Source organism: Nyctereutes procyonoides, unplaced genomic scaffold (genome assembly GCF_905146905.1).
Source record: "Nyctereutes procyonoides isolate TBG_1078 unplaced genomic scaffold, NYPRO_anot_genome, whole genome shotgun sequence".
NCBI lineage: Eukaryota > Metazoa > Chordata > Mammalia > Carnivora > Canidae > Nyctereutes > Nyctereutes procyonoides.
In genome coordinates, this window is record NW_026575034.1 from 12,221,468 (window position 1) to 12,365,646 (window position 144,179).

Here is a 144,179-nt window from a genome sequence, read left to right on the forward strand (position 1 = left end):
AGGGACAACACTTCACCTCTGGAGCTCTGAGAGCCCCTTGTCCATCTTCTGGAATCACTCTAACTACATGGGTATCTGATATGCTTGCCCTTTCTCCATGCCCAAGGAGCAGAACTCAGAACTTTGTAGGGATGCCCATCCAGATATGCTACTCAACAGAAGCACTGGTGAGCAAAGCAGACCTTGTGAATAATACGTGACCATGGGGAAGGAACCACACCATGCAACACCTTGGCTTTTCCCATTTCCCATTTCGCTTGCTTCTTTCCCTTTTTGGGCCCGTGGGAGGGAACCTACTACTCTCCTGGTCTCACAAGGGAGGTGCTACAGAACTGAAAGCCCTGGGGGGGGGGCGGCCTCATCCTGCCAGGCTTTTCAAATATTTATTTATTTTTAACAAAGGTGAGTTTCCCAAATAGTACCTTATTAAAGACTAAAATAATATACTTGTATTGATCTTATTATATGTATTCACATGTATATTATAGCAAACATGGGATTCCAGAGAGGCAAAACATCCATTGCACTTCACAGGTACATGACTGAGGGGCGCCTGGATGGCTCAGTCAATTTAGCATCTGACTCTTGATCTCAGCTCAGGTCCTGATCTCAGGGTTATGAGCTCAAACCCTGCATTGGGCTCCACGCTGGGTGTGGTGTCCACTAAAAATAAGTAAAGTAAATAGATACATGATTGAATCCCTTGACAGGCTAAACTGCTACTAACAAATACAACCAGATAATGTAATGTCACCTCTCACATGACAATGCCACATGGGCATCCAGGGAACGGTCAGCTCTCTTCCATGCAGTGATTCAGGGATTCAGCCTTCTTTCGTATTCAGACTCCATTATCTTGTAGGGCATCATCTTCTTCTGCACCAAAGCTGCAGAAATGGAAAGAGCATGGAGTGAGCCATGTGGGAGGTTCTACGGCTCTGGCCTCAAAATGGCCACTGTGTTACTTCCGGTTATATTCTACTGGCTAGAACTTAGTGACATAGTTCTGCCCAACCACAAGCACAGCTGGGGACCACCATTTGCTGTGTGCACAGGAAGGAAAGGAAATGGATGTTAGTGAAGAGCAAGCAGTCTGTGGCACATCCATCTAAGTTAGTTCTCTCCTGTCTCTCCCTCTTCATAATCTGCGTGGAGGACACAGATCATAACTGCACTGGGTTGCACATGGCCCCTCCCATGGGTGTCCCTTATATTTGAAGCATTCCTGAAGAGCTTCATGTTTCCAAGTATTATTTATATTAAACTAAGTATTTCCCACTTATTTCTATAATAACTTTGGAGATAGGTCACCAAACACAGAATACAAGTCCCATTTATGAATTCTTATATTTACACCAACTAGGTACCCAATTTTGCCAATAGTTGATTCCCTGGTATATGGTAGCCAAATGTACAATTTGTTTCTCTGATCTTGCAGAAAGATTTCAACAAATTAATGTGTTGAGACATAGTACACAGCAAATGGCCATTTTGCTGACTCTGTGGGGCTTGACTTTCCTATCTACCATGACTACTTGGCCTTTGTTGTAGCACAGAACAAGAATCTCTAACTGCAAGAACCTCTTGAAGGTGTTATTTCAGATGCATCCAGGCAATGTCTTTGACAAATGACAAGCTTAGTCTCTCTCAATGGAGTTTCTGAATAATGGGCCATTTGATCGTATGGCTGTTTGGCTAGACACTTACCATTCTCAGTGAGCAGGGTTTCTGTAATGGCTGCAGGAAATGACTTATATGATCTACTCAAAGTTGGGAGTTCCTGGAACATGCTGGTGTCTGCTCTTAGTGACACCACAATTATGCAAAATATAAGACTAACCCATTTAAGGCCCATTATATGTCTTTCAACTATTGTCAAATCTGCTGATGAGCTGAAGGGAAATATTAGCACTTTGTTCTATGTTTACTTAAGAACACTTTTAGCTGAATATTATAGACTGCCCCCATCTAAAAAGCGGCTTTCAAACATTCATTCAGCTCATATAACAAGAAGTTAGAAGACAAGGCTTTGAGTCAGCTTCTCTGCAATTTCTTGATTTTCTCCTCATGGTTCCAAAGTGGCTGCTACAGCTCAGTGCATCACATCTTCACACAACATCTAGAACAGGAAGTAAAGACCAGGTCTTTCCCCTGGAGTGTTCTATTTCTTCTTGTCAGAAAGTTTCTCTGCACACTCACTCTAGCACAGTGTTCTTTCATCTTATTATTTGTAGGCCAATTTATTTCTATACTGGTCACTCCCTTATGAGAATGCAAATAGCATAATTGATTTAGAATTAGATTGATTCATGTTCTGGAAATGAGTATATTGCACCAAATTTTGTCTTTTACCTGGAAAAAAAAATTTTGGTTGCTGCCAGTAGGAAGAAGCAGGGATCATTGGTAGGTAAGCAATCAGTGGTACCTACCACATTCCTCAAGGAGCTTCCAGCTTTTTTGTTCTAAATCAGATGAAAAGAAAACACTATTTCTTTGTTATCACTGTGTCCACTTACTGAAAAACTTTCATGAGACCATGCTTTAATGTCATAAATCTCACCTTCCACAGAAACATATTTTTTTATTGCTAAAATAACAACTACAATTACTGAGTGCTTAGTATGTGTTCATTGCTATAGTAAGGGATTTATGTGCATCATCTGATGATAGGAACCAAATAAGCAAGTTGAGGTTGATACTATGAAAGCTTGATTTTGCAGATAAGGAACATGAATTTTTTTTTAAGATTTTATTTATTTATTCATGAGACACAGAGCGGAGGGGGTGGGGGCAGAGACCTAGGCAGAGGGAGAAACAGCCTCCCTGCAGGGATCACGCCCTGAGCTAAAGCAGACGCTCAACTTTAATTCATTTGCTTTTTTTTTTCCAACCAGAGATTCTTTTTTTTCTTTAAATTTGTTTGTTTATTTAAGTAATCTTTACCCCCAGCATGGGGCTCGAACTCACAGCCCCATCAAGAGTCACGTGCTCTTCCAACTGAGCCAGCCAAGAGCCCCAGTCAGAGAGTCTTCATAAACTTTGCTCTCCCCTCATCTTGTTTCTATTTTTTATCTGTGTCTTTTATAAATCTTTTGACCCTAGTATATCCATTCTTTGGTCAGAAGCCATTTTAGAGGAAGAAAATGATAAAAACAAATCTAATAGTCATATGATGTGCGAGTTGAAGGTTAAGGAGTGAAAAGTACTAATGTCCAGAACTTATTATGAAATGCATCAAAAAAGTTAAATTGATGCATAGATGGAGGGATGGATAAGTGAATAGAAAAGATGTGTGATGAAGCAAATGTAAAATATTAATTGTAGGGTCTAAATTGTGGACATATGGGTTTCACTGTATAATTCTTTCAACTCCTCTGTGTTGAAAATTTTCATCATAACATGTGGGGAAATATGTCAGTAAGATATTAGATACATTTTTATAGAAGAATATCGCATCAGGATAATTCTGAGTCACAACAGCTAAGCAGAGGTCAAATAATGGAGAGTCCTATAGACTGGGACTTAATCCTCAAAGTAATCCAGAGACTCTGGAGGGTTTAAGCAGAGGGCTAAAATGTAAGCCAGACCTGGGGGCGTGCTGGAGGGATGGGTAGGAGCAAGATGGAGAGAGAGAAGCCAGTCAGGGGCTGCTGTAATAGTCCAGACAGGAGTGAATGATCGTATCCGAGCAAAGGTGGCTACAGAGATAGAGGTGATTTCAAGGAAAAAACTCAAGAGAAAAATAAAGGAGACTTGACACAGGAAGACATGTAGGCCCATGGGGCTATCTAGTATGACTCAGGTTTCCAGCTGGGGGCAGGGGGAGGGGGGAGGCCACTCTTCACTTGCTGCTAGGCTGGCAGCACAAGGAAGCCCCCATAACCTCGGCACAGACCCACCTCCCTCTGGGGAGCCCACCAGCCCCACTGTGGCCTGGGATCTGCTGAAGCTCTGAATTTCTGCCCCACAGATATTTTTCTTTTCCTGCTTCCAAGTGAAGTGAATCCATGCTCTGCCTTCCTCCACAGTCAGAGCCTGCTGAGAAAGAGCACTACAAATGGCTTCTGAAATGCTTCCCCAGCCATCTGGAGCACAGGCTCAGAGAAGCTCCCCGCCACGAGTCCAGCTCTGATTCCTGGGTCCTTGGCTTCACACCCCTGTCTGCTCTCTGTCAGAAGCAAACCCACACTTTATTATGAAATTAAAATTGTTTCCAAGGACCTCAAAGGGGAAAAATGAAATTGTTTTCAGCTTTGAGTATAGTCATAATAAAATAGCTATTTAGAGAAGGGATTGTGTTATTCTTGGATAAATGAGAGAAAATACTCTTTTACAGTTTGTCATAAAGACAGCAATAGCATTTTTCACAAGACAAACACAATCAATGATCAAGGGAAGCTGAGGGCATCTATATTTGTCCTTCCTTGGACATCATGCACAGTGGCTTATTTGGTCTCTCCCAAGTGGGGAAAGTGGCAGGACAGGCTTCTAGTGTGCTTTCCCAGTGACACCAGTTCCCTCTAGAGCTCAGAATCCTGGCAGCTGGCCCCTGAGGACTCTGTAGACTGGATGGTGGGTCTTCTTCTCATTTCCTGTACCCCTTGCCTCTTTCTTGTACCTCTTTACCAGCTTCCTTGTTGGCATTAGTGTTTGGAGCCCACACCCAGTTCAGCTTATTTAGATGGAGCACCAACCACATAGGCTAAGCATGCACAGAACATTCTCATGTGTCACCTCATCTGAACATCACAGCAACTCCGTAAAGTAAGGAATGGCCAAATAAGACCAAGATCCAAGAGAGTCCCCCAACCAGTAAATACAGATCCCTAAAGTTCTCTTCCCTATCCCAAGCTGCCTCTTCTCCCCCTTGGGATCCAGCCATTGTAGGACACCAGCGACTGGCAATGTCTAGTGGAAATCATGCAGCATTTAGTGACTGAGCCCTGTGACCTTGGGAAAGTCACTCTGAGACTTTTTGTGTCTTGGTATTCAAATTGGTAAAAAGAAATCTTTTTTGACCTTGAAGGGTTGGATTCTGTAAGGAGTTTGTTAGAACATATATAAAATGTCTGCTGAAGAGTAAGGGCTCAAAAAAAATTTTTTGTTCTTAATGAGGAATTGGTTAGCTTGTTCTAAGGTGACGTAATGCCTTAAGTCTCATGAAGACGGGGGAAGAAAAGATTTTTTTAAATGGTACTTAAAGAAAGCAAGTCCCATATGATATCCCAGCACAGGAAATAGGGGTTACTTTGAGCCCAGGTCCTGGGAGTAACCTGTCAAATCCCACCAGGTTGTCACCTGGTCAGCGGCCACTTCCTTCCTCAGTGCTACACTTCTCACTCTATGTGACACATCAGCACACGCTCTCCCTCCCCATCCTGAGCTGCGGCCTGTGCCCAAAGGCAGAAATCAGTAGAGGCCCTTCTTTCTCTCCCATCCTGAAAGCAGGACAGTCTAGTCTGTTGCGAAGTGCATTATGTGCTGCAAGAGCACTTCCAAAAGTTAAGTCTCTAACGTGGAGCAGAGTTTGCCCCCCAGATGATCCAGGTGAGTAAGCCTTTTTGACACTGATGACCGGTTTTGAAAAAAAGGCTGGAGTCTCAGCACCCTGAGTTTGGGACCAAGAGCCTCCAGCCTGCCCCTTTTTAGGAGCTGTCTGAAGACCCACAGCAGCCTCCCCACCCTGGCTCTAGGAGGAGAGGAGACAGCAAGGACTATGGCCTTTGTACCAAGCATGGCACTTTCCCTCTGTTCCCACTTAGGCCCCCTTCAGAGACTGACAAACAGCTCGCATTGCCCCCTGCCACCCTCTCGCTCCTTTCCCTACTCAGTTGAATGACTCAGCTTTGAACCAAGCTGGGGACTGCAGGAAACGCGCCACCTCCTAATGCCCAGTGCTGCTCTTCCCAGGCCGGGTTTTGCACCTGTAAGCTTGAGTTGATGCCGAATTGCATGCCTCTTTCTCTATCTCTCTTTTAAGCCTACACATTTAAAGGCCTGGCTTGGACACTTCATTGGCATAAAGTGTCTGGGATCTTTAACTTTCCAATAATAAATAAAACGAAATTCGAGGAAGAGCAGCTAAATCTCAGAAATCGGCCCCTGGTTTATCGCAAATCTCCTTATGTATTCAGATGCTTTGGATATACACATTAAAGTCTTTGGCCCATATTTATGATTTTGAACACTGTGTTAACTTTTTACAAATATATCAGTAGCTGACATAGGAATAGGGAGGGACCCACTTTAGCTGATGCCCTAACCGTTGGCCTCTCTTGGCAACAACTACTGATGCTTATGAGGAATTAAAAGCATCATGGAAAAATCCATATTTTTCTCATGTCTCCTGGGAACTCAGATACCCCTAGAGAAGTAAAATTGTCCTTAGCATCATCATCAGAAGACGAGGTAGTTAGAGTCCTCCCGTATGAAACAGGGTGAGGAGGGTTGGTGCTAGGAGGATGAAGGGTTTGCTCATGTAGAGTCTTATCAGGGCCTTCTGGAGGCCCACCCCCTCTCACTATCTTCTCTTGCATTTGGATTGAATTCAACAATATGGCCTTCCATGCTCAGAGCTATCAGCGAGGAGGTGAGTCAGGGACCCATGAAGGCACAAAGAGTTTGAGATTGGGGTGGGAGAAGGGAAGACACAGAGCTGGGGAGAACTTGATCACCTCCAGAGTTGGCCTTCTGATTGGAACAATGACACTGTGCAAGGCAGGGTACATGCAGACCAGAGAGACCAGGCAACAGAGAGTATAACAAACCATGCTGGGAGTAACTGAAGAGCCCAGGGCTTCCGCTTTGTGTAGTGGGAAAGGAAGGATGGCAGAGGGGCAGCGAGAGATGTTTATCAACGTCTGCCATGTGAATGTGTGGTCAGAGAAACCAGAACCAGAAATGCACAAAGGGAGATATTCCCACAACATTTTAAGGGTCCCACCAGCGATGGAGGGGAAGTGGGACTAGTACCATTGGCTGAGCACCTATGATGAGCCAGGGTCTGTAGGAGGCATATTGTGTCTTTTTGATCATGAAGTCCTCATCTTGTTTCTGAAACTATATGAGAGAACTGAAAGCCAAAGAAGTGATGGGACTTACTCAACAGCCGAGAACTAGGGAAGAGCTAGGGAAAAGCATGTATTTGAACTCCCACTTCACTCTGACCCTATTACAGTAAATGACCAAGCAGAGGCTGCATGACCTCATGGCGAGGGATTGATGAACTCAAACATGGAGCGAGGCTCACACTAGCTGCTCTCTAAGGTCCCTTCCAGCTCTGAACTTCTGTGCACAGTCCTGGTGGCCTGGCGACATGTGACTGGAGTGCTGTAGAGAAGAAGGCAGGGGGATGCTTTGTGGGCAAGTCATCTGTTCAGCAGAATGAAGTGAATGACAAACAGGCCTCCCTCGAACTGATTCCCTCTAAGTGTGCCCAACAATAAAATGCTTCACAAAGAAACCTGACAATTTAGTTGTTAATTTAAAACATCCTTCTCTAAGCTGCCTATAACTATAACCTAATTGTTGCAAGATGGTGGTTTATAAAAAAAGACAGTAAAATCACATTAAATACAAATGTGCATTTCTTCTGCAATAATTCACTCTATTCTTGTGTTCATTTTACCCCGTACTCTTTCATGTTACCATCAGATTCTTAATCTGCACACTAAACATTTATTTCTATAAAAAGTCTAACATAATTTCAAGAATTTAAAGGATTCCTCCTCTCTCTTCTGAGAGGCAACTCAGTGGTAGATACAGCCTGGGCCTTGGACCACAGGATGTGATTTTGGCCTGGCTCTTTAACTTCTCTGAATTTTGGTGTCCTCATCTATAAAATCAGATTATAATATCCACATTATAATTGTGTTGGCAGGGTCAACTGATGAAGTCTATGAGTAAGTCTTTTAAGCTCTAAGAAGTCTTACTAATATTTGTTTTTCTTTTCTAGTGAAAGGCTTGGCCTATGAGGCATTGTTATGCTCCTGGGGTGGTTACGGACTTACTGATTTATTATTCATCTGTCACCCATCCAAGCATCCGTCCATTCATCCACCCACCTACCCACCCATCTGTCCATCCTCCTATCTAGCTGTCTGTTTAACAAATGTTGATTGAGTTTTTGCCATGTACCAGATACACAATCAGGAGCCAGGAATTTAGGCATGAATTAGATATAGTATGGTTCCTGACTCCCAAGTCTTTCTTTCCAGAGAGAGGAACAGATACATTTATATATAATGATGTAATAAAGTAGCCATGGTGTAAGACTGTACCTCTTAAACCATGGGGGATATGTGAGCATCTCAGATCATTTTGTTTTTCTAATTGTCTATCAGAAGCAATAGAGAATATGGCAAGAATTTCGATGTCAGTTGGTCCTGGAGTGGGAAGTAGAACAGGCTTTGGACGTAAAAGTGGGAAAGGGTTTCTCTGGACCTACAGGCTGGAAGAGGAACAATTCTAGTAGCAAGTGTTTCTGACTCATGGAGGAGGCTGGGTGAGCAGTGCCCCCATTTCTATTTGTTTTCCTCTTCTTGGGCCATCAACAGGAGTGCCAGGGACAGTAACTATGGTGGGTGCTTTGTTTCCAAATTGCTTATCTCGACAAGCAACAATTCAGAAAACAATAATATGAGGACTCCTGGAGAACAGGTACCACCCACAACCATGGGGGAGAACTAGTCCTCCATACAGTGCTACACTCAATCCCCGTCTCCCTGACACCGGGGGCACACCTTGGGAAAATACTTGCATGTGAAAGATTAGCCTAGCTGGTTGCATGAGCAAAGCAACTGGAACAGGATGATCTTCCTTATTTGGTGGGAAAAGTTCCTTCTCTGCCCCTGGCTGAAAACTTGGACTATCCCTTGAATTTCCTGGACACTGTTTGGTAATTAAAAAAAAAAAGAAAAAAAAAGTTTGCCAGTCACTTGAAGTCTCCAAAAATATTCTCGATTTACAAATTAGATTGTCCAATCTCATGTAATTGTAGAATTTTCTCCCTAGATTTACAAGGCATAACTTTTCTCCTCCTCCCACCCTGGGTCTGCTGCAGAAGGCAAGGCTGCACCAAGAGAACAGGCTCTAAGGGGCCACCCTTCCCTTGCCCATTCAGGACCTTTATTCTTCTCTCCCTTTCCTGCTTTGTCTATCTCCAGGGCTTTTCATATCCCAAATGTAGCTGTCTCTCATTTGTTCCTCCATGTGAACAGCTGCCTGTAACTGCCCCTGTAGATTTATTAGATATGGCCACACCATTGAAGTCCCCCCAACCCCTGCCCATAGGACACATATTAAGGGTTGCTAGTCATGTCTTTGAAATTCTTCTCCTTTGACTTGAGGTCAAGGTAGAAGGGTCTTCCAGTTCTCTCCCTTAGGGATCTCAGGCTCAAAATACATAGCCTCACCTGCAAAATTCACTTCTAAACTCCAACTCAACTCATTTTCAGTTTTGCTGTGGCTGAGAGCTAAGAGTGATATAGCCTAACTTTTGCATACTTTTTGCAAATCCTGCTCCATGGCTTCTCACCTCCCTTTGGAATGTTGCATATTAAGTTAAAAAAGAAGAACCAGGGGCACCTGGCTGGCTCAGTCAGTAGAACATGTGACTCTTGATCTTGGGGCTATGAGTTTGAGCCCTCCATTGAGGATAGACTTTACTTATAAAGAAGGAGAAAGAAAAGGAAAAAAAAAGAGAAGAAAGAAGAAACCATTTTAACATTATATGAGTTGCACACCCTGGAGGCTAGATGACGTGGATGGAACATATAAAATCGTGCTCTCAAAAAATAAATAAATAAATAAATAAATAAATAAATAAATAAATAAATAAATAAATAAATAATAAAATTGTGCTCTCTTGAAGGCTTGGGTTCCTGATTTTTTTGTGATCCTTCTTCAAGACAGTAAAGAAGGTATGACATGCCAATTGCTCACTACAAATCCCAAGCTGGAGAATCACAGATAGCATTCCCTTCCTCTCTCCCTGCCAAGGTTAATACTTCAAGATATAATGAGAAGTAAGGGGCAGCCCAGGTGGCTCAGTGGTTTAGCACCTGCCTTTGGCCCAGGGCCTGATCCTGGAGACCCAGGATCAAGTCCCACGTCGGGCTCCCTGCATAGAGCCTGCTTCTCCCTCTGCCTGTGTCTCTGTCTCTCATGAATAAATAGATTTTTTTTTAAAGTAAGATGATGACTTGTGGCAAAACTATTTGATATAAATGAGTAAAATAAGTGTTAAACGACACAGAAAGGGTCATGAAAGAAAATATGTTTCAAGAATGAGAGAGTGTTCTTCACTCCATGATGGATTCATTCATCTTTACACCTTACTAAGCCCCCAATGCAGGGCCTGGCAAATAATAAGGGCTTATAGATGTAGCTGATTTTTTTCCAAATACAATCTCAGGCATTGACTTCTGAGCTATGGACATGGTCAGTTAGTTCCACAGTTTGCTCATGTGCCTTGGGTTGGTTGTTGAATGAGGCCAAATAATCTAAAAGCATCCACTCATGTCCCCCACCTACAGTTGTTACCTACTGTCTTCCAGGCCCTTCCCTTCTGCTGTTGAGGATTTGGAGAGTTGATCACAATCTTTCCATTCCATAGTCTCAGGGAATTCTAATATCTACATCGGTCACCTATCAAACAGAGTTAGTTTCATCAGTTCTGGGCCTCCTGGACTCCTTTTACCATCCTCTCTACAACACTTCAGAGCCACATCTTATCACATAGGACTGTTCCCTCGAAAAGTTCCCTTCCTGCTTCTCACTTTGACCATAACCGCCAATTCCTTCGAGCAGTCTCATCCCCTGCTCCTCACTACACCTGCACAGACAGGCCCTTGGTCCTGCTATTCTCTCCTCCACTCCCACATCCATCAGGGATCCCATGGCTCATCATTGCAATTATTTTCTCAAAGGCATTCTTAGTTTCCTTGCCTTCCATCTTTCTGCCGTATCTGTGTCAACTCTAGATTTCCTTCCTTTCTACTTATTCATCTTCTACATCTGTACAGCTGAGTGATGTTGGAGAAGCAGCAAATAACCATAAACTTCAATACTCTACAGTTTCATGGTCTTAATCACCATTGGTTGATATCATTTAGCATCTTCTTTAAAAGTATCCCAATCTTCCTCACTCTGCAGGCCTCCAAGTCAGCCTCTATCTACCCCACCTCCACCACCACTCTCAACCAATAGCATTTTCTTGTACTTTATCAAGATTCACCACGTGCTTGGAGCCTGGACTTGGGATTTTGTAAAAGCTCCCCTGGTGATTGTGATGTGCAACCACTATTGAGGACCACTGATGTAAAGGAGCCCTGCGTACACCTGAAATCCTGCTTAGGGGATCTGTTTCAGGCCTCTGGCTCCAAATCACCTCCACTTGTTGTAATCACCACCCATTCAGCATCCCATGGTCCCAGCTGGGCTCATTTTGGCTCCTTTTATCTCATTTGGCTCCATTAGTATTTCCTGACCTAACTTGAGACTATGGACCTGTGTACTGCAATGATAAACCCATGAGATATTTGTGATAGTCTCAGCTATGCGCACACAGTAGCTTGGCATGGGACACCATGCTTCTGTGTTCCTGTCTATGTAGGAAGGGGTATCGAGCCAGAGGGATTGAAATGTAAATCCCTCTTAAAGTTAGGCTGCAGAATAAGACCACGTCAGCCCGGAGACTGTGTTCTTGGCAGCCCCACGCCCAAGCCCTTCTGAAGATGAATCTTCTCTGTAGAGTTTTGGGTTAGTCTGCTGATGAGAAGATGCGTGGGGTTTGGAAGGTGAAAAAGAACCAGTTGTTTTTCTAAGGAGGCTGTGGTGGTCCCACATAACAGGCCTCCAGACCTCTTCTCAACCCCTCCATGGCTGCAACCTGCCTCTGTTCATCAGGCTTCATCCTGCTGAGTGTATCTGATCCTCAGACGGTAGCCTTCTAGACCTTCATTTTTCTAGCTCTTCCCTCACTGGCATAGGTCCTATATTAATCCTTTTATTCTCATAATGACATAAAAGCTCAATCTTTTTTTTTGACTGAGCCTAGGCTGATACAAGGGCCTAATATCCTGGATGATGGAGAACTTCCAACCGTTCTAGGGCAGAAGGCCATACCATAAAAGGAATACTTAAGGAAAATTGCATATTGGGAAGCCAGAAACCTATCCAACAGTGATGTCGATAAGTACCTTAATTTTTATGTGATCTTGCTTTGGAGATGCCAGCTGGGGAAGGTCTAATGTCTGAAGCCGAGGCCAGCTCTGCTGGCAGGCCCTTCTCCCCTGGCTCTGGTTGAGGGCATGTCGGCATGTGCATTTATGTGGAATGGGGATGGGACGTGTGAGGAGAACTCGGTTCAGCTCTCTGTTTACACCAGTCCTTTTCTATCACCAGCCCGCACACACAGCTGACATGAGTTCCAGAACACTTGGCTCTGTCTCTTGTCAGCCATGTGTCCTCAAGCATATCACTGCCTCTGCTGATGCTTAGTTCCTAGTTTCCTCATCTGTTAATTGGTCAAACAAATCAATTACCTGGAGGTGCCTTTCAGCGATAACATTCCTCACAAGACAGCAGTTTGGTTCCCTTGGCTCAGAACGTCTCACCAAGCCAGGCCTGTGGTAAGAGCAGCCAGGGCAAGGCCAGGCTTCGAAGCAGAAAGCCTTCTCCTGGGCCTCTGGGGGCTAATTTATGGACACGACCTTGTTCTGGGATGGGATCTGAGGGCAGCCAGCAAGGTGACAACCCACAGACACTAGACAAACAACTGTGCCTGCGCAGTCAGAGCCCAGGGCAGGCTTGGCCACACCAGCTGCTGACAGATGGACAAATGGACAAACATGCCCCATCTCACCTCTTGCCCCTTCCCTTGCCAGGGCTACTGCCGCCTCTCACTGAGTGATGAGTAGGTTAAGGATAAGGTTCAGCATGCACTTATGGGGTCTATAGGCCACCTGGGTTTTCTCAGGGAAGATTCTTTCACCAACCCTCCCTCTCCCTCATCCCAAGACCCCAGACCTTAGTCACACACAAATCCTGTTTGCATCAGTTGTCTGTTCCTTCAGCTGTTCCGATTTTCCCTCTGAAGACACATGCTTTTCTCTACATGTTTTATTGTTCCCCCACTGCCTCATTTGCTCACGAGTCCCTTTCTGGGGAGCTGGGACACAGCCAGCATCTTCTTGCAGCAAATAGGCCCAGTACCCACAAGAAAGCCCCCTCTTCTCTTCAGTGTGTCTCTTCTTGTCATTAAGGGGAAAAAAAGACAATAAAAATCTCTCTTCCTCCTGCTTCTCTTTATAGATTTTCTCATTAAGAGAATTAAGAGCAATCAAAGCCAAATCCATAGCTGCTTCTCTTTACACAAATCATTTTGAAACTCTTTGACTTGAAACTCAAGTCAAAAATTATGATCGTTGGCTGCCAATACTGAGCTCCTAGGGTCAGCTTCTCATCCCCTTTCCACAGTGCAGCCTAGTGACAAGGAAGTTGGTAGCATTTGAGGCTGCATGTTTCTACCCAAAAACCATTCTCTTCTGAGGTGGAAGGGAGCTCTGTGCTTGGTTTCCAATCAGTCTTCTGTAATGGACCCATATAATTTCTCTTTCTGGAAGCCATCCAGGCTCAAAATGGATTGAGGTAGTGAGCTCCCCATTCTTAGAAAGGTTTGCATAGAAGACAAATGATCCTCTATTGGCCGAGGAATGACACTGGATGACTGCTGAAGTCTACTTTTACATGGAAGTCTCCTGAATCCAGGGCCCATGTGCCACCAGTCTTAACAATAGTGTCACAAAAGCAGGTCCAACAAGAAAGAATCTAATGGAATATAAGGCCTAGCTGGAGCTATCAGGGATGGCTGGGTCCTCAGGAAGAGGAGCCCATGGCAGGCAAGGGGAAACTCTAGGTCAGGGTATCTATAAAATTCTATGCAGCCAAACCAGAACTTCTCAGGGCAATGGTGGGCATTCCGTAATATGACATGCACAATGCAATGGGTACTTTGTAGGTTCCAGTACATGAAGAGAATTTGGTTATGGTGACATTAGCTTAGTGGATGAGCGACATTACATTATATTGGAGCATTGCAACCTTCTGAGAGAAGAACTTGCTTACTGTTCTCCTTCTGTGTGTGCTTTTGGGGAAAGTACTGTCCCTTTGTAGATCTTAATTTCCTCATCTGTAAAAATCTAGGATTGGTCTCTAGCTCCTTTTCCCAAAGAAGGTTCCAGGGAAACTTAGTCCCACTAACGAAATCACATAAAATGATTTCATGGTAAAATATGCTTGGAAACCCCACGTAAACCACTACCCCCTTTGGGAATGACAATGCTGATGTGCCCGTGAGTGACTCCAAACATCCTGCAACAAAAATACCTGTTTCTCTGTGTTAAACCTTGTGTGTCTGGAATGGTCTTTGAACGTAAATGTCTGTTTTCCTAGTACATGCCTTTATTGCCCAAGGGATTAGTACTCCTCAGCACACAATCAGGGAAATAATGATCTAGATCATCTCTGTGGTTCCTTAGTCCTAGGATATTCAGTGCTTCTCTAACCAACAGGAGAATCATCAATGAAAAACTAGTTCGTGATGTGCATGAGCAAGACCCCGGGTACCTGCCTCTCTGGGTTAGCATCGCTGATGAGTGTCTGTTGCGGGCTTCTGCTGACACTCTTTCCTCTGCCTGAAAACCTTCCATACTTTGTAGTTGGCTAACTCAGCCTTCTCATAACGGCTTCACTGGTATGTGCACTGGGCTGCCTTCCCCATGCCTCAGCTCTGGCCCAGTTACCCAACTGATAGGTCTTTTACTTTCCAGACCATGTCTCTTCACTGGAATAAAAGTTCCATGAGGGCCAGACCCTTCAATGTCCTGTTTTCTCCTTCCCTAGTGCCCATTACTGGGTTTGACACACTGGAGGCCCTGATAAATATTTATGGAACAATTAGATACAAAGTAATTGACTTCTGGGATTGCTTCTTCAGTTGGGACAAGGAAACAGTGATGACCACTTATGGGGAAGGAGGAAGAAGAGTCTTATTTTCTTGATACACCAGGGAAGTTACAGATAGACATCAGAGTTGTTCTAGAAGGAACTGGCTGCCTGTCTTAAGAGAGAGCTTCCCATGACTGAACATGTTCACGTGAGGGTAAAGGAGACCATTACCAGTAAGAATTTTTTTTAATAAATTAATTTTTATTGGTGTTCAATTTACCAACATACAGAATAACACCCAGTGCTCATCCTTGTCAAGTGCCCCCCCTCCAGTGCCTGTCACCCATTCACCCCCACCCCCCGCCCTCCTCCCCTTCCACCACCCCTAGTTCATTTCCCAGAGTTAGGAGTCTTTATGTTCTGTCTCCCTTTCTGATATTTCCCACACATTTCCTCTCCCTTCCCTTATATTCCCTTTCACTATTATTCGTATTCCCCAAATGAATGAGAACATACACTGTCCTTCTCCGATTGACTTACTTCACTCAGCATAATACCCTCCAGTTCCATCCACGTTGAAGCAAATGGTGGGTATTTGTCGTTTCTAATGGCTGAGTAATATTCCATTGTATACATAAACCACATCTTCTTTATCCATTCATCTTTCGATGGACACTGAGGCTCCTTCCACAGTTTGGCTATTGTGGACATGGCTGCTAGAAACATCGGGGTGCAGGTGTCCCGGCGTTTCATTGCATCTGAATCTTTGGGGTAAATCCCTAACAGTAAAGGAGACCATTACCAGTAAGAATTTTGAATGGAATGACTCTGACATTCCCTTCAAATGCCAAGAATCTCGGACTGACTTCTTTAATCAGTATTGTGTGTAATTTACATATTCCTACATATTCAGGGCTTTTTTTTGGGGGGGGGATGGTCACATATTTTTGGTTTTTGAGAACTACAACTAAATTTAAACAGTAATTAGTTTACTAGCCATCTATTATATTAATAATAGCAGTCTAATGCATTAATAAAAATGCAGTTTAAATGCTAGTCAAGGAACAATTAAGCTGTATTATGCAGCTCTCGGTGATAATAGAGACTAATTTTTTTAAGTTTATGATAAATGTTAATTGAAAATATGTAGAATTAAACAAGCATTATATGAACACTATGATTGCAACCTGGCTGCATGCAGAAGATTAAAAAAAAAAAAAAAAAAAACCAGAAAACAAACCCTAGAAATTTGGAGTATTTGGGTAAGAAAAAGGGGGCGAGAGGAGGTGAAGTTTGTCCGTTTTATAATTTGCTTCTGCAAAAATTTTCTCAAATTCCTATTAATGTGCTTGTCTTATTTGTAAATTTTTTGAAGATAAAAATGAGATTGGAAACAACAGGAAATATATGTTTGCTGGCTTTGCAAACATGATTTTGATTTTTTTTTTCCCACTGAGGTTTTGGGGCCTTGTTCAAAGTTGACTGGACCGTAAGGGTCATTCTGGTCTCACTCTCCTTTCCCAGCTGTCTCGAAAGGCCCTCTGGAGCAAGACAGAATGACAGCCATCACCCCTGACTCAAATTCTTCCTCGAGTCATTGACAACTGCCAAAGGCATGTGGCTGGAAACTAGGTTAGAGTGTAAAGTTGAGAGTTTTGGACTTCACCTCCCCTCATTGCCATTTGTTACTGTGAGTTATGTTGCTTTTTTTGGAGGGGTGGGGGGGTGGGCAGTAGTCCCAGGTCAGTAACCTTTTTTCTTTGTCCCAAGATAAATCCCCAAAGCAATTACCAGGAAAAAGAAAAAACAAAGTTTCTGTTTGGCTTTTTGCTGCTCGGGCCATAAACAGCAGTCTGGGATCAAGGGCGTTGTGGGTGCGCAGGATTTAATCTCCGCCAGGTTTTCATCCCATAAACATCCTTTCAGCTGTCCTGGCCCCAGACATCTTTCCCTTTGTGAGGCTGATGCATGGCTTTCGATGGAGCAGCCTGCTACATTGCTCTCCATGGACCCAACTACCATGGATTCTGACCCCTCAAGCCTGGAAAATCTCAGCTCATTCATGCTTGAGATATTTGGACCCAAGACAGTCCCTGACTTGGCAGTTAAATATAATTCAATGGAACAGAGAGGCCTGGCATAGTAGAAAGAGCACGGCTTTGGGGAGTCAGGACAATTTAAGTTTGAATCCCAGTGTCTCTGCCTACAAACAATGTGACTTTGGTAGGCCAGTTACTTAACTTCCAGAAGCCCTCATTTCTCCTCTGATTCCTTCTACGAGAGCTGTTCCACAGATTGAATAAAGTATCACTTGCAAAGTGAGTGGTGGAGTAAAACCGAGTTCTCATTCCCTTTGGTCGCTAGTGTCACAGACTGCAGTGTTGAAACTACACTTTCAAAAGGTCTTTGATGAACTGAACTGAGTCCTGAAGAAACTAAGACAATGAGGGGTCCGGAAGCCAGGCCCTGGGCTGGGTGGGCTTAAGAACTGAACATTCAGTGTGGAGAAGATGAGGGAGCTGTACTACTGCTTTCACAGCCATGACTCACTTGAATCTGAAAGCCAGAGCTGACTTGGTCTATCTTTTTCTCTTCTGTTGGCAAAGAAATATTTGTTGGATGTCTTCCATGTGCCAGACTCCATGCCAATCATGGTGGGTACTTTGGGGGAACGAGAGATCTTGTGACCTCCTGGAGCTGAAAATCTACTTAGAAAGACAAACACCCAATGAGTAATTTTAGGTGTGGTTGGTAATCAACAGGGAAGAGACAGGAACATGGTGGGGTTTTATGACTGGTCAGAATTAGGACCAATGCATGTGATCTCTAGTGTGATTAGGGTCAACATAGTAGTCAAAAGAGAGGCATGTAACTGCCAACAATGGGTCCGTTTGTGTACTGCACGCAGTTCGTACTGAGGTGTGAGTGAGGACTGAAACCTGTGCCTTCCTTTACTTTGTTCTTCAGACAGCACCCACAGGGCTGTCTCTGCCTTGCACTAGGGCTTTTTCCAATTCGCACAGAGCCATCACAGAGTCCGCTAGTGGCCCTGAACTGAGGTCACGAAAAGGCATTGTCTGGGCTACAGATATTCTTTGTTGGCCTACAAATTATTTTTCTTTGTTTTTGTGTTTAGTTTGAATTGGCTGTCAGATTTTAAAGTTCGGGAGATTTCCCACTAGCATCTAGATATCTGGCACCTGTGGAAAAGTTGGGAAATATGGTAATACTGGCCCCCACATTCCAACAAAGAAGAAATTATCTGGTGGTAAGTGATGACAGTTCCCCACTCCAATCCTTTCACTCAAGTACTTTCCCATCCTGGGTCCTGAACACTTGAGTTGGCCACCCACCGCTTCTTACACATCCAGAACTACATGGAATGGGATGTCCGATGAGGTGATGGACTCCATCTCTGCTGCTGTTCAAGCTACAACCACAGGCTCTCAGTCAGAGATGCCAGGAAGGAGCCTTGCATTCCAGGTGTTTTGGGCCAGGCTTTAGATTTCACAGATGCCTGAACTGTGGATGAAAGTCTGTCCTTGGTCTCATGACATTATGTACGTGGTGCCAAAGTGTATGGACCAAACTAAGAGCTCTCCAAACTAACATGTCTATGTTTTTGACATGACCAAGCCAAACATCTCCATGTATTCAGTATACCTATAGTGAACTCCCAGCATGGACTACACTGTGTGATATGGAGGTTTACAGAATTACAAACTTAGTTTATTTTAGCTTTACTCTTCAGCCTACTAAATGACATAAGGACCAACTAACTAGCTAACTAACTAAACTAACTAACTGATGTGAACTAATTGTGTCCTCCCTCCCCTGAAAAATATTCAGGTGCAATGGATTCCATCCCTGGTGCTGGACACAAAATATGGATTATTATCCCCCTACCCGGCCCTCAGAACATGCTTATATTTGAAGATAAGGTCTTTAAAGTCAAACGGGGTTGTTAGGATAGGCCCTAACCCAGAATGATCGGTGTCCTTATAAAAAGAGGACATGAGGACACAATGGGAAAGTGACCATCTGCAAGCCATGGAGAGAAACCTGAGAAGAAACGAAACCTACTGACACCTTGATCTTGAGCTTCTAGCCTCCAAAGTTGTGAGGAAATAAATTTCTATTGTTTAAGTCACCCAGACTGTGATATTTTTTGTTATGGCAGCTGCTATAAACTGAATGTTTATAGCTCACCAAAATTCATATGTTGAAGTCTAATCCCCACCTTGATGGTATTAAGAATTGGGGCCTTTGGGAGGTGAGGAGGTCATAAGGATGGAGCCCCTGAGTCCCATTAGTGGCTCCTGAGCCTTCCCTCACCCTTCCACCATGTGAGAGCACAGTGAGAAAACAGCCCTATCTATGAACCAGGAAGCAGACTCTCACCAGACAGTGAATCAGCTGGAGCCTTGATCTTGAACTTCTGACCTCCAGAACTGTAAGAAATAAATTTCCATTGTTTATAAGCCACTCAGTCTATGGTCCAGGAGTCCAAATGGAGTAAGACAGCATCCTTAGCAAACCAATACGCTGGCTCACTAGCTAAATAATACAAACCCAATTTCCGTCACTCGAAGAGTTGCTATTACAGGAGGAAAGGTTTATTTGTAAACATTTCTATCAATAGCCAGTGAGGTCTTACAGTGAGAACTAGATCACATCATTCCCCTGTCTTCAACCCTCTGATGGCTTCTCCTTGTCCTTGGAGCAAAACCAAGCACTGGCCTCGCAAAGGTCTTAGTGTGGTCTAGTACCTGCCCAATGGCTCACTTCAGTTTGTTGTTGCCACCCTCGATCTTGCTCACAACACACCCACAGCACATCCACCCACAAGCTGACACCAGACTCTTTCCCACCTGAGGTCTTAGCATGGTTTGCTCTTCCACCTGTCCCATTTGAACTCACTCCCATCACTTCTCCCAGTCAACTCTAGAGGAGTTCTAGAAAGAGAAAGAGAGACTTTTCTGAGCAACAACTGAACACGGCAGCCAGGCACTGGGCTCAGTGCTCTGCATTCATTATGTGAGTATACACAAAACTTTATGATGTAAGTAAGATGAACCTCATTGGACAAATGAGGGAACTGAGATACAGAGGAGTCACAAAGCCGAAGTAAGAAGAGGCCATGGGTGGAGAACTTGGAGACCTAAAAGGTGACCCAGTGCATAGCCCATAGGTATAGACATTAAGCTTTATCCTAGCTGGGGTCAGTGTCCAAGGAGATCCCAGCTGGTGAACAGAGCTGTGCTCTCTAAGCAGTGAGTGATGACCAAAGTCCAACAGGTATCGGCCTTCAGGTCGGAAGTGATCATCTCTTTGAGAGCATGACACCAGCCAATGAGCTGGAACACATTGATTCTCTCCTGTTTCCCAAGGAGAGGGGTCAGGAAGAACTAGACAGTTGTTGGGCCATAGTCAAGTAAGCTAGGGTTGAAGGTGGGCTTGGGTAACTACTATCCTGAGTGGGAAACTGAAGCCAAAAGCCAGATGGGTAGAAAGTATAGCCTGTGGATGCTGTGACATGCCTCTGCTTCCCCCTTCAGAGCGCTTGTTGCCTCACCTCAGAGACTCTCTTGCACAAAGTAACATCCTTTATCAAAGCTTGACAGGCCTTGATCAATCAATGATTGATCAGTGCAGGGCTGTAAAAGCCTGGTCATCTCAGTGCATCCAGGATTCTGAAGAGCCATTCTATATCCACAGGGCCCAAGGGGTTGGCCAAGTTTGTGGTTGGGCCTGCATGGCAGCTAGACTTACCCCTCCGTCCTCTCCTACTTTCTCCCCTTTCCTTCCCCAAGTGTTGAACTGAAGGGTGACTTAATAAACATTGTGTGTGTGCGAGACTCTGCCTCAGAGTCAGTTTCCTTGGGTTCTCAATCTACAACATATGCCCCTTAAAGTTTAAATAAATATATAGTGTGGTAGGAAAGTAGATTCTAGGGTTCCTCTCAGAAAGAGAGGATGCCAGGGCTCTGATGGCACGGCTCATTCCAGGTATTATAGGCTGGTCCCTTCTGTCATTTTTAGGGTTAGCTCAGGGATCGGACAACACGAAGTAGGCAAATAGAATTGTCAGTAAATGCATATGAGCAGAGATCAGAAGACAAGCAGAAAGGGCAAACGCACATGGGTTCACCATCTCCCACTGCTCAGGGTTTCATGCATAGAAGCCACACACTCAGGCCCAGAGTCTCAATAGTACTAGTTATCAAAGGCGAGGTCTTCTAGGCCCAGGCCGTGTGTTGCAAATGTTCCTCCTGGACTGCCAGGATGCCAAGTGGACAATGCCCTGAGTTGATAGAACCAAGACATGTCCAGGAGCCATCCTGGGTCCTTCTGATCAAAACTAACAGCAACAGACCTTATAGTGAACCAGAAGACACTGTCTTGAGTGCACATCATAGATGGTCTCATTAATCCTTGCAACAAATCTGTGGGGTAGATACTTCCTGTCTCCACTGTACAGATGAAACACCCGAAGCTCAGGGAAGGAAAAGAACAAATTTGTACTCCCAAGTATTCTTTTATTGGTGTGGAATTTGTCCCAGGAGACCCTTCGACTTCGACTTCACAAGCTGATATCTTTGTGAGAGATTATATACTCCCCACCCCCGTGCCTTAGAGGGGATGAATGGAGTTAGTTATCTGTAGGCATCAGGTCGCCCTGGGCTTCCTAGTCTTTTGAACACAAGAGCTGCCATCCTGCTTATCCACAAAGAAGCTGCATTTGTTCCTTCCAAGTCATAGCATCCTAAGTCAAAACTCTGATCAGAAGCAATGGTGTACCAAAAGGAAATCAAGATGGGAGAAGATCAATCATCAGATTAAAGGGCTTGTCTATGATGGGAAGAAGATAAACGTTTGTTAAATAAATAAAAGTATTGAATGAATAAAGGAATTTACTCGAGCTTATGAGTTAGAGGGGTTTACTACGTATGTGTATGAATGTGAATTATTGGTCAAACCCTGGTTTTTGACAAGCTGCAAGAGAAATCAAGAGAAAACGTTGACATCAAAGCAGTATTTGGTTTGAGCTATCCCTTTGATTACATTTATTCATTTATTCATCCATTTGATAGGTTTTTAAGTACTGTCTTAGTCTGCTCAGGCTGCTATGATAAAGCATTATTTCTCCCAGTTCTACAGATGGGAAGGTTCAAGACCAAGATGCTGGCTAATTCAGCACATTGTGCAGACTTGCTTTTTGGCTCAGATGGCCACCTTTTTTGCTGTGTCCACACATGGAAGAGAGAGAGAAAGACAGGGAGAGAGAGAGAGTGCATGAACCTTCTCTGGTCTTTTCCTATAAGGGCACTAATTATATCATGGGGACCCCACCCCAATGACATCATCTACAACTAATTACATCTCAAAAGCCCCATCTCCACATATCATTTCATTGAGAACTAAGACTCAACATGAATTTGGGGGGAACACAATTCAGTCCATCACCAGTACCTATTCTGTGCCCGACACAGTTCTAGAGCATTGAAATATGTCAGTGAATAAAACAGATAGAAATCTCCGCACTCAGCAACTCATGTGTGTGTGTTGTGCATGTGTGTGTTCTGTGTGTGTGTGTAGTGGGGCGAGGGGCAACAATGCAACAGACATAATAAATTATTTTAGAAAATTATAACAGTCAAGGGAAAGCAGAAATAGAGGAATTAGCACAGGAGATGGTGTGGGCTGTTCTGTATATAAGAGCATCGTCAGGGAGGGCTCTTGAGAAGGTGACATTAGAGCTGAGACTTTACAGAGCAGAGTGGAAGGTGTGCACTACATGGAGACCTGGGAGAAGAGGGTCCCAGGCAGAGGGCCCAGCTGTGATAAGGTACTACATATGGTGGGGGCGCACCTGGTGTGTGGCAGTAAGGACACCAGTATGGCTGTGGGATGAGCTGGGGGGAGCGGCCAGGATTAAGAGAACAATCAGAACGGTAAAAAGAGGCAGGATCGCATCGTCTTCATTGGTGTTTCCACTGAGTGAACCGGGGCTTGTGGAGGGTTTTGTAAGAAGAGTGACGTGATTTAACGTTGTAGAAGGATCCCTCTGGCTGCTGCAGGGACAGATGGTAGGGAGAGCACGAGACGTGGGCACCACTGCTTATCTTGCAGCTGCTCCCCCGTTGGAGAGGAAGGCCCCACTCATTGACGCTGCAAATGTTTGGACTCTCATGGGATTCTGGGCTCTCCTCCAGGCTTGGGGGTTCCAGGCCCACGCTGCATCTGTGGGGATGGTCTGTCCTGCTCCCCTCCTTCTGGATGAGATCAGATTGCACCCAAGGGTGGCGAGATTGCATGGTTTGCTCTCATTCTCTGTGGACTCAGATGCTGGCCTTGCCGCAGAAGCAAACAGATCCTTCTGCTGGGTCCTCACTGCCTTTTTCACAGTTGTCTTTACACTAAAGGGTACTTTGGGCTGAAATTACTGGCTTTTTTGTCTGCTTTTCAAACTGACTCTGCAGAAATAGAAACTTCCTCATTTTTATTTTAATCTCAAACACTAGCAGAATGTCTAATACAAACAGAGTTTTGTTATATGTTCAATAAGTAAAAGAGTGAATGAGCAGAGTCTGTCTTAGATTGCTCAAGTTACTATAGGAAAATACCATAGACTGGGTGGCTTAAACAACAGAAATTTATATCTCGAAATTCTAGGGGCTGACAAGTCAAAGATCAAGGTGTCAGGAAGGTAAGTTTCATTCTGATGCCTCTGCTCTTGCCTTGTGCGTGACATCATCTGGCTGTGTACTGCCTCCCCTCGGCGCATTGAGGAAAGACTGAGCTCTCTGGTGTCTCTTCTTATAAGGGCTCTACTTCCATCACGAAGTCCTCACCCTCATGACCTCACCTAACCCTGATTATCTCTCCAAAGTCCCATCCCAAATATCGTCACATTAGAGGTGAAGCCTTCACCACACGAATTTGGGGAGGACACAGAAGAGCCTATGGGTGGACATTATAGGATATTTCAGCCAATTAAAAAAAAAAACAGATTTAACACTCAGAGCTTTCCAACAATGTCCCATCACTGGGAGGTCAAGCAAGGCTGGATTAACAGCTTGGTGGGGCTATTAAAGACAATCCAGTGAGAGTTGAATTAGATTTGGAATGCCATCCATTAATAATGATCTTGTGTAAGCTCCATTTTAAGGATGCAGTTTTAAAAAAAAAAATATATATATATATAGGACGTTTCATCTGTGTCTTTAGAGGAGAGCTTGAGGGATTTAGAATAGCCTATTTGGTAGTAAGAATTTGGGGGTGATACTAATCCCATTTCTCTTCATACCATAGGTCAGACCATTTGAGAAAGCAGTTAGAGTCAGAGAGATGGAGATACAAACATTAGGATAAAGCTAATTGGAGAAAATTGCTTGGATCTTTACCCAAACTGACTCCTTCATTCCTCCCGCTCTGGACTAAAGCTCCTTCTCCAGTTCTGGGGAAAGGTGGAGGCACCATGACCGACCCTCCAGGTAGACATCCAGGACAGAACTCAGAGAGGCGGAACTACACAGGCTGGTATCCTTCTTCATTCCATCTGCTCCTTGAGGAGTAAGTAGGGGCAGGAGAAAGGCTCCGACTTTGCCTTCCTTGGAGTAAAATGGGAATTTGTCCCCCTGGGTGAAAAGCTGAGGATGACGAATGAGAAATCAACCCCCTAAGCTCTGTGAATGCAATTAGATAGAAATTGGGTTCCCTTTTTTTGGCGGGGGCCTTTGCCAGTACCCCTGGCCTTGAGGCAGCTGGATCCTGCAAGGGGTGAAAAGCAGGAGCCTTGGTTCTGTTTGATGAGGAGGAAGGACTCTCCCACAATGGAAGCTTTTACCTGAAAACATAGTAAAAGACACTGGCATGCTGTGTAAGCATTGTTCCTGGCTGTAGTTATTCCAATTATGTTTTATGTTTTCTCCATAAATGAGGAGCATATCAGACACTAACTCAAACACGGAGATACCTATTTATGCTTCAGAACAAACAGTTTAAGGGCATTATATACAGATGTCTAAATATTTAGAAAGTGTCTGTTTATGGGAGCAAAATGAAAAGTACCTGTTTTCATTTGAAGGATTTTATGTGACATTTGCATGTAAAAAAAAAAAAGGCAGCCCCAGTGGCAAAGGAGTGTTAGAAGTATGTGCACAGGCATGAGGCTGAGGGCCGGGGGGCCGGGGAGGAAATGTGGGGCAAGTGCTGCCTTGGCTGTCTCTGGCCCTGCCCTGACCCAGAGTCCAGAATCGGCGGGAATCGGCACCGAGGCTGGGGCGATGCTTCTCTTAAGGGGGTTGCGGGGGTTGTCAGTAAATGCCTTGAAGACATCAGGGTGTCTCAATGACCTAACTCACATTATCTTCTTATTAGACACTCTTTTTAGCCCCAAAGGAACATTTAAAGAAAAATAGGATTCTGATTGCTTTGGAAGAGTGTAGTAAACCGGGGATTGTTAGATTATTTGGGGGCACTCTGGGTGCTCCCAACCCCTAAACATCAGGAGAGTGCTCAGTTGCCAAAGCTAAGAGAGCGTCTGACACTTTACCTCGCGCGAAGGCAGCTTTCAGCCCAATGTAAAGGGGAATATAATATGTGAAGGCGGTGATGTATGACTTTGTTAGGTAGTGAGCTCACCGTTTGCTGAGGCAGTCTAAAATGTGATGACCTCTGATCAGAGGTATTTTAAAGGCATCGCTGGAGGGCGACCTATCTGGCACTCTCAGTCCTCAGGACTCAGAGAAGTTCAGGAGGCGCTGTCCTCCTCCAGGATTCTGACTCCTGGAGGCAGTCTGCTTGCCTTGGGCACTTGCCTGGATGTGGGCGTGGGTGAGAGAGCCACAGCTGTCCCTGGAGTGACTGAGAAGCCTCAGAGTCCCTCCGAAGCCCTCCACCCACCGTTCCAAGGACTCCACTCCCTGCTGAGGGGTCTTTCTCTTGCTTGACTGACGAGGTGGCCTCAGACTTCTCTCCCCCTCTCCAGATGGGGTGGGACCTCGTATCAAGTGTTCTTAGCAGAACCAGAGATTGCTCAGGGTCCTGTGAGGACAGAGGCCTATGACCCAGGGACAGAGTGGGATTTCTGGGCCTTCTCCCTTTATTTGCCTGATTTCTCAGGGAGGTGATGCTGCTGACACGGGACCTCAGGGAGCCGTGGGGAAGTGTGGAGTTTCACAGAAGCCTCACTCAGTCCTGTCCCCTCAACCCTCACAGCGCAGGATTTAGGGAACGGCAAAGGGCACCGTGGAATCAGTGGTGGGGCTAGAGGCAGAGGTAAAATGCCCAGTGCTTCTAGACCCCTTTGCACTCATGGTTGAGAGCTGTACCCTGGAAACACAATATGAGTAACTGGGGGAGCTTCCCAGGGACTCTGCTAGTGAGGACCGGACCCCAGAATGAGGGTCCCCACCAGGTGAGGATGAGACTCTCCTGGGGTCCTCACCTACCAGGATCACCACCTGGTGACCTCACCTACCAGGGTCCTCACCAGGTGGGGACGTCCCTCCCATTGGCAGAAGCCTTGTGCCAGAAGGGACTGGCCAAAACAAGGGGAGACAGGAAAGAACTGGGGTGTTGGGCGTCAGGGATGGCGTGGTGGGGACAGAGAGCTTAGGCCATGATGGAGATTGTTAGGATCCACAGGAGGAGCCAATCAGAGAGAGTGCAGAGTAAGAAAGAGACAAAAAATGAGATTTCAGGCTCCAGTCTCGAAGGCTGTGTTCCCACTGTTTCCCTTGTCCTGTGGAAGGTGAGCTCAGAGGCTGGGTGTTCATCCTTTCATTTATGTATTGACATTTCTTCAGTGGCATACACAAGACAGGCCCTATCCATATTCTGGAATGAAACCCCTGTCCTCAGTGGTGCCTAAACTTTCCAAAACCTAGTGGGGATTTTATACTCAATTTGTCAAAGCCAGAGGTAGCTAGCATCTGGAGCAGACCCTAGTGATCAGTTGGGGGTCAGGAGTAGAACTGCAATGACCAGGGAAAAGAAGCTGGCAAAAACAGAGCAGCTGTCCCTCTTAGAGGAAACTAATGAGTGGAGAGGCCACCAGAACTTGGGGCCAACTGGGCCGGTCTGGTCCTAACAACACCTAGCCAAAAGGTCCAGCTCAAAACCCGAGTTTTGTGGAGGTGCCTTAGCTAGTGGGAGGTTGGAGGGGGGCAGCCCAGAACCTGGGTGGTAACACAGACCACCTCCCAGGTCAGCCAGTGGAGAGGCAAGTTGGGAAAAACAGTGGGATCCTGAACTCAGTCCCGGGAAATGACTCACACACAGGGTCAATAAACAGAGTGAATGAACACTAAGCCCCATTGGACTGGGTTCTGGAGATGCTTAAGGACTTCCTGCCTTCCTGGTACGATTTGGTTTGGAGCTGGGGCAGGGCCAGGCCTGCAGGTGGGAACAGCATGAGCCCCAGCTGTGAGTCACTTGGGCCTCTTCCTTTCTCAGCCAGGGAACCGGACACCTATGCTGTCAACTGTTTCGTAGGGAGATTGACATTTCCTTGTGCTCATCCTCACACCTTGCACATAGGGATGAAGGAGAGCCCTTTGCCCTGGAAGAGATGCCAGCTCCTGGGGGTGCAGGACTCTTAAACAGCCAACTGCAATCAATGTGACAAAGGCCCTACATGGATTTGGATGGATTTGCTCACACAGAGGGAGGAGAATCTGCTGTACAGTAGGCACCCAAACAATACTCACTGAGTGAATTAACTATTATTAGTGTCATTATCATCACCTTTATTTAGTTATTTGTATTTTGGGGGTAGAGGGAAGACTGGATTAAAGAAGATGTCATAAGAAAGGTGAAATTTGATCCTGGATTTGAATGATGTGTAGATGAGGAAGACTAGTCCAGGCAGAGGGAACTCTTCACACAGTGGTGGGGGGGAGGCTTGGGAACAAGGGAGTCATTCAGTGTGGTTAGAGGGAGAGGAGGCTAAAGGGGGGGGGTGAGGACAGATGGAGCAAAAATCTTGAAGACGGCATTAGTCAGCTTCTGCTGTGTAACAAAAAGCACAGAAAAAAATGAGCATTGATTTCTTGGACTTGCATTTTCAGTTCACTGAAACAGTGCTGCTTCAGGCTTGGGGGTGAGTTCAGATCTGCTCCATGTGTCTCCCCATGGGTCCATGCCAGAGGGTGACAGTTCTTGAGAGTGTGTTCACGCAGGAGGTCAGAAACTCTCAGAGGAGCAAGTAGAAACACGTGATGCTTCACAACACCAAGGCTCAGGAATCAAAAACTGTCCCTTTTACAAAAACAGGTCATGCGGCCATGGCCAAAGGGAATGAGGGAAACAGATGATGGTCAGGAGACTGAGTTAACAGTTATTTAATAATCCTCTAGCCTGCCACGATACCATGAGATTTTGTTTTGATTAGGGAGAAAACAGGGGCTGTTGCCAGGATAATTTTAATAGGAATGTCTGGGAACACCTGCCATAACGCACAGGGACACTGTGTTCATGTGTGGATGTAGTTAACACACTACTTTGTTTACAGAGTGGCGTTTCTGAAGGGCAGGGGCCGTGATTCATTTTTCTCTCTAACCTCAGCACCCGGTGTCGCACCCAGCACAGAGGAAGCGCTCATAGTACCTGCTGATAGACAGATGACCTCACACTGTCCTCAATGTGTGGTTGAAATTTAATAGTAAATGCACATTTCTCTGCCCTCACTGCAGGTCAAGGTCAGGGTGGGGTGGTGAATGAAGAGTAGTTCTAACCCGCTCTGAGGTGGGAATAAAATCGTTGAGCAGAGAAGCCAACAGTGGCAGGAGGCAGGTGGCCCAAAACCCAGCTGCCATAGGCAAAGGGCCATTTGACAATGGCAGCCAAGAAGGACTTCTAAATAATGGACTTCTTCAGGTCACTGTCAACTTGAATGGTATGGATTTCTAATGAGACCGACTCACATGTATGGAATGCCTGACACAATCTTAATACATTTTACATATTGTTTCATTTTATTGAACCCTCCGGTGGACCACGGTTATTTGTAGGGAGCAGGGTTGATGGTGACAACGGTTTGTTCCTACGGTGCCTTAGTTGCCGTTTTGCGTGCTGGTCCACTGGCCAACCATGGACATGGACATGCACCATGGACAAAAGCAACATGCAAATACAACTGACTGCTGTATGCACCACTGACAAAGCCAGCAAATGATGAAGTAAGGTTGTGCAATTGCAGACAAGAGGCAGAGAACGTACTGCAAATCGTTTCAGCTCTCAGACAAAACCATGAGCAGGTCAATGGACAGCAGATGACAAAGATAAAGGAAAAAGGGGATGGGAGGATTCTCTCTCGGTCACCTTTGGTTCACAATTCCATCCGTGTTCTGGCAAAGAGAGATGGGGATCCCATGCCCCCCACTCCCGGCAGCTGCACTAAACTGATCTTCAGACCCTGGAGGGCAAAGATGTGGTTGTGTTCTTCTGGTGTCCCAGAGCATGGAGCGGGGATAGCTACATGGTACACTCAGTACACGTCCAGGATCTGAACTCTGGCCTCACATAGGCCAGAGGCTTTTGAAAACCCACACACCTCTGAACCTAGTTTCTGTAGACAAATGCCTCTTCCTGCCCCTCTGGTAGATGTCTCAGTGGTAACAGCACTACCCCCCAAGGAGGCTTAAGGGTAACTACTCTTCTGTTCTCTCTTTTAATAGCAGAACATAACCTTTGCTCCAGCCCTGCCCCCATCCGTCACTTTTGGCCCCAGGTGGCAAGAAGCCGCTGGGGGCTGGGGAAAGGCCTCCTGTGCTCTGAATAGTGCCAGACTGTGAGGATGTACTCAGAGGTGTTGCGAGGATGATACGAGGAAACACAAAGCCAGTTCTTTGCCCTGCAAGGGCTGAACGGTGTGAGCATCTCAGTCCACCACCAGAAAGGGTGTGTATTTCTCCTAAAACATTGAGAATACAAAAGTGGTACCAAAAAAACAAAAAAACTGTTGTCCTTAGGTTTTCTTCTAGCTCTTCTAAGAAGTCCACCTTGAATGGAGCCCCTGGTTCTCCCCCACAATCTTCGTCTCTCTTCCTCCTTCTTTATCATCCTGCCTTGGAAGGGTCTGGGCTTTGTCTACTCTGCTCCGAAATGCAAGTTCTGTTCCAAGTTGTTCCCTCCTCAGGCTAAATTGGCAAGTCTTACTTATTTTTAAATGAAAATGCAGAAGGGATCTGTTCGACTCTCCCAGGTTGACCACACTTTAAATGAAGAAGATGGAGAACAAGCAGGCTCAAACAGGGAGCAAGAGAGGGCAGGTACAGCCAAGTCCCTGCCCAAGAATGGTTGGCTTAGAATCATGCTGGGGCCACTGTCTTGGGACACTTGGGCACTTCCCAACACTCCCACCATGTTGCAGCTCTGGGATGCTCGCTGCTGCCTCTGGAAGTGATCTCTGAACACAATGCCCTTTTCCTTTTTCATTTCATACTTTTCAGAGATGTTTGCAGACTTTTAAAGTGAGATCATCTGGTTAACAATACTTTGATGTATTAAACAAAACCAACACACACACACACACACACACACACACACACACACACTCCAACTCTCTCCTAGATGGAGATGTGGAAGAGGGTGGAGTACCTGGTTCTCCTCCCCGCATAAAGTATCTGTTACATAGCAGGGGACCAATAGATAAATCTCTCTTTGTGTCATATGCTGAATGACTTCCCTGGGGGGTTCTTGTCCTGTGGGTTTTCAGTTTTGACCACACTGATCCATGGTTGGCAGATGCAGCTGGTTGAATTAAGCAAGTTGAGGACAGCCTTGCACTTAAAATGTCTTTGCTCCTTGGAGCTGAATGTTAAGAAATACCATGAAGGAGGAAATGAGGCCACACCAAAGAGAGCAAGATGGAAATCACTCCATGGCTGTTGTGATGTTGAAGTTGTACCTGTGAAAGCCCGCACCCCAGTCCTGGCAATGCCCCTATTCCTTTACCCATTCACTCACTTCGTGGTTTTTAATATCTGCTATGTACAAAATACCCTGAACCATCCAGGAAAGATAAAAAAGATTCATGGCCCTCTAGTGGAAGAGTCAAGGGGATAAGCCAGCCTGACTGTGACGTATTATGGCAGAGGCAGCCCTAGAGCACCTCGCACACGCAATGAAAAGGGTGTGGGATTGGGGCAGTCTTCAGAGAAGAGGTGCCACTGAGCCCAGTTTAAAAACAAATGTGCATATTCTGTAGCCTGGCAAAAGAATGAACTGCTTTCTGGGTAGCGCAAAGGGCATTTATAGGGGCATGGGGGACTGAAAATGCATATTTGGGGAACTCCCAGTATTTCTATTTGGCTAGGGTCCATGGTCTCCACATGGAGGCATGCCAGGGGACGAGACTTGAAAGAAAAATAGTAGCCTGACGACTTGGGTACATTATGTGCCACTGAGGACTTGAAGTAAGTTCATTTATATAATTGGGCTGGAGGTCCCGCCCTCCCCTGATTCACAGGGCTAAGCTTTGGGAGTATACAGGAGACCAGGACAGGGATTTCAGGGTCATCTAGCACAGAGGTTTTCTAGCTGACTTTGGGCATGTTTCTATTGGGATGAGGGTCAGCTGCCTCAGGACGGGAACCTCAAGGCTGGTCGCAGTGGGGAGAGGTCTTACCTCCAGCTTCCATCAGAGCAGCTGCGCTTTGCCTTGAGTATGGGGCTCCCGGCTGTGAATTGAGGGAGAAAGGGTAAGATTCCCCTGCTAACAAGTGAAGTCTGGAAACCACTGGGCTAGTCCAAGCCTCCTACTTTGTGGAGGAAGAAAAGGGAGAAGCAGGAAGTAGAAGAAAAGGACCTGTGGGATCCAGTGAGCCTGCTCAGTGGGCTTTGAGAACAGACTGGGTTTCAGAGAACCGGAAGCCACATTCTCACACTGATGTTCTTAGGCAGGCTCCAGCCCACAAGATCTTCCACAACACTTAAAAGACAAAAGATCAAAGTGGAAAAACAAATGCTAATGCCCCCAACCTGCTGCCCACCTGCTGGGCCCAAGAGGTTCAAAGCTTGCAGACCAGGGAGGGGAAAGCCCAGCCCCTCCTATCACCTGGGCTCCCTGCTGTTTCGCTGACCACCACCCAGACCCCTCCTTCAATGTGACTTTCCAGAGCTTTCCTGACACCCTGGGCCCAGAGAGACTCCCAGAAGGCTCTGCCCCTGAATGTCTCCTTACCCCTGAGGCTAGGTGTGCGCCTGGGGTTGAGGGCGGTGGATGAAGAAGGCCTCCATCTGTTCCAAACATGTTTACAAGGTGCAGGCAGGGAAGAGGACTGAAAGTACACATGCTTCAGGCCGCTGAAGAATTTAGTTAAAGTGCTCTGGGTGTTTTTGGGCAACCCACTCCAGTTTTCTGGGTCTCGGCTTTCCACTTTTGGAAATGAGCAGCTGGCGGAGTTATTTCCAAGGTCCTTATCGGCTGACGAATGCAGCTCAGCCTTGGTCTTTTCTCTTCTCTTCGGGCATTCTTTGCAGAGAGCTTTCCCACAAGGAAAGTGCTTCGGAGGGGAAAATATGTCAGGTATGTGTTCCCTGTGGTTATGTCAGGTCAGTTTGGAGTGCAGGAATTGGAGACGATGGGAAGGCGAAGAGGAAGGAAGAGTCATGCCAAGTCAGGAATGGGAATCCCCTGCTCCTTTGGAAGCGGGGAAAGGGCCCCTGTGTAGGGAGCTGGGCTCTGAGCCCCTCACAGAAGCCACGGAAGCCCAGAGATGGCTTGATCTGTTCAGGGTCTTAACCGGCCCAGTCCGGCCCCGGTAACTGGTACCTGACCCCGCTGGACCGCAATGATATGAGAGCCAGGATGCATCCTGAGATTAAGTAGCAATGAGCACAGGGTGAAAATTAGTGAGAGGCCGTTGTCTCTGTGCCGTGTGCTTTTGTAATTCCTGCTTTGGATGTTCTTTTAATACTCATAAAAAGTCAGGTCAGTCCCTTTTATGTCGTTATTTTAAAAAGCCTCCCGCAGGCAGTACTGATAGACACCGGTCCACACAATTCTGGGTAGTAGAAATCAGTAGAAATCAGATCAGTTTCTGATTTGATTATCAGTGCAGTTCTCTGCAATACTGGATTGTTACATATGTTTAATATCACCCACACCTCCAGGACATTTTAGCAGAGAGACAAAAACCCTTAGGGAGGGCAGCCCGGGTGGCTCAGTGGTTTAGCACCGCCTTCGGCCCAGGGTGTGATCCTGGAGACCAGGGATGGAGTCCCACGTCAGGCTCCCTACCTGGAGCCTGCTTCTCCCTCTGCCTGTATCTGCCTCTTTCTGTCTCTCTCTCTCTCTCTGTCTCAAATAAATAAATAAATAAATAAATAAATAAATAAATAAAATCTTAAAAAAAAAAAAAAAACCCTTAGGGAGCCTTTCCCTAACTACACCCAAATTTACTAAGCACCTACTACTGTGTGTCAGATCTTTCAACGTGACCAGGTCTTCTCCAACAGGGTGCTATCAGGAAGGAACTAGGATTCCTTGGTATTATCAAATCCTGGAAAGGGCTCAGTAAGAAAAAAGGCTGCAGAACCAGCCCCGACCAAATCCTAGAGTTCCTTATGCTGGACTAATGTCCTCTCCCGGCTGCCTCCTGGGTGGAGCCCGTGTGGGCTCTGTGCCACCAAATTGTTTGCAATTCCCCAAAAGGGAAGGGAAAGGAATGGCAACAGTAGGGAATCAAGTCCTCCTAAACTTTGGTTATCCCCCCTTCTTTACTCATCTTTTGGGAAGGTTATCTTCCCTTTGAAGTTTTGTTTTCAGATATTTTTTTAGAATTGACTCCAACCTCTTTCATGCTTCTACCTCTAGCTGTACATCAACCCTCACAGTGCCCATAACACTTTTCCAAATCACTCTGCTTAAAATGTCTTCCCCAACCAGACTGCATTTCCTCTGAGAATGGACCAAATCTGATTTGTCTCTGCCTTCCCAGTGACAAACAGTGCCTGCCACATAATGGGCCTTACAAATACTTGTTGAGTGACAAACAGAGTGACTAAATAAAAAAAAAATTTAGGGGATCCCTGGGTGGCTCGCGGTTTAGCGCCTGCCTTTGGCCCAGGGTGCGATCCTGGAGTCCCGGGATCGAGTCCCACGTTGGGCTCCCTGCATGGAGCCTGCTTCTCCCTCTGCCTGTCTCTCTGCCTCTCTCTCTCTCTCTGTCTATCATGAATAAATAAATAAATAAATAAATATTTAAAAAAAATTTTTTTTAAATGAACAAATAAATCCACCCTTAGTCTGTTGCATGAAGGCATTACTAAGTTATGTTGCCTACCTGGCTCCTAGTGGCATTTGTCTTCCAGACGCCCTGTGGTAGATAATAATTCATTAGAACTGGCATCAGTAGAGTGTCAGAAAACCCTGAAATATTGATGGCTTAATCAGAATAATAGTTTATTTTTTTCTTATGTGACAGTTTGGGAAAGTAGGGTTTGTAGAGTGGCCCATGGTATGTTTCTGTCTTACCAGTGCATGACACCTTATGGCCTAGAAAGGTTACTCCAGCTCCAGCCATCACATCTGTATTCCACCTTGCAGGAAGGAAGGAAGTATATAATAAACAGCACACTATTTTCCTAATTTAAGGACACTGCTAAAAAGTCACCCACTCCATTTCTAGGTAACTCTCACTGGTCAAAAAAAAAGAAAAAAAAAAGGGGGGGGTGGGGAATGCCTGGGTGGCTCAGGTCGTGATCCCAGGATCTGGGATGGAGTCCCACATCAGGCTTCCTGGAAGGAGTCAGCTTCTACCTCCACCTGTGTCTCTGCCTCTCTTCTTTTTCAGTCTGTGTCTCTCATGAAAAAATAAATAAATCTTTTTAAAAAATCTCACTGGTCAGACCCGGGTCACGTGGCCATGCCCTACTGCAAAGAAGGTCGAGAAATGTGATCTTTATATTGGAGCAGCCTTGGGACCCCCTCAGCGGTTTAGCCTCTGCCTTCGGCCCAGGGTGTGACCCTGGGGTCTCAGGATCGAGTCCCCCTTCTGGCTCCCTGCATGGAGCCTGCTTCTCTGCCTGTGTCTCTGCCTCTGTGTGTGTGTGTGTGTGTGTGTGTGTGTGTCAGGATTAAATAAATAAAATCTTTTTTAAAAATAAGTGAATAAAAGAAAAATAAGATATATTAGAGCCGCCTCCTAAAATACGATGGTTGTACTAAGAGAGAAGATCGGAGATTGAAGAACAACACACCATCTCTGTTGCAGGAACCACTTGATTTGGTTTTTGCTTTTGTCTTTGTTATTTGGTAAAGGTGCACCTGGCTCGCATTAATATCTTAGATTAAAACGGTGCCTGGAAAGGAGGAGAGATTAGAGGAAGGAGATGGGAGGCAAGGAGACAGGCAGGAAGCGGTCCTGCAAGGCCAGGCAGGGATGAGGGGGCACGACCTTGGGCAGAGCAGGGGACAGAAAGAAGGGGGTGGGCTTGTGAGGAGGTTTGGTGTTGAAATAGGCGATGCCCGCTGTGGTGGCTGTGGCAGGAGGGGACCCGAGCCTGGAACCCGCCCGAAGCCAGGCAGTCGCGAGGATTTGGAGGAACGCAGGGCCCTCAGGCGAGCCCTGCTCTGAGCCCTGCTCCGACCTGAGGCCCCCAGGGGCTGGGCACCTCCCAGAAGGGAGCCCCAGGGGGCGCGCGGGCGATGGGGGGGGCAGGGGCGGGGGGGGGGGGAGCACGAGCCCTGGGTGGGGCCAGCCACCTCCCGTCCTCCCCTCCCTGGTAGCCTGGTTGCCGCCCCGCCAGCGCCGCCTCTGGCCTTCTTGGGGGGCCAAGGGCGCCTGCAGAGTTCCGAGACCCAAGGAATTTCAAATCCTCTCTAATTAAAAGGAGCTTCCTGCACTGGGAGGGAGGGGAAGGGGAAGGAAGGGGGAGGGGAAGGGAAGGAAGGGGAGGGGAAGGGAAGGAGGGGGGGTAAGGGAAGGGGAAGGGAAGGAAGGGGGAGGGGAAGGGAAGGAAGGGGAGGGGAAGGGAAGGAAGGGGAGGGGAAGGGAAGGAGGGGGGGGTAAGGGAAGGGGAAGGGAAGGAAGGGGGAGGGGAAGGGAAGGAGGAGGAGGGGAAGGGAAGGGGAAGGGAAGGAAGGGAAGGGGAAGGGAAGGAAGGGGAGGGGAAGGCAAGGAGGGGGAGGGGAAGGGAAGGGAAGGAAGGGGGAGGGGAAGGGAAGGAAGGGGAGAGGAAGGGGAGGGGAAGGGAGGGGGAGGGGAGGGGAAGGAAGGGGAGGGGAAGGGAAGGAAGGGGTAGGCGAAGGAAGGGGCAGGAGGGGCAGGAGGGACAGGTCCCCCCCCACCCCCGAGGCCGGGGCGCGGACCCCGGGGAGCGAGCAGCGAGCAGCGGCCGCGGAGGCCCCGTGTGCCCAGGGAGCAGCGCACCTGCGGCTCTGCCTGGCGTTTGCCCTCGGCCTGGCGGACCTGAGACCCGCGCTCGGAGCCCCCACGCGAGTCCTGAATCGGGAGCAGCGTGGCGCCGAGGCAGCTAAAATCGGGGAAGGCGACCAGGAGCGGAGTCCCTGTGTTGCTGGCGTCGTGGGCGGACTCACCCGGCGCCCCCAGCCGCAGATCCTGAGACCCTGGGCCTCAGGGAGGAGGCGAGGTGAGCGGCGGCTCAGCCCAAGCCCAGGTAGGAGCTGGTCATTTCCTAGATCAAAAGCTGACCCGGGGCATCCTTGACTCTAATGCCACGTTTTCGGGTCCAGCAACTGCACCCCACCCACCCCTCGGCCACCCCGGCCAGGCTCAGGGCATTCCCAGCAGCGGGAGCCCCTCTCTCTTAGGTCTCCCCCTGCAAGCCCTGCCCTCCATTTGCAGGGCGCCTCTCTCGGCTCTCAGCCTCTGACTTGGCCTAGAAGGTCCCCTGGGTCACCGCCTGGGGCAGCTGTCACAGGCCATGCTCTGGGCCCCCCGCATTTCCTTAGGGCTGGCACGCCTCGGCTGCCCCTTCACTGTTCACCTGCCCATTCCCCCGGAGGCCTGTGAGCCACTCGAGTGGAGAAGAATCTTGTCCACGTCTCTATCCTGGCAGCTAATCGATGCCTGGCACAGAAACGCTCTTAATAACCGTCTGTCCAAGTGAGCGCAAGTCGCTTAGTGCCACCACGGGCTGCCTCAAATGTGCCACCGTTTGAACGCGCTTGGATGCTGGAGACGAACCCCAACTCCCGCACCTCTGACTAGCCTTGTCCCTTTCCCAAGCCGCAGTCTGCTTCTTAGATTCCATGAGGGTGACTCAAGTGACAACGCTTTTTCTTGTGTGCTCACCTTAAGTTCTCTAATGCATGTTTATTTATTTTGTTCATTATGATCATTAGAAGACAGAGCTCCAATCAGGGAGGGCCTCTTGGATGGGGCGCCCAGGAGGGGCACTTCTCAGAAATATTCTCCTGAGTCCAAATTCTTGAGGAGTGCCCCTTGTGGGGGTCCCAGAGTGTCATCCCCAGGGAACCTCTCTCCACGCATTTCCTACAGGCCAGGCCGTAACCCCACACTCACACTCTGGACATCTCCTCTGACCACTGCTCCTGGTGGGCAGCGGCGCAGAGTGGTTAAGCACATGGGCTCTGGAACCAGACAGCGTGGGTTCAAATTCCTCCTTCCCCTTGACTGGCTCTTTCTTTCTCTCCCGGTTGGAGCACTCTCCCATTCCTGGCCTTGGGTGCAATCCCACACCATGGAATCTGATTTTTGGAAAGTACTGCTTTCAGACCGTGGGCTGTTGTGCCCAAGACCGCGAATCCAAGAAACCACCAAGGAGCCGACACCGATGCAAGTGCACGAGGGTTTATTAGCAAGGTCGAGCTTGGGTCCAAGTATACCCGACACAGCAGAGCAGGGACTTGGACCCCGAAGTGGGTTACAGCTGGGTTTTTTATAGGCTGGTCTAGGGGATTTTTCAGAAGGGTGGAGGAATTTCTCAAGTTCTGTTTACATTCTGATATGGGGCTTAAGGGCATTGAGCTCTGTTCTCATTCTAATATGGGACTTTCTACCACGGGCGTGGGCTCTGTTGTCTTTCTGATATGGGATTCTCTGCTGAGGGCAGTTCTGAGCTCTGTTGTCTTTCTGGTATGGGATTCCCTGCCAAGGACATTGAGGACATTCTGCAGTTTTTCCCGTAAAGTTCAGCTCTTATTCACAGGGGCCTAAGATGGCTGTACCTGTGCTAATGTTAAACTTTAGGTGGGATGGCCTTAATTTTTCTCAGCCTTCACAGGGGATCCCTGCCCTGAGCCCCACACTTCAGAGGGCTCTACTCTGGTCCATCCAGGCCAGTTCCCTTAAAGAGAGGAATTTGAGGAACTGAAGGCATGTGTCAAGCTAGAACCTTCACCTTCTCCATCTAGACTATGTTATGGGCATCTGGGACCCCATAATTCCAACCTAGATGACCCTGAGTCTACTTCAAGGCCTACAGTGGCCTATACTCCCTGGGGGGACCCCACCTTCAGTGTGCACACCCTTAGGCCTGGAGGGTGGCCAAGCAGTGGCTGTTTATAGAGGTTGTGAGCAGAGCAGAGTTCCCATACATGGTGTAAGACCAAGACAGGGCATGGGGAGCACAGGGGTGAGGGCAGAGGCTGGGGGCCAGAACTGGCTCCACTGTACCTAAGCAGACCTGGCACGGAGTCCTGAGAATTCCAAATTCTAAAGTAGCCTTTCAGGTCTTTGCAAGGGCATATGGGATAGGAGAGAAACATTTTATTCATCAGTTTATTCTCCTGATGTATGACTTCCAGATATTTAGGTATATGATATGTGAGCCTCTGTATCAGTCATCAGGCTGCCATAACAAAATACCATAGAAACTTATTTTCTCAAAGTCCTGGAGACTTAAATCCAAGAGCAGGGTGTCCACAGGGCCGGTTTATGCTGAGGCCAGCCTGACTGCTTGTAGATGGCTGCCATTCCACTGTCTTCACCTGTGTTCCTGGTATCTTTTTGTGTCCAAATCCCCTTGTCTTACAAGGACACCAATCAGATTGGATCAGGACTCACCCTGAGGGTGTCATCTTTCACTTGATCACCTCCTTACAGGCCTATCTCCAAGTTCGATCACATTCTGAGGTATTGGTAGTTAGAACTTCAACATACGAATTTTGTAGGGATGTCATTTAGCCCATAGCAGCCATTCTCAAGTGCTACCTCTTTGTAGGGCGACCAACTCATCCAAGGCTGCTGGGATTTTCCCAGCTTTAGCACTGAAATACCCACATCCCGGGAATTCCCTCAGTCCCAGGAAAACTGGGAAGATGGGTGACTAGATTGCACAGAAGCCTTACCTGAGTCTTTCTCAATATGTAAAACCTAGAAGGAACAGAGAAACCCAGTATATACCCAGAAGCCATACTTGAGTGAACTCTGACATCCCTTAACTTCCTCAGTGTTCTCTTTGGCCTTGTGAGGCAGGTGGAGCAGGAAGTAATATTCCATTTACACAGATAAGGAAATGGGCTCAGAAAGGTTCATTTTTTGCCCCTGGCCCTGTTTATCTTTCTCCTGGTTGTTTCATTACTGGGTGCTTCCTTAAACAAGAGCCAATCACGGTTATGCTTCTTGTCACCTTTGCCCCAGGGCCTGGACTAGAGGTAAGTACCAGGATGTATCAGTGAGGAATTACTGGCATATCTTTGTATTCATGTGAATTAAAGAAATTAAACTGACCATCACACCTGTACTGCTTGGTGGTGGTATATATGGGGCAGGGGCGGGGGGGGGGGGCGGGTGACAGGTGTACCACAGGCTGGGCCTTGTAGAGCAATTGCCTCTTACTGGAAAGCAGGGGGGTTTGGAGGGAAGCAGGGAGAGATGTAGGCTGTTTGATGATCTGCTCTGAAAGGCAAGGAGGGAAGCCATTGATTAGTGAGCTTTGTTTGATGTGCTCAAGGATCAAAGGGACAAACACCACGTACAAAGATGAAAGTTGACCTGGAAAACCTGCGTCCCAGCCCACTGGGATGCCAGGCTGCCCTGGGCCCACGGGTCATGAAAGACTCTCACAGGAACCATGGACAAGATTGTAAGCCCACCTCTTCCTCAGCTTGACCCCTGACCCTCTCCCCACCACTGTCTTTCAGAAGGGCTTCCTCTTGCCCCTTGGGCACTCTCTGGAGTAAAGGGGAGCCCAGGGTTGTAAGGGGGCCCAGGGTTATCACTGTAGGGTTGGAGGATTAGATTACTTCTGAGCAAGCAAGTAATAATGCGTGATGAATGCTATGGTTAGGCTGAGCTTGGGGAAATGAGGGTTTACACCAAGAAATCCCTCAACCTATTCTGGGAGTGGAGGGGCACAGAAGAAGGTAGCCCAGCTGATATCTCAAGGAATAGAGTGGTAGATGGAAGAGATTTTTGCTTTTCGTTTGGGAGGTGGGAGAGGACAGGTGAAAAAGCAGAGGAGGCGATAGACACCATAGTACCCTGAGGAGCCGCCAATATTAACTGAACGCCTAATACGTGCCAGGACCTACATCATCTCAAGAATCCTAAAGGCCTCCAACAAGGTAGGCCCTAGGATTATTCTCTTTCATAAGGGAGGAAAATGAGACTCACAAAGGTTGAGTAACATGCCTTTGGACTGTTGGCATCTAGCAGAGTCAATTGATTTGAACCCAAATCTGCCTACTTGAAAAGCTGGCTTCTTACCAGTAGAGGCAGTCTTATCCAGCTTAATAAGTGTCCCTCTGGTCCTGATGTAGAGTGGAGGGGCAGGAAGTAGAGATGGAGAGACCATGTAGGACGGCACTGCAGCAGTGTTAGGCAGCTGGTAAAATCTGCCAGGCCACATAATGAGGTGTGCAAACAAACAAACAAACAAAAATGGAGTTTATTTTCTACAAATTTGAACCCAAATCCACTCTTGGCAGAAGTTTAGTCTTAGTTCAGGCATTTCTCCCTCTTGTCCTTCTCTGCGTGGTTGTATGAAGTTCTGTGTGGGGAGGGGGTTTACATAGCATGAAGCTAGGGGGTAAGGACAGGATAGGGATAGGGGGGCAGTGGCAGTGGCTCTCATCTCTTTGTGTTGGCATCTGCTGGGACACCCAGGCTCTTATCTGGCAACAAGCCTGATTCACACAGGTCGTTGTGTGGCCTTCCCATCTTCTAGACACCAGGTCCTTTTGGTCCACAGCATTCAGATTATTCTGGAAATTCTCTGGCCACTGTGAGAAGTTCAAGGGATCTGATATAGGCCTTATGTCTAGATTTCCTAAGCAATGATACCAACCATTCTGTTCCCATTCCTGGGGTGTGGGGGTGGGAATCAGAGCTCTGGATGCTACCATCTTGTCAGGCTGAAGATAAGAAGTGGGGCCCAGGCCCTGCTTGCTCTCAGATCCCAGAACTGAAGAGGTGAACAATGGCCGCCTCCTCACCCCTGGGCTCAGCTGGGCGGGTAGGTCACAGGGACCCCTCTCAGAGACCCACACAGGCATCCACTCTGCTCGTTTCCTCTCTGACCCTCTGCCCATTCGCCCAACTCCATTAAACCTTATCCTTGCAGTAAGCTTTCTAATCTACTATTGAGCATAGGGCTTGGCTGCTACACCAATAAGGAATTTCTTTATTTCCCCTTGCATTTCTGCTATAACTACCTTAGTTTGAGGCAATGGATGTTCAGACTTTATGTTCTCGTTTTAATGAGGGAGAAATAATGATGTACAGAAATAATAATGGGAACAAAAACACTGGGTTAAAATTTCAAATCAGTATTCTGTTCATTCCTACAAGGTATTTGAGAATCTGAATTACGCCAGTGGCACTGGGGATAGCAGTGAGGGGTTGGATTAGAGAGAACTTCCAGTCAGATGCCAGATGTTTTGTGACTGATTAGATGCAGGGGATGAGGGGGAGGGAATGACTCGTATGTCTCATTCAGTTGTCCCTCCATCCCTCGCGAGTCTTCTCAGAATGTCTGGAATTAGCCACCAGGAGCCAGGCTAGGTAGGCTCTGCTGGGCTACAGCATAGACACCAAAGCAAGGCTCCTGGCTTACTGAGGTCTGGCCCCAAATTTGGTTTCCTTTTGTCATTTACTTAGCCCCCTGGCTCTTTCTGAGATGAATAGACACTAAAGCCTGATGCAAATTCAGGGTGGCTCAGCTGAGAGTCCATTCCAAGCCTGGGACCCAAACGCTCTCAGTAATGGGGGCAGGGGTGTCACAAATTGGTTCCCACCTAAGCCGTTGCAAGTTTAAATCTGCAGTCAGGGATGGACCTGATGAAGATCTGAAGGAGAAAAACTGGATCTAAGCATGGGGAGAAAGCTGTTATGGAAAAGACTCCAATGATAAGGGGGTGAGGCAGTAGAGATACTGACTTTGCTCAGAGGAATCTAGGCCCCCACATCTTGATCACCACTGGAGTCCCAGAAGAATAAGTGCTGGGAGGGAGGGGCGAGGCTTGCCACAGAGGCCAAGGAGGTAAGTACCAAGGTACATCGCCGATTAGAAGTATGTGGATAATGTGTTTCGTGGTGGTAAGTGCTATGAAGAAATGGCAGTGAGAAAAGGGTGCCGAGTATGGCAGGCCTGGGACTGTGGCTTTTACAACAAGGGTTAGAAAAGGCCTCTTGGTTAAGATAGCATTCGGGAGAGAACCAAAAAGAATGAAAAAAATCCCAGGAGTCCTTATTGAAGAGGGTTCAGCAAATGCAAAGATCCTGTGGCAGGGACAGGCTTGACATGCTCAAGGCACAGCAAGAAAGGCAGTGGGGCTGGAGGGGAATGGACAAGGGAAGGGAGGCAAGAGGTGAGCTCGTACAGGGAGCAGAGGGCCACACTGTGGAAATTCTGAGTGCAGGGTAAGGGCTTTGGATTTATTATTATTATTATCATTATTGTTATTATTATTATTATTATTTTAATAAGATGGGAAGCCACTGGAAATTTTTAAGCAGGATGCCTGGGTACATCTGCCTTTGACTCAGGATGTGATCCTGGGATCCAGGATCTAGTCCCACGTCGGGCTCCTTGTGGGGAGCCTGCTTCTCCCTCTGCTTGTGTCTCTGCCTCTCTCTCTCTGTGTCTCTCAAAAATAAAATCTTTTTTTTTTTTAAAGAAACTTTTAAGCAAAGAAATTGACATGATGGAATTAGGTTTTGACAGATTATCTTCATGACATGTTGAGGAACAGATGGTGGAGATCAAGAGCACAAGTATGGTGACCAGTTTGGAGACGGGTCCATATTGCAAATGGGCCAGGAAAGAGATAAGGAGATAATTTCATACCAGAGTGGTAGCCATGGAGGTGATGAGAGATGATGACATTTGGGCTATATTTTTAATGACTTTGCAGATGTTTGGGTAAGAGCTGTGACGGAAAGAGGGATATATGGGAACACCAGAGTACTGCCGAAGGGTGCTGCTCTACGTCAAGTTCCCTGGGAGACAGATTCCAAGTCTCTGAGGTTTGGATGCATGACACTTCTTGGGAAGTGATCTTAGGAGCAGTACCTGTGTGCCAGGGAAGGAAGCTGGAGCGAGAAAGAGGTTGCACTGTGATGTGTGATGCGGGTGCAACAGAGACCTCAGCTGATCCCATGGAAAGTTGTGAAACGGAGATAACCCTTTATTATTTCCCCCCTAAGGGAAAAGGGGTGGACATTTATACCCTCATACCAACCAGTTAAGAGCAGAGAGGCCCTTCCCAGATGTATTTGGACGCAGGTTACCCCCAGGGAAGGAGTGTAACCATGGATGAGGTGGCTTTTTCCTGCTGAGGGCAGTTCAGGAGACAGATTCTGCTGTGAGCTGTCAGCAGCCAATGCCCCCAGCAGCTGGGGAGAGAGCACCTCAGTCCTCAGGAGAGAGCTGGGTGATGAGCCACACTGTCCTTACAGATGCCACTCCGGGCTGGTGTGGGGAGGCTCAGGGAGGACTTCCGAGAGGACACGATAGTTGGACTGGTTTTAAAGGACCCCATGCTACTTTTCTGAATCCTGTGATTTTGACCATGAAAGAGAGGGCATTTGAACAACTTCCAAACCGGGGTACCAAGACTGCTCTATGTACTCACTTGTCAAATGTTTAATGAAATTCAAATCGGATATTAATTGCCTTTTAAACTAAAGTGTTTTTAGCTTCCAAAATTGTAATAAATCCCTCTGATTTATAAGTTAGGCAGAGAGAGACAGAGAGAGACAGAGAGAGGTGTGTGTGTGTATATATATATATACACACACACAGCTCTCTCTATATATACACATACATATACACACACACACACACACACACATATATATGTTCTATTAATTCAGGACATATACCACTTTTCTGAGGCAAAATTGATATTTCAACCGGTTCAAATTTATGGCAACCAAGTATTCCTCATTGAACAGAATTCTAATGTGCTGATATTTTTCAATAGCTCTTAGGGGCAAGGAGGGCTTTCCAAGAGCTGACATAAATCCTGTTTGCTACAATTTTGGACATTTCCTCTCGATTTTTCTACCGAGGAGTTGGCGAATGGCTGGCATCAGGATCTGTGTAATAAGCTATTTCTTCACTTAAACCCTATTTATGAGGATGATTCTCACCTTTCTGGGAGTAAAATATTAGATTCAGGCCCTGGAAGCTAGCAGAATATATTATAAGGAGCATATGCTCCTGTGTGAGTAAGTGTGTATATATGTGTGTTCATGTACTTGCCTTTTTAGGTACATGTTTGGCTGTGTGTATGTGTGCACATGTGAGTGTGTATGTAGGCAAGTGTGATGAATGTAAGGAAGCATATGCATGCGAGTATTTTTGCTGATTTTAGTATGTGTGAGAATCTGCGTGTGTGGAGGTGTGTTTATCATGCACGTATGTCCAGGTGGGTGATACAGGTGTGTGTACATATTTAGCTGTGTGTGTGTGCGTGTGTGTGCACATGGGTATATGAGTGAGAGTGAACATGTGTGGGCATGTTCAGCAGCTCTCCCAGCTGCATGAGGTAATGGGATTCAAGGTCACACGGCAGGAATATAAATGCCAAGGTCAGGTTTCTCGCCTGCGGCAACTTTCCTCTAGTGATCCCGTTCCAAACATTTTCCTTAGGGGCCTCTCCAGTTCTTCCCTCTCTTCCCACCAGGGGTTGACGCCCAGAGGGGCCTCAGGCAGCTTCCTGGCCTTTGGAGCTGCCTCTCTGATGTCCGCCCCAGGAGCCTTGGCTGTGGCAGTCCTGTCATGTTGGACCCTCTGCTGTCACTGCCAAAGTGACAATTGATGATCAGAACTAGAGCTGCCCAGAAACCCAACTTCTGCAGAGCCCTTTGATCTGCCCAGCCTTGGAGTGGAGCAGGGCCTGGCCCAGGTGCCTTTGATGGGGCCTGGCCAATGAGGGGGCTGCAGGCTGGCCCAGCCTGTCCCCACTGCCTTTGCTGCAGAAGCAGGCAAGTTGGGGTAGGAGCCAGCTATGCTACTCCCTCTACCCTGGCCTTTGTGGAAAGTCACTGTCTGCGTGCTGGGCCTGGTGATGCTCAAACCTCAGGATGCAGAAGCCAGTCCTTAGCAACATTGCTCTTTCAACCACCCATTTATGGATTCAGCTAGTATTTGGAGCACAAGGTCATTATATATACACAGTTCTTCCAGCCAGGAAGCTAGGATTAAACTTGGCTAATTATTAGTTGTTCCAACTTGGGTGAGTTACGACGCTTGCTTGTGCCCCTCTGTACCTGCATTTTCTCCTTTCTATGGGGTTGTTGTAAGCACTAAGGTAGGCAGGCAAGTCAAGGCTCCTGACACCTAGTAAGCCCTCACACGTGTGAGCTATTATCATTGCAGGGAGGCTGCACGGTCAAGTAGTGAGGGTGCATCAGCCCTGAAGTTGTATGACCTGGATTCAAGTCTCATGGCCCCATCACATTCTAGTTAATTCACCTCATAGGATTATTATGGGGATTAAACTGGTACAAGGGCCTGCCTGCATAGGACTGTGAAGGTCTTTGCCACTTCCTCAATAAATCTTCAAATATTCAGTACTTTCCCTGCTCCTCCCAGAGAAATCTTATTCAGTCCTATGGTTTACACTGAACTCCCTGACTTCCCCGTCCCAAATTTGATCATCCACTCCTCTGCTTAAATTCCTTTAGTGGACTCCATTATCCAAAGAATAGTCTAAACCACTTGACATGGCATTTCCAGGTACCCTACCTCCTGTCCTCTGCCTATCTTCTCAGGATCGTAATTCATAACCCCTCCTCTTCCCACCTTGGGTGTCCCCACCCTCCAGGCATACTGGGCTAATTGCGGGTCATGAGAATGTAGGCTCTTCTGCACCTTTATGTGCTTGGCACTGTTGTCCTTTCTGCCCAGAATACCCTTTTCTGTACTGAGGGCCTGTGAACACCTTCCATTCCTTGAGACTCACATCTCAGACCCTTCCTATAAAAAGCCTTCTTTGATCATTCCCCACACAGTACAGTTGGCCATTACTTCTTTCATGCTATTCCCTATACCCAGGACATGCATCAGCTCCTATGACATGGTAGGATACCTACTGGTCCATCCCCCTTAGAGACTGTGCAGTCCTTGAGTGGGATCCTGAGCTAGCCCCTCTGGATCACCCATTTTGAACACAGTGCTTGCCACATGGTAGACATTCAGTGAGCATGTACCCAACAGATTAATTCAATCTCTCTCTCTTATCTCTGGTCCACTGACCTCCTAGACATCTTTCCCTTGGAGTTCCATGGTCCTCAAGCCATGGTACTATATGCCACGCTCCCTCAAGTTGCTCTTCTTTAATTCAATAAATGTCACCATCCATCCCAATCATCCAATATGGAATCTGGAGAGTCATCCTTGAAGCCTTTGCTCATAGTTATTATATATACATCCCAAACCTTCATGGGGACTTACTGATTTGACCCCTTAAATGTTTCCTCTGTCCCCTCCACTCCCTTTGTATCTCCACTTCCACTCTGTGCTCTGTGGATAATGCATAGGTAAATTTTACTGCATTCCTCGAGAATTTAAAATGTTTTCATAATTTCTAAGATCACATCCAAACTCCATGAAATCACTTGGAGGGACCTCCAGGATCTGACTCTGGCCTCTCTGCTCTCTCATCTTTCCTCATTCTACCCAATGTTCTTGCCATGGCTGACCACTCATCCCTCCAGGATGTGCCAACCTATACCTACCACTATCCCCCCATTTAGACTATAAGCCTTGTGAGGGCAATCATGGGAATTTAAGTTAATAATTCCTTCTGAGCTTCAGGTTCTTCTTCTATAAAATGAGGATAGCCGTAGCCTTATCTTCTTCACCGGGTATTGTAAGGGTGAAATGACACAATGCGTGGCAAGGTTCTGGCTCATAGGAGGCATTTTGTAAACAAGACTATCTTTATGGTTCTTGCTGGCAAGAGCAATGCTTGATGGGATAGGCTGCCAGAGAGGGGAGCCCAGAGATGTCTCAATTGCCCCAGTGGAGTACTGAGCAGCTTTGTGGTCCTTCCAAGGAGACTTAGTAAAATGGCTCCATCAGTTGCTCCAACTCTCTGCAACTAACTTCACATTGTCATCTTGCCTCTTTGTAGCTTAGTTTCCTTATTTGAAATATGAAGATAATAATAGTAGTGTACCTATCTCATAGGGTTGTCGTGAGAATTTAATGATACGATGTGTGTAGATATTTGTATTAGCTGTTGTTATTATTGATGAATAAACACCATGGAGTAGCTGGATTTACATTTGGAAGATATTTCATAAATGAATAATTAGGATCTTAGGGGCTACTTTGAGGTACAGTTCTTTGAAGAGGTAGAAACTTAAGAGATTCAAAGCCAGTGACAGCAAAGTCTGCAAATAGCTACACTGTGAGCTCTGGAATCCCAGCCCAGGACGTGACTCCTGCCCTACTCATGGATCAGCTCAAACCTACGGAAGACTAGGGAGACTTTTGTAGTAAGGCCAAAAATGATGCTATGATCCCCCATGATGGGCAGAGTCCTCTGACGGAATTAGGGCTGTGCTAAGGAGCTCTTGCTGGCTGCCAGTCTTGCCTAGCCTTTCCCCCACCCTGCCAGCACTGCGGGTAAGCGCTGGGTGTGGGAGCCAGGCTGCCTCGGGCACCTTAACACTTACTAGCTATACTTAGGGCAAGCTGCTTAACCTGTTTCTACCTGTCTTCTTGCCTGTAAAGTAGAGATAGTATCAGTACCAATCTTAGGAGTTTGTTGGGAGGATTACATTGGGTAATGCAACTAAAGACCTGTATTTGGCATATTGCAAGTGTTCAATAAACGTTACTTAGCTCTTTTGATTAGTTGCCTGCAAGCTACCCCACCTGCTCTCTCCTGGACCCAATAAAAATCCAGTTGGTTTTTATAAGATACCTCTCTCCTTGCTAAGTGGCAAGAAAGATCTGTCAATGCCAGCACATGCACTAGGTCACTTCTTGCAGAGAAACAAAGCCCAGACTCCCCTTTCTGACATCCAAGGGTCCCCAACACAATCTCCAGTGACCCTCATCCACATGGCTGACACTCCATCACATTTGGGCCCTTTCAAGTGATCCCACCCAGCCCTACCTTTCCTTCTTCCTGAGCCTTTGCTCATCCTGTTCGACCAACCTAGCAGATCCTTCTCATCCACAATTCCCTTCTCAAATGCCACCTCTTCTATGAAGACCCTTTTGATTTATCCAATGAGATGGAACCACTCCTTCCTTTGTCTCTTCCTACTTTACTTTTAGATGTTTATCTCAACCCTTCTTGCTACTCTAATCACAACACTTACTGAACTGCAAGCTGTGGTTGGGATATGATTTTAACTTACTCATTACTGTACGCCTGCCAGAGATCCTAGCACATAGGTTTTAACGCATGGCATTTCCCCCTTTATTATATAGTCATTAAGGAGAATTCGTCAGGCCCCAAATTTCCATGCTTTGAGAAAGATCAAGTTGTAGGAGATGGAAACATCCACCTAGCTGATGATGGTACTTAGAAGTTTGGTTTCTTTCCAAGCAGAGCCTGAGATAAGGACTTTGTTTCAGGAGTTATGCGGAGGTGTTTCCAGTAAACCGGAATTGGGGCAGAAAGTCAATAGAATATATTAAGTTTGCCCCTTTGGACATCAGGGGCTATATTCCCCTGGAAGCTTTGGAAGAATATCCAGAGTGTCTCCCAGAATGATACACCTGAAAGACAGATGGCTGGGGAATTTATCTCCTGTCTCGCATATACCCTCAGCGAAGGCCTGCTCCCTTGAGGTCATTAGCTCCTCTGCATTTCCAGGTCCTGCACATATAAGGCCAAGAGGCTTCTCAGGCAGCTGCCAAGGGCTGTGAGTGGGGCAGAAAGTGAAAAGATGCACAGCACATGGTTGAGTGGGACCCGGCTGGTTTGAGGGGAGTCTGAGTCTGCGCCAAGCATCCACTGAAGCTGTGGCTGAAGTCCGAGGTGGGCTCAGAGGGTGTGATGGGGCCAGTGTCTCTGGTAGAGATTCCTAGAATCAGACTCAAGGTGGAAGGGTTCTGGCTTATTGGGAGGTGTTCTGGACAAGAATAGCTAGCTCTGGGGGAGTAAGGGAGGCAGGATTGGGCAGAAGCAGAAGTGGATGCTAATCACTTGCACCAGGGGCTTCAGCCAGTGCCAGAAGGATCTCTGGAGCTAGGATCTCCTTTAGAAATGCTTTGAATCAAGTCGGGGCACCTTGACCTCGGTGGTGTCACATCCATCAGTCATTGAGCATGTGCTGTTCCAGAGAGAAGGCATAAACTGGGTTCCCTCCAACACATGGCAACTCCACGAGAGGGTCCCCGTGGCAGCCATCTGCAGGCAGCGCTCCCAGCAGCTGGGGGAAGGAGCCCTTGCGTCGTGAGCAAGCCTCTAGGTGGTGCCCGCAGCAGCCACCACAGTCACCGAAGGCGTCTCCAGAGTCCGCCCTTGGCACAGCTCAGGCCAACTTATGTCTCCCATTACCTCCACTGTCAACCAAACCTTCAAAGTATATTTTAGCTTCAAACTCTGAAAACACTTAATGCAGGAGGCTTGCCTGCACAAATTCCAGGCACACGAGGGTTTTTAATTGACTTTTGTCATCTCCTTCTTCTCCCACCTATTCTAGATTCTGCTACCCCTGCGGTAAGCCCTGCAGCTGCTCAGGGCTACTTGTCCCTTTCAGTGACTTTCTTTTTTTTTTTATTTTTTTAAAAATATTTTATTTATTTATTCGTGAGAGACACAGGTAGAGAGAGAGAGAGAGAGAGAGAGAGAGAGAGGCAGAAGAGACACAGACAGAGGGCGAAGCAGGTTTTCTGCAAGAACCCCAATGTGAGACACGATCCCAGATCCTAGGATCATGCCCTGAGCCGAAGGCAGACACTCAACCGCTGAGCCACCCAGGCGTCCCTCATCTAGACTTCCACCTGCGAGGACTGAAGCTTCAGGAGCCTGGCTCACTGGATATGCAATTGTTCATTCACCATTTCCCCCGGGGTCTAAAAAAACCAAAAGACACCCTGTGACTCCTCTGCTTTGTAGCCATTCTTCACTGCTCCTATTTTGTAGCAGCAACCCTTGTCCCTCTGAAGAACTCCTTTCTTTACTGGCTGCTGTACAAGTATGAGCAGCAGTTGTATCTTCAAGGTTAGTGGCCCCTTTATTGTGCTTCCGGTTGGAAATGGTCTTTCCCTTGGAACCAGGACCTCTGACCTAGAAGAACCTAAGGTATGGAGGCCGGAAATACAAATTCTGCAGATAGGTCACCGGAAGTAAATGGATCCAACTTTACTTTTGCCTCCCAGATCCTTTGTAGCTCTTGGAGACACTAGTGAGCTCAATAATGGCCCACAAAGATAACAAGTCCCAATCACTGGAACCTGTAAATGTTACCTGATAAGGAGAAAGTACATTTATAGATGTAGTTAAGGATCTTGAGATGGGACCATTACCCTGGCTAGCCAGGTGGGCCCTAAGTGCCATCACAGGTGTTCTTCTAAGAGAAAGACAGAAGATGGAGGCGGAGCCTGAAAGATGTGGACATAAGCCAAGGACTGCTGGCAGCCACAGGAAGCTGAGAGGCAAGAAAGGATACACCCTAGAGTCTCCTTGGGAAGCACAACTCTGCCAACATGTTGATTTGGGCCCATTGATCCTGATTTCAGATTTCTGGCCTCTGGATCTATGAGAGAATGGATATCTGTTATTTTAAGTCACCAACTTTATGGCAATTTGTTACAGCAGCCACAGGAAATGAATACCGGGACATAGCACTATACACTGCTCTGGATTATTCTTGAACCACATACTGGAAACAAACGGCCTGACCCCTCAGGGATCCTCCCCAAACTGGTGCCTTGCTGGGTTTTTAATGTATCATTCTATTATTCTGGTAGACCTGCATCCTCTGATTCATCAACAATATTTGTCAGAAAATAGATCTTTATAGACATTTTGACAATAGCATCTCTGAGCTCAGTGGATGGGAGGTGATGAGAACTGGTGCGAGTTTACATCGAGTGCCTCTTCCTCAGGTGCAGGGAGCCTTCCCTAGGCCACAGGGAGACAAAGGGCAAATGAGACATGAAGCCAGAATCTATCTCTTGCCCCTTTCACCTTCTTTGCAGAATGCTCAGTTCAAGTAGATTTCTGATTTTTAGTTGTAAAAACATGCCTGATGGCAGTGTCTTTAGTTTATAGAAGGTTCCACTTTGCATATGTTCTATTTTCTACCCAGGTGTCATGCTGAATTAGGAAGTATAAAACATCTGAACCTCAGCAGGACCCTTTGTTTTTCCCTTCTTTCCTTCTTTTTTCCCTCCCCCAACGTGGAAGGATCATTATAGCTTAAATCTTCCTCTGCAAAGCGAAATGAGTCAGTTTATTCTCCGAGCGGACAAAGCCTGGGCCTGCCTTCCTCTCTGTAGCTCTGAGCGCATGTCCTCCTTGGCAAGGAGAGAAAGAAAGGCTATTGAGTACTTTTTTTTTTCCCGTCTGTTTGATAAAAAAGTATGTTTGTTTTTGTTCATAGATTTAAAGCCCAAAATGGGCCAGTACTGTAAATAAAACATGCGCTCTCATTTGAAAAATTTATTACAAGGAATTTTGTTTATGATTTCATCTTCTCCAGTAATAATTAATTGGAGGTCTTCTGTGGTCCCCACAGACCAACAATCATTCAGACTGTACGAAAGGATGATCCAACACAGCCTCTCTTCTATCTCTCATCCAAAGCCAAAGGAGCTGTCTCTGGGCCTGCCACCACGTTAGCCCACACTGGAGGAGCTAAGTTGATGACATGACTGGCCTGTTCCAGTTTGGAGGGTGTATTTACAAGTCTATATGTGACCTTGAAGTCAGATCACCTTTTCACGGATTCCTCAAATAAGGAAACTCTACCTTTAAGTTGTCCTGGTAGTTTAGAAGCTCCCCCCACTTCACTTCTCAAGTGCTGAGAATGGAAGTCTACTCAACTGTTTGGTTTAACAAAGGAAACATACATGTCTGCACATACGCATATCCACATAACCATACAAGACATAATATTTGGTGAGTATATTCTGTGTACCAGACGCTATGCTTAATGCTTTTCAGGTGAACGATCTCATGCCATAAAACAACTGTTTCAGTCAGGACAGGCTGGGTTATACGTGGTAACAAACCACCCCAAGATTCCCATGGTTACAGTGACAAGGCTTATTTCTCTTTCTTGCTACCCGTGCACATGTGTTGGTGGAGCCCTGTTCCACCGCACCCTCACTCTGGGATCCCAGCAGCCAAGCAGCCAATATCTGGAACATGGCCTTTGTGGCAGAGGACAAGAAAGTTCCAGAGGATCTTGCATCAGCGATTAAGTGACACGCATTCCTGGCCAACAAGACTAATCTCGTAACCCTTCCCACGAAGGAGTTAGGAAATACAATCCTGCTCTGTGTTCCACAAGTGGGGGGCATGGCAACTGGAAATCAATCGAAAATAGTAAATAATTTTACAATTTGCACACCACTTTATAAGGCAGGTATTTAAAGATCTTCCTTTCCATTTTATAGATTTGCCGGTTACAGATTGGGAAACTGAGGAACAGGAAGGAAATGTATGTAACTTGTTCTGGCTCATGCATCCAATATAGGGGGGAGCCAAGATTCAGACTCAGGCAGTTTGACAGGATACTTCCCCAACATGTGCACTCACACGTGAGCAAGCACACACACGCATCCCACGGTGCTCGTAGTTAAGTGAGCCAGGGGCTAGTAGGTCACTGTATCCTGAAAATGCATCCAGGAGTGGAAAGAGTGGTGAGTGTGGGCCAAAGTCCTTAGAAAGAATCGAAGGTCAAAGCGGGGAAATTATGTTTAGTCACGGAGTCCAAAAAGAAGGCCAAGAAGGAAAAATAAAGAAACTAAAAGCCAAGGGTCAAGAACAGGACACACTGCAAGGGGAATATGGTTGGCGGCAGAGAGGGGATGGTCCAGTGCCGGACGCCAACCACACAGAGGCCTTTGTGTTTCTGTAGCGTGGGTGGGCTTGGCTGGGTTCAAGGCCGAGGGAGGAAGCAGAGCATGACAAATACTGCTTCAAGGCTGATCCTCTCATCCAATCCCCACTCTTACTAGGGGAGTGTGTCCTCCCCAAATGGAGTGGGAAAGAGCCCAAAATGGTAGATGGAATCTTCTTTGCAAGCCAGACTTGGCCATGTTGCTGCTTTAGGAGATTGTTTTAGGCATTAACCTTTTGCCTAGAACTAGTCTGACCCCTTGTCATAGGGATTTTAGGCAGAAACTCTGCTCTTCCATGATTCCCTTTCTCTCCAATTCTACCTCCCTGCCTCCTTTGACCTCTCACTTTTGCTGCTAGTCAAGGGTTTTTTGAGATGTGTTTGGCAAGGTACTTCCTGAAAATGTTGGATGAGACAGTTTAACAAAGGGACTATTTACAAAGGACCAGACAGGGTTGAGGTAACTGACCAGGATGATGCGGTGCCCTGAGGCTAGCAATGGTGGGAGGTGTTACCTAGAGGAGAGGGTTGTTATCAGACCTGGGGGGAGCTATGGCTGTGAGAGACACCTCCAGATTGGAGTGAGACCTTAAACAGAGAAACATGGCAAGAAGGGAGCTGGGGAAATAAGTGCCCCAATTTCTCCCTTCTACATGCTTATCTACTGATGAACCTAAACTCAAACAGAAGCCAAAAGAGCAAGGGAATCTAGGTAAGGAGTCTGTAAAGCTCATCTTCCCAGAATACAGAGCAGGGTAAGAAGGGTAGAGAGGGCCAAAATATCCAGATCACATGCTATTCTGGCCTCTGGTCTTGAGGCTTCTGACGAGCCCCTTCTCATCAGCTCACATGACCCCCATCATTGAATCCAGTGACAGCACCTATGGTCCTTTGGCTGGCACTCTCCATTCAGTTGCTTGCTCATTCACTGAATCAGCCATTTGAAAAAAATTTTTGAATAGCTAATGTGATCCAGGCCCTGTTCAAGATTCTCAGAATCCCGTAGTGAACAGAACCTAGTGTCTGCCCTCACGGAACTTACATTCTAGTGAGGAACATTAATGATGGAGAAATTGACACAGGGCTATGTTAGAAAACACCGCCTGGGAAAATGAGGCAGGGCAAGAGAGTAAAAAGCAACATAAGCCACTGTATTAGGGTTATCAGAAAAGTGCTCTCAGAGGACAGTGTCATCACATACGCTGCACACAGAAATGCAATGGTCTCTAGTAGTACACCACCTTTATCATTTAGGAACTTTTAATGCCTATGGGGAACAAAGCATTACATTAAAAAATGAAAGGACAAGGCTAATTCCAAAGGGATATTTCACAAATTAAGAGAATGAAGTGCCCTTTCGAGCTGAGAGCTCATAGGAAGAAGTCCCCTGCCCTAGAGAAATCAGCGGAGACTTCCTGAAGGAAAACACTTCTAAGTTCCATGATGGGTTGACTAGCATATAGAAAATTCTTTTTTTTTTTTCCGTATAGAAAATTCTTAAGATTTTTTTTATTTATTTATTCATGATAGTCACACAGAGAGAGACAGAGAGGCAGAGACACAGGCAGAGGGAGAAGCAGGTTCCATGCACCGGGAGCCCGACGTGGGATTCGATCCCGCGTCTCCAGGATTGCACCCTGGGCCAAAGGCAGGCGCCAAACCGCTGCGCCACCCAGGGATCCCCGTATAGAAAATTCTTTAGGCAAAAGGGGAATGATACTACAGGAAAATTTGGAATATCACAAATAAGGAAAGAACAAGAGTAATGGTAAATGTCCAGCTAAATATGATAAACTATTGATCTCCTCTTGAATTATTTACAGTATATATGATGGTTGAAAGCAAAGATCATAACATTGTGTGATGGCGTTTTCAACACATGTAGATATGACACCTAAGAAGACTACGACATAAAGGAGCAGGGAGGATATTGTGGGTGGGGAAGGGCAAGCCAGTGTGAGTAATGTCGCAGAGGTGACAATGAGTTATTGACAATGCGGGGGGGGGGGTGCCATGTGTGAGAGCTAATGAGTTTTGCAGGCTGTAGGCAAGGATTCTACATATGCTTTGAATTACCCTCCAGCCAATTGGCATCAAAATGTGTTAGGGTAGTGGCTGGTTTAGTAGCCGAGTCAGGCTAGCTAGGTTGAAATTTCCTCTCTGCCCATAATGAGCTGTGTAACTCCATGCAAGTTTCTCAGCTTCCTTGAACTTCAGTTTTTTTTACCACTAAAGTGGAGGGAAAAACCTAACTGGGACGTTCATTGCTATGCTTGGATGTGAAACATCTGGCACAATGTTGGGCACATAGTAGGCATTATTCTTCTTGGCCTAAGAAATGAAAAATAAAATATTCTATTTATCTGGACCGAAAAAAAATAGCAATTCAGCTTCAGGAAGGAAGCCAACTTTGATGATAGTGGAAAGCACAGGTTCTGGAGTCAGATCGACTGGATTCTAAACTGGGCTTCTCCATATTCCAGTGAGTGGCCTGGGGTAAAATGGTAAACTGTTTGGACTTTGGCTTTTTTGATCTGTAAAACAGGATGCTTATAGTGACTATTATGCCTTATGAGGAATCAATAGAACGCTGAAGAGCCTAGATGCACAGAGCAAGTCCAGCTCTAGGGTCTTTATTGTGATGACTGTCATTACTGACTCAGAACAATCCTGCAGTGCTCTGATTCCCATCTGCCATGGAAGAGAGCTTCCACCTGAGGCTGGGAGATGATGGTTATGGTGGGGATGCAGGTGTACAGCTCTCATTGGTGAGATGCGGATGGACTCACTTCCATGCAGGAGAGAAGAGAGAGTGGGTGTGCGCATGCGTGTGGGGCAAGCCCGTGTCCCAGCCAGTGCACAAACAGCCCCACTCCTGCCTTAGCTCTTACCAATCCAATGTATTACACAGTTGGACTCACTCTGGGAAGCCCCTTACTCACACAGTATTACCGCCCTATTTAGAGATGGGACAGCTAAGACCTAAGGATGGGTGATGGCAGACGCTCTCTGATTCGTTCCGGCCCTTTCTCTTTGTTGGGATGGTAAGTGCATGGCCGAGTCAGGATCAAATCTAGACCCACTGAAACTCCGGGGTGTTACTTTTCCCATCAGCATCTTCCCTTTGTTCCTTCAAAGATGCCATGCACCTTTCAGAGGCATCCTTCCTGAAAGCAGCCACCTCAATCACTCGACTGCCTTCAGGTGCTGTCCCTCTCCAATCCTGTGGAAAGAACTTGAAGTAGCAGGAAGAGTAAGGGAGGAGATGGAGCAAGGAATGCAAGCAAGGAACAAGGAGGGGCTGCTGGGCACTTTCCAGCTTGTGGCTCTGCCATCCAAGGTTCAGGCTGGGGACAGGGCCCTGTGTACTGTCACTTTGCCAAACCCATTTAATCGTTCTAGAGCACGAGAAGATCTTTCCTGGCATATTCTCATGGATTTTCAACATAGATGATAATGTCACCTGTGAATAAAGACAGCTTTATTTTTTTTCCTTTCCATGCCTTTTATTTACTTTCATAGCCATATTTCACTGGCTAAGACTTCCAACATGTTGGACAGGAGTTAGGAGAGTGGACATCCTTCCTTTGTTCCTGATCTTAGGGGAAAAATATTCGGTCTTTCACCATTAAGCATGATGGTAGCTGCAGGGTCCTTTGCTGTTTTTGTTTTTGTTTTGTTTTGTAGATTCCTTTCATTAGGTTGAGAGAGATCCCTTCTATTCCCTGTTTACTGAAAGTTATTTCCTTCTTGCAGTTTTTTTTTTAATTTATTTATTTTTAAAGATTTATTATTTATTCATGAGAGACACAGACTGAGACAGAAAGAGAGAGGCAGAGACACAGGCAGAAGGAGAAACAGACACCCTGCAGGGAGCCCGATATGGGACTCAATCCCAGGACCCTCCCATCATGACCTGAGCTGAAGGCAGGCACTCAACTGCTGAGCCACCCAGGCATCCCGTAGTTTTTGTTTTTGTTTTTAAATCATGATTGGATGAAAAATTTTGTCAAATTGATAAGATCATATAGTCTTTCTTCTTTAGAATATGAATAAAGTGCTTCTGTTGGTTGATTTTTGAATATTGAACCAGTCCTATATTATCAGGATAAGCCCCATTGATCATGGCTTTAATATTTAATTTGGATTCACTTTGCTAATTATATGTTGAAGATCTTTGCATCTACGTTCATGAGGGCTATTGGTTTTGAATTTCTCTTCTTATAATATCTTTGTCTGGGTAAAGTGGGCCTCATAAAATGAATTGAAAGTCTTCCCTTCTATTCTACTTTCTGGATCAAAGTATGTAGAATTGGTGCTATTTCTTCTTAACTATTTGTGGACTTGGCCAGTAAAATCATGCATGCCTAAAGGTTTCTTTTTCCAAAAGTTTTAAAAAGTATAAACTCAAACTTTCTCATAGTTCTAAAAGTACTTAAATGGTGTATTTCATCTTGGCTGAATTTATGGTTTTCAAGGAATTGGTCCATTTCAACTAATGTGTCAAAATTATGTGTGCAGGGTTGTTTTACGAATGCTTATTAGCCTTCTCCTGTCTGTGGGTTTGTCATGACATCCTCCCTTTCAATGTTGATATTGGAAATTTGTAGTTTCTTACCTTCTTTTCTGTTAGTATTGCTAGAGGTGTATTAATTTTATTGATACTTTCAAAGAACAAAGTTTTATTTTTATTGAAATTTCTGTTTTTTCCTGGTTTCAGTTTTACTGATTTCTGCTCCTTCATTTCTTGTCCTTCTTCCTGCTTTGGTTTCATTTTGCTCTTTTTCTAGTTACTTAATGTGGAAGCTGAGCTTATTGATTTGAGGTATTTCTTCTTTGCTTCTATAAGCATCTGGAGCTATAACTATTCCTCTAAGCAATGCCTTAGCCACATCTCACAAAATTTTAACATGTTGTGTTTTCATTTTCTATTAGTTCAAAGTATTTTCTAACTTTTCTTGAGACTTTCTATTTGACCCATAGGTGATTTAGAAGTATGTGGTTTAATTTCTAACTATTTAGAGGCTTTCCTGTTATCTTTCCAGTACTGATTTCAAGTTCAGTTCCATTTTAATCAAAGAGCACACTTTATATGATTCAATGCTTTTAAATTTGTGAAGATTTGCTTTATGATCCAGGATATGGTCTGTCTTGGTAACTGATTCTTACGAACTTTTTAAAATGTGGCTTATGCTCTTGGATGAAGTATTCTCTAAGTGCCAGGCAGTCAGTGGTATTATTCAGTTCTTATACACCCCTGCTGATTTTGTCTACTTGTCCTGTCAACTAGAGAGAGAAGTGTCAAAATCTCTACTAAAATTGTGGATTTGTCTATATTTTCAGTTTGGTTCATTTTTGCTTCAGATAGTTTTAAGCTCTGTTGGTAGGTGTATACACATTTGAGATCATTAAATCTTCTTGGTGAATTGCCTTTTTTTTAAAGATTTATTTATTTATTTATTCATGAGAGAGAGAGAGAGAGAGAGAGAGGCAGAGGGAGAAGCAGGCTCCATGCTGGGAGCCCGACGCAGGACTCGATCCCGGTACTCCAGGATCGCACCCCAGGCCAAAGGCAAGCGCCAAACCGCTGAGCCACCCAGGGATCCCAACTTTTTTTTTTAAAAGTAAGATCATTAAATCTTCTTGGTGAATTGACTTTTTTTTTTTAAAAGATTTATATATTTTAGAGAGAGAGCACACGTGTGCAGCAGGAGGGGCAGAAGGAAAGGAACAGAGTCTTAAGCAGACTCCACCATGAGTGTGGAGCCCGACTCAGGGCTCAAACTCATGACTCTGAGATCATGGACAGAGCTAAAACAAAGAGTCGGATGCTTTAACGGACTGTACCAACCAGGTACTCCTGAAGTAACTGTCATAATACCTTTCTATATCACTTACCATTTTCTTTGCACTGAAATCTACTTTATCTGATGTTTTATAGCTACTGCAGCCTTTTTTTTTTTTATGAGTATTGATTGGCATGGTAAATCTTTTCCCATGCTTTCATTCCGAATCTTTCTATACAACTATATATAAAGTAAGTTCCTTGTAGACAGCCTTAAAGTAGGTCTTTAAAAAAAATCCTTTCTGAGAATCTCTGACTTTTAATTGGTGTATTTAGCCCATTTGCATTAAATGTAATTATTGATGTGTTTGGATTTAGGCCTACCATATTATTATTTGTTTTCTATTTGTTCCCTCAGATTTTTTTCCTTTGTTTCTCCTTTTCTTTTTTTGAATTGTTTGGAAAATTTAAAAAAATATTCCAATTTAATTTACCTATTTTGTTTGGCTATATATTTTTGTATGTTTATAGTTGGTAGTTACTAAGATATAAAAAATATACAGGCATATTCTCAAAGTCTACAGGAATAAATGTTTTCCATTTTAAGTGTAATATAGAAATCTTATCAGCATATAGGTTTCCCTGCCCACTTTATGTCATAGTCTTCTTAGGTGTTATATCTATGGGTTTTGAAAACCCCATCATACAATGTTATGATCTTTGCTTTCATTCATATATATTTTAAATAATTCAAGAGAAGGTCAATAGTTTCTCATATTTAGCTAGACATTTACCATTACTCTTGTTCTTCCCTTATTGTGATATTCCAAATTTTCCCGTAGTATCATTTCCCTTTTGCCTGAAGAATTTTCTGTATCAAATATTTTAAGGCAAGTCTACTGGCAACAAATTTCTTTATTTCACCTTTATTCCTAAAGAATATTCTTATTTCTAAGTTGACAGTTCCTTTTTTCCAGCAATTTGAAAATGTTCTACTTCTCATGTTGAAACTTTTCATGCAATTTCACATATCCCCAAAGCTCTCCTCATTTTTATTTATATACTTTTTTTAAATTCTGTTTTTCAGATTGGGTAATTCTTATTGATTTATATTCAAGTTCACCAACTTTTCCTTTGCGATATTTAGCGCATCAAATGACATTTTTGTTTTGGCTATTGTATTTTTCAGCTCTAAAATTTCTGTTTGGTTCTTATTTATGTCTTCTATTTCTTTCTCAAGAGCTTATATCTTTCCATTTGTTTCAAGAGTGTTCAGTCTTACTTCTTGGAATACATTATAATGAGTGATAATTTCAACATCTGTGTCATCCCTTTATCCACTTTGCCTATCCACACTCCTCTCTCCTCTGGCAACCTTGAGTTTGTTCTCTGTATTTAGAGGTCTGATTCTATTTTTTTATTTGTTTATTCATTTATTTTATTAGAATTATTATTAGATTCCACATATTCCACAATTATTAGATTCCACATATAAGTGAGATCACATTGTATTTGTCTTTCTCAGACAAATGTCTTCACTAGGCATAATACCCTCTAGGTTCAACTACGTTATAGCAAATGGCAAGATCTTATCCTTTTTTATGGCTGCATAATATTCCTATATATATCAATCTTCTTTTTTTAATATTTTATTTATTCATAAGAGACACAGAAAGAGAGGCAGAGACACAGGCAGAGGGAGAAGGAGGCTCTATGCAGGGAACCCAGTGCGGGACTCGATCCCAGGACTCCAGAATCACACCCTGAGCTGAAGGCAGACATTCAACTGCTGAGCTACCCAGGCGTCCCTATACCAATCTTCTTTACCCATTCATCTATCAATGAATGCAGGTTTTTTCCATATCATAGTTATTGTAAATAATGCTGCAATAAACATTTTGAAATAATGTTTTCATTTTCTTTGGGCAAATATCCAGTAATAGAATTGTTGAATCATATGGTATTTCCATGTTTAATTTTTGAGGAACCTCCATTCTGTTTTCCTTAGCAGCTGCACCAATTTACATTCCCACTAACAGTGCACAAGTGTTCCTTTTTCTCCACATCTTTGCCAACACTTGATATTTCTTGTCTTTTCTATTTTAGCCATTCTGACAAGTGTAAGATGCTATCCCATTGTGGTTTCAATGCATTTCCCCGATTATTAGTGATGTTGAGCATCTCACTTACTCTTGAGAACCCATATAACCTAGTGGAGGAGGGCTTGTATGTGAGCATGTGGAGTTTAAGTCCTATGTCTGTATGAACTGGGTTTTTGGTTGTTGTTGCCTTTTTCTATGGTTATTGTTAGAATAATAAGGGACCCCAGTCTTTCTGCTCTCCCCTTCTCTCCTCTGTCTGAATTATAACAACAGCCTAGAGTTTTCAATATTTTTATTTTTTTTTTATTTATGATAGTCGCACAGAGAGAGAGAGAGAGGCGGAGACACAGGCAGAGGGAGAAGCAGGCAGAGGGAGAAGCAGGCTTCATGCACCGGGAGCCTGACGTGGGATTCGATCCCGGGTCTCCAGGACCGCGCCCTGGGCCAAAGGCAGGCGCCAAACCGCTGCGCCACCCAGGGATCCCCCAGCCTAGAGTTTTCAAATGTTCAGGGACCAGGCAAACATTCTGCAGAGTTGCAGGGGGAACCATGCTGTGCAACTTGCATAAAAGATGGCCCTCTACTTCTTTTGGCAACCACAAGATGGGCCCTTTATATACAACATTGGGGAGTCCTTGGGGACATCTTTCCATTACAGAGATGATGAATTCAGCCACTGCAGTAAAGTCTTTTTTTTTTAATTTTTTTTATGATAGTCACAGAGAGAGAGAGAGAGAGAGAGAGAGGCAGAGACACAGGCAGAGGGAGAAGCAGGCTCCATGCACCGGGAGCCCGACGTGGGATTCGATCCCGGGTCTCCAGGATCGCGCCCTGGGCCAAAGGCAGGCGCTAAACCGCTGCGCCACCCAGGGATCCCCTGCAGTAAAGTCTTAATGGAAGCGATTCAGGTCACAAAACCAAAAAATGTATTAATGGCTCAGAGGTTTTCTAGGGCTGAAGAACCACTGGAGGGATAGAATAGGGAGAAGGAGGTGCATGTGTGGTCCATCTCGACTAATCAGTTGGCAGTGCCATAGAGAAGTGACTTGATACAGACTGAACACTGTTCCTCTAGTTCCTAAGTCATGATAACTGTACTATAGACTTACAAAGTGTTAGAAATAGAAGGTTCAGAAGCACCTTATTCTATGCTAATCACATATGGCACTCCTCCTCGTTGAGCCTGTTAATAGCCCCAGAACACTCAACAACACAGCTACCAGAGATGGGACTCCAAAGAAATTTGTCCCCTGGATCCAAACCAACAGTCCAGCAAGAGAGAGGCAAAACTGGAACTAGAATCTAAATCTTCTGGTGTTCAGTCCATTGCTCTTTTATTCTTATCACATCATCTTTCTGCCCCCAAAATTGTAGTGGTGGTAAGGTGGTAACCCTACCCTGGTGTTGGCTAAACTTTGTATCTCCTAAAGGAATTGAGAAATTTCCAGCTGTCTTCCTCAAAGACCTGTAGGAAAGACAAAAACAAACAAACAAAAAACCCTCACCCAACTGGTTAAAAAATAAAAAGACTGCTAGTTTTGGGTCTCAGGAGGACTTTCTGGAGCATTGAAGAGGATACAGATTCTGATGAGAGATGAATCTTATAGGCTAATATGCTGTAGAGATGAATCTTTTATGGAACTCTTATGTGACTTTCACAGCCCAGACATTAGCCAGACTTAATTTCTAATGTGTCAGTGTGGTCTTTGAAATGTAAGGCATGTGGGAGCCCAAGAGCATGCCCAGCTCTGTGTGTGCATTGTGCTCATGACTCCTGACAGTGTGATACCCACAGGGGCCATGTCGACATGCATGTTTTACATGCTGACCCATGTGCGTGCTTCCAGGGATGTATGAGGGCTCGTGGGTTGATGTGCGTGCCTGTATGTGTGTGAATGTATGTAGATTTGACCTATCATGTTTGCCTCAAAAGCTGCAGGTACAGGAAGTCGTGTTGCAGCAGATGCCACCTCTTTGCTTCTTGGCTGACTCCCCGGCCCTCATTAACACCCACAATTGCTCCGCAGCCTTCTTATCACTAAGCTGTCCCAGCAGTCTGGATGCCTGCCAACTAGAAGCTGGGACTCCTGACGTTATCCAGGGGATGCACAGATCTGTCCCTGTCAGTCCTGGCTTCACCCCAGGACTGAGAATACTCCCTAGAGTCAGCAAGAGGGAATTCACAAAGTGCAGTCCCTCCCACATCTGAAATGTCCCCCCTGCCTGTTATTCTTGCCTCTGCCCTCCCCCACCGCCCTCCGCTGAGCCTGTGCTGAGGCCAGGCTGGGCCACAGGCCTCAGCCCAGAGTGTTCCAGACATGAGCCCAATGGCAGAGGGAGCCGTGACCCTGCTGAGAGGTATTCTTTGCTTTGGGGAGCAGCTGAGAAGGAATTTTATCATGCAAGAGGAACTTTCCTCCCACTACAATTTCCAGTGCCTAACACATAATTAGTTCTCAGTATATGTTGAATAAATTACGAACTGACTTCCTGACCGAGTACAGATAACGCAAGCTGAGGTAAAGGATGGGGCACCGTTTAGGGACAGGGCTGTGCACTCTTTGATTTGCATGTTCTACTTGAGGCTGGTATAGTCGGAATTAAAAATGAATGGGCAGTTCCACTGAGGTCAGCATTTACTGGGCACCTACTGTGTGTCAAGCCCTGGGCCAGACCCACAGGAAGAGCTCCTTCCTCACAGAATGCCACGACGTGTTGGGGTGGTAGCTGCATCTCTTTGCTAGGGCTGCCATAGCAAAGTGCGCAGACTGGGTGGCTTACACAACAGAAGGTGTCAGCAGGGTCCCCTCTGAGGGCCATGAGGGATAGTTCCCGACTAGGCCTCGTTCCTCAGTTGGTAGATGGCCATCTTCTCCCCGTGTCCTCACATCATCATCTCTTTGTATGTGTCTATGTCTAAATTTCTTCTTCTTAGGGAGACACCAGTCAAGTTGGATAAGGACCCGTCCTAATGACCTCATTTTAATTCAGTTCCTTCTTTAAAGACCGTATTTCCAAAGCCAGTTACGTTTTGAAATACTGGAGACAAAGATTTCAACATACAAATTTCAGAGGGGACACGATTTAGCCCACAAAATAGATGCAGATAATATAAGTATCACTTCATCCATGAAGATTTCTTGGGCTTTCTTCAGTCGAATGTGATACGCCCATAATAACTGCTGTCTGATTTTGTCATGGTCACGATGTGTTTAGACCACTACCTCCCTTCTAGTCTGAGGCCTCACAAGCTGGGTTTCAAGGAGTTCATGTTCTGTTTCTAATACGTGGCATAACACGAGGCGCCTAGGAGTGAAGTAAATCCTTGTTCTATGGATGGATGGATGGATGGATGGATGGATGGATGGAACTGATAAACATGGAACAAAATAAGGCAGACACTTCTGGTGGCACTTCTGGTGGATTCCATGGTCTAAGGGAGCAGAGGGGAGTTGGATGGGACTCTCAGAGGGGAACCCCTGCATTGGGTTCTGTCCATAGCAGTTAATCTTGCTTTGCAAAGAGGGCAATAGGGATCAAGTGTTCCCACACCAGGAATCTCTCTGCCAGTGGGGACTGCATTGCTCCTGGCTTCTCAAGCTGCACCTGGGAGATCAGTCTGATGGCCCCATGACTGCTGAGGTCATTCTGACAGAACAGAGACTCTGCACCGTGTATTATCCTCTTCCAGTCCCAACCTTCGTCCCACCTACCCATCCCAACCCTGGTTGTCATATTCCTTTCCTGGAATCAATATGGGGGCAGCCTGGCAGGAGTTTGCAAATAACAAAACCCAGAATGGAGGCTGAAAACAGTGAGTGATACTCCTTCCCCCTGGGACTGAAGTCCTAAGTGTATCAGGGTCTTTACTGGGTGGTAGCCCCTGTTCCCATACCGTTTGCTGGTCCTGAATGCAGCTCTGGTACAGCCGGGCTCCTGGCTACTGCCACTACCCAGCGTCCTGTGTCTCTGGGGTTGCTCTCTTCACTCTATACACTCCTCCAGAAGGCCCCAGAGTCCAGAGAGGAAAGGTTCTCCTTCTACACCCTCTTCCTCCATCCTGGAGCTACTCCCCTTGACTCTCCCCAGCCTTACCACCCGGGCCTTAGCCATCTTTTGTGCCTATTGCCCTACGACGGGCTGGATTCCTAGAATGACCAAGGTCAGTACACAAGGCCACGCCGCGCCCCCTGCCCTCGCCCCCTGCCCTCGCCCTCATCCCTTCCCCCTCCGCTGGGGGGCTGTGCTCTGTGATGCCTGTCCCCGAGTGGAACCGGGGCTGCCTCTTTGGGGACCAGAGGTCTCATTTGATTGCTAATTCCCTGCAGACATCCAGGCTACAGCCCTTCTGACTCCTCCTTGACCCTGGGACACTGGGGCCTTCGGAGCCCGGGCTCTGGGGAAGGAGAGGACTGTCTCAGAGGAGTGGGAGTCCAGGTGGCCCTTCGGGGACACGGCCAGGGGCGCACCCCGGCTCCTCTCTCGGCCTTGCCAGGGGGGACCTCACTCTAGCAAACAGAGCCGTGGCGCAGACAAAAGCCATGCGACATCACGAGGACACCCGCCCGGTGCCACGTTCCGGGCATAAAGGGCCGGGGCTCAATACCTTTGCAAAGCCCTCATTGTGCTGCATCCCGCCCGCCCTCCCCGCCTTCCCCCCACTATCAAGCCTTTCTGGGGCCCTTTGTTGTCAAACCAAATATAGCGCTACATTGTCTGGCCTCCCACCCATCCCGGCTGGATAAAGGGGCCCGGCCGGCCGGGCGCCCCGCTCCTCAATGCTATCTCCCCGCCGCAGCCCCGCCCGCCCGCCGCCCCGGGCCGCCGCCGGCCGCTGATACGCCGCCCATTCTTCTCCCCGGTTCCCACGAGCATGTCACTAACCGGTTCCTGGGCCTTATCACCGGGAGGAAGAAAAGGAGCGCCTTTGAAGAGTGGAAACAAAACATCAGGCCCCATTGTTGTGTGACTTCCCCGGCCGCAATCTAGGCTCTCCATCGCCGCACGCAGAGGCCCCGACCGCGGCCTAACGCAGATGCTCCAATCGGCAATTTGACCACCAGGACACTTATTGTCCTGTATCTGTCATCTCTGCTCCGCGGGCGTGTGGCTTTTAAACCATCCTTTTCAGGGCTGGCTCTCTCCTGGCTCCGAGCAGGTCAAAAGCCGCTGCGGGTGGCGGTGGCGGTGGTGGTGGTCGGGGCGAGGGCCACGGAGCGGGCGCCCTGCCCTGCCCGGCCGTTCCCTCCTCGCCTGCCTCCTCTCCGCCCCACCTTTCTTCTCCTCCCGTCCTGTGTCCTGTCTTGCACTCCGCCTCCGGCCTCTGCCTCCCCTGTGGCAGCGCAGCCCCGGACCTGAGTGGCTGGGGGCAGGCCCCGGCTGGCGGGGGCCTTCCTGCCCCGAACCCGGGCGAGGGGCCTGCCAGGGAACGGCTCTCGGTAGAACCACCCAGGATCCTGGAGTGCTAAATTCCAGAAAATGCCCCGGGCCAACCTGTCCATCCCCCTTCTTTTGCCCGGGAAGCAGCAGCAGAGGTTCAGAGGGTGGCACAAGCTGCCCTGACATCACCCGGTGAGTTAGCAAAGGCCAGGACTAGACACCAGGTCTACCCGGCTCCCTGACCCCTGCCAGGAAATGCTCCGTCCCAGCGGTGGCTCACCATTCCCTCTGAGAAGCCCAGCGACATGTCCCTGTGTTAGGTGTCTGATTGAGAGGCAGGCAGGTCTGAAACTCATCTGTCACTCATCTTCCACTTTAATGAATCCATTTCCCAGCATAGCACAAAGTGGCTAGGCCCCGACCATGGGGACACAAAACCCTAGGGAGAATATTGGCTTTGCTGTTTTTAGCTGTGTGACAGTGGGTGAGTCACTAAACCCCTCTGTGTCTGGTTCTTCATTTTAAAAATGGGTACAAGAAAGCAGAACCTACCTCCTTTTTGTGAGGATCCATATAGAGTCCCAGACCCATGAGAAACTCTGTGCAGATATTAGCTATTAGTGATCCCTGGGAAGAAGCCTGTTACCAAACTCCATTTTGATATCAGTCACTCTCTCCCTTCGATATCTTGTAAATGTGGACATCTCAGAGCCTGTCTTAGAGTAGTAGGGTCCTTGTACTGGGCGCTTTAGTTTCCCCCTGAAGCTAGGGCCCTTGCTCACCACTGCTGTGGCAGCATCACTCAATAAAATGCCTTCCCCCCATCCAGCAGCATGTACTGGGCACATGCTATGTGCCAGATATCGTGGGTAGTCCTTGCCCCATAGAGCTCAAGGTCAAGTCAAAGTGATGACATGAAGCACATAAACACACAAATAAACATTCAACTCCAAACTGTAAGATGAAGGAGAAGTACAGGGTGTGATTGAAAGTGATATTGGCAGACCAAATCTAGAGTTTAGGGAGGGCGTACCAGAGAGAAGGACATCTCAGTTGAGTTTGAGAAGAATGATGGAAGGTGGCCAGGCCAGAAATGAGTGATAGCTCTAGGCAATGGCATGATGAGGCCCGTCTGAGGACTTGATCAGGGCCTAAAAATCTGGCATGTCTGGGTAAGAGGGCATGAAGTCAGCAGAGAGTACACAGGTCACTCAGGGTTGCATGCGAATTTGGGATCTGTTTTCCCCCTAAAGGCATTATCAAACTTCAGGGAGGTTCTGAGTAGCTCCTTTGGCTCTGGACAGAGAATGGATAGAGTGGGGGCAATTAGATGCACACAGCGAAGAGGCTATTGAGGTACTCCAGGTGAGAGAGGGGAGGAGCTGGGGCTTGCACAATGGATGTGGAAATGCAGACAGGAACTCATGGGGTATCTGCAATAGAATCTAGAGAACTCAGTGATGGTTGGATGATAGAGTGAGAAGGGAGAGCAATGAATAGAGGAAGCTTCTGACCTGAGCACCCAGGCTTATAGAGACTCCACTGACTGGGAAGGGGAGCCTGGGAAGCTCTGGACATCAAGAGCTCTAGTTATGTCTGAGGTGCCAAACCACAGAAGGATACTTGGATCTGGAGGTTAGAGTAGCAGTGCAAGCTTGAGATGCGCATCTGGGCGTAAACGGCATGTTATGTGTGCCAAATGCTTCCATGAACGAATAAAGTGTTACTAAAATTTGAACTCATATTTGTCCAACTGAAAAGTTAATGTTTTATACACTACTCAGTCACCTTCCGATCAACTCAATTCAGTAAAATGGTGAGTCTTCCAGCATCCAGTGACTAAGTCCCGAGCAAAAGGTGATACCTCCCAGACCAAGGCGATAGCCTGGATTCTCAGGAGAACTCTACAGAAGCGAACCCAGGAGTATCCGGTGTCAGAGATTCTGGCATAAGATCTGGAGGTACATTGGAAGAAGAAGAATCTTGGGGGGCGGGCATGGGAATTCCATCACATCCCCAAACTAGGCCAAAACTCTCCAGAGTAGACATCCATAAGCACATAGATGGTGCTCAGGTTGGGCAAGCATGAACAATCCCTACATCTCGATGACATAACTCCATCAAGTGCCACATGGATCTGGCAGCACTGGAGACAGTTTTCCAAAAGCAACTCCCGCCCGAATCAGGGCTATTTCCACCCTTTATCACTAGTATCTTGATGGTCTTCGCTTTCCATACTGGGGAAGGGCAAGAAAGCATGGAGAATTCACAGCTGTTCCTGACAATTTTGAACTGGAAGCAACATAAGTGCCTGCCGTGCGCAGCCTGTGGACCTGGCGTGTGGCCTCAGCCCAACTGCAGAGGAGACCAGGCGACAGAGAGGAGCATGTGGAGACTTAGAGAGGATTGATTGTCCTCCCTCCTTGGCAGGTGCACACGCTCTTTCCTTCTTCCACTGGGAGAATTAATGCAGGAGACAGAATTGGAAGATCCAAGTAGATGCTTGAAGAGGGTCAAGGCCGGGGATGATGGCCTTCAATCAGCCTTTGACTAAGAGCGAGGATCAGAAATCTGTGCCTAAAGCCTTGTCTGTTTCTAGGCACGTGGATTCCATTTTCTCTTACTCACTACATGTGCTACTCATTGGAAAATGCTGCTATTTCTATGACCTCAGGAGAGGTTAAAGTGATTTACTCTGTCACAGTGTGAGGTCTGGGCCCTCTCGTGCCTGCTACCACCGAGGATCCGTGTAGAGGGGACAGCTGCCAGGGTGGGACAAGAGGGCCTTCACTGCACAGGATCCTAACAGGCCACATGCAGGGAACTCCCCACAGGAGCAAAACCTCCCCATGCCAGAATCATGGTCTCTGCCTTGAGCTGGGCTCGCCAGTGAGTTTCCGTATCCTTCTGGCACAGTGATCTTATCATAGCAGATTAAAAATGAGAATGGGCCCATAAAACATGCATTATGGTGTCTCAAAGCCTCATAAAAGGCAGATAAATGCCTTGCTCCAGAGGTCCCTACATTGAGTTTACACCTTTCTCCCTTCCCATAATGGAATCATCAACAACAGATAATTGAAGTTAAAAAAAAATCAGTAACTTGTAAAGTTCAACTCAGTGGGCTGATTGTTTGGCCTCATGGATGGCCTGGGGTAAAGATCGTGCCAGAAGATACCTGCCTTTCCAAATGGCTCCTCCACATTTTCCAGGAGGCTTGGAGCAAAGGCACAGAAAGAAATCTTAGGGACAGCTCTCCTTTTCAGGATGCCTCCATCTCCTTCTCCCACTTTCCCACTGGTACCTGAGTCTCCAGCCCCAAACCAAAATGTTTCAGTTCAGGTAAATATTAGGCTTCTTAGGAGTCTATTCCCAGGATTTTAGACACTCCCTTGAGAATCAGCCTTGACTGAAAGAAGAGAGGGCTGCTAGACATTGGACAGGTGGTCTGTCCCTGTATCTCTGACCACTCCCAGCCGAGGGTGAGTTCCCCACATATTTCAGCTCAGCCTTGCTCAACTGTTCTCAGGCAGGGAGGATCGAAGGTGCTAGAGTTGAACAATGAGGCTGGCTCTTGGCGTACTCGGACTTTGGCCAAGCTGCCACTTCATGCTCAGGCTTGGCAAGTGGCTCTGTTCCTGGCTCCTCTGCATCCAAGTCTTTGACTTGCTACTGTGTCCTCTGAGAATGGAGATTATCCCAGGGATGGGCATGCTGCCTGGGCTTGACCCAACTCGGCCATTCGGCTTCCTTCCTGTCCCAACTCCCCCAGAAGCTCACTTTCTGGGACACTGGCCTTCTTCCTACTGTTTGGATAAATCCCTCCGTCGGCTTCCTTCTCTGTGCTGATCCTAGGTCCTGACCCGACCTACCCCTCAGCCTCCAGAACTCAGGGGCCCCGTTGTGGCCGGAAGCGGTGAGAAAAGGAAGGCACGGCCTGGGTGGGGTTTGGGCCCAGGTTCATGGCCCTCCTTTGGACCGAGTATGATAATTCATGCATATCAGCCCAAGGCTTCCCTACCAGGCAAGGTTAGAAGAAGACATGTTCTTTTGAACTTAGTATTCGGGCCTTCCTTACTACACCACCGACAGCTGGGCTCTGGAGATGCGCCGGCATCTCTTCTTGCTGGAGCTGTTTTCTCTTCCAGCTCTAAAGCATAGGCAGCATCTGTGCAGAGCACCCCTCATGCCAGCTATCCCATCACAACCACGATCTCCAGATTGGTCCTCGGTTCTATAGCACCTCATGCCGACCATTGATTGAACCCCAATTCCCCTGTATTGGAATTGTTTCCTTGCACCTCTGCCTCCTAAGCTGCGGGAACGTGGGCGGCAAGGACCAGCCTGCTCTGACTTACTTTTGTATCTCCAGAGCTTTACACAATGCCTGGCACCCAGTACCTGCTCAATAAATATTTGCAGAATGAGTAGACGTATTTCACTGTGTCTTCTGAGTCCCATTCGAAGCAGGTGAGAACTTCTGTAATGTGTTGGGACTGTTTGCCCATAAACTGTGTAGGGAAGCTCACTGATTCTGTGACCTCCCGGGATGGGCTCTAAAACACAACTGAGACAGAATAAATGTCTAGCTGTTCTGTTTTGACTGGTGACAAGAGTTGCAAGCTGATTAATACATTTAAAGTGGTGATCAATTTGTCTTATTCACATCCTCTTATCTTGATTGTAATGAGTAGATCTTTTAACATAATGAAAACTGCATATTTCACTCAAATTCACAGTTTTGCATTCCAGAGGAGATGAAATGCTGTTTTTATTTAACGTTAAAATGAGGTGTACGCTCTTGTCTTGGGAGGCCAGGGAAGGTGACAGGCAGCCTCTTTCCTTGAATGCCAGAGGTGTGGCATCTCCTAAGACCTCAAATTTGACTATAAAGATTGGTTTCTCAAACTAGGAAATGGGGCTGCACCTCCTCGGTCACCTTGTTTATTTTTTCCCCATTGATGAGAGTGACCTATAAATCAGCCCTGGTGGAGTCCATCTGGTTTTGGCTTGAATATGCTTCAGTATTCAAATAAAATCTCTCTCGATTTTATTTTTCAAAGCCTTGAACACAAGAATAATTCTTATCTTGGTCCAAAATAGATACCTCCTATCATTCCTATTTTCACGGGCTTTCCTTTTTCTCTTGATCTCTTTCTTCCTTCCTTCTTTTCTTCCTTTTCTAGCTTCTTATCAGTTTTACCTAAAAAATGTCTTTTTTTAAAAGATTTATTTATTTATTTATTCAGAGAGAGAGAGAGAGAGAGAGAGGAGAGAGAGAGAAAGGCAGAGACACAGGCAGAGGGAGAAGCAGGCTCCATGCAGGGAGCCTGATGTGGGACTTGATCCCGGGTCTCCAGGATCACACCCCGGGCTTCAGGCGGCGCTAAACCGCTGTGCCACCGGGGCTACCCAGTTTTCCCTAAAAATGTCTAATATCATAATAACCTCTTACAATTTTGCAAAAGCTTAGAGCTTTCACTGTGCATTTCAAACAGCCTTGCAGACCTGGATGGGTTAGTGGTTTGCTTTCAATTCTCTGCCAGTGCTGCTTCTGCTGGAATGAACTCTCTGACCCGCACCCCTTTCTGCCTCACTCACTGCCTTATCTCCAGCACCCAAAAAGTGCCTGGTGCAGGGGGTTCTAGTCAATAGTTGTTGAATGAATGAACGAATGCATGTGTGAATGAATAAATGGTGCCCAGAAGGTGTGGCCTTCCAGTGCCCCGTGCCCCTGTCCATGGTTGGTTGTGTGACCTCTCCACCTCTGCACTAAGCAGCTAGGACCACACAGGGGCAAAGCGGAAATGGGGACAGAAAGGGTTATTTACACACACTTCTGTGGCCACACTCAGGTAGGGAATGCCCGCATGCTGTGAGAAGGCTGTGCCTTTGCTGTGGAGACCAAAGAAGGGACGAGAACAGCAGGTGCGCAGAGAAGAGCAGAGGTGAGAAGCAGAGAGTGAGCAGAGAGCTTCCCAGTCCTGGCTCCCAGGGGCGCCCAGGCCTCAGCCATATCCCCGTGGGGGCTTCAGGAGATGATCCCTGTCCTTATCCAAATCCCCCTTCACTGCTCCAGCCAACTCAAAACGATCTCCTTTACTTGCAACCAAGCATGTCCATCTAAATAAAGGTGGACATGAAGGTATCTGTTTCTTAGACTTGGAAGGGAGGCTGGGGAGGGCAGGAAAACTCTCCCAAAGCTGCAAGAAACAGGAGCGGCCAGTCCGGGCTGAGTGCCCTCTGTCACTGAAGCGCGTCCCTGTCCCCTGCTGGAGCTCTTCCCCAGCGTTGCATCTCGCTTTTAACAAAAGAAAGAGTGACTCCTGGAGCAGCCAGATGTAGCCGTGCAGTGGGAACCCAAAGCAAGAGGAATTCACTCTCCATAAATTATGCTTTAATAGATGTCAATTATTAATTCCTAAATAAATATTTGTTAATATTCAAAAGAGTTTGCCTACTAAGAAAAACTCAGGCTACACAGAATAATTAGGGCTTCTCACTGTGCAATGGCTGTGGCCCATAATGATTTTTTTCCCCCGTTCTGCATCTTTATTTTTTCTGAAGTGTGAATGTCTCGCTGTGTCAGGTTTCCTGGGGAGGGTTCGGCTGGCCGTGCGCACGGTGGGATGCAAAGGGCTGACGCTCCCAGGGACGTTTCCATACGGGCCAGCGGATCTTTCTCTTTCTTCTTTGCAGAACAGGATTCTGTGAAACACTGAAGTTGTCCCACGTGTGAGGAGAAGAACTGGAGGTCCAGCCAAAACTGGGAAAATTTAACAATCAGCTTGACAATGGCCTGGTAACGTTTCACAGTATGGAGCGCTGTGCTGGGGCTGCGTTAGCCTGCAAGGGCGGGAGTGGATAACGAACAGAATAGATGAGTCTCCAGGGTTTAAAGAGTGTGCAGACTAGCAGCTGAGAGCTCCCTGATAAATTCTTAGCGCAGGGGAAAGGGATATTAGTCCACGGGAGAGGGATCAACAAAACACACAGGGAAGCCAGAAATATATCAAATTGGGGGACAAGGGAGCAAATAGATTCACAGAAGAACTAGAACCTGAGACAGACCCCTCAAGATGCATAGGTTTTTTGATGGGCAAAGATTGGCTTAGCATTGGAGTTTGAAAGGACACTCAGTCATTTTCTCACCTATCTAAAATACATTTATTTGGAGCAACTGGTAGATACCAAGTCCTTGTCTAGATACTGGAGATATAAAGAAACACCAAACTGGGTCTGTGAACGTAGAGATTATAGCTCAGTGACGTATAATAACTACACATACAATGCCACCTAATACTATCATATATAATATAAAAATAGTTGCAATACAGTGAATTATGGATCCAACAAAATGACCACCTCTACCAGGGGGATGAGAGAAGGCTTCAACAGATGGGGACACTCATTCATTTACAAAAAATATTTATTGAGTGCCTACACGTGTCAGGCGCTCACTGTGTGTTAGGATAGTGCAGTGAACAAAACAAACTAAGCCTTTTTTTTTTTTTTTTTCAAATTAAGCCTTTTTATGTCCTAAGAGTTCATCAAATTAAAGAGGAAGGACATTCCTACCAAATGCTTATGCAAGGGGATTCTCAAGAGGTAAGGCTGGAGAAGAAGTCAAAGCCACATTTGGAAGGACCTCACAAGCTAGGCTGAACACTTAGGACTTTATCTGGAGAATTTAATGCAAAGCCAAAGAAGGCTGTTAAAGCAAAGTGTGAGGAAGGTGACCTTGAGGGCTCTGTGACAGCCAGACTGGCCAAAGATGAAGCTGGAGGCAAAGAGTCTCATTAGGAGGTCATTGCAATAGTCCGAGATATCCATGACCAGGGCTTGAACCTGGGCACAGGTGGTGGGGATGGAGGAGGGATGCATTTGAATTGAGTGATTCTTCACTGTGTGTGTGTGTGTGTGTGTGTGTGTGTGTGTGTGTGTGTGTCTAAGCTCTAATTGAAGCTTCTTGCTCCAGAAAAATTCTCATACTCACCTACACGTGTTATTTTGCAAATGACTTCAAAGGGCACGGATTCCACCTTAAGAACTGCTGAGTTATTATGGAAACAGTTGGGGTGAATGGGGGTCAGGTGGTGAACATATAAAATCGAAGGTTGCAGCAATGATTTGGGTGTGGATCTGGCGCTGGTCTAGTTGCCCTGTCAGGCCCTGCCGTCCTGAGCCCTTCCTCTCACTGCCAATTCCCCATGCCTTTGATGGACCCGTGCCACCAAATATGCGTGTCCCTCATTCCTACCTGTCACTTGGCCACCCACCTGAGCCACAGGCCAAGGGGGTAAGTTCCCTCCTGCCTCTTCCATCCTGAGAGTTAGAGTGTTTTCCTAGTGGTACCAATACCTCAGGGTCCAGATCCAAGGTTCGTCACAGATGCCACAAACCTAGACTGAGAAGACCAGCAGACGTCCACAAACCTCATCCCCTCATTGCACAGATGGGAAAGTGAAGGACCAGAGAAGAGAGAAGTTTCTCCAAGCTCACCTGCGGTAAGTGGCCAAGTGGGACCTAGAACCACCACCTGCTAATCTCGCTCATCCTCTGCCCCTCATCGTATACAATGGTTCCCTTCTCTGTGTGTCCAGTGGGGCAGTGCATGTCTTGTCAATGGCACCAGTCAGGTTCAGCTCATGCACCAGAGCCTTTGGACACAAGCTCTGGGAGCGTGTCATACCCAATGCCAGGACTCCAGGAGTGTTGAGTAGAGAAAGGGGGGGGTTTGCTTGCCCCTGAAATCTCAGCAGTTTTTTTCTGCCAGCCTCACCATCCCAGGCCCAGGACACAAGAGCCCTTGCAGTTAACCCCATGAGCTCTGCGACTCCTCAGCAGCACCGTGAGGGTAATGACTCCCGATTCCCAGGGGTGGCCTGTGTGCTGAAGGGAAACAGTACACACATGGACTCGCACAGAACACTCAGGAAGTGCTCCTTCCTGCCTTTCTCCTTGCCACTTCTTCCCACACTCGGCAAGAACGGGGCTGTGGGAAGAATCAGGGCACAGGAAGGCTGGGTTTCTGGTCAGAAAAGGCAGAAGCCGAGTTTGGCCTTCATTGTGGCCCAGAGCCGCATAATTGTCCATATATCATAGTTGCATACAAACTGACACAGAACCAAGTCAGAAAGAGCAGTACGCAGGAGAAGAAGGAGCTGAGGTGTCCTTGGCATAAACCAGCCCCAGGGGGGCTGAGGCCCTGCCACAACCCATCAGGCAACACAGAGAAAACCACGTCTCTGCTCGATTGGGCCAGCCACCTCCAGGTGCACGACCCTGGCTCCTTCTGAAAGATCTCTCGGCTTCATGGGTGGCCATGCTGGTGGGAAGGGACAGGAACAGGGACCAATGAGAGAAGGTAGGGGCCTGAGAGGCAGGATCTGGACCCAAATCAAAGGGAGTTCATTGTAACATCCAGTTGTCCCGGGTGATCACCATTCCTTTGATTCTGGAGCACGGACATGAAAGATGAGGGCTTGGACACACGTGATCTCGGGGACAGCTTTTGGCTTATGTCTCCATAGCTGTGTGGGTTTGGGAGAGTTATTTAGAGTCGTTAAGCATCCGTTTCCCCAGTGTCTTGATCCATCGGTTAGGATAAATAATAGGAGCCAACTCAGTGCTGAGTCGTAGACTGAGTGAGATAAAGCATGGGGAGCAGCTGGCACGGAGCCGTATTACCTAATGGTCAAAACATCTACCAAGGCACAAACAAGAGCAGGAGGGCAGTGCTGGCCCTCCTGGAACCAGCTGCTGTTGTCTCTGCCCCAACAGCTGCCTGAATCCTTCTGCAGACCTCATTTTTTTTTTTTAGCTGAACTTTTTAAGAAAGGAAAATACATGTACAGAAAAATATGCAGCTCATAAGTTGGCTTGATATATTTTCTCAAAGTGCACACACACATCCACGAAACTGGTCCCCAGATCAAGAAAGAGCTCCTCATGTACCTTTGGAGTCAATGCTTAGTCCCCTTTGACTAGGGTAACTGTTTTCTGACTTCTAACACCATGGATAAGGAGTGTCTGAATTATCTATCGGTGGAATCATACAATACACACACGTTTGTGTTTGGTTTCTTTCAATCAGCAATGGTTGAGTATAGTCACACCTTATTTTCATTGCTTGCCCTCATCTATTACATGAACAAACCATAACTCGTTTATCCAGTCCACGGTTGGTGGGTTTCTGCCCAGTGTCCAGTATCTGATTATTCTGAGTGGTGCTGCTAGACCATCCTCATACACAATTTGTGTATGCATTTAATACATTTAATACATTAATAATAAAATGCATACATATGTACATTTAATACATATGTAAGAATTTCTGTTAGTTATGTATTAGGTCGAATCAAATCAAGTTGCCATTTTTGTAGATCAGAAACAATCAAATATTGGCAAGTTCACATGGTTCAATCTACTACTTTCGAGTAGAAATGTTGGGTCATAAGACATTACATTCGACTTTAGTCTTCGAAAGTGGTCGCACCAGCTTACCCTCCCACCACTACTGTGTCGGTTTCCAATTTCCACAGCCTGGGCTACCCAGAGCCTCCCGCTGAGTCTTAGCTGCTGACATCCTCTGTTCCTTTGGGCCCTTTTGTATCATGCATTTACAGCATGCTATGTGTTTGCTTTCCCCTTGGGAAGGTCTTTCTGACAGTTCTAACCCTAACTGAGCCATGTTTTAGTATGTGAAGAATGAGGCTGAGTAGGATGGTAGCAGAAGGAATCAAACCAACAGGACAAAGAACAAAGGTCATCCCCCTTGCAATGATAAACTTGGAGAGCCTGAGCTTGATTGGTAGTAAGGGCATTTTTTTTTACACCAGTAATTTTTAACCTGTCCCCACACAAGAAATGGGAAGTAAGAGGATGGGAGATAAAGAAGCTAGATATTTTCAGAGTGTTGGAGTTGATGGTTGGGGTCCATCCACCAAACAGAGGCAGAATGGGAGGCTTTGTTCTCCTTGGGCTTCATGTCCTTAGGCCTGGCAGGGCCCATGTGTCTATTAGCCATAGCAGGCTCAGTGCCCAGGACCCACAGTACATTTAGGTGCCCATGAAAACATTTCAGTTTCTTTCTTATTTAAAAAAATATTTTATTTATTTATTTGAGAGACAGTGTGTGAGCAAGAGAGAGAGAAAGAGAACAACTGGGGTGGGGAAAGAGAGGGAGAGGGAGAAGCAGACACCCCGCTGAGCAGGAAACCTGATGTGGGGCTCAGTCCCGGGACTCTGGGATCATGACTTGAGCCAAAGGCAGGCGCTTAACCAACGGAATCACCCAGGCGCCTTTTAATTTCTTTTAAAACCAGAAAGAAAGAAAAAAAGAACTTTTAGGAAGAAAATGTTTTATTTTTTATTAATGTATTCTTTATATCGATGGAGTGATAAACTAGGGCTTATGGAAGTCATAACGAGGTCTTGTAGCCTGGACCAGAGAACCAACCAAACTGTGGGAGAAGGATACCCAGATTCATGGCACTCTGGTGTCAGCTCCCCTTGGGAATGACTCAGAATTTTCTCGCCCGGTCTCAGCCATGCCCCAGGTTTAAAGAAAAGAAAAGCATGTCTACATATGAGCCAAACACTAGCAGGGGCACACTGGGAAGTTCTTCATTTCACTTTATGGCCAAGAGTAGGGTAGGGTCTAAAGTTCCCTTAGACCTGTCTTCTGAGTTAAATCTGAATCTTGAGACACCGTAGACGCAACTCCCTAGAGGAGCACGGGATGGGCGCTCTGGCTCTGAAGAGGATCCCAGGATGGGCGCCCAGCCCACCGTGATAGCTAGCCCTCAGGCCTGCTTTCAGTCTGCTTGTTTCCTTTTTTTTTTTCTTCTTCCCTACAACATACACATATCCAGAGACTAAATTAGGGGCTAGAGTCTGAGACTTCCAGATCTTATTTCTTCTAAACATGTCTTTGTTGGGCTGGCCTTCAAGGAAATATCAAATGATGAATAGCTATTTGCTGGCTGGAGGAATTTGGGAAAGAACAAGCTATTTAAGGCTCGGTGAAGAGCAACCAGGTTGGGGATATATCTTGTACTATATAAGGAGGTTAAGAAAGTCATTGTGCAAAATACTGATTATTTGGACGATGTCCAGCATTGACCTGATGTATTCTGTTTCTATATTTCTGTTTGAGTCAAAGTAGAAAGGAGATGGACAGAGAAACCAATTCGGGACAGTGACGCGAGCACAAGAGTGGATCAGAGTCCGGAAGCCGGGGTTCTCCTGCAGTGCTCATGTAGCTCTGCCACAGATTTGCTGTGTGATCCAGGAAAAATCACCCAACCTCTCAGAACTTTGGTCCCCGCATCCACAAAGGAGAGGTGAACGTCTTCTCCAGCTTTCCAATATTAGCACATACTAGGGGCTCCCTCTGTAATTATGAAGGAAGGAGAGACTGAGTGGTTGTGGACCGATGCCACACACCAGCAGTGGAGATGGCAAGTGCATCAACAATGGGGACGATGGCTGGGAAGCTGCGCCCATCTGCAGACAGCATTTGTATTGCCATAAAAATAGCATAACAAGATTATATTGAAATACCCCACTATTTAACTTAATAATTTAAATGTTTGCCTAATGAGGTGGACTTGATTGGATTAGGGCACTCACAATTAATTTTGATAGACCATTTTACACATTGGAGGTGCATTCTTCTGAACCAGGAGGTGGAACGGAAGTGCAAAATGTTTACGTTCAAACGAGCATGTGATTTTGCAGGAAACATTAATCCCAGATCATGCACAGTAAGTCAATTTCAGAAATGGCTTCTAGATATATTATTAGAAATTGCTCTTCAAATATAAAAAGCTTGTAATAGAGTTCTGTCCATTTTTCCTTTGGCTGATGGAAGTTGTTTTATAAATATGCCTATGATATGATGTTTTCTTCATCCAAGCCTTTTGGTACTAATTGCAACTTTTTAAACAGTGTAAGTAGTGGCTGTCATGAATACTTTGAATCCTATTACAAATACTTTCTGAACAATTTCACATTTAGGGGTGCATCCTTTCTTCAGATATCTTTAGCTACTTTTTCCCCCCATTTATTTTCTGAAAAGCATTCAAACTAGACACGGTGGACCCCTCCCACCGTTTTGGTTAAGGGAATGATTTTATTATGTAATAGGAAAATGTCTCCACTTCTTAGCTCTACCCCTTCGAAAAAAAAAAAAAATCAAAGAGCCAGGATTGGTCACATATGCTCTTAAAGTCAAGAATGAGCAAAGGCAAATGGCTTCTAGAAAAACAGATTGGAATCAGGCCATCAGTGCTGCCCCAGAGTTGCGGGAAAACATGTTCCTCAGCATCATAGCTGTCAGGTCAGAGCTGCATCTCTGTTTTCTATCAGAAAGTTATCTGATGGAAGGCGCCATGGGCAAGATGCTTCTTGGAGAATTCTCTGTGGGTCAGTATCCTCCTCTGAAAAACCGAGGTAAGTTGCCCGTACCTCGAGCCAGTGCAGGTTGGAGATGCAACATGTGACCACTTTTGGTGGCAGTGGTGACAGTGCAGCCGCGGGACCAGCTGACCACAGATGGAATCGCGACTCTGCTCCTGTTAGCTGGCAACCCTGGGGAAGCCCCTGTCCCTTCCTGAGACTTAGGTGTGTCACTTGGTAATGGGGACAACGGCACCTGAGTGTTGTCAGAACTAAGTGCCACGTCCCTGACGCATGATGCACGATAGCAGCTCAGTGGGTTCAGGTGCCCTTTCCTGGCCTCCTTCCTGGGAGAAGAGCAGCTCCAGATTCGGGGCCCCATCCCAGTTGCCCTCTCCTCACTTGCTCCCTGCAGGACCATGGCGGGGCGCCCTGAGTGGGGGGCCTGGGCCTCTGGTCCCGGTGGGCAGAGGAGGTTCACGCCGCAGGCTCTGAGCCACCTTGGTTGGCAGGGGCGCCTGAACCTGCCTCCTCTCTGAGGTTCGCGTTCAGTGGCGGCGCTTATGAGACTCATCCTCAGTGAAGCTTCCATGACCTTCGGACTCAAGTCCAAACACTTTGCATGACATTTGGGAACCTTAAGAAACCCCTGCCCTCTGCTGGCCCGGCTAGCCTCCTTTCCTTCTCTCCTTGTTCCATTCCATTCCCTTTATTCATCCACCGGCTCCTCCTCCCTGCTCTCAATGCTCCCGACACCCCAACTTTCTCCGGCCCCAAGTCCTTAGCATCCCAGGATGCTCTTTCCTTTCTTCTTCAACTGAAGAAGCTCTCTTATTTCAGGTCTAGCTAAAATGCCACCTCCTCCCTTATGTCCTCTAGGATACAGCCGGCGTGGCTGATCGGGTCCTCTTCAGATTTATCATTTGCCCTCGGTGTAGATAGTACTCTGCGGACACTCAGGTATGACAGGAGCCCTCGGAAAACTGCCCTGTCTCTTCATCTCTGTGTCCCCAGGACCCTCAGAAACCAAGCTGACTGTAGAATTCTTAAAATCTTCCCAACAGCCTGTGGAAGTGGCCACTATTACTGATTCGTTATCAAGCCTCAGCGATGCTGAGTGACTTGTCCAGAGTCACATGGCTGGTGGGTCATAGAACAGAGATTTGAACCTATAGACTCTCGCTTCAACGGCTGTGCTCTTTCCACTCCTCTGTTCTGTAATAGCAATAATAATAATAATAATAATAATAATAATAATAATAATAAAGGGATGTCAGCTTTACAGATAAACTGAGGTCAGGCATTGCCCAAGGTAACAGAGAGAGAAAATAAGAGAAGCCTGGAGGTCCTAGTATCAGCACAGTGCCAGGCACTCAGCAGGGACAAAACCTATTCTGTGAATTGATAGTTGACTGCTGAGATGAAGTCACTTTTTTTTTTTTTAAGATTTTATTTATTCGTGAGAGACACACAAAGAGAGGCAGAGACACAGGCACAGGGAGAGGCAGGCTCCCTGCGGGGAGCCCAACGTGGGACTCGATCCCAGGACCTCGGGATCACCTCCTCTAATCTTTCAAACAACTCAGTGAGCTGGGCAGGGAAGGCATCAGCAGGGCTTCTCTACAGATGAGGAAACTGAGGCTTGAACGGGGACAGCCCCTTCCCCATCCTACACGACAAGGGTGCCCAGCTTTGGATTCTGGGTGCGGATCTCTGCCCAGCCGCAAGCTGCCTGCCTGGTTAGAGCCCCACGCCCCAGCGGCTGGAGGGGGCCAAGCTAAGCAGAGGAGGTGCAGCCCCGGGCTGTTGCAACACGGGAGGAATTCCTGTGCCTCTCAGGGCCCCTCTGAGCCCCTCACCACAGAGGTGAGGAGTGACAAGGGACATCTCTGCTCCCAAGAGATTCCAGTCACGCGAACTCCTCCAATTACGGCTGGAACGATGTCATCTCCTGAAATAGCATTTTAATGAGTGATGGCTCTGGGATAAATTGTCATCTCGTGATCTCTCGTTAGAGAGCTTAATTAGACCCATCATAAAACATATTGATCGATGGCACTGAGCAGGTCCTCAGGACATTCGCCACCCTCTGGAACATTCCTGCCCACTGCTTGGTGGAGCCAGGGTGGGACTGTCCCAGGCCCTGACAACTGCTGGGGACAGGTTCTTTTGGAGCACCTGGGCACCATTCACCAGGCTCTTTCCTCCCTCCCTTCTTCTGTTTCACAAATATTTGTTTAGCGCCAACTGTATGCCAGGCACTATGCTCACCTCTTATGCTTTACCTCAGTTTGTCCTTACAAAAAGCCTGTTATTTCCCTATTTTGCAAATGATAAAACCAAGGCTTGGAACCCTGAGCTGCCACTAGGTGCAGCCCCAACCTACTGAGTTCTCTCTCCAGGGATTGCTGGTGGGGTGACTTTCTTTTTGAAGGACAAAAGGAAAATTGAAGGGGAAAATGGACTTTATTACATCCTAATACATGCCTGGCATTCTTCTGGGCACATTATTTTATAATAATGCCCCCCCTTTAACCTTTATATCAATCCCATAAGGTGGGAATTTTAATCATTTTTTAGTTGGGGAAACTGAGTCTCAGATACGCTACTTGCTCAAAGTCACTCAGCCACTGACTGTCAGAGGTGGACTAGAACACAGCTTTGAGGAATTGCTAATCCAGACACATGATGCTTCAAATCCAAGCCCTATCACGTGTTAGCTGTATGATTTGGGGCAAATTACCTAAACCTCCTGAAGATCATACTGGATGTAATAACTGAAACCATGTCAGAGTTACTGTGAGGATTAAATGAAATAATGCCTATAACGCATTTAGATAGTCTCTGACCCATGGAAAGTTTTCAGTAAAAATTATTTTTCAGTGAAGACCCCAACTGCTTTCTCTTGGAGAGAAATGATCTATTTCCTCATCTATAAATTGGGGGTAGAACCCCTGGCCTAACACAATTCATAGGGAATTATTAAAGGTAAAGTAATCCAAGTGCACTTATTGATCACTTTCTGTGTACTTGCTTGTTGGCAACAAGCTCAAAGTGACCACCTACTTGATGGGCTTCCAGAGATGGTAGGAAATGCTCTCAGGCAAATCTTCTCTAAATTATTATTATTATTATTATTATTATTATTATTAAAATAATATATTAGCACAAAATGGTGGTGAGAGTGGAGGTGGATCAGAGGAAAAGGGGGGGGAGGTTTAATAAGATCAGAGCATCGTTGAAACTTCAAGGGAAGGTAGTGGTTACTGTGATGGCTCAGAAAGTGTCAGCAATGTGGCACGTGTGCGGCGATGTAATAGCCTGGGCTCAGGAGAGTGTGTGTGCCTTTGTGGTACATCGCTGTGCCTGCAGTGAGTGTGTGTGTGTGTGTGTGTTTAGGTGTGCACACCTCTGTGTGTGTACTGCGGCCAATCTCCATGAGAGGGTGACTTCACCTGTGTGCACTCGGACATTTTTCCGTTTTTTATTACAGTAAATGTAGCTTGAAAGCTGAGGAGAGCACAGCTTTTCCCCAAACACAGATCACATCACAATTTTTCTTTCAGAGAAAAGTGCTGCAAAATAACCTGCAGATGGTGAGTCTGCCTCTTTTTTTTTTCTTTCTCTTGCCATCTTGCTCTTTCTCTCTCTGTGTCTCTCTGTCTCTGTCTCAGGATCTCTGCCTCTCTCCCTCTCCGAGGCCCTATATATAGCTTAAAATGCTTTCGTATTTTCACACTTAGCATCTGAGACATCTCTGTGTTGCATAAAATAACACATTCGAGTTTGTAATTAGATCAGTGTTTCACCCCCAAGTTCTGCCTATGAAAACCCTGGACAGTGGTCCTCACCCCTACCCCCACCCACAAACATCACCAGGCCTGAGGATCCTGCCCTAACCCGGCTCTGGGTTCCAGTTTCCCCAGTCCCGGTGACAAGCCTCCCCCTGACCCTCTCCTGCTGCCTCTGACAGGGGTTCAGTGTTCCAGGGGCAGCTCAGAGCAGGGCACCTCATCTCCCCAGAGCCTCAACAGCCGCCTGTCAGGAGCCATGCAGATCTCTGAGCACAGCCACAAAATTCATTTCCCCAAACTGCCTCAACGCAAACACTGCCCAGAAGGAAGGGAAAGCCACGTCTCTTTTCCCTAAAATAAGAAGAACAATTTTTTTTTTTTTTTTTTTTTTAAGGAGGAAGAAATCGAGATGCATCTCTAACCAATCTGGACATGTGTTAGAGAATATTGTTGAGAACAATTAGGGATGTATGAGTGAGGGGTTTATTTCTCACTTGCTTGTCAGGTCAGAAGACAATCTGTTTATTTTCCCGCTACGATTTGATTCAATAAACTGAAAGGATGTGCGCCGGGGAAGAGGGTATGAACAGGATGTGTGCTATCAATTTGTCAAATAAATAATCGAGCTTGGAAACAACAGATTTTATTAATTAGACAGGATGGTGTATTATTACCATTAAAGTGTTATATTGCATTGATTTTTATATTTTACTCGGCTACTAATTACTGTAAAAGATTTCGGGAATGAAGCAAAATAAAAATCACGCAGCATTATACATAATGTAAAGGCAGCGTGAATTAATTTGCCCGCTGCTCCCTGCCTGCGGGCGGTGCCAGTGGAGGAGGCCGCGAGGGCGCCCCCCGCTGCAGGGGACCCGCACCCCGCGCGGCCTCGTCCTGGGGGGTGCAGCAGGGAAGACCCGGGTTCTCAGCTCCGCCCCGGCTGTGCCCCCCACCCCCTGTGATCCCTGTTCCCCCTTCTGCGCGCGGGGGCGGCGGGGAAGCGCAGGGAGCTGCCCCGGGAAGCGGTCGGCGCCCCCCTGCGCAGGGCAGGCGGCGGGAGGCCTGGCCCTGGGGACCCGCCGCCCTGGGGCCCAGCAGCCCGAGCAGCCCAGCCGCCCGGGGCCACGGCGCCGCCGAGCCGAGCCCCTGGACGCGCGGCCTGGCGCGGGAGCCCCGGGCCCTGGGTTCGAATCCTGCACGGCGGCGCGCGCGCGGTGGCCGCAGCCAAACCCCTGGACCTCCCTGGATGGCGATTTCTTCTTCAGTTAAAAAAAAAAAAAAAAAAAAAACCTATTCGCTCGGGATGTAGATTCCCACGCCGGGCCCTCGTTCCGGCCCAGGAGGCAGGGGGCAGGGCCCTCCCCTGCCCCTCCCCCCGCCAGGGTCCCCAAGGGCGCCCTCCAGGTCCTGCTCCGGCGCTGCCTCCCAAGTCCTCGCTGACCTCGGCTGGGGCCGAAGCCCCGGCCCCCCACCCCGCCCGCCCCACCCACCCCGGGGCGCGCATCCCCGGGCGCCGCGGCCGAAGCCCAGCCAGGTTTTTCTGCAGGCTGGGTCCCCGCGCCCGGCCCGGCGACGCCCGAGATTCCGCACGACCCACTGCCACCTACTGTCCGCGGCGGGGAACTGCAGGCGCGGCCCGCCCGGGGCAGCGGCGGCGGGAGGGCCCCGGCGTGGGGGAGTGGGGGAGCAGCGCAGCCGGGCCCCCCAAGCCCTGCTCCTCTGGCGCGCTCCCAGGGGGCTGAGGTGACTGGGGCCCTGCCCCCCTGGGAGGGAGCCCCAGGGCCACCCCCCCACTTGCTCCAGCTCCCTTGGGAGCTCTGAAAACCCTGCTCTGGGTGTAGGGGGATGGGGGGAGGTGCCGCGGGCCGCCAGACCGGACCGACCGGGGTTGCAGAGAATCCCTGCTCCGCACGCAGGCTGAGCCCTCCGCCTGTCCTGGAGGCCTGACCTCATGCTGAGTCAGGCCCGGCCGCAGCCTTCTGGGGACTCCCCGGGCCCGTCTGTCACCCTCGCTTAGGGCTCGAATTCGGAGCTCTGCTGTGGCCTTACTGGCTGTGGCATCTTAGGCCGGTCACTGTAGGTTGTGAGCATTTTTTCTTTCTAAAGGTTTTAGTTATTTATTCATGAGAGATGGAGAGGCAGAGACACAGGCAGCGGGCGAAGCAGGCCCCATGCAGGGAGCCCCACGTGGGTCTCCTGGATCACGCCCTGGACCAAAGACATGCTCAACCGCTGAGCCACCCAGGGACCCCACTATTTTTTTATTGTAAATTGGGACTAATCATGATATGCCTGCAGCCCATGGAAGAGGGCGGAGTCAAGACCCGTGGAAGCAGCCTGACACCTGCAGATATGTGTGCAGATTTTTCTTGGACATTCCAAAAATTTCTCATTGTCCCGGGCTGATGTTTGTGCCCGGCCCCCCAAGGTTTGCACGTTGAGATTCTAACCCCAAGGTGAGGGCGCCTTCAGGAGGTGAGTAGGTCACCCACCTGCCCAGGAGGGTGGAGCTCTCATGAATGGGATCAGTGTCCTCAGGAAAGACAGTCCTTGCCCCTCTGGCGGTTCAAGGTCACAGTGCAGAGACAGCCATCAATGAGGAAGTGGTCCCCACAGACACCCAGTCCGCTGGGACTGTGATCTCGGACTTGCCAGCCTCCCGAAATCCCAGAATTAAATGTTCGTAGTTTACAAGTGACCCAGTTTGGGTGTTTTGTGATCGCAGCTTTCATGAAGTAAGAATCAAGCTAATACAAAGCTGGACGGAGCAGAGGCCTCTGGTGTTTGGGATGGCAGTTGGTGGGCAGCAGGGGATGGGGTGGTTGGGAGGAGTGGGGGTTGGCAGGGCAAGGGGGGCGGGGAAAGTAGGGCATTGAGTCCTCCAGTGTGTCCCCACCTACCCAATGCTGTTTTCCCTCTTAGAGAAAATTCTTCGGGACGCCTGCGTGGCTCAGTGGTTGAGCATCTGCCTTTGGCTCAGGGCGTGATCCCAGGGTCCCAGGATCCAGTCCCTCCGGGGAGCCTGCTTCTCCCTCTGCCTGTGTCTCTGCCTCTCTCTCTGTGTCTCTCATGAATAAATAAATAAAATCTTAAAAAAAAAAAACCTCTTCTTTTCCTTGGCCTTATAGTTCATAATAAAGCATTTTAATGCTGCGTGCATTTGTTCCGTGTCCGACTCTCCGTAGACGGGAAGCCTCGTGAGGATCCGGGCTGTGTCTGTTCTGTAAACCGCTCCACCCCAGGGTCCAGCACTGTGACTGGCACATGGGACACAATAAATATTTATTGAATGAACGAAGGACTACGACCGTCCATTTAACCTGAGACCATTAGCTATCCCCTGGGCCTTTTTCGTTCTTCCAAAATAATCAGTCCCCTTACCCTTAGCCACAGAGAGCTCGTCTGCTAAGCCCTTCTTCCTTTTTGGGCTCTTTATTATACACTCAGGCACCCCACAGAGTCTCTTGCTTCTTTTTTTTTTTTTTTTTTTTTGAGAAACCACTCTACACAATCAGCAAAGGAAAATAAGTAGCCAAAATGACTTTGATTTCTCTTTGGCTTTGCTTTTTGATGTTATGAACCACTTTCAGCTCAGTTTAACCCTCCAAAGTACGATAGTGTAGAAGGGACTATTGTTCCCATTTTCCAGATGAGAAAAAGCGGGGTGAACTGACGCGCCCCATGTCACAGAGAGCGTGTGGCAGAGACACAGCTAAATTCCAGCTCTCGGGGCTCCCTGTCACATGACCCCAACCCCTCCCCACTACACTGTCGGTGGCCCCCTGCGCCCCCTGTACCGAGCAGTCCCCGCTGACCGTCTGGGGCAAACCACGACAACCAGTCGTGTTGTCCAGAAAATGACTAAGGGGAAAAATGTAAAAGTCTTGCAGGAACACTGTCTGTCCCCACGGCTGGCACTGACTTCCCTTCCAGTGCCATCGAGTGTCCGGGGGGGCAGCGCAACCCAGAAACCCCCACGGGTCCTCGCACCGGCCAGCTCTCTGACCTTGGGCGTCCTGGACGTCTCTGTGCACAAGGGCCTCACCTGTAAAAGGGGGAGACGAATAGGGCCTGCTGCACAAGGTTTCGGGGGGCTTCGATAAGCTGGCTCCGGGGGGGCCTTGTGCATGTTTGCGGACCTGAGAAAGAGACGACGAAGTAGAAGAGGAGAGAAGGGGACAGTGGGTACAGGGGGTAGGACCCAAGAGGTGAGGGCACAGTGAGAACGATACCCTGCTTGTCCCCAGTGTTTGGTTCTAATCCCCCCGTAGGAGCCACCCGACGGGGAGCCCACCCCTCTGCCCTGGGGCTGCGCAGCCTGGAGCAAGGCAAGGGGCTCTCTGGGCCCCCCAGCACCTGTAGGGCAGCAGCACCACACTGGATCCTTCCTGGGGATCCTCCGACTCCGGGGCTGTGGGTACGGATCCATCAGCGTGAACCTGATGTGGAGGCTCCCCACCACTTGAGAAGGGCGGGTGGGGTGGGGGGAACCCAGTGTGCATTTCCGGGGGCAGGCTTGGAACCTCACATAATGCAAGGGTGCACAGCACTCGCCCGTGGTTACTGGTGTGCGCCAGCCAAGGAGTTTCCCACGAGCTGGTATTTGGGCCGTGGGCTCCACCAAGCATTCGCTACAGATCCACCAGGTGTCAGAATTTGAACCAGGTACAGGGTAGAAAAATGCATAAGGGCGAGCTGTGATGTCAAAGTTCAAAGAGCCGCACGCACCTGGTCAGGTCCCGGGACATCCCGGTGGGCCCGAGAGCCCTCCTCAGCCCTCCCAACCATGGGGCGGGAGCTCCTGCTGGGGCCACAGGAAGGCGTGAGCCAGAGGAGGCTGCGGAGCCCAGAGGGAGGGGGGCACGGGGTTCCAGGGCCCGGCCTGCAGCACCACTGCCCCCCCTGCTGAGACCTCCGAAGGGCAACAGTCAGGGAGCTCCTGGGGTGGGAGCCCCAGGGGGACCCCAGGGTGGAAACAAAGAGAGGGCCTCTGGTGATTGCTCTCAGCCCCCTCTTTGGGCCTCCTGCCCCCCCTTCTAGTACTCCTTTCAGCCCCGTGTGTACTGAGCAGGTGGCTGTACCTGTGGCCTCTTCCCTCTCCCAGGGAAACCCTTGCCTTTGTGGCTTGATGGGGCCTATCTTTGCAACCAAAACTCCAGGCCGCCTCATCCCTACCTATTAGAACCCAGAGGCCTTATTAACCCAGCCCTGGGTTGCCTGGGATCCTGCCTGCCTCTCTCATTCCTGCTCCAGACAGCTTACCTGTGGCTGTTCTTCTCTTATCCCAGCCCAAAGGCCCTGGACTACTCGCGCACACCTGCATCTTCCCCATCCTGCTCCCTCTGCTGGATGTACTTCATGCATCCAAACCCTGCCCTCCTAGGCCCAGCTAAAGGATCACCTCCTCCAGGAAGGCCTCCTTGATCATCTCATGGCTGGAAATACTTTTTCTCTCAGAGAAATTCCGAGGGCCATGCTTCACAAACTTTATTTTGGATCTGATTTTTTTTTTCATATGAATCAGCTCAGGGATTTTGTGAAAATGCAACCTCCGATATAATAAGTCTGAGGGGGATCCCAAGATTCTGAACTGTAAGACACTCGCCCGTGACACTGATTCTTCCGGTCTGTTGATTGCACTGAGTAGCAAGTGATCTCCAACCGTATTTGTGTATTAAAATACGTATTAAAGCTCTAGATCCTGGGGGCCAGAGGTGGTCCAGGTTTTATGAGGCCTGAGCTCATTCCCTATGGAGGGTCCTTTTAAATATATATATTTAATATATATATTTAAATTATGTATTTAATCATATATATAAATATATTATATATATAATTTAATTATATATTAAACATATATATTAATCATATATTGATAAATTTATAACAATCATATACTGATATATATTTATATTGATATATAAATAATACATATTTATATTGATATATAGATATATTTATATATAATTATACAATTATATATAGATATATAGATAAATGATTTTAAATAAGAAATGCTGGAGCTCCTCTCCGGGCGCAGGAATGGGGTGTACAAGGGAAGGATGCTGGCGTATAAGCTCCAGTAGCTTCAAGGCGAGTCCATCTTTGCCTGGGTCCACACATTGGCAATCTCAGGAGGGTGGAAATACGTGTGCTTGATTTTGCTTTGTTTTCAGAATTTCTCCAGGTGAGTCTTAGTAGCCCATCTCCGGACTCACCAAACCTCCCCCCTGTGGGGACAACTGTCCAGAATTTCTTGACGTCTTCCTGCCTGTGGGTTTCCCTCTCTCCCACCCTTCCGTCACCCAAGGACCCCCCCCATCAGGCACCGTGCTAGACCCCTCCAATCGTGGGATCCAGGAAGGGTAGGCATCTTCCTCAAGAAGCTCGTGGTCTACTGGAGAACTGGACACAAAATGAACATTGCATCCACTGTCCAAATGCTGCAGGGACAGGAGGAGGGAGCAGAACTCCACCTGAACAAGAGTACAAGGCCAGGAGGTCTCCCAGAAGGGCTGCCATTCAGCAGGGTGTCGCTGAATTGCTGGGGCTTTTCAAGTAGAGGTGCAGATGCCTGAAAGAACACAGACTCTTCAAGAACCAACCAAGCTGGGGTGCCTGGGTGGCTCAGTCGGTGAAACACCTGCTTTCAGCTCAAGGCGTGATCCCAGGGTTCTGGGATCCAGCCCCATGTCAGGCTCCCTGCTCAGTAGGGAACCTGCTTCTCCCTCTCCCTCTGCCCTTCCCCCTGCTTGTGCGAGCTCTCTCTCTCTCTCTCTCTCTCTCTCTCTCTCTCTCAAATAAATAAATAAAATCTTTAAAACACACACATACACAAGGAACCAACCAAACGAACCCAGATGTGGTAGAAAAGGAGGCCACGGAGTAGGGGCCGGGGTTGGGCTATGACAGGTAGGTCTGGAGAACAGTCTGGACAATGGTCAGGGCCTCAGGAGTTTGGGCTCCCTAGAACAGTGTGGTGAGCACGGGAGGTGTTTGAGGACGGAGTAGCATGATCCGGACTGTGTTTTGCACACACACGCCTTACTTCCAACTTTTATTAGTTCTTTCTGTGGCTTATCCCACTATTAGATCTTTCTTTCTTTCTTTCTTTCTTTCTTTCTTTCTTTCTTTCTTTCTTTCTTTCCTTTCTTTCTTTCTTTCTTTCTTTTTCTTCTTTCTTTCTCTTTTCTTCTTTTTTCTTTCTTTCTTTCACTACTACTTCTTTTAAAGGAATCACTATATGTCACATAGTGTGCTAAGCATTTTAGTCTAATTCAATTGTCCTACTGACTCTGGCAGGCATATAAAATGGTATCGGTTTTACGGATAAACTGAAGATCAGAGCATTGCCCAAGGTAACAGAGAGAGAAAATAAGAAAAGCCTGGAGATCCAAGTGTTAGCACAGTGCCAGTCACACAGCAGGGACAAAAAAATATTGCGTGGATTGATAGTTGACTGCTGAGATGAAGACCTTCCCTCTTGAAGCCAATTTTGTAAAGCGTGTTTGGAGTTCCTGTGTCCTGGAAGCCCCCGGTTCCTTCCTCCTGGGTGTCCAAGCATATATTCCTCTGTGGTCCTTTCTGGCAGCCAGGCTCTTCCCCCGCATTCTCTGCCTCAGTTAGGGAAAAGGTATAGTGGTGGGACAGACCACAGAACTTTGCAAAGACAGTTGATCTGGTGATTTTATTTTATTTGTGTGTTTGTGGGGTCGGCGGATTTTAATTATGTTTCAAACCTATTCCCTTTCATTTAACCCAGTTCTTTAATTGCAATTAAGACAAATGAGCTAATTTTTAAAAATATTCAGTGAGTGTCTACTATCACCACTGGGAGGCAAGATTGAATGAGAAGCCCTGAGGATGCTATAGGCTTCTGGAAACATAGGATTTGGATCTGATATAGAGCCTTGATTTTAGTTCTCCTGGAATCCATCCCAATCCACTGTGAGATGTGGCTCCTCCTTCATGGTTTGAACACTAACCATTCCCTCCAGGGAGTTCAACCTCATTTGCCTGTTTTCATTGTCAAGAATAATGATGATCATGACCTTTCCTATAGTACGTGACAGTATTTTTGGTATTTCAGGGGATCCCCACAACTGTACAAGGAGAAAAGCAGAGTGAGAGCAGCATGGCTTCTCCTCGACGGAAGCTCAGAGAGGTTCAAACACTTGCCTGGGCCACACAGCTAGGAAATTGAGTCACTGAGTCCAGAAACCAATGTCTAATGTTTGGCAAGGTACAGTTCCAGGATGACATTATTGATGGGTCGCCTGGTAGGTGACCCATACTCGTTCCCTTTAACGGCATGCTCACTGGAGTGGGTCTCTCCTCCACTCACACCAATTAGTCTTGTCTCCCCAAATATGCTGCAAACAATTAATAGGAAGGACACTTCTCTTTTTCTTCCACTTCCCATGGATCAATGCGGCCAACCCTCTAAGAGCCACCATACTGCACCAGGGATGCGATGGAGATGGATACCTTCCTGCTCTCTGAGAGTGTACGGTCCAGGGCTAGAGTAATCTTTGATGACTTTTTGGACTTTTTACTATGTCCTAAGGTTTGCCTTCTCCATTTTTCAGGTGAGATGCAGAGAGGAACAAGGAACTATTTGGGTTGGGGGATCAGATTCCCATGGATTCCCCAGAGAAGCTGACCCCGGACCAAGCCAACACAGATGACAGAGCAGAGAAGACAGACAGAGTCCAGCTCAGCTCAGCCAACCACTCGTGCGATCTTAGGAAGGCTACTTGCCTCTGAACCCAGCTTCTGCACCTGTAAAGCAAGGGCGCAGCAGCCAGCCCCCAGTTTTGCTCTAGGGCTCAGCTGGCAAAACGAACGTAAGGCCCGCAAATAAAGAGCTGACCGGGAGCAAGGGCTCAGTACGTGGTAGCTGTCACCACGATTCCTGTGACTCGGTGGCAGACGTGGCCCAACTGGGCATCATTTACGTGCACGATGCTTTGGTAGTGCCCTCTGCCTGAGATGGTTCCTGACGGCGAATGCTAATTCCCGGCGAAATGCTCTAAGTTCTCCACGCCGAGCTGTGCGCGTGGCCAGGAACTGAGCCCCCCCACCAGAGGGCCCATTTCCATGACCAGCGGATGCCAGTGTCCCCTCGCTGGAAAGGGCGACAGGCACAGCTCAGGACACACCAGCCGCCAACAGGCTTCCGAACCCCGCCAAGCCCTCCTGCCCACTCGAGCACCAGTGGCGGGGTGGGGGTGGGGGTGGGGGGGTGACTGTGCCATAAACACACGTTTGCTTTCATTTGGCTTAGCTGACTGTGTGTTTTGTTAAACAAATTTAGGTTTGGAAAAGATTATTTTTGGTACACTGCTGCATAATTAGATGAATTTTCATGAGTTTATTCTTGAAATAAACTTTGAAATTGTCCATGTTTTACTGTTTTTTAATCATCTGCAGATACTGTTTTTTGAGACTTAGCATGGAAAAAAAAACCTTGTTACATATCAGTTTAATTTAGATTCAAATAAAATAATTTTTTGAATTTGCAGCAACAACAAGTCTGCGAAAGTGGTTGTAACTGGTGCTGAGTTGTTTGAGGATCAAGATAATTACAGTATAAAGGATAAGAGAGAATATAATATCCTGGCATCCAGTGCCTATTCAGCTAATCCCCAGCCCTTGACAGATGTTCAAACACAGTATTTTTAAAAGCTGACTTTTAAAAAAACAGGGCGAGTCACTTATTAGATATAAACAACATGATAAGAAATTCAAAGTCTGACATCCCTTAGGAACTGTCCGTGCCGGGAAGCGGCAGCCGCAAGGTAGAGAGTCAACCGCGCGGCGCTCAGGGCCTTGCCGGATGCCTGGGCTGGGCTGGGGGGGGCGGCATCGCGGGGCCCCCCACCTCCCGGGTACAGGCCCCCCGCACCAGCCCCCTGGGAGGAAGCCACGGGGAGGCCATCCGCCTGCGATGCAGTGGCGACACCCCTCTGGCCAGGATGTGGGCAGCCAGCCCCAGGATCCCGTGGCCTGGCCTTGGACAAGGGGGACAGCAGCCCCAAAGGAAGGCCAGGCGGATGGAGGGGTCAGAGCAGCACCCTTGTGGGCTCGAGGATCACGCCTGTCTTTGGCCCCCGCCGCTCCTGTCCGCACATCCCCCTGATTGCCTCCTGAGCCTGCTATCTGCTGAGTGCCAAGGCCACCTGCGGACTCTCGGGCTCGGGGATGAGTAAGACCTACCTCATCCCTGCCCTGCCTCTAAAATCGCAGGGCAAGGGGCAGCCCGGGTGGCTCAATGGTTGAGCACCTGCCTTCGGCCCAGGGTGTGACCCTGGGGTCCCAGGATCGAGTCCCCCATCGGGCTCCCGGCATGGAGCCTGCTTCTCCCTCTGGCTGTGTCTCTGCCTCTCTCTGTGTGTCTCTCATGAATAAATAAATAAAATCTTAAAAAAAAATAATAAAATGAAATAAAACCTCAGGGTACAGCAAAGGAGGGCAGGCACATCCATCAGTCACCACGATTAGTGTCACTATTATCATTATTAATGATTGAGCTTGGTGTGTATACTAAGCTTCCGTCCAAGTGTCCTTACGAGCCTCCGCAAGGACGTTTTGGAGCAGCCACTGTTGGCAGGGCCACGTTACAGGTGGAGACTACAGCTCAGAACGAATGAGTACGGGATGAAGAGGCTCCAGATGGGGGAGTGGCGGGGGGGGGGGGGCAGTGCTGGCAGAGGGGGGCCGCAGGAGTCTTCCCGGAGGGAGACGGTGGGATCCGAGTGGGGGCTGGAAGGACAGACGGAGTCTGCAGCGTGGAGATGCTGGAGAAGGGCCTTCCGGGCACAGGGAACCTCGCAGGGAGACAGAAAAAAAAAATAATTAATTAAGACACCAACTGCACCACAGATGGCACCGAATTACCTGTTTGTTTGATTCTCTATTTACGTGGGGTTCACTGCGGAAGGCGCTCAGCCCATCAGGACGCACCAGCGGACTGTGAATGCTGTGCCTTCCTGCTCTGCGCCAGCTTGTCACCCGGGGGCCTTGACACTGCTTCTGTGTGGCCCGCGGCTCCGAGGTGACCAAGTGTCCTGGAAAGAAGACTTCCCTCAGGGCCTGCGCCCCGAGTCCTGCGCTTGCCGCGAGGGGGGCGCCTTCAAAGGCGAAGCACCTGCTCCACCTGCCTCTGTTTCCACCTGATGCTCCGCGACACGGCTCAGGCGGCTAATGGTGATCTTTCCCCCACGGCCAAGAGTTGCCTTATCGGCATCTTACTTTAAAACAATTGCAGAAAAGGATCTTCCCTTATTTTTTATTTATTTTTAAATTTTATTTATTTATTCATGAAAGACAGAGAGAGAGAGGCAGAGACACAAGCAGGGGGAAGCAGGCTCCACGCAGGGAGCCCGCCGCGGAACTCGATCTCGGGTCTCCAGGATCACGCCCTGGGCTGAAGGCGGCACTAAACCGCTGAGCCACCCAGGGATCCCCGAATGTTCTTTAAAAGAAGATCCTGGGCAGCCCCAGTGGCTCAGCGGTTTAGTGCCGCCTTCAGCCCAGGGCGTGATCCTGGAGACCCGAGATCGAGTTCCGCGGCGGGCTCCCTGCGTGGAGCCTGCTTCTCCCTCTGCCTGTGTCTCTGCCTCTCTCTCTCTGTCTTTCATGAATAAATAAATAAAAATCTTAAAAAAAAAAATAAAGAACAGTCGGTCCTTCCCTCCGAGCACTCGCCCTTGCTCAGAGACAACGTTCCTCCTCGCAGATCTGCACCCAGGGCGAGGGACAGGCTTCCCGGGTCGTGCAAAGAGCCCAAGACAGGCCCCGAGCTGCGTGGTGGCCCGGCTGTGACCCGCCTGTGCCCGGGATGGGCCCAGCTAGACCTGGCTCGCTGTCATGTCCTTGGAGCAATGGAGGAAGGGGCGGGCTGCTGAGTGTGACCCGCACTCCCGGAGTTTGCCAGGTGGGGAGTTCTTGAGTATTTTCTGGGGACCAGACGCTGGCCCCCTGTGAGGAATAGTGTGGGCGGTCTGAGGCCTTGCCCATGGGGGCTACTGGAGGTGATGCGGGAGCACAGGACAGGGAGACAGCTACCCCTCCATCGCTCGCCTACCCCGGGCACCGCCGCATGGAGCAGACCCCCCGCGTGGTCTCAGTGGCATGCTCTCTTGGCAAGCTCTAGAAAGACACAGCGCTTCCAAAGAGCGGCCCTTCCAAGAACTTCTCAGTGCTGGCTTGCATGGTGGGAGGGGGTGAGCCTGGATCGGGGTGCACACGGGGCTGCGCTCCCTCTCTGCCAGCTCCCCTAGAGGTGTCCGCTTGCCCACCGTGCAGGGTGTCCTGCACCCTCCCCAGGGTTCCTGTGACAACCACAGGGCTCAAGGGACCAAGGCTCTGGTTATTGTCTTCTAACCCTTTGCACACATCTCCTTCTCAACAGTCATCTCAGATTCTCTGAGCTCATGCTCAGTTTTTTTTTCTTTTTTTAAAGATTTTATTTATTTATTCATGAGAGATAGAGACACACACACAGAGAGGCAGAGACAAAAGCAGAGGGAGAAAGAAGCAGGCTCCCTGCAAGGAGGCCGATGCAGGACTTGGTCCCAGGAGCCCCATGTGGGACTCGATCCCAGGACCCCGGGATCATGCCCTGAGGTGAAGGCAGATGCTCAACTGCTGAACCACCCAGGTGTCCCTCATGCTCAGTTTCAAAAGCTTCCTGTCATCTCTCCCAGAATAATAGCAACCAGCCTTCAGGGAGTGTTTAGTTTCCATGTGTCACCTGGTGTCATTTGCACCCAAGCCTTAAGGTGTGGAACTTGAGGTGCGTACACGCTCTGAGGATAACAAATACCTGTCCTTCCTCACTCATAACAGGAATTTCACTAAAGAATCCTCGGGTGAGTGACAGACTGAATGAATGAATGAACAGTGGAAGGAAAGGAGGAAAGGAAGCAGATCACCCAAGAACATAGGACAAGAAGTGCTCACACACCTACTAATTGGGGAGATGACTTTTTTTTAATAATAAATTTATTTTTTATTGGTGTTCAGCTTGCCAACATACAGAATAACACCCAGTGCTCATCCCGTCAAGTGCCCCCCTCAGTGCCTGTCACCCACTCACCCCCACTCCCCGCCCTCCTCCCCTTCCACCACCCCTAGTTCGTTTCCCAGAGTTAAGAGTCTTCCATGGTCTGTCTCCCTTTCTGATATTTTCTACCCATTTCTTCTCCCTTCCCCCTGGAGAACCATTTACCATTCCAATGGTCCTCAAAAGAAAGCAGGGGTAGCCATCCTTATATCAGATAAACTGAAATTTACCCCGAAGACTGTAGTGAGAGATGAAGAGGGACACTATATCATACTTAAAGGATCCATCCAACAAGAGGACTTAACAATCATCAGTATATATGGGGAAATTACTTGAGCAAATTTTTTTTTTTTTACCTCTCTGGGTTTTTCTTCTTCTGTTTGTAAAAAGAAATTACTGGCGCTCAAACAGTAGAAGGGTATACATGGAAAAGCACTTTGATTTGCTTATAGCAAGCGCTCATTTGTTGTTCTTGTTGGGTAAATCTAACCTAAATTTTTACTTGGTACAAGGGCTAATCCCTCCTTTCTGTGTGGTCTGCTTTGGGGCCAGCATCAGAATCCCTAGGAGCAGCATGAAAATTCTGATGTGCCCACATGCACCTACCATAAAAACCACAGATTCACATCATTCAAATAAAATAAACAGCTGTCCAGTCTGTTCTTGGTCACCTCCAATAACAAAGAGTTCACTATTTCTCGAGGCATTTTAACCCATGCTCACTCAATCCTAATAGTTGACCGGTTGCTTCTTGCACTGGGTTGAAATTTCCTGTCTACCTCATTGGGTGAGGAAACGGAGCTTTCTTGGTCTGAGCTTCTGCTTTGATCTAATTGGAATGGAAAAGTATAGACTCACAGAATGTCAGAGTTTAAAGAGAATTTAGAAACCTCCTGCTCTGGGGCCCTAATTCACAGGTTAGGAAAATCTATACATGAGATCCAACCTTTCAGTTGGTTGGAAAAAGAATTTTATCATTCAAATTGTTTGTCTAGACTGCTGGATTGAAAGATTTCTCCTTAGGATTCACGAAGGGGAAAGTCACTTTGGCCTCATGTGTACAAAATGCCTATTTCAGAACTATCTCTCTCAGACTAGTTTCTGTGGTGCTTGTAGTACATTGTGGCAGTGATGGCTCCTAATGGGTTCATGCCATCCTGCAGCCATGCCTTTGGGGAGTCCCCCCATACACTTATCTGGGTGTGATTGTATGATTTACTTTGGCTATTGTGGCACAATTTGAAGAGTGCTTGTATATTGGGACCTAACCCTCTATTGCTTCCCTGGCAACCCCACCACTACCCCCGTGTACTCAAGCCTGGACCAGGCTGCTGGATGATGAGAGACATGTAACCTATTGCCTCCATCACCCCAATCAACAGCCAGTTAATTCCCAGAAGCACAGTCACCTCGCTGGCTGGCAGTTAACTGTAGGCAGGTGAGGGAACCCATTTGCAACCAGCAGAAGAACCGCCCAGCTGAGTCTAAACCAAGTTGGCGACCCTCAGGGCCATCAGCTAAGCAAATGGTTGTTGTTTGAAGCCGCTTAAGGTTTGGGATGGTCTATTGTGCAGGGGTCCTCTAAATTTAATTCCATAAGCCATCCCTCTAACATGTCCATCAGTTCAGAACAGTGCTGGCAGTGAGTAGGTCACTAGTTACAAAGTTTAAAACTCACAAGAGGAAGAGTTATTTTACTTTTAATTTATCTTTATTTTACTTTTTAATTAGCAAAGTTCGTAGGTACGCAGAGATATACATGTACATTCTGAGGTCCCGAGATCCTCTTTAGGTCACAGGGCCAGCAGGTCATCAGAAAACTAAGGATTTAAATTTGGACCTGGCTCCAAATTTTAAGCTCCAATATTTTAATAGAAGCTTGCCAGACCTTGGATCAGGGCCTCCCCTGGTCGATCTCTGTGCTGGATTCTTGAGTATGCTCTGAAGTCTAATCTGCTACCACCCCACAAGAGTGGGAACAACCATTATGTGGCTGTCACAGAAGGAGGGGGAGGAAAACAATCACGGCAGGCCATGCACCGATAATTCTGATCACTAAATTGACCATGAGTGACCCCTAACTGTGTGCTAGATATTTTTCTAACACTTCACTTGTATTATCCGATTGAATCCTTGCCACAACCAACTATGGGTATTATTACCACCTCCACTTTGCAAACATCTAACTAACCCAGCCACGTAGGTGAAGAGCAAAGATTCAAACCCAGGACAACATATGCTGTGCTGCCTATTGATATTTGCTCAGGTGGGCTTCCAAAAACCAAGTAGCCAGAAAGCCCACAAAATTATTTGCAGCTACTCGGGCCAGTGCTATCTGCTCTGTGCTTGAGTTGTTAATGCATCGGTCTTAAGTTGAGGAGTTGTCGCTTTTTCTCTGCTCATTATTTTTAAAATTACCTCTGTGTCATCCGTAGGTTGCTTCTCAAAAGCTGGAAAAAGGAACATGGTGGCCAGCCCTAGGGCCTGGAGCCCCATAGCAGAATAAAAGCATATCTCAATGTATTTTTATCTCTGTGGTAGTCACTGTGCTGAGTCACCTCTACGTGGTGTACCTCGAGGATTCCTTACCACCACCCTGGAACGTCATTGCGATTCTCCTCACATTACAGATGACACTTAATAGCAAGTCCCAATCAATGGAACCTTGGAAAAAACCGCATTTTACTACGATTGGGTACTTTCCTGGTGCCACAAAATAATTTGCCCTCCTCAGCTCGCCAAACATTTTTCCTCTAATTTTATGTGCTTCCTTCATTTACTTAGCAAACTCTTTTCCATAAAGGTAAAATCCTGTTCAGAGAAAACTGCAGGAACATCCAGATTGTTTCATTGAAAGAAATTCTGGTAGAATGAATGTGTGATTGCAATTCTCATTCCTAAGCTCTGAGCTTGGAGAAGGCAAACTGGTTCAATGTCCTGGACGAGTCCCAACTCCAGTTGGGCGAGCGGGCCCTCTGACATTTGTGATTTACTGTTCAGATTCTCTAACCCCATGCACGCAGCGTCTTCCTCATTTTCTTGTTGCCCTTCAAGTTCTGTTGGTTTTGTTCAGATGTTTTTAATGAGTTTGTCCTGCGGCAGCCAGGGAATGGCTAACAAGTCTTCTGGGCCCTTAAAAACCCATTAGAATGTTATTTCTTACAAAGTGAAAAACTAACCTCATGCCAGATGCAAATAGGGCTCAAGCCATCAGAAATAAAGTTTGATTCTGAAAGAAAATTCCACTGAGACATGAAAGTTTTTCGGCTTGGAAAAATAGTCTTTGATGTCTAGTCCAAGTCGGCCGTCTGATATAATTATTAAGAGTATACATCGGCTTGGGTTCAAATCCACTCTCTGTCACTTCCTAGCTCAGTGATCTAGGGCCAGTTGCTTCACCTCTCTGTGTTTCTGTTACATCACTGAGAAGCAAAAATGATATCTACCTCGTAGAACTATTGGAAGATTAAACACTGTATTACAGGCATAGAAGTTAGGATCTTGTTTTGCCTCGACAACCAAAAAAGTAAGTGACTTAAATTAGTAGAGGCACATTTCTCTCTCATTTAAAAGAAATTCAAAACTTGACGATCCTCTATTGGCAGGGCAGCTCCATAGTTGTCGGGGGTCCAGGCTTTGTCTATCTTGCTGCTCTTCCACCTTTGGCCCTATCTTCACCTCATGAGCCTCATGGTTCAAAAAGGCTGCCTGGCACCAAATCTCAGCCTATATTCTAAACGGGAGGTGGAAGGAAAGGAAGAGGGAACAGAGGGCATAAAGTCATGTGTGTCAAGTGGGTCAGTATCTGTTGAGGAAATCTCCTGGTAGTTCCAACCAATAATTTCTTGGATGTTTTGGGGCTTCCTTAGCTGTGAGGGAAACTGGGAAATGATTTGCAGTTGGACATACCACTGTTCAGAATGAAAATGTGGGGTTTTGGCAGTAAAGATGGGGAGAACGCAATCCGATCATTAACCAGCAGTCTGGTTGTAACACTTACCTGGTGTCTGTTTAGTTGGCTGTGAATTCGGTGGAGGCAGCCTGCCTGGCGGGTGGGACGTAGCCTTTGGAGTCCAGTAAGTCCAGCTCCATCTCTTACTGGGCATGACATCTTGAGCATTACCGAATTTACCTATGGGCCTCAGCATTCTTGGTTGTCAAACGCAGTTCCAAGTATTGATCTTTGGGGAATTCTGGGGGAATCCAGTGAGGACCAGCATTTAAAGGGCCTGACACATAGTAGATGTTCAGTAAATGTGAAGTCCCCTTTCTCGGCCGTGCCGAACAGAAATCAGGGGGATCATCACCTCCCGCAGGGCCCAGAGAAGTGGTCAGAAAGCTCCCCGAGAACAAAGCTGCTCTGCCCCCAGGTTGCCTGCTCTCTGCCCACAAAGTGGTGAAGTGAGTGAAGCCAACCCTGTAATCAAACAATACCAGATACTTTAATTATAGTTTTTTGCCATCATCCGAATCACTGTTTTCATGTGCATTGCCGTGAATTAATCTCATAACAGTGGTGTTAATTTCCTGATGGATAAAGGAGTGTTTCGGCTACCGAGGTGTTCCACAGAGAAGGGATGGAGTTCACATTTAATTAGCTCCTACTCTCTGCCAGGCACTGTGCTGAGTGCTTTATAAACCCTGTCTCATTTTTCTCTCACAATAACTCTGCTGGTGGCTGTTACCACCGCATTTTATGAGTGAGGGCGCAGAGACTCAGAAATGTTAAGTAACGTGCCCGACATTACAGTTCATGCAAATCCCAGAACTGGGATTCGAACCATATTTGTCTGATGCCAAAGCTCACGTTCTTGCCACCATATCCTGCTACCTCCCTGCTTTCCCAGGCCCTAGAACCAAACAGCTTTTATTCATTTTATTTATTTTTTAAAGATGTTATTAATTTATTCATGAGACACAGAAAGAGAGAGAGTGGGAGGCAGAGACCCAGGCAGAGGGAGAAGCAGGCTCCATGCGGGGAGCCCGACGTGGGACTCGATCCTGGGACTCCAGGACCACGCCCTGAGCCAAAGGCAGGGGCTAAACTGCTGAGCCACCTGGGCTGCCCCCAAACAGTTTTTAGAACAGGACTGGTTAAAAAATAAATAAATAAATAAATAAATAAATAAATAAATAAATAAATAAAAATAAATAAGTAAATAAGGAAAAAAAAAAAAGAACAGGACTGGTGAGGCCTCTGGTGGGAGAGGGAAAGGAGGACTGGCCTGGAAGTTGGCTCACTGCCTCTGAGTCCTGGCTCTGACTTCCCACCTCTGGGACCTCTGTAAGTCATTGTCCCTCTAGAGCCTCATATTCCTCTCTGTACTAAGAGGGAGCAGCCAACAGCACGGTCTGAGATCTCTCTCAGAGTCCACAAGAGACAGTGGAGCTGCGCACCCTCGTTTCTGCATGTTCCAATATTAAACACACCTACTGTGAACTAACCTTCGCTGGGAGGAAGATGAAGCACAAACAAGATGTAGCAACTGTCTGAGGAAAGTTAACCTGAAATCTGGAGAAAGGGCAGATTTCATCTAAATATGTGGAGATACTTGGAGGAACTTTCTAGAAATTGCATTTATCAAAGGGCTTCGCGTCGCTGAAGGAGGTCTTCCACACATGGCTGGCGACCACACGATGACGGCACAATTATAATACTGAGCGGTTGGACAAAAGGGTATCTGAGACCAAATGCAGACCTGATACATGGTCATTAGAAAAGGATTAACGACACAGTCACAGCCAAACTGAAGTTCCCCATCCTCACCCCTGCCCCCCCCCCAGTTCCAATCCCCAGGAACAACAAATAACAGTGGTTTTGCCTTCCAGATCCCTCTTCAAGATATTATCTTACCAATCAAGTATTCTGAAATTTCTATTCATCCCTCCGTGGTGGCTCACGAACGACTGCCCTCATTCTTTTTATCAGCTGCACGATGTTCTGCAGACAACAGGGCTGAGAATCATCACTGCACACAGATTTCCCACGTTCCGTCCCTTTCTGCATTCCCTGCATCTCACCCTCAACTCTGCTAAAGATAGCATTCCTTATTGGTTCAGATTCATTTTGCAAGCTTATGTATGGTCCTGTCTTCTTAAAAATCCATACCCAGCTCTGGGAATTTTTCTCTTTTGACATCTGCATTTCCTGTCTCGCTTCAGAAAATCCTTATTGTTCTGTCTTATTTAGCTATAGTCACAACAAAAGTGTCTTACAAACCACCCCAAAATGTAGTGGCCTCAAACTGTAATCATCCGTGCATCGATGGATTAAGTATTAGCCAATCTAAATCAGGCCTGGCTTTAAGCTATAGCTTGGGTTCAGCCCTGGTCCACCTGTCTCTCATCCTCCTTGGATCAGTGGGCCGGCAGGGCGTGTTCTTTTCACGGCCATGGCAGACACACAGACTAGCTCGTGCACCTGCTTATGCCGCATCCGCAGCATCCTATTGGAAGGCAAGTAGTACGGCCAAGACCAATGTCAACTGGGGAGGAGAAGTATTGTTTAGATCACACTGGGGGGAGAGAAGAATATTATACCCCTAAAATTTAAAAACAATAATCTCATTTTCTTTAGCTGTTTTATTGTTTGTTTTTTTTTTAAGATTTTATTTATTTATTCATGAGAGACACACACACACACACAGAGGCAGAGACACAGGCAGAGGGAGAAGCAGGCTCCCTGCAGGGACTCGATCCCAGGTCTCCAGGATCACACCCTGGGCCAAAGGCAGGGGCTAAACCACTAAGCCACCCAGGGATCCTCTGTTTGGAGTTTTTTTGTTCAGTTATTTCTCTATTTGCATTGAATGACGTGTGTGTGTGTGTGTGTGTGTGTGTGTGTGTGTGTGTGCATCCGGCATTAAACAAGGGAGTGACCCTAGGATGTGGTGTCCGGAGGTGGGCAAGAGTGCTAGCAAGGGGTAATTACGTAATTATGAAGGATGAGGCTCCACTTTCCAATCTGGAAACCTCTCCAGTGTGCAGAGGTTTATGTAGACATTCATCCCAGTCAGAGAGTCGATCACGGAATATATGAAGGGGCTCTCTCTCGATGCCGGAGAGCTTGTTAAATGGAGGGATTTATATGACCTTGGTTGTAGGGCTTTGGTTGATAATGGAGAACTCTACTCAGGCTTTAGTTCCATCAAAGTACAATCATTTCCACAGAAAACCCACAAAAGGCAGGGCTAACGGACCAGGGGTAATTTGAGGTTCAAAAACTGGAAAAACAGGGGCACCTGGATGGCTCAGTGGTTGAGCATCTGCCTTTGGCTCAGATCTTGCTCCTGGGGTCCTGGGATCGAGTCCTGCCTCGGGCTCCCTACAGGGAGCCTGCTTCTCCCTGTGCCTATGTCTCTGCATCACTCCCGAATAAATACATAAAATCTTAAAAGAAAAAAACCACCCTGGAATACAAAAGCAGTAAAGAGACATCCTGTAGGCTGTCATGCAGTGTCCTTCATTGTGTCTGTCCTGGGAGGGACATGCCAACCTCCCATGCCAACCTCGGGAAGAGAGAGGCTGCCCAATGGCCACGAGCAGGACAGCGCAGTCATGTGCAGCTGCTCAGCCAGGCAAGCGTCTGGCTGTCCTTCAAACACACAGGCTTGAGGTATTTGTTCGACACCTACTTAGCGGCGAGGCTGAGCAGCGCCAGGGCGAAGGGGTGGGAGTGAGACCCAGGCGCTGGGCTGGCTTCTCCTCTGCCGTAATAACCATTCTGCTTGGCCCCAAACTTGCATGCTTCCCTTAGCAAAACACAGCCCCGCAGGTAACCGGACTCATCATCCGCAGGCCGCTGTTTAGCACAGGTTTGGGGGATCCTATCCGGTACCGACCCACTATCCCTTTGTCGTGAACACTGTCCTAGGTCGATGGCTCTGCTTTGTTGACGCCACCGCAGGTTGCTATCCCATTCAATAGCTGTCCATAGCTCACTGCAGCCCCTGGCCCATCGTGGGCGGGGGGGGGGGCAGCCTCGGGGGTGGAAGGCACCAGCTACAGCGGCCTCACCACTGGGGCTGATGCGGGGGCCTCTCCACGTCTACACCACAGTGGCTGCCGGGGCAGGAGCCCGACAGTAAGTCAGCAAGCTAGGCCGGCTCTTACCCCCCGCCTAACCGCCTGGCTAACCTACTGCCCCGGTGCAGTGCTAGCTGCCCTCTCCCCAGTCGGGGCCCGTATGTGGAAGTCAGACCCTGCAGAAAATCTTCTTTCTCTTTGCCCTACAGCTCATCTTTGGGTGAATGCAGGAAGGTCGCGGGAAGAAGGCGTACATGGGATTTCGCGACATGGGTCTTGTCAACCCGAGGCTTAAGGGGTTCAGGCACGTCCCCCAGGGTGTGCCAGGCTGCATCTCTGCTCCAGCAGTCCAGGGGCTTTCTTTTTTTTTTTTTTAAGATTTTATTTATTTATTCATGAGAGAAATAGAGAGAGAGGCAGAGACACAGGCAGAGGGAGAAGCAGGCTCCATGCAGGGAGCCCGATGTGGGACTCCATCCCGGGTCTCCAGGGTCACGCACTGGGCTGAAGGTGATGCTAAACCTCTGGGCCACCCGGGCTGCCCTGGGCCTTTCAACCACATGCTCTCTTTGAGAGGAACACCCTGAAATACAATCTGTTCCATCATCTTCTGTTTCTCTCAACCTTTTGGTGCCCCCAAGACATTGGCGACTCGCACACCTTCCCACAGAGCTCCCCCACTCCTGCTTGAGCTGGGACCACGCAGGCTCATCAGACCTGTAGAAGCCACAGCTCCCACCCTCTCAGCATCCTTCCGAAGGCTCAAAAGGAGCCAGGCCTTTAGGATTGCGGAGGATGGGGCACCTGGGTGGCTCAGTGCTGGAGCATCTGCCTTTGGCTCAAGACAGGATCCCGGGGTCCTGGGATCGAGTCTGCATTGGGCTCCCCGCAGGGAGCCTGCTTCTCCCTCTGCCTGTGTCTCTCTCTGCCTCTCTCTGTGTGTCTCTCATGAATAAAGGAATAAAACCTTAAAAAAAAAAAAGGATTGCGGAGTACAGGGAAATCAGAGAGGACTCGGCATTCAGTGCCTGTGTGTGGTTCTCTCCCGGGGGCCTGCTGGGTGAGGAGCACCCCCGACAGAGCCGGCCAGCGCGGGCCTGTGGTGAACATACAGTGCAGCCCAGTGCCAAGCTGTCCCCTCAATTGAGGACAGTGAGGGATCTAATCCTTTGCCTTCGGCTGTGGAAGCACCTCACTGTGACGCGTTGGGAACATGCCAACACCTGCCGAAATAAGAGAAGCCAGGGCTTCTTCCTAGTTTCGCAGGAGACTGTCTTTGGGATTGTGGGTTTATCGATAAGGGCACTGCCTTAACGTCCTGCCTCCTGGATTCCGCTTAAATCGTCTTTCTCTGGCCCGCAGTTATTCGCTTGGCTGGATTCTTTCAGTTGCAAGAGACGGAAAGCTAGCCCCCGCCTGCTCGAGCAGAAAAACCAGCTGTAGTGGGGCTTCCACAGCATCGCCAGCGATCCTGCTGCCTCCTCCCTGCCACGCCCACTCGCCCCCCTTGAGACGGCTCCACTTGTCTGTGAGCTGGTCCTTCCCTCCCCCTCAACCTGGCTTCCTCCACACAGCCAGGGTCGGTGGCAGTGTGCTGGCTGCTGGGCTGCAGACAGTTCTGGGCTTACAGCATCCTCCTCGTCACATCAGAAATAGAGGAAGGTCATCTCTCTCTCTCGAGTCTGGATACAACATCCCAGGGAAAGTTCCTAATTCGCCGTGCTTGAGATGGGCACTTATCTTTCAAATGGATGGCTTACCACTCTAGATGCACATCTGTCTGGGATGCTTTTTAAGGTGTCAGTACCTGAGCCCTATGTCCAGAGATTCTGATTCATTTGGTCTGGGGGGACCTGGATGTCAGCATTTTTAACAACTCGCTGCAAGTGATGAGAATAGCCAAGCTTGACTACTGTTTAGACTCATCCGTTGATTCTTCAGAAATCAATCTTGAGCACCCACTCTGTAGCAGACAGTCTACTAGGCATTGATAGAGCCATGAGCAAGCCAGATCAAATCATTCTCATGAAGCTCACACTCGATGGCGCAAGGCAGGCAATAAACCCATTAATAAATGAATAAATAAATAGTGGTAATAAATAAATAAGTACTATCCAGAGAATAAAAACAAGACCAAAGCATGGGTAATGAGGACAAGCAAGCCATAAGCAGCTTGGAAGGACGAACATTCGAAGCAGAGGGGACAGCTAATGCAAAGGCCAAGAGGCGGGAACAGATGGACCCTATTGCAGTGAGAGAAAGTGATATGGTGGCTGAAATGTGGTGGATGGAGGAAGAGCAACATGAAAGGGGGTCAGAGAGACAGGCAGCAGGGAGCTGCCAGGGAGCTTTGCAAACAAGGCCATGGGGCATGGATTTTATTCTGTGAGCAATGGGATGTCAACAGACATGGAGGACTAAAAGGACCCTGATTTATATGTTCAAATGCTTATTCTGGCTGCTGGATGGAGAAAGAAGTGGATGGAGCAAGAGTAGGAAAGGGTAGACCAAGTAGGAGACAAAAACAATTGTTCAGGTGACCAGTGATGATGGCTTGCTCTAAGTTGGCTTTGGGGAGAAGTAAATGGGCATAAGTTGAGTTTTGGAGGTTGAGTTGACAGTACATGACAATGTAACCCCTTCATTGTTCCTTCTACATCCTCGGTGTCCAGCGTGGGGAGTGGGGGGCGACATACTCCAGCCAGGAGGAGCTCAAGAAATATTTGTTGCTTTAATGAAACCAGAGTTCAGAGGCATGAAGATGGAGAAGAAGGGATAGAAATACAACTCTGAACTCGCAGAGCCACAGAGCGGGTCTCTAATGAAGCCCAGGTCCTGGCTCAGCGCTTCACACACGAAGAAGGGGAGCCAATGGAGACCCACACGTTGCCTGAAGACAGTCAAGTTAGTGGCCCTGAAACCTGTGTAGGAAACAAAAATGCACACAGGAGATATGCAGAGAGGGCCCTCAGCTCTGCTCGCAGGCAAGAGGCTTGACATGGGGAGACACGGAACCACCATCATCGTAAAGAGGAGTGGAGCCTATACCGGTGCCAGTCTAGCTCGTATGGCTCCAAGAGAGCCAAATATTTGCTGGTGACATTAAGCAGGGATATAGACCCCGTGACCCAGCAATCCTAGCTTCAGTGTGCTTCCCAGAGAAGTGCTTGCATGGGTTTACAGTGACTTGTCATGACATCATGAGGAGTGGGGGCGATGGCAGGCTAGGAGTCACCCACAGAGGAGTAGATGGGGAAACCAAGGCAGATGCACAGTATGCGCTCACGTGGGGTCATCAGCAGCATCAAACTCAGGGTGTCCAGAACGACATGGGGGACCTTAAAACCATGATGTCCAATAGAAACGGAAGAACAATACCACAGACAGAGCATAGAACAATACCATATATGCCAGTTAAAAACCCATGCGCTGATGGCATGTGTACAAGGAAACATGCCTACCTGGGGGCATGTGTTCAATACATTCTTACTTTAGTGTAGATGCTGACAACAAGGAGTGAGCATAGGAATGGGGTTGTGGAAGGCAGAGTAATGCCCCCACCCGGGCCCCCGCCCCTAGAGATGTCCACATCGTAATCCCCAGAACCTGTGGGTCTGTTTTGTGATGTGCCTGGGAGAATTAGGGTTGCAGATGGAATTAACATTGCTCATCAGCAGGTAGAAAGAGGAGCCTGGATTACGCAGGTGGGCCCAGTGTAACCACCAAAGTCCTTAAGAGTGGAAGAGGGAGGCAGGAGTATGGGTCAGAGGGAGATGTGACTATTTAGGAGTGATGGCAGCAGAAGGACAAGGCCCAAAGTTGCCGACTTTGAAGGTGGAGAGAGGGGACCATGAGCTAAGGAAAGAAGGAACCTCTAGAGGCTGGCAAAAGGGAGGAAATGATTCTCTTCTAGGGAATTCCAGAAGGGAAGGCACCCTGCCAACACCTTCATCTTCTCCAGGAAGATCCAAGTGAGACTTCTGGTCTAGAGAACTCTGAAATAGTTACATCTGTGTGGCTTGAAGCCACTGGGCTTGTGGCAATTCATCCTGGCAGCCCTAGGAAACCACCCCCGGGACAGAGGGGCTCGCTTGGGTTTTGATGGTCGGCAACGTGCATTGAACTGTGGAGTCTGAATACATCCGCCCTCCTTGTCCAAGGTCCCAAATAATGCTGTCAAAATCAAAGGAAAAGGAGAATAAACGAAAGCCCCTCAACAGATAACACCAGATGCGATGGAAACAGCAGATCCAGAATGAGTTCCCACCACGTCCCAAAGACTGAACTAGAACTTCATAGGCATGAAGCCAGCTTTGGTTCCTGGAGGGTGAGGTACTGGGACTGGCCAATCACTGGTATGGGGGGGCTATTAATATCCCAGGAAGCCTGCCCATCCCTCCTCCTCCAGGGAACATCACTGTCCACCTCTTTAAACCTTCCCGATCTCTCGTCTTCCACCCCTGCCCCCCGCCATCCATGTCCCCTGGACCACCGTCAGCATCAGTCACGGGGCCGAGGGCCCAGCGGATCTGGCGCTTGTGGAGCTGATCCCGTTGACGCTTGGGGAAGGTCCCGACTACCCCTCCCCACACCACCCCAGAGTATCGCATGAGTGGGACCATTCATAAAAGAGCCCTAGGACTTCCATAAGCTATTTATTCTCAACAACTTAGAGCAACCCTCGGGGCCCCAGTGTGATGTTTGCGTGTCTAATTTCCGCGAGCTATTGATAAGAGCCCACTCCAACCAGCTAGTTGTCAGCCTTGACTCCAAGGGCCTGGAAAATGTACTATTTGCAATTACTTGAAAAGAAACTAATTAGCTTTAAGGAGGAAACCATAGGTAGAAATAACTGAAATCAGCTGTTCAACTGTGCTTGGCAAAAAAATTAAAAGGAGTAGGCGAGCACACCTCACATTGGTTTCCTTCGAAGGAAAAGAAGGGTTGAGCCTCGCAGAGGGCATTTCTGTGGCCCAGCGAGGCCTCTGAGCAGAAACAGTGTCAGCGAAGCTTTTGGGTGGCTGAGAGGTCTTATAAAGTGACCTTGAAAGCCACATGTGGACTTTGTTCAGTGGCAGCGATGACAGGTATTTAAAAGAGAGAGCGAAGATAAACTCGGGACTTGAGAAGTGTGTGCCGAGCTTCAGCGTCAGGGTGAGATTTTTGGCATTTGGTGTATAAATGTGGTGTTCTCCTTCGGAAGTGGTCATCCGGGGTCACCTGTCCAAAGGGATTGAAAAACACTACGTTACAAGCTCTCGGAGCCCAGCACTCGGCCTGGTAGACAGCAGGTAGTGATGAGAGAGGGGACAGCCCCCCGGCCGCGGCCTGGAGGCCAGCTTGAACGTGACAAGGGCGGATGTCCCCGCGGGAGGGTATCGCTAGCCATCCAGAGGAGGAGCAGGAAGCAACAGCAGCACCACAAGAAAAGATGCTTCCAGATGTGAATCAGAGCAGGGACCAGCACTCTCACTGCTTACGGCAGTGACGAGAGAATTGTACGTTTATCGCCACAGGGTGCTCGCCATGTCCTATGTTTGCATGTGTCAACAATTGTTATTTCCAGTTTATCCTTAAGGCACCCGAACCAGAGGGACCTGAAATGGTAACTGTTTCAGAAGAAGACTCTGGGGAAAGGATCTGGGGACGAGTTGCTCATGTGGCCGGCGACTCCAGGGAAGAGCCTGCAAGGACAGGAAACATAAAGTAGCGAAGGGAAAGAGGACAACGCAGGTTCAGTGGCAATGGATTTATTTCTCGCGGCCACCGCCGGAGCTCAGCCCCGCTGGGGAACTCGGGGGCTTGGAGAAGAACATTTGCAGAGTGATTATTCCGGCGAAGAAGGCGAGGATGCTAGGGCATTTAGCCACGGACTCCCTGTCATTGGCTGGTGCTGCCTTGAGGACATCACCCGGACCCTTCCATGCTTGTCCTGCGCTCAGGCGGGACGTGCACAGCAGGTGCTTGCTGTCGCAGACCTCGCCACCATAGCCCTGGAGGTGGGGACCTGGCGGGGGGCAGTTAGGGCACCCACAGTGGCTGCCGCGGTGCAGCAAGCCCAGTTTGTCTGGGATACTCCCAGTCTGTGCTTACTGACTGGGAATAATCCTAAACATCCCTCTGTGACTCCTAAAGACGTCCTCCTCTGGGTGATTTATGTGGCCATCCTGGGAAGCAGCAGCTGCAAGGCCGAGAGCCTGTGCGCTCGGCCTCCGTCTGGCCCTCCCCTAAGCTCAGTCATGGCTTTCCTCATCGGGCCAGGAGAGGCCGTCCAGGCAGGCACATTGCTGCGCAGCAGGACTTTACCAGAACCGTCTCCGGGGTCCCGGCCCACCGCGCCCCCATGGCACATGGTGATTGGTCACCCCCCCCCAGGCTCCTGATCCTCGTCCTGAACTCACTGAACCAGAATCTCTGGGGCCTGGGGCTGATGATCAGCCTGTTGGACGCTTTCTCTGGCTCATCCACACAATCAAGTTTGGAAACTACAGGCCTCGCAGAGGGAGACGAGGAGTGTTAACATTCTCCGAGGAGCTGCAAGGTGGGGGAGTTAATAGCAGGACCCCTGCGCCCCCCGGTTCAAATCCCAGCTCTGTCGCTATGGCTAAGTGATTTCCGGCACGTTACTGAACTTCTGTGTTCCTCTGTGGGAAAAAAAAAATGAGGATAATAATAGCATCTACTTTATCAGAGCCCTTATGAGGATTAGACAAGTTAATCCATATAAAGCCCTTAGAACAGTGCTGGGCACGTAGCATACACTTGAAATATTGGTGAGTGTTATTACTGACTTTTAGCATTATGCCAGGGATCCTACCTAGGCTGTGATAATAATCCTTAGAACAACCACACAAGGAAGGTATTATGGAGGATTTGGGCCAAATAGCTTATCTGAGGCTCAGAGGTTAACAAACTAGGGAGTGTGTGCGTGTGTGTGTGTGTGTGTGTGTGTGTGTGTGTGTGTGTTGGGGTGGGGTGGGAGGTGGAAGTCTACCCCAGATCTGTTGCACCTGCCTCCTTTTCCTTGTGGGGCTCATTCCCCGCCTCCACCGTGGTGGCATCCCAGGGTGCACCCGGCCCTTGGGCCCACTGGGACTTCTGGGAATGGGGAGGAGGGAGGCCCACATATGGGTAGCACTTACCTGCTGCATCCAGTCTGCCTTGGCCACGGGCTGGAGCTGCTCTCTGGGATCTGGTTAGCAGCTAATGATCAGTGGGCTCCGGCTATAATGATCGGATTAGCTGCGCTTTAATCACTGTCTATTGTTTCAGCAGGGAGAGAATTTCACAGCTCATTGACTGCTCTGACTCCTAATCTACACGGAGGAAACAATGTTGCAGCTCATCAAATGCAATCAGCTGCTAATTGAAAGGAAATGGAATTTTACAATTACAGGCCACCTTGCAGTGCTCAGGATTTCTAAGCACTTCTCCCCACCCTCCTTTGCCAGCTCAGCACTGGCAGGAGCACTTGACAACCTGCTAGAGACTTCCCTGAGAGCTGCATTTAGGACCTGGCCCATTTCTCCCCAGCCCCAGAGCAGCAGGAAAGGGAAGCAGCGTCCTCACCAATTCCTAGGCTGTCCTTCAAGGCTCAGTGCAGAGGAAAAAGCTCGGGGCTGGGTGTGGGCAGAACTGAGGATGCGTCCTGGCTCACCTTCCCTCCTCCCCGCACCCCCCTGGCACCTTGTGACTGACTGTGTGACCTTGGGCATGTCCTCGTTTCTCTCCAAGCCCCACTTTCTTTCCCAAATCCCCAGATTTGCCAAACTCCAAGGTTCTTACCAGTTCCGATGATTCGGTTTGCTCCATTCTTGCTATTATCCCCATCCAGTGGAGAACATCTAGATTGACACCCTCTTTCCTGCCCGGATCACTGCTTTTCCAAATGCTTCCAGGGTGACGGTCTGAGGTCCCCCAAAGGATTTGTCCTGATGAGATTTTAATGGGACAGAAAACAAATTTGGGAAAGAGCCTACTCAGGCTTGCGATCAGACATCTCTCTCCCCCTGTCCTGGATCCATTCACTCCCTTGGATGAGCATCAATCACGATTAATTCTAAAGACAGTCACAGAGGTTTTTCTGGGGCCTGTCTTTTTCCCAGTGAAAGTCTGTGGAGACAGGGCTTGGAGGAGGGCTATGAGCCAGGAAGAGCATTGCCACTTTTGACCCTGTCTCAGAGCTCCACTTCCAGCCGGCCTTTTCTCTGAGAACAGGACAAACGAGCATCTGCTTTGAGCTCTGGTCTGTGTCATCCCACAGTAACACTTGTTCTGTCCGGGAATGCATCCGAGGCCCACGTCACCCCGCAGTGCCATTTTCTCTTGGTTCCCATGGTCCGTGGGCTTCTCTGATGTGCTTATCAAACAGACACTGCAATATCACCACTTGCCTTCGGGCAGACGAGTTATGCTGTGTCTCAAAAAAAAAAAGGGAAAATCAAAAATATTTTTTTGTCTGGCCAGGGTTCATTCTCAGTCCCGTTTCCCTCTCCGTGGTGGACTAAGCCCCCGGGCCTGCCTCCCAGCGAGGTGGGCCGCAAGTAAGGAGGAGGAGGCCGACGCTGGGGGGCCGCACCTCCCTTCCAACAAGGTTTGCTGCAGGTGGCACCTGACTCTTTCCAGAAGAAAGAGAACAAAGGCTGGGGTCTGAGTTAGGATTTGAGGGCGGAGGTGTGGATGGAGGAAACTCTGGAGCCCCGGGGCGGGCTCAGCAGTGTCACTAGGGAAGAAGCTGGCAGTGAGCGTCGGTGGGGGACAGAGACAAGAGTCACTCAAAACGATTCCGGCAAGGGGGTCTCCTGGCCAAAGGGTCAGAGTTCAGGAAACCACAGTGGCGGAGAGAGAGAATGCCAAGGGCAAGAGTCAAATGGCCTAAAAGGGCAATGAAGAGTAGGAGATGCCAGGGGGCTGGGCGACACTGCCCGTGTTGACAGTGGCCAGCACGCAGCTGCTGCTCATGCTGCCCGTGTGCACGGGACCCGGCCGGGGTGGCCCGTGGGCACTCGTGTGGGCACGGGGACCAATTTCATTTGGTGCGCAGAACGTGGCACCCAGAGACTCCGGATGAAACTAGGCCCCTACAGTACTTTAGAGATGTCGTTGGCATTGGAGCCATAACCCAGATCTTCATGATGTTTTGACCTGCAGTGGGACAAAATGATGCAGGTTCAGAAGGAGAACGTGCCCGGGAAAGGTAACCACGGAATCGTATCTTTGATAGGTCCTTGGAGCTTTTCCTGTCTTGGTCAAAATTCTGATAAAAGTATAACTTAGCATTGAAACCTTGGTATTGGGACGCCTGGGTGGCTCAGCAGTTAAGCGCGTCTGCCTTCGGCCTGGGGCGTGATCCTGGAGACCCGGGATCGAGTCCCACATCGGGCTCCCTGCATGGAGCCTGCTTCTCCCTCTGCCTGCGTCTCTGCCTCTCTCTGTCTCTCATGAGTAAATAAATAAAATCTTAAAAAAAATAAATCTTGATATTGTGACCAAGATAGGGATGCATCAAATTTTGAATCATTTTCTTTTGATCATTCTTAAAAAATGTAACTGGAATATTTTGTGAGGCTGCCACATTTTATGAGATGTAATAAATAAGACCCATGGATAAAGTTTCATGGCTGCTTTCAAATTTATTTTCTAGTAGGAAATAAATGAATTAAATATATAATACGGGGACGCCTGGGTGGCTCAGCAGTTGAGCATCTGCCTTCGGCTCAGGGCGAGATCCCAGAGTCCCGGGATCGAGTCCCGCATCAGGCTCCCTGCATGGAGACTGCTTCTCCCTCTGCCTGTGTCTCTGCCTCTCTCTGTGTCGCTCATGAATAAATAAATAAAATATTAAAAAAATAAATATAAAAAAGAATAAATATATGATGTAAAACTTTAATACGTCAATCTAAAATTAGTCAAGTCGGTACACAGTTATCAAAATCAATAAAGACATCTTGAAATCCCCTGTGGAGGCCCAGCTGCCAGAGCACGTACTCTGTGTGTATGTGCATCTGCCACTTTGTGGCCTAACTCCTGCTCAGTGTGTCTTGATACTGAAGCACCACAGGGCTCTTAGCTGGTAGAAGGTTCCTGAGCTAGAACTCTTGCCTTTTCTCTTCTTCCATTGGGCTCCAGTTCTCCCCTCTGGCGTCACACAGAGCCTTGCTATTGAAAATGAGGTCCACAGCCCAGCTGCGTCATCGGGGTCACCTGCAGGCTGGTTAGAAATGAGGACTCCTAGGCCCCACCCCACTCCAGTGGATTTAGAGTCTGAAGTTCAACAAGTTTCCCAGGTGATTTGTGCGTCCATTAAAACTTGGGAGGTACTCCTGTAACTCCTGTAACGTTCGCAGGCTCTTTACCGCATAAAGAGTAGCTTTTCATCTATTCAATAGCTACTCAGCTCTTTGAACTCAATCTTTTTTCCTCCAGGCATTTGATGATGAGGTGAACCTCCAGGTGGAAATCAGTTTCTACACATCTAAGTAGTTCTGCAGGAGTGACGGGGCTCCAACCAGGCCTGGGCACCAGGTCCCCCTCCACCCGGGGGCTTCGTCCCCGACCGTCTCTGTTTAGCTCTGAGGTCAACTAGTGAACTTGTAGGACTCTGGTCTTTGAACCCCACTTGCACAATTCATGGAACTATGTACTTTGCATTTTAAATCAGACGATCCCAAATAGATCCTCTCGATTTAGCAGAAACACATTCAGGGCTTTCCTGTTGTTTTTTATTTTTCGTGGGTTTTTGGGGTATAATTAACAATGCAGCTAGAATATAATGCAGAAACCAAAAAATTGTTCAGGATCCAAGAATTCTAGAGATCATCTCTCAGAGACCAGCGTTGACTGTTTTTACCCTCTTGTTGCTACCAGCCAATTACCTTGTTCTCTACTCCATGTATGTGTCATCTCTGTCTTGCTCGTAATTCCTATTTACTCATCATAGCTTCTGCTGTCTCATGGTGACCAAAGTGACCCTCTCCTTGTGTCTAGTATCTTCTACTCCTGCCAATTGACTAACTGTACCCAAGTCCAGATATTTGAGAGACAAGATATAGGTTGTTAGTTACCATTTCCCACTGCCTATCAGAGATGTCCTGATGGATCCAGCAGCTCATGAAGCACTACCCAGATTACAGAACAGCTCTTTTTGCTCTCTACCCTCCCCAGACCCAATTGGATGGTGACTTACGAAGAAGGAGAAGGGCTATATATAAGTCTGGTCAATTTAGTACATTCTCCATTATTTATTTGTTCTTCCAAATATTTACTGAGCATGTATTTTATCCCAGATATGGTGCAGGTTAAATACAAAGATATAGATGTGGGGCATGGTCTCCTGTTTTACACAGTTCATGGTCTCGTGATGGAGGTAAACAAGCAGGGAAATACCTTTTACACAGGCACAGTGCCACAGTAGATCTCTATCTGGGGCAATGTGGAGATCAAAAAGATGAGATGGATTCTATCTGAAGGCGATGAGGGAAGACTTCACAGAGGTGGCAACAAATGCATTAGGGGCTAAGGATGAGCAGACTTTAAGGCAGTGGGTTGGGCAGGGTGTGATCGGGGAGGAAGCTGCCTATGCTGTCTCGGTTGCGGCAGGACGTAAGGCTGAGGGTGTTGAGCCACGGTGACTTAGCCAGGTAAGAACCAAGTCACCGAGGGCTTTGCAGGCCTTCCTGAGGATGTTTGGCTACATCCTATGGAACAAGAAGGAAATCCTCAAGGGACTATAATAGGAGAATGTCACAGTTCAAATTATGTTTTGGGAAGAGACTATTTTGGGGGCAGAGGGAGAAAGAGCTGAGGGTGGAATGACAACAGAAGATGAAGACCAATTAGAAAAGTATTGCACGGCAGGCACCTCGGTGGCTCAGTGGTTGAGCGTGTGCCTTCGGCTTGGGTTGTGATCTGGGGTCCCAGGATGGAGTCCCACATTGGGCTCCCTGCATGGAGCCTGCATCTCCCTTTGCCTGTGTCTCTGCCTCTCTCTCTCTCTCTCTCTGTGTGTGTGTGTCTCTCATGAATAAATAATAAATAAATAAATAAAAGGAAGGTATTGCACCAAATGAGGAAATAAGTGTCTGGGCAAAAGTGGCAGAACGAATGTTACACACGCTGCTCCTGTCCAACCCAGTGGCAGACATCACTAATGGATCAGGACATGCCTCCACGGAGTTCTGAGGAAACTTCTCAGCCTACTCAACTGAGTATTCAGGGCAGACCTTACCAAGGGAGCGGCAGGTGAAAGCTCTTTGCAAGTGGGGCCCAGCCCTGGTCACACACGGCGGGCGAGGAGGGGAGAGAGGCTGTACATGGGAATGACCCTCCCCGGCCCCCAAGAGCCTTTTCCCTTGGGACCCGAAAGTGGTCCCAGTCCCCACTGGCTAGGTGTGTGATCGTCGGCCCAGGGCAAATACTTACAACTGGGTAGTGCTGTCCGGCCTATTTTCACATTTTGATTTCTCACTCTAAACATGCGAGGGGCTCGGTGGTTGAGCATCCGCCTTTGGCTTAGGTCATGATCCCAGGGTCCAGGGATCAAGTCCCACATCGGGCTTCCCTGCAGGGAGCCTGCTTCTCCCTCTGCCCATGTCTCTGCCTCTCTGTGTCTCTCATGAATAAATAAATGAAATCTATAAAAATAAAATTAACATGTGAGAGAGACAGAGAAGGGCAGTCCCACTTCCCTTCCTTTACGGCCCAGAGGCCTGAGGCTCGGCGCACTGTGCACTCCGCGGGTGCTCTCTCCCCTCAAGCAGCAGTGACCGGGCAACTAGGACCCCCAACTCCTTGCCACATACCAAGGGCAGAGCTAAACACGACTTGCTCTTCGTATTTCTTTTTATTACTCCGTATCGGATGTATCTGAGTATATTTCTTTTATACCTTCTTCCAGATTACCCGTTCCCTGAGGGCAAAGTCTCTGGAAAATATTACTGTTCATAAGCATGGCCTGGCTGCTGCACACGAGAACACCCCCAGGAGACGGCGTGCGGCCTGGATTTGCCGACGGTGGCTGCGACGTCAGAGCCCAGGAACCCAGCTATGACCTGCTGGAGGTCTGTTTCTTTTTCTTTCTTTTTTTTTTTCTAAAGATTTTATTTATTTATTCATGAGAGACACAAAGAGAGAGGGAGGCAGAGACACAGGCAGAGGGAGAAGCAGGCTCCATGCAGGGAGCCCAACACGGGACTCGATCCCAGGACCCCAGGATCAGGCCCTGAGCCAAAGGCAGGCGCTAAACTGCCGGGCCACCCGGGCTGCCCAGGAGGTCTGTTTCTGATCAGTGCCACCATCACCTGCAATACCTGCCGCTCACTGAACCCGCCAGGGCGCGAGGGCCTCTCCCCTGAATAGTGCAAACCCACAACCACAGTCCACAAGCCGTGCAAAGCCAGCGGCTGCCCTGTGGCAGGTACAGGTGTGGAAGGTGGTTTCTTCCAAATCCCCCATGTCCACAGTCCCTCGGGTCACGTCTGGCCGGCCCCACAGGGATGTGACAGCCCGAGTGACCTTCCCGCTTCAGCAGCCCTGACCATTCCCGGGTCCCCAGGGTGACTTCGAACCTGAATGCTGCTTAGGCCTCAAACCACTGGGTCACTTGGAGAGTCTGCAAGACGGTGGTGCCGGGAGATTGGCTGGCGGTGATGTCATGGCCACGCGGGCGCGATCTCCTGAGTGGCCGGCCACCTCTTGCGCTAACTCCTACCTCATCTTGATTTATACATGAAATTTCATAATAGCCAAAGCGATGCTCAAAGACATTTCCTCGGCCTCAGCCTCCTACCAGCACCCCAGGCATGTAATAATGTCCCAGAAATGCACAGCCTGTCAGGTCTTATTACATAAATAGAGGCCTGAGAAGCTTCTGTGTGTGACAGCAGGATGTGAGTGCCACCCAGGAATGGCCCCAGGGGAGACGGAGACAGAACACTATCATCTCTGAGTTCTTAAGTGCAATTATTATCTGCCGGCATCGTTCCAATTAAGGCTGGGAAACGCGGAGCCCACCTCCACTTGGCCGTGTGTTGGGCCGGGGGGCAGAGAGACAAGGCTGCGCCCCCAGAATCCCGCTCAGGGCCCCGGCCCGCCACCCCACTTGCCGTCAGTGCATTGAGAGGGCTCCTGCCTTCCCAGTCGTGGCCTCCCCATCTCTAGAGCAAAGGGTCACGGTCCCCCTCACCAGGTGAGTTTCTGACAGGATGCAAGGATGTCATGGGTTTAAAAATGTGCAAATATTTTACAAGCTGCAGCCACACCAGTTTTATTTCACATAATAATGATACATTTCCATGCCTTTTGGCCTCAGTGAGACACTTTTTTCATAAGGAATGGGAATGTCAACATTAAGTATACATAATATTTTGTTTGGCAGAGGAGGTTGGTATCCGCTCTCGTGTGCTTTTTTATTCCTCAGTTATGAAAGAGACAGGTGTTTCACACACAGGGGCAGGAGGCCTCTGAGTCACACAGGGCCGAGCTCATCTCTGCTCCCCGCCCCCCAGGCCCAAATACTATGCTCTCCCTCATGTGCACCCAGAAGTGAGAGTGGGAGCAGTGGGGGGCTGTTTGCATGCAGAGGTGCAGGTGGAGGTGGCCGGACACCTTGGGCTCTGGTTCCTCCACGCCTAGGAAACTCCAGGCCTTGGCTCACTGCCATGGAAGCAACCTCTGTATCTGAAGCTTCCATCGAAAGTGATTGTATTTATTGGTCTCTGCTCAGACCTTGCATCCCTTGTGCCATTTGTGGTAACTGTGCCATCTGAACTAGTTTCACCGCTGGCTCTTGGGTGCTAAAAAAAAAAAAAAATTGTGTCAAGCAGACCCTTTGTGGTGAGGTAGCTCTGCTCCCCGGTCATTCTGTGCTCAGGCAGCTGGGTCATCGTGTCCCTCTGCGCGGAGGTGGCTCTGGCTCCTTTCCTTTCATTCTCGGGAATCCATATGCTCTGGTTCCTCCGCATCTGCTTCTGTTTGAGAGGGACTGGGGTTTTTCTGAGCTTAATCCTCCTGGCTGGGGCAATTCCTGAGTTCACCTGGAAACAGCGTCTAAGGCAGACACTGTGTGTGCAGGGAGTCTATTTGAGCAGGGCGGGCCCTGGAGAGGGGCCCAAGGGGGCGACCCAGCACGGGAGGGAAAGGCACGTGAGGATGAGCTAGAGACCTGGCCACTGTAACACGCCACAGACACTCCACACATCGACTTCGGAGGAGCCTCGGAAAACGTGTCTGAGAAGTAAGAACTCAGAGCACGAAGGAGACAGCATATTTATCCATCGGCTTCTCTCCCCCATCGGTCCAGGTGGTCCTTTGGTCATTTACTTGCCCGTACTTCCCCTAGGATGTGCATGTGCCTAGCAGATTGCAAGGCTGCTCTCACCGTCGTGTCAGAGAAGTCCCAGGGCGGGGATGTGATGCCCACCCAGGCAAGGAGAGCCGGTGTCCCCCCGGAGAATCTGTCACCATCCCTGCAGACCCGAGGAGGTGGGTGCTGCTGCAATCCGATAGGAAGTAAGCGCCCCGAGGCTGAGAAGTGGTCCCACAGAAGGTGCCCTGGCCCACGACAGATCACGTGGACCTCCTGGGGACCTGGATTTCAAGGCAGCTGCTCAGCAGGATTCCCCGGCTGTGCCTCTGAACTGACAGGTGGAAAGCCATCAGAGGGCACTGTCCCCTTGGCTGCACACCCCCCAGAGCTACGGCTTGGGAAGAGTCTGCCTGAATTGATGCAGATGTAGAATGAGCTTTTGGTTCCAGGGTGACCAGTTCTCTCCGTGACCTGAGTCTGATACCAGGAGCAGCACAAACCATTAAGCATTTAATAACGTGATTATGACAACGAGACACAGTGTGGGGGACAGAGAGGCACTTGGCAGCCTCAACAGCGTGCTCCAGGCCTCTGCGAGGGCCACTCCTTCAAATGAAGGGGGGTGTTGAAAATGCAGAGCAGAAAGATTGATAATTATTTGAAACAAGCTTAAACATTTGGATTGCTCCAACCGCCTTAAATCACTCTGCCATATTTATACTTGACTAGTGTTCTACATAACAACTTCCAAATCAAAGACTTTTGAAAAATTTCAATCACTGTGTTTTGAAGTGATTGAGAGCTCAGGGCGTGAGCAGTGTAGAAATAAGGCATATTAACATTATTAGCGCGACAAATTTCCTGAAGTAGTTACATTAAGAAATGATCAAGGCCTTAGCCTCTATAAAAGGAGAGGGAGCGGCATGTGGCTCAGGCATTTGGTTTTGAAAGGATCTTAACTCTTTTGATGCTGAGAGGAGATCCGTGGTCTGAAAACTTGAGAATTGCAAATGGATTGTGTCCTCAGAAGGAGACCTCTTGTCGCATCATGACAGACGGAGGCAAAGAGAAAGATGGACAGGAGGGAAGGAGGAAGGAAAGCAACCATAAAAGTAGTTAACTCTTGGGGCACCCGGGTGGCTCAGTGGTTGAGCATCTGCCTTCGACTCAGGGCATGAACCCGGATCCTGGGATCGAGTCCCACATTGGGCTCCTCACAGGGAGCTTGCTTCTCCCTCTGCCTATGTCTCCGCCCCTCTCTGTCTGTGTGTCTCTCATGAATAAATAAATAAATAAAATCTTTAAAAAAAAGCAGTTAACTTCTATAGAAGTCATAATATGTCAAGTGCCATCTTAAATGCCTTGCCTCTATAAATAATCTATGCGTATTCAGCCCATGAGTAACCGATCCCAGGAGGTAAATGGTATTGTCCCATTTCACAAGGTGGAGGGGCAGTGAAAGTCCTATATTTGGAGAGTAAAGAAACCTTGACAGAAACCAGACCCACTTCAGAGTGCCTGCTTTTGAAAGAGGGAAGGAAAAAACATATTTCTAGCCACTCAGTGCGCCAGAGACATTTACCATTTAAACCTTTAAAGAATCTCCTGAGATTTCTGCCTTTCATTTGATAGATAAGGAAGCTGAGGCCCAGGTCAACTGACCAAAGTCCCATGGCTTATGAACAGCAAACACAGGATTTTATTTTATTTTTAAATTTTTTTTAATTTTAAAGATTTTATTTATTTATTCATAAGACACACACACACACACAGAGGCAGAGACATAGGCAGAGGGAGAAGCAGACTCCATGCAGGGAGCCCAATGTGGGACTCGATCCCAGGACTCCAGGATCATGCTCTGGGTGGAAGGCAGACGCTCAACCGCTGAGCCACCCAGGCGTCCCAAAACACAGGATTTTAATACAGGTCACTTTCTGGCCCTTTCCCTCCCCTTTGGGATTTTTTTTTTTTTTTTTTGGTGGTATGAATTTATTTATTTATTTATTTATTTATTTATTTATTTATTATTTATTTATTTATAAAATTTTATTGGAGTTCAATTTGCCAACATATAGCATAACACCCAGTGCTCATCCCATCAAGTGCCCCCCTCAGTGCCCGTCACCCAGTCACCCCCACCCCCCGCTCACCTCCCTTCCACAACTCCTTGTTCGTTTCCCAGAGTTAGGAGTCTCTCATGTTCTGTCTCCCTCTCTGATATTTCCCACTCATTTTCTCTCCTTTCCCCTTTGGGATATTTATTAAGAAGTGGGTGACCTGGTAAACACTGGGTACTCAGTAAGTATCAGATGCCAGACTGCCATGAACATGGGTGCCCCTGCCAACAATAATTGTCCTGATTTCAGGCTATTGTACAAAGAACACCCCACCAGTAGTCATGGCTCCATAGCTCTGGAGGAAGTTTGAGTGAAATTTAAGCTGTTGACAGATGGAATCTCAGGAGGTTTTTGCCATGGGATCATTCAGATAAAGCCCCAACTCGAACCTGACTCAGAGGTAAACTTTCCTCAGAGGTTTCAGAAGGTGAACGTTTGCGCCTCCTTCCATGAGTTCTGTCTCCTTCTGAATGCACCCCCAGAGTCACTCTTTCTGTTGCGGTGGCCAGGGACAGACTTACAGCCTCCACATTAGTTCTAAGACACCCATCAGGTATGAAAAGAGAGTTTTCTTATCCTGGACCTCTTGTTATCCCAAGGGGTTATGGTGAGACTTCTTCACACGAGACCACCCACTTCTAAATAACCAAAATTTAAAAAAATATTAGCTAGAAAAAAATACAGGCTCTTTGTTTACCCCAGCTCCCTGTTGGCGAAGGCAGGCTGTAACCTTAAGCAAGCTTTAAAACTTAACAGAACTATTGATACTTCACCTGTATTTCCTAATTTAAACTTCACAATAGTACTATGTTGTCAGAATTATAATCCTTGTTTCACAGATGGTAACGCTATTGGCTCACCCGAGCCTCACCCACCTGAAGTGATTTAGTTTAAGCAGATGATAATAGCTGCTCCATATTATTTTTGGAGGGTTGCGATAACTGATAATCGGATTAATTTTGAATGGTGTTTCAGCTTCCAAATCTATGAAATGAAAACACTTCAGGCGATATCTTGTTCTCTTGATCTCTTGAGAGATCTCTTGATCTCTTCCAACTCCCGCATTCTAGACTCTCTTCCAAGTTTAGGACGAGAGAGAGAAGAAAGAAAAGAAGAAACAGTTTACAGCTTCAACTGTGTGCCAGGCACTTGAGAACAAACGCGAGAACAAGATATCAATTTATCCTTTGGACAGGGGAAGGAGTGAAGATCACTGGGTTGCGCTGCCCAAGACGGTGGAGCCGGAAGTCACAGATCTGGAGCTCCAGTCCTCTGAACACAGAGCCTGCAGGTTTTTCTATGCTTTAGAGCCAGATGGGCTCTCCAATACTGCCCATCTTACAAAGATCATAAGTTTCGGAGATGGGATCTACTGTACTTTTCTATGAGCCACCTACAGCTATACGGGGTTTTGGGTACTTGAGAGCCCTCATTGCGCTAAGCAGTCCCATTACATAAGGATAACATCTTGACCTTTGCCAGACACAATCACATGTTATAAACGTTGGCATGACGTGATCAGCTTCTACAGGTTTAGTGCCGAGGCCACCCTCCTACCAGTAGATTCTGTTAGCTGCCTCTAATGTGAATAGCACCCTCTGAAGTTGTTCAGTGTGGTCTTGCTACCTGCAACCTCCTCCAAAAGACTTGGGAAATCTCTGTTACCACAATCACCCCTTAGGACTGTCGATACATGGTTAATGACTGTCTTCCTTGATGGATTCAAAGCCTCTTGAAGGAAAGGACTGTGTTTTCTTACCCAAAAGCTTTAGTCGTATCAACTCACCTAATGATGGCTGAACTGGTGAGCCCAGCACACTTAATAGTCCTAAAGCTCACTAGGTTTTGCTAGTTTCTCTCTTTTTACTGGGTGGCTTTGCAGTGGACCATGCCAAGGTGTGGATTTACTGAGCTTTTCTCAGACTTTTGTATCTCCTCCCTTCGAAGATTAATATATTCATCCTTCGGCGCACAGTATCCTTTAGGCTAGGTTGAATAAGATGAGAATGGTACTGAGCTAAGCTTTGAGCAAGGTAATAATAGGTTGCAGTTGACACTGACAAGAGGTCAGGGTTGTAAAGCACGACTTGATGGAGGACAGGGGAGGACTTGGGGGAGGAAAGAAAGGGAGAGCCAGTAGCATAGCAGGTAGCCAGAACATTTAAGAGCTAGGCGAGCTGAAGAGCACAGTTCAGGACCAAGCCTATGAGTAGAGATTATGTCCCGAGGTATAGCTTCTGGTTGGTATCCACTCCACGCTATGGGTCCGGGTGTACCAAGGTAGGGTGGTAGCAGTCTGGACGCTCCGTCAGTCGTGAGAGGAACTATTATGCCGTCTGCCTATCTTTCCACTAAATATCAGAGCGGTTGGCTGGATGCCAGTGACTGTAATGAGATTTTGTATTTGCGGTAGCTTTACGTGACCACAATCGCAGGATTTGCTGGACTTTGATCATGTTTTCCCATATATCACTTACGACCAGGATTCTTGGGGTAAAAATGGGATGAAGAGGCAGCTGGCAATCAATCCTGAGCCCCCCCCCAAACACAGACACTCCCCCCGCCCCAGCCTCCCTACCATAGGATAAATGAGAAAATGAGGGTGAAAATGCTTTGTAAACTACAAGGTGCTTTTCAGGTGGGAGGGGCTCTGTGATGACTAGGGGAGGGGATTTGGACAGAAGTCTTGGTGTGCCCCACGGTATTTGTGCTACATGGACAGCAAATCGATTCCCCAAGCTGAGATTGTGTGAATCCTTAGCGGAGAAAATCCAAGACCAGGCCCTTGAACTTTCATCTGAGTCTAGAAATGCAGATGATTATTCAACTTCATCTTTGTTGCCTTTTTGAGTTTTGTGAGAGAGGCTGGCTGCATAGGGGAGGAAATGCACAGGAGGAATATTCCAATGAAGACAGCCCAAGGACGTTTGCAACCCTCTCTTCCTCTCCCTCACTTGTCATGGCTTCAGTCCTCTTCTCACTCAAGCCTTTTCCTTGGTGAGCTTCCTGGGTTGACTTCTGTCGAAGCCGGATGATTATTGGAGTATTGGATTCCTATAGCCCTGGACAGAGCCCAGAGCTTGCACTGCTGTTCCTGTTTGATCTCCCATTCAAGTTTCCGGAAGAAGTTGGCTGAACCGAGGATCAAAGATTTCTCCACTTGCTGCTGCTTCTCCCCTCTGACAGCCTCTCTGCTAGCCGTTTAGCACAGCAGCAAATTAACTCCTCAACTGATCATCTGCTCAGAATTTCTCCCGTCCTTGCAGAAAGGCCAGTTTAGATGGACCCAAGGCTTCAGAGAAGGAGGTTTTTTATTTCAGTTTGCATGTGCCTGCAGGTAAAGGCAGAGTTCAGTTTTCTTCCATTCCAAGGGGCCTCTCAGGGAAGCCTGCTCACTCTTGCCAAGTGCTTTTGTTTCCTGGAGAGAACTCCTTATAGGGAGCTTTCCCACACACCCCAAGAACTTGGATGCTTCCATTGGAACATCTTGGTTTCTGAAATGCTCAGCCTGGAGACATCACAGTTTTCAGCAATAGCTTGGGCTCTCCAGGGAGGAGTCGTATTCCTGCGTAAAGAACACAAAATCAGAGCATCTTATTTTCGGGTGCCAGTGCTCTACTAATGAACACTGTCAACCGTCCCCCTCTTGGCTAGTTCCCTACGTGAGGACATCACTTAAAAGAAAGTTCATTCTCAACTGCCTGCTGTGCGCCTGGCTATGTACCGATCTCTGAGTTCAAAGAGCTTGACCTCTAGAGCTTTCCTTCTTAGACTGCCAGGTGCTCACAAGTGACCTAGGGATTGTGTCAAAATGCAGATTCTGATTCAGCAGTTCTGGGTCAGGGCCTGACCTTCTACCTTTCTCACAAGCTCCTGCATGGGGCTGACAATGACAGTCCTTAGAAGCCACTTTGAGTAGAGAGGGTCTGGAGAAGCGGGGTGCTAGTGTAGACTGAGATGATTTCTAATAAATTTTAGCATCGGTTTATTTATTTATTTATTTTAATTTTTTTAAAATTTATTTATGATAGTCACAGAGAGATAGAGAGAGAGAGAGGCAGAGACACAGGCAGAGGGAGAAGCAGGCTCCATGCACCGGGAGCCTGACGTGGGACTCGATCCCGGGTCTCCAGGATCGCGCCCTGGGCCAAAGGCAAGCGCCAAACCGCTGCGCCACCCAGGGATCCCTTACCATCGGTTTAAAAGGAAGTCTAATACATAACAGATAAAAGTGGAATTATTCTGGTTGAGGGATGGCAGCATGGGCAATCCTTGAATATATCCAGTGCAGGTTTCCTCCTCAGCCTCTGCCTCTGTTCTCATCCACTGATGAGAAAATCCACAAGGCACCTCCATGGTACCCCTGAGTCCACACTGCGCACAGCTTGAAGTGGGTGGTCTCTGAGTGTGTACTGTGTTGATGAGGACAGTGGGGAAAAATGTTATCAGCATTTTAAGGGCAGGAAGTTAATTTTAAGGGTCAACTTGGCTTGGTCCCGTACCCAGATATTTGCTTACGCACCAGTACAGATGTCCCTGTGAAGGTTTTTTTTCTTTTATTTTTTCCTTTTTAAGATGAGATTAACATGGAAATCAGCAGACTTTGAATAGAGCAGATTACCTTTCTTCCTTTGGGTGGACCTCATCCAAATAGTTGAAGGCCTTAGAGAAACCAGACTGAGGTCCCCAAGGAAAAGGGAATTCTGTTTTTTAGACTCAAGCTGCAACATCAGCTCACCCCTGAGTCTCCAGCTTCCTGGCCTGCCCTAAAGATTTTAGACTCTCCAGACCCCACAACTGCATGTGCCAATTACTTAAAATCTCTCCAACTGGTTCTGGTTCTGTTTCTCTAAAGAATTCTAAACAATAAAGTCCCTTCGAGAACCAATGAGTTCTTCTCTTCTATCTTAAAATCTGTGACCATTTGAGTCTACAAATGTGTGATCTGTGGTCTAAGATGAGATGTGGGGGGCTTTCTGGCTTGAACCTCTGGGGACTCCACAACTGATCCTCAGGTTACAGCCCCCTTTGTGGCAGTGGAATCTGGAATGTAGCCTAGGCCTAGACTCAGGACATCTAGGTTGCTTTCTTGACCTTACTGTTAATACACTGTGACCTGGGACAAACTATTTCCCCTGATTGAACCTAGGTTTCTTCCTCTATAAAATTGTATGATGATCTATATCAATATTTTCTAAATGGTTTTCTGAAGAATATTAGAATTCCAAATAAGTTTTGAAAATGATGCACACACCTTCCCCTTTATTCATTTCAAAGGCCCTGAAAAGTCCTGCAGCAAAGAATTCTGCTTAATTTTTTTCTCAAGCTTATTAAATCTAGTGCAGACATATTTTGAGACATGTAATACTGGATGGCTGTTCTCTTCAGCCCTCAGATTAGCTATTCTTTTCACAGGATTCAAAGACTCAAAGACAGAAGCCAGGAAAAAATTGGTCCAAATCTCTTCCATAATACTTACAGGGTGTGCTTTTTACATCCTTAAAATAAGAATATTAATAGAACTTACCACATTGGGCTGTTGTAAGGATTATGTTTAATAACGCATGCAAAGCACTTAGCACAGAGCCTAGCACCTAGTAGGCAGCCAATATATATATCTTTTTACCTGGAGCCAAAAATAGTCATATTTGAAGAGTTCGGTTCTGAGAGGCATTCAGGCATTCAATCCTTCAAACCAAACCCAAACCATTTTATGCTTGGATTATTTCACCGTGGGTGAAGGGCGACTTCCAGGCATTTGAAATCACTGCCGTCCCTCTGGCAACCCAAGAGCATTCTGGAGCCAAGGTACTAATGATTTAAGCATTAATAAATCCAGAGATAGGTCATTCAATTTTCTTTTAAATGCAGATCATAAAAGAGGGAAGAATATTTTGGTCAAAGCATACTGAGAGTTTTACTGAATCTGAAGGCTTTGGATCATTTTTGTAGCAGCTTACCAGATCTGGGGGCGGGGGGGGGGGGCGGGGAGGGCATTGCCTTTCCTCCATCCCAGCACTTGCAGGGGGTTATTTGACCCTTAGGCCATAACTTTTCTCTCTGAACCTGCAGATACTGAAAAGCCATGTCATGCTCGCATCGCGCTTCTCACCAGTCCAAGCACAACCACATCTATCCTGTGTGCTCATGCTCAGCATCTCAAAACCCTCCGACTTAAGAACTACAGGTAGAACTTGATTACCGACCAGATGTGGAAGCTGAGGTCCAGAGTCCCAGGATCTGTTCGAAGTCCTAAAGTGCATTGGTCGAAGAGCCTGGACTCGAAACGCCGCCTCTTGGCCCTCGGGAGGGGGCTTCGCCTAGTGGACCTGGCACCCGCATAGGTGACCCACCTCTGCAGGGACACAGCCCCAGGGCTGGGCAGCCGGCCTGTGGGATGCAGCAGATTGGTATGCAAGCTTGGTGGGCTTTGGCTAATCTTGCTGAGGGAACCCTTCAATCTGAATAACAATCAACAAGATTTTAAAGAAATTTGGGCCAATTTCCTGGAAGTCTATGATTAATCTAATTGCTGGGTTTTCCTCTGTTTTTGTCTCCCACTGTTAATTTCATTTATTTTTCTCTTTCTTCCCCGACACAGACTGCCTTGTCTCTGTGCGCGGTTTTGTCACTGTTGTTATTTGTCCGTACATAGTTTATCATTGGCAATGCATTCAATGGGATTGTTGTACTCTGTGTTTGGGGAAGGAGGATTTTCCAACAGAGACAACATCGGGCAGCAGGAAGAAAAGCACTGGGCTGAGTTTCAGAGCCCCCTTTTCAAAGCCTAGCTCTGCGGATACCTGCCATCCCTCCCCGGCTCCTCACATAGCCCTTGGTTGAAGAGACCCTCTGCTTCTCCTGGCCCCCCTCGCCCTTATGGGATACCTGGGTTGCATGAGAGACCTTAAAGACTGCCGTGCTGTCAGCTGTTGGCAATAAAGAAAGTAGTAAAAAAAAAAAAAAAAGAAAAGATTTTGGTCAAATAGAATAGTAAGGCGGTTTGGTTTTGTAGACAACACATCAAAGAGACAGAAGGATGGTAATAATATTCTCGAACCAAATGGGCAAAGGCATTCCAGCACTTGGATTCAGACAGAAGTTAGGAAATGAGTTGGAGAGAAGTCAGAAGAATAAGGGAGACAGTTACCCTTGGCCACGGCTGCACATTTTGGAAGAGCCAGAGGCGACGGTCAGAAAGGACTGGAGAGAGACGGGGACATTCTCCCTACCAGCCAGGTGAGACAAGAGCGATGCCAGGTTTCTTCCACCTGCTTCTGTTACCTGGGTTGTGCCCAGCTGGGAGGCGCACCCAGTCGCGCACTCCCAGACTCGCCGGAGCAGAGATGAATGATCGGCCTGGCGAAACAGCATCCAAAACGGTTACCTGGCTGGTATGGCCGAGTGGCTTTGCTACTGGGGGTGAGGCAACGAGGAGAGGACAGCGTGACCTTGGCTCTTGGGCAGCCTCTCTCCCAGGTGACCTCTGGCCTGCTCCCCACAGCCAGCCGCCTGTTGGCCCTCCTTTGTACCCCGTGGGGTTCCTGGGGAAATGTGTCATGAGGCCAGCCAAGGTCTCTGGTTTTTATTCAGTCTGACTTCTATTAGAAGATTAAAGACCGTCCTTGACCGTCTTGGAAGCCCAGAGATGTCCTTTCTCACCACTACCTGCCAGGAAGCTGGAGGGGTATGAAGTACGCGGTAGGCAGCAGGAGGCGATACTCATATTGGCCCTTGATATCAGGGCCTTCATGCGTGCCAGCTGCAGAACTGCCTTATCCCCATTCGTCACCCTCATTCTTATAGAAAATATTTATTGGGCAGCCCAGGTGGCTTGGTGGTTTAGTGCTGCCTTCGGCCCAGGGTGTGATCCTGGAGACCTGGGATCGAGTCCCACCTTGGGCTCCCTGCATGGAGCCTGCTTCTCCCTCTGCCTCTCTCTCTCTCTCTCTCTCTCAAATAAATAAAATATTTTTAAAAAAATGACTAAGAATTTCAAGACGGCAAGAGCAGCGGAGCACGAAGGCAGGTCCAGGGCCCTACCCCGGGCAGGATGCACCCCAAAGCTGGGGAAGTGGGCCCTGCTGATGATAACTGCCACCCAGAGATGCAGAGTGGTTTCCCCAGGATGATGACGCTAATACGCTGAGGTTCTGGGAGCAGAACCGGAACTCTGCCGTGCGAACTCGCCGGAGAGATGGGGCCCAGAGGCCCCCGCTGCCAGCACTCCTGGGCCTGGGCGGTTGCAGCAGGCAGCGCTGGTCGCTCACCCTGTGGCCTGCACCCGTGGGCTCTCTGGGAGGCACCTCCTCGGGCCCAGCTGTCCTGGGCGCCTGGAAGCGGCTTGTTCAGCGGACCCGCGGCCCTCCCCCAGATGGAAAGGAGCCTCCCACCCCCACCCCCCCACTCTGCTCCTGGGCTCCCACGGTGACCCAGTCATGCGCAGCTCTTCTATCACTTCTCTGAGCTTCTTCTTTTTTTTAAAAAATATTTTATTCATGAGAGACACACAGAGAGAGAGAGAGAGGCAGAGACACAGAGACACAGACAGAGAGAGAAGCAGGCTCCATGCAGGGAGCCTGATGTGGGACTCGATCCCGGGTCTCCAGGATCGCGCCCTGGGCCAAAGGCAGACCCTCGACTGCTGAGCCACCCAGGTGTCCCCTTCTCTGGGCCTCTTGTCCCACTGTCCCAATTCCTCTCCCGGAGCCCACAGCTGTCTCTGCTCCACACTTCACAGTGGAGTGGCCTCCATGGAAGGAGGCCGGGGCCTGGGCTCTCCTCCCCTCCCTCCTGCCATACCTTGCCCTTCAGCAGCTCACAGGTGAAGGCTGTCACCAGAGTCTCCCCTGACGGGGCTCTGTGACACTATATAGAGGACCCAGGGCACAGTCACCAGCTGGACCAGGTGTAAAGGCAGGAGGCCACGTGGGAGGGCATCTTCTGTCTGGAAGAGGAGGAGGATTTGGAGGTGGTGTGAGGTCCGGGAGAGGACAGGCCCAGAAATATGTTGGGCATGGAAGATGCATAAGCAATGCATGCAACACATGTGGCTCCTCCCCTGGAGCTCACGGTCCAGCAGGCAACGCGGACTGCAAATGAATTGTTCTATAAATGCGTAATGGTAATTGTGAGAGGTGCTGGGAAAACACAGGATGGTAGGAAAGTGCACACAGATGGCTCCATCTAGTCAGAGGGGTCAGGAAGGGTCCGAGGAAATGACTAGTAAGCAGAAACTTCCACGAGGAAGAGAAGTTAGCCAGTAAATGAGGGTGACAGAGGTGGCTGGAGAGGTTACCAGCAAAGGAAACGGTGACCCTAAGCTAAGAATGTGCCTGGCCTTTGCCCCAAGGGTGCCAGAAAGGGTCCCCAGAAGAAAAGCTGCTCCAGAGACCCCTGCTCTGGTTGGGAAGGGTGCAAGAGCAGGCAGGAGAGTGGGAGGAACCAGGAAGGGGAGGTTGAGGTGAGCGAACTGGGCCAGAGACCCATGGGGAGTAGGGGGGCCTGATGCCCCAGTTCCTGAGCCAAACCTCAGGCACCGACCCTCAGCTGGGGGAGAGGATGGCAGTAGAGTTTCCGGACCCCCACCAAAGGCAGCCTTCCCAGCGGGGAATTGTGACTCTAAGGGCAGAGGCCACTCACTTTGATCGGTACTAACCTTCAGGGAGGTTTTGCAGGACTGGCCTAAGGGATGAGGGAGGGAATGCGGACACGGTACCTGAAGGGTGCTTAGCGTGAAGGAACCACCGAGTGCCCTGCTGCTTCTGATGTCGTGGCATAGAAGAAGGTTAGCTTTGGACCTGGCGTGGCCAAAGCTTGTGTCACTTGTCCTATGACCTGGACCAATGGCCTGGCCGTCCAGGGTCCCACTTGCATCACCTGTGAAATGGAGATAATAGGACTTCCTAATGCAAAGGCCCAGGCACACAGTTAATAATCATCCCTTTCTCTTTTATTTCCTCTGAGTTTCTTAATCATTGTAAATTCAGCCTGTCTCGACACCTGAGAGATGGGGGTCTCTGTGCAGCTTGCCAGCCTCTGCCCAGGCCTCCTACCGGGTCATGGATCCGGCCTGGAGAAGAGGAGCGCCCATGCCCACTGCCTGCAGTTTACGAAGCCTGGCCATATGTTTTGCAGACGGGGAGTCTCAGGACACTCTGGTAAAGGGGCCCGGAGGTCAGAGTTATCATCTGCCTTTCATGGGGAAGAAAGTAGAAGCTCTGAGAGGTCTACTAACTTCTCCAAATTGCCGAACTCTGTGAACTCTGTGGCGAACTCCATTCCCAAGCCCACATAGGAGAGCACACCCATTTATGAGCTACACACACACACACCAACAAAAAAAAAAAAACAAAAAACAAAAAAAAAAAAAAGGAAAAGAAAATGAAAAACCAGAAAAAGATCTTCCAGGATGCTTGGGTGTATAGTTGGACAAAAGTGAGGTTCCTTCAAATGATCTTTCAGCAAGGAGCAGTTTGGGGTAGATATGGATTCCTGGGGGTGGCGGGGTTGGGGGAAGGAGGGAGAAGGAATGTGCCAGGTTGTAATAAATTCATTGTTGTGTAGTCCCTGACCTTCAGCTAAAACCAGGCTCCCGGGAAGGCCTGGAGGGGCGGGCAGATGCTGGAGTTTCCTGCCCCAAGAAGCAAAAGCGGCCCCAGACACTCCTCGGGGCTCCTCCCTCCCTCCCCGAGGAGAGCTGTCTTCCCAGCTCATCCCTGGGGGCCGCTGCTCACTCTCCCACCTGGGCTCCATCCAGCCCTTCTTGCCAGGGGCTGGAGTGCCGGTGGCCGGCTCCTGCAGCTTGCCTTCATTGGCCTGAGTGCGTCCTAGCCCACTCTGGATATTAGAGCATTCTCGCGTTTGAAAGGCTCCTTTATTTTTAGTGCTAAATCAACAAAGCTGTTACTGTCATTTTCCATCAGACCGTCATCTTCCACGGATTCAAAATTACACTCAGCTGCAAACTATTGACACTCCTCTTAACAAAAAAATGGTTTTAATAAATCTTTACATTAGCCTATGAGATAAAAAAAAATCTTTACCATGAAATATACAAGTGTATAAGTGTTTTATGAAAGTTTTATTAACTTTACAAAAGAAAAATTGGCAGTGGACCATGAACATCCTGTACTCCTAACACGTGGTTATAAATTACATGTTCTTTCCAATAACATCTGAAAAAGAGACTGTAATTTAAATTTCAAAACCACTTGGCATACCTACTATATAGTGCTGACATGAAGTAAAAGGAGGAACTAGAGAGGCCCAGACAAAGAAGGGAAATATAAAGACGTCCTTCGCTAAAAAGCTGCTGATGGGTACAATCCCCCTCCAGCTGGACAGGGATCAAGTACTTGCTTGTCATATCATTCAATGCACTGTTCAATCTGGGATTCTTCCTTTCAACAAAAAGAGAACTTAAGTGCTAGTAATCATCGCTTGCAGAACTTTATCTCCCAGATACCTTCTTTATGTCAGGATTTCTCAATGACCGTTGCGGCTGGCAGAGGGATCAAAGTTGTTATTAAACACAAATGCAATCCCCAGCCCGAGCAGGAGGTGTGAGCAGCGACGGTCCCTCTCTGGGATGTAAGCCTGCCACCGCCTCAGTGATTTCTCATGTTCCTTCCCCGCTTCTTAGACTTTTAAATAAACTTCCTATAGGATCTGTCCAGTATCGGGACGGGGGCCCAGCTTTTCCCTGCGAGTGAGCGCTGGAGTGTCAGGAACATCTTGGGATGTTAACCCCAGAGGAGGACGCCTGGTGTTTGGAGAAGCCCTCGGGAAGTGGGCAGATGGCAGCGGATGGGGCCGAAAGCTGCAGGGTTCACAGCTCTGGGGAAGGCAGGGCACCGGGATCTCGGCTGCGCTGAGACTGCCTTCCAGTTGGAGACGGAGCAGAAAGGTGTGATTTGAAGTCATATAAACTTGGATTCAAAATCCAGTGCTGATAGCCACGGGCTGTGTGATCCTGGGCAACTTACCCTCTCTCTTCTCTCTGAGTCAAAGTGAGAACGTACAAGCTTGCCACTTACACAGCCTGAAGATGGGGCCTACGGGACATCCCGTCCACATCCAAAAACTCAACATGGGTTGAAAATGGTCCTGGAGGGGATCCCTGGGTGGCTCAGCGGTTTAGCACCTGCCTTTGGCCCAGGGCGTGATCCTGGAGTCCCAGGATCGAGTCCCGCATCAGGCTCCCTGCATGGAGCCTGATTCTCCCTCTGCCTGTGTCTCTGCCCCCTCTCTCTCTGTGTCTCCCATAAATAAATAAATAAAATATTTAAAAAAAAAGAAAAGAAACGAAAGAAAATGGTCCTGGAGAGGTGGAAAGGGGTGGGAGTGCTCCACAGGCAAAACCTCCCAGGGCCTGAAGCTCTGCAGCTTTATTCACATTCTTGAATCTTCCAGTTTGTCACTGACAAAATCGTAGCCTCCAAGAGGTGTCCCCAAGTTGGGGGCTCCGGGCTAGAAGGCCCAGCACACGCAGCTAGAAAAATGCTGATGAGCGCTTTTAGCTGGGTGATGGGTGGCGCTGGGAACTCCAGCAAAGTTTCTGAGCCGGGCGGCAGGGCCCAGGTCTTGGAAGGAGCCCTCCAAATCATTTCTTTCCAAAGTAGAAAGAATTCGAGTTGATTTCCGGTCTGATGAGGGGCATTTTTATGGTTCTTTCGGAAATATAAGGAAGGGAAGGATCCTCCTAACGCACCTGCCTCTCTGCCTTTCGACTCCTTTCATGGGGTTATTTGTGAACTTGCTCTCAGTCATTGGATTAGTTTGTTGAAATAAACGGAGAAAGCCCCACATTGGAATGGCTCTAGAGAACAGACTCTATGGGGACCCGGGAACACCCATTTCCTGTTACAAAAGGGAAACATGTGCCCTTGATGGAAAAACACAACTTTGACCAAATAAATTATTTTCCTCCAGTTCAAAATAAGTGACGGTCCTTACAAAGTAGAACTTGCCCTCCTTCCAAATGTGTTGAAGGAAAATGACATGTGTCTTGGATGCGGAATTACAAGGACATCATGTTAATCTTCCAGGGTCGCGTGGTCCCCCGATGAGAAGGCGAACAGACGATGGGGGGGCTCACAGCGCAGTGCCTGGGAACAGCTGTGACTGTGTGGAGGTCACACCCGGGGACCAGGCAGGGGCTGGCAGTGGGCAGCCAGGGCCGCCCAAACTTCATTATGTGGGAAAAATGCACCCAGTGGCAAGATGAAGAAGATCTGAGAATCGGTGAGAAAAGTTCATTTGGATTGACGGGGATTTGATTAGTTTTAAGCCTGGTGTGTGGCTCCTGCCTCTCTGACTTAGTCTTCAGAATATTAATGAACAGTTTGAGGAAAAGCAGCAGCAAGGGAGACATACCTGGGCGGGCTGTGCATCCTTCGAAACGACACCGGCAGCAACAAGGCCTACAGGACACGGTGATGGGGAGAGAGGCTCACGCTTTAAATTCTCACCACGCACCAGGCACTGGGGTGAATATGCGTTGGGTAACGTGTTCCTGAAAGCACTTTGCAGAATTAGTTATAGGGCATCTCCGTTGCAGATGAAAAACCCTTTGACACAGAGCTATAAAATGCGTCATCCAAAGGCACACGCCTGAGGTTTATAACCTTTATATTATAAACCTTTATGTTACAAACCTCATGTAACCTTTATGTTTTCCATGACCTGGGCAAGCTTGAACACCTGCCATGTGTGCCCACACCCAGGGCTTCGCTGGAGGAGATCCCCAGCCCCGACCGCCTTCCTCCATCCTGTCCCCGGATTTCACTAGGCAGGTCCTGATTGTCACTGGCAGGCAGGAAGAGGTTGGGCACTGGTCTGGGGTGCCCCGCAGGCTGGGCCCATGAGGGACGTGTGACCCAGGAGTCAGGGGCTGCTGATATGGGGCAAAGCCTGGCTTATAAGGATGTAGCTCTCTCCCAGCCATAAGGGGAGTTAAGGGAGGTGGACCTAGATGGGAGGGAGACATAGATATGTATGGGGAAACTGGGCTCATGGTCATCATCTGGGAGTCCTGTCCGTGGGCAGCAAGCAGGTCCTACCACCAGCGAAAACAGCCAGGATGGCACGTTGGAGGGAGAGGTCTGGAGGTGGGGAGAGGACTGGAACCCCTGGATGTGAAACAGGCCCGGCCAGAGTAAGACAGGACCCATGTCCTGGTTAGGGACTGACAGCGGGGCAGATACTTGTCACAGAGACTTGGGGCCCAGCTCCAAGGCCGATTCCCAGGGTCAGATTACGTGATATGGGGATGCGATGCTGTGAACTTTGGGCCTTGGTCCCCGTGGTGACACCAAGTCAACAATAGAAGAATTGCAATGATCTGTTCCTAAGTCATGGAACCTAACGAAACCCTGAACTCACAGATGCTCTCCCTCCCTCCCTTGTTCCCTTTCTGCATTTATTCATGAATGTGTTCATTCCATAAGCTTTATCTGAGCAAGTATCCCGTGACAGACACTGGCATAAAGATAAACGAGGCACCTGAGAGCTCCCAGTCTGCTCGGAGAGAGGCCTACGATCACACGTGTACGCCAGGACCAGGATCATAGCTCTGGTGCAGATGCAAGACTAGGGAAGCACAGAGGAGGGAGCACTGGGCTCGGTCTTCGAAGGCTAAAAAAAAAAAAAAAAAAAAAAGTGAATCACACTTACTGAGCACCTAGTAAGTACCAATATTCTGTGTACATGGAAACACTGCCCCAGTTAATGGGCTTTATCCTCATGCCCCATTTCTCAGATGATAAGCTCTAGAAGGTTCAGTAGCATGGCCCAATGTCACACAAGTAAGATGTGGTCAGTGTGGAAATTCAAGACCACACCCCTTCATACAAAGGAATATGTCCGGTGCCAATCTTGTGTTACACGAGGATGCAGGAAGTGCCCAGCCGCTGCCAGGGGTCCTTCTTCACGGTGCCGGAGATACAAAAGGGAAAAGGTAAGGACAGCCTTGGTGTCATGCAGAGAGCACTGGAACGGGAGTCAAGAAACTGAGATTCTAGTCCTGGCTCTGGCCGTGATGTACCCCCAGGTTATAGGGCTGGTTATAGGGCTGGGCTAATGGCAGGGTGGGTAGGATGGCACTTTGGGGTCCTGAAGCTTCTGTGAACAGATTACAAGATCTACGTAGGGTTAATTCTGAATAAGACCATTTGCTAAATCAGTTTCTAATTACCCAGCATCATTCTATCTCTAAAAGTGTATAGTTTGCCACAGTTAAACCCCATTAATGCACACCTCCTGTCAGCTACAGAAGCCAGCAGCTGGGAAAGAGCCAGGGGATCAGAGCCAAAAGCACCGGGATGGGTTTCTGGCACCAGCACTTCCTACATTTGTGACCTTGGGTAAAGGACTCAACCTACCCCTCTTCATCCTAAGTTTTCTTCTTGTGAAAATCATGTAGCTATTGTGAGAATTAATAATGTGCAAATGTGTGTAAAGCCCCAAATGCAGCCTGGCAAGTAGCGTGTAGACTACACATAAAAGGCTCCTTCCTCTGCTTCCTTCTCTCCACTCTTCAGATGGGAAAATAAATGATAGTTCCAAAATAAAAACTCCTATTCACCCTTCAAAACCTCAATAGGTTGATACTCTTTTTTCCTTTTTTTTTTTTTTTTTTTTTTTTTTTAGCAAATCTTCCTTGAGTTTCCAAAATAGGGCTAGTGTCTCCTCCAAGTTATTTGAGGACTTTGTACTTGCTTCCACTACTCCATGTTGTAATTTTATTGACCTGTTGTAATTTCCTGTTTTTATATTTTTTGTTTTTTGGGTTTTTTTTACCCCCATAGACTATGAACTCCTGAGTGGGAGACTGGCCCACGAGAGTCAGCTCTCCATACTGGAGGAGCTGCATTTATGATCATTAGTCCCCACTACCGGCCCAGCCAGTGCCCCAGTGACTGGGAAAATTCTCCACCCCAAATCTGGGAACCCATTTGATCTGTTGTCCAGAAAAGCTCTGCACCATTTGTTCTCTTTTATGAAAAACAATTCTGTAGGGCCTTCAGGAGAAAACTCTGAGGCTTTATGTGTGTGTGAGTGTGCATGTGTATGTGTGTATATGTGGTGTGTTCAAATGGAAAAACTCTGGAGCCATTGCTTTTGGCACTGAAGTTCTTGGGCTTTTAAGAAGGAAGATCTTGCTCCTTTCCATGACTGCAATCAATATGATGGAAACATAATAAAATACCAAGTAAAGCTTACAGACCACAGTTATTTTTATCCCAGCTCTGCTAGAGTAAAACGAGCTGTCCTGTGTCAGGAATAATCTGGAATGATGATATGGCTGGTGTCAGGAATAATCAGTAGAGCACTCTGGAAGAGCGAGGACTTTGCAATCACATGTCTGTGCGAGTTCGGGTCTGGGCCCCGGAGCAAGCGTGCTCATCTGTAATGGGGTGCTGGGTGCAGGCTGGGGTGGTGCCCGCTGCCCCTGCCGCCGTCCACTGGCTCCCACGGTGCCACGTGGAGTCCTCACAGCAGGTGACTTGGAAGTGTGCAGAGGCCCCAGTAGTTCGGCAGCACAGCTGGGACTGAAAATCAGGGTTGCTAGCCTCCGAAGCCCATGTGGCATGTCGCCTGTCTCGGGGAGTCTGAAATTTCTCATCTTGATTTTTGTCTTCAGCTTTATGATGGACTTGCCGCATTCCTCTCGGCCAGTACTCCGAGCGCCTTCCAGGCTCTACTTGGGCTCCCCTGACTGGGTGCCATGGGGCCGGGGGAACCCCTTAGATAGAATAGGCCCAAGGCAGCATTTTGTCACAGAATCTGATTTGCAGGCACCTGGGTGGCTCAGCGGCCAAGCATCTGCCTTTGGCTCAGGGTGTCATCCCGGGGTCCCGGGATCTAGTCCCACGTCAGGCTCCCTGCATGGAGCCTGCTTCTTCCTCTGCCTGTGTCTCTGCCTCTCTCTCTCTCTCTCTCTGTGTCTCATGAATAAATAAATAAAATCTTTAAAAGAAAAAAAAGGAATCTCATTTGCTCACCACACTGAAAATGGTCTCCCCAAACCCTCCTTTCCCCTCATCCTGCAGTGGGGGGAGACCGGGGCGGGGGCGCTGGAGTCCAGTCATGGTTCTGTGGAGCGAAATGCAGCCGCAGAGAAGGCAATGTGGGGCTGACAGCCCTGGCTCCCGGGACAGCCTGGCCCCAGGGGTTCATTTCAGCAGCCTCCGCGGAGGCCGGGAAATGGGGGTCCAGGTCACGGGGTGTGGGGCGCCTGGGGCTGCCCGCTTCCAAGTCCGTGGACGCGGCTGCTGGGCTCACTAGGTCCCTGTCTAGGACTGTGCTCCGCTTCGGGGCACCTCTCCACCTAAGGCTGCACCCCCTCTGGAGACGCAGAACAGCAGCCTCCTTGTCCTAATCTGGGGGAGCTTTGCAGGGCCTCCTCAGCTCCAGCCCCCTGGGACCAGTAGAGGCCACGGTCCCACTGCGGCTCTTGCGCCTCAGTGAGCACCTGCCCACCTATCTGATTGTCTTGACCTGCTTCCCAGGAACTGTACCTAGGACCCTGTCCACTTCTGGTCTGGGGGCCCTGAGAAGCAAACATCCACATGCTCCCGGGTTTGGGGAGGGTTTGGGGAGACCACTGTAGGCAAGTCCCAGGTTCTCCCTGGGGCCTCGATGCCAAATGAGCAGTTTCGATCTTCAAGTTCCCTTCAACTTGCACTGGACTGGAATTATGCCAGAAGGTGAGCTCAGGGTCACCAGCTGAGATCCAGTCCTTCCTAAATAGGAGGGTCATACGTCTCAATTCCAGGTGACCCTGTTGCCCTGGGTAATCGTGCATTATGTCCCTCTCCCCGCTGGCTCCATCCTGGTTTGGGTGAGAAGCGTTCTGGTGGTCCTACTTAGGAGATACAGTGGACCTGAGGCTGAGGAAGGCAGCACGGAGCCAAGGCAGATGGTCCACGGTGCTGGCATCTGTCTCCTGCTCTCCCTCCCTGGCCTTGCCTCTCCACGCAAGTCCCGGGCCTGCAGAGAAAGCAGCTCCAACCATCTGCTCTGTGGCCCCTTGGTTCCCTGGGGCCTGCACGTGAGGACACTGGGTATAGCCAGCCTTGATGGGGGCAGCAAAGGGTTAATGCAACTCCCAGGGGGCCAGGCCAGAGCCCCATCATCAGCAAACTGTGACTCTGATGTGTGAGAGATGTGTGTGTGTGTGTGTGTACACGCACGCCCGTGAATGAGGGTAAAGGCACGTGGAAGAAGGTATACTTGTAAATAAACAGGTTTGCAAATTATGCACCTGGGTGTGAATGATGCACACAAGCATGTGGTGCATCTGGGTGCATTTGCATACAGGCATGGTACTTCCATGTGAAAATGTCTTTGAATAGTCATGAATAGGGGTGCCTGGGGGGCTCGGTTAAGCATCTGCCTTCAGCTCAGGTCATGATCCCGGGGTCCTAGGATCGAGTCCTCCCTCAGCCTCCCTGCTCAGTGGGGAGTCTGCTTCTCATTCTCCCTCTGTCCCTCCACCCTGCTTGTGCTGTCTCTATCACGCTCTCCCTCTCTCTCTCTCTCAAATAAATAAGATCTTTTAAAAAAAATGAATGGTAATGAATATATACATGTATAGGACTGTAGGTACCAGTGTGTGTAGGTGCAGATGGGTATATGGCTGCTGTGAGGCCACTGAGAAGCATTCTGAGAATTACAAAGCATTTAAAATTACTAGTCATGGTTAAAATGTGTCGTGTGGACGTAAGTGGATGGTCGTGCACAGGTGTGTGTGCATGAGAAGGGCTGGATGGGCAGTGAAGTACTGGGGCATGTATGGAACATCCGGTGCCACTCTCCCATTCTCCAGACGGGGAAACAGGTTCATAGAGGTGACCTGCCCAAAGTCACAAGCACGCTTGTGAGGTAGATCGGATTATTCTCTATTCCTCTCTCCCTCCTTCCCTGTGACTCACAGAGCAGAAGAGCGGGATCCATCTCTCTGCTCCACTGATGTTGGCCTTGACCATGTCACTTGCTTTGACCAACGGGATGGGAGTGGAAGTGAAACGTTGCCAGATAAAAGTCGAAAATCTCAAGGGGCACTCGCGCTCTGGCGTTGTCTTGAAAATGATACACACCAGGGTCTGCAGAACAGAAGTAAAAGACGCTCACAGTACTTTATTCTATGTCTGCTCCATATTGTGGCTGGTATAACATATTTACATTTATTATAAACTTTTTGTCGTATTTCTCCTGTCAGTACTGTATTCTTCTTCTTCTTCTTCTTCTTCTTCTTTTTTTTTTTTCCAATTTTTACCAATGGAGACTGGAGCAACTTATCAACACATACTACTTCCAGATTTATGTGTGAATATAGTACATACATCTGTGCTGGTTCCAGAGCTATATTCTATTCCTCAAAGAAACATTAAATTCTTGGACTGGAGGGATGACAAAAGATTCTCATGTTGTCAGTTATTAGATTCAGGGATACGAAACCTAAATTCAAGTTTACAGATTTTATTCTTAGAGATATATGAAATACAGCATCAGAATATTTATTTTGTTGTTCAGCAGTATACAAATATCTGCATATGATGATGGGGATGTTGGCTTTGCAAGAGCTAATTGTACGTATCAGTAGATTGAATTATCTTATATGTGAATCTTCTTTTTTTTTTTTAAAGATTTTATTTATTTATTCATGAGAGATACACACAAAGAGAGAGGCTGAGACACAGGCAGAGGAAGAAGCAGGCAGGGAGCCCGATATGGGATCCGATCCCAGGTCTCCAGGACCACGCCCTGGGCCAAAGGTGGCACCAAACCGCTGAGCCACCCAGGGATCCCCTTATATGAATCTTCTGAAATATTAAATATGTAAGAAAAAAAAAGAAAAATAAAATTTTTCCCAAGGAAGCAGTTGTTCCCAGTTAAGATGAGGCCCCCTGCGAAATCACCAGAGTGGAACCCCACTGGCCTGAGGCCTGAGGCCTGAGGCCTGAGGCCTAGCCACTGCCAGCATCGTCAGCCAAATCCCACTCAGGGTGCATTTACGTGAGCCTGAGCAGGTCTGTCGCTGGCCACTGAGGTTCTACAGCAGTCGGCGACGGAGACAGCTAGCTGGCCAGCGGTGGGGTGGGAGCTTGGGGTGCAGGCCCTGTTTCCAACTCCCCAGGATGGTCTGGGGCATCTGAGGAGCTGCGTCCCATCCAAGAGATGGCAATTTGTGACTGGGTCCGTTTGGGGCACGGTCTGGGCTTTGGGAGCTCTAAGAGGTCCCCAGGTGATCTGAACTCGCACCCAAGGTCACAAATACTGCCTTACCCTGGGGGGCAGGGAGGGAGCTGTGGGCGGGATGAGAGAAAGGGGTTGGGCCTTCACAAGGCTCCAACTGCCAAGCCAAGGATCCTGGCTTCACCTGCAGGTGACGGGGCCAATGGAGGCTTTGAGGAGGGTGAGGCCGGGTCTCTGTAGTAGAAGGGCGGCAGGCAGCCCCGGGCATCCTGGAAGCCTGTGCTCACCTGGCTGGTGCTCACCTGGCTGGGCACCTGCATTTCCCAGTAACCTCTGCCTGGCCAGGTGTGTGGCACAGACTTACCCCTGGGCACTCTTCCTGCTTCAGAACCCATTTCCCGAGTGTTCGGGACACATGCAAGTGGCCCCATCGCTGCCAATGACCATCTTAGAGCAGGGCAAAGAGACACTCAGCAATGTCTCCGAGCCCGGCTGGCTGCCCCACCATGGGAGCCCTTCCTGGCTCCAGCTGCCTCTAGGTGGGGTCCAAACTCTTGCCCCTCCTGTTTCTTTCTTTTTTTTTTTTTTAAGATTTTTAAAATTTATTCATCAGAGACACATACACACAGAAAGGCAGAGACACAGGCAGAGGGAGAAGCAGGCTCCATGCACTGGGAGCCCGACGTGGGACTCGATCCCAGGTCTCCAGGATCACGCCCTGGGCTGAAGGCAGCGCTAAACCGCTGCGCCACCAGGGCTGCCCCGCCCCTCCTGTTTCAACCCGGATCTGCCTCTGCAGCTTCTTTCCCTCCACAGCTCTCGGGGCCTCCCCCGACCTGCCCAGGATGTCCAGGCTGCAGAGCTCACGGCCTCTACCCAGCAGTCCCCCTGCCCTCTCCTCCCGCGGGGATCACGCGCTCCCTTCTGGGCCCCACTCATTGGCCTCACTCTCTGAGAACCATCCCAGGACTCCCACGCCCCCCACGGGATGACCGCCTCCTTGGTCAGAGCCCCGGAGTCTGTCCCTCGCTCCCTGCTCCTTTGCCAAGGAAGGCTATGGACCCTGGTCTGCTCAGCCTCTGGAGCCCTCGGGGATCAGGGATGGAGCCCTGGCAGCTCGGCACCTGTGCCCCTAGCCGAGCCAGATGGGGGGGGGCGGTGGTAAATTAGCATTTGTAGAATCTGGGCTGCAGGATGAGCAAGCACAGCAGGGCTGGCTCTGAGCCTTGGAGAGAACCTCCCAAAGGCAGCCCCTTCTGCCTCCCCCACCCCGGCTTCTCAAGGATGCTCGCCCCCACGCACCCCCCTTGGGCTCAGAGACAAATAAATACATCTCCTGGAATGTTTTTGCCTTCCATTATCAGGACGAGGGCTGGGCCATTGACAGCTCTCTGGTCCACAGGCCCAAGTGCCCTGGAAGGTCACAGACTTTATCTTGTTTATGTCTGTGACTTTCCTGAGGCTCCTCGCTTCTTGACAGTGTCACAGAGCAGGACTGTTGCCTGGGATGTGTCTGGAAAGTGGCCCAGCTCACTCCTTCAGGGGCAGGGGAGAGACACCAGTCAGTGGTGCTGGCGGGAATGGCAGGCCAGCCCACGGGCAGTCTGTTCTCTAACTTGA